Source organism: Myxocyprinus asiaticus, chromosome 32 (assembly GCF_019703515.2).
Source record: "Myxocyprinus asiaticus isolate MX2 ecotype Aquarium Trade chromosome 32, UBuf_Myxa_2, whole genome shotgun sequence".
Taxonomy (NCBI): Eukaryota; Metazoa; Chordata; class Actinopteri; order Cypriniformes; family Catostomidae; genus Myxocyprinus; species Myxocyprinus asiaticus.
The window spans coordinates 14,166,107-14,302,304 of NC_059375.1; the positions used below are offsets into that span (position 1 = coordinate 14,166,107).

The following is a 136,198-nucleotide window of genomic DNA, read 5'->3' on the forward strand; positions in this document are numbered from 1 at the left end:
ATGGAGGTTGCGCAATGCACATGCGTGGCCAACACAAAATGAACGAATCACTCTCTGAGACTACTCGTTCTTCTGAGTCACATAAAAGATTTGTTCAGAAATATTTACTAATATAGCCTAATCCTTTTTATTTCACTTTGAAGCACTTTGAAGATTATTGTTCTTGTTCATGGTAACCAAATAATATCCCTAGTTTAAAAAAAAAAAAATTTAATGAATATTTTCGTGTGATGATCGATATTTTTGAAACAACATCAGTATCGGAAGTATCGATACTTTAGGATCGATCTGCCCATCCTTAATTAACAGTCAGCCATGATTACTTTAATCAATAAGTGAAAGTGTCAAATAACAGGACGGTTACTGAGGGGCCGTTTAAACGACAACGTTTTCAATTAAAAACGGAAAACTTTTTATGCGTTTTGGCTGTTTGTTTACACGACAACGGCGTTTTGGGGCCTGAAAACTCAAACTTTTGAAAACGGGTTTCAAAGTGCAAGTTTTTGAAAACTATGCCATTATCATCTCCGTGTAAACATACAAAAATGCGAATTTGTGAAAACGATGACGTCATGTGCACGCGTATTACGTGTTCAGTCTATAGGCATGCGCGCGAGTACTTCAAAACTACAATGGCGGACTACAGGACTGTGTTTGTGCTGCTCAATATTTTGAGTTTATTGACACTTCTCCAGCAAAGTGTAGATTTACTGCATCACTACTACAACCAGCGATCGCCATCTTCATTGTTTGTATTCACCGCTCTGTGGAAGAATGCTTATTTGCGCAGGCGCGTAGTGTTTCTTTACAAAGTGACATCGCCAACTACTTTGCGTTCAAAAACACAAAGGAAAAACTTTTCTGTTTTTAGTACATTTTTGTCGTGTAAACGTACCATGAGATTAAACGAGTAGTATTCAGCTGGTCATGTGATTGTAAAATGGCAGCCCCCATGTGCGGACCCTCTTCATGTAGAATAAAACAGCTTTTATAAGGTTACTGATATGACTGGAGTCTTCATTTTAATGTGAGTGCTCATGATGTCCTACATATATTGCAAAATTACAATTCATGTCTTTAGGATTTAAACTTTTTTAATGAGGAAAAAATTACTAAGTGCACCTTTAAAGCTCAGTAAACCAAAGTTAAGTTGTTATAACTTACCCTGATTTAAGTTCAGCTAAATAAACTAATTAAGTTCAGCTAACTTACCTAAACTTTTCACATCTACATTCAATCAGTTCAATACTTTTTCATCTGTAAGAGAAACATATCTATTTACGTCTGTTAATCTCAAAAAGCCCATGCAAAAAAGCACTAAATATGAGTTAAATTTATAACTCATAAACAAATATATATATATTTTACAGTGCAAATAACAAGTAAAACGGCAGATTATCAGTTCATAAACACAAAAACATTTTTACTATATTGCATGACTTGATGATACATTTTAATGCATTACATAACCAACTACATTTACAAGCTTGTTCAAGCATGATCAAATTGTGTGTTACCTCAACTGATAGCACGTTGCACTTGCAATGCAAAGGACCGGGGTTTGAGTCTGAACATGTGAGCCGACACATGAGCCGAAAGTGACGAAGAAGCATCTCTAAATAACATGGTTCCTTCAGCAGTTGCATTTTTCAGCTCACATTTGCTTTTTGTGACACTATTGGTTAGGTTTATGTTTAAGGTTTAGGGAAGGGAGGTAGGTAGATTTTGTTGATTTAAAACTCGATAAAGCATTAAACTTAATAACCTAATCTGTTTGAGAGAAAATTTAACTAGCTTTTAGCGCCACTCAATGGACATTTCACCTCAAAACTGCTGCAATATGTGAAAGGAACCCTGAAATTTAATTGAGCAAAAATGTTACTACAGTTGTGGCTGGTTGTTTTTGGGTCTATTCTTCCCCTCCCCAAAACACAATTGTTTTTAAATGACAAAGGATCTCAGAATTCAATTTCACAGCCGACACGCAAACGCACACTATGTAGTCGCACACCCAATCAAACGGCAGATGTTTCCGAATACCACAGTGGCACAGATGCAGTCTGGGAAATACCTCCTGTGAGTCCCATCCACCTCCACAACAGTTTGTTGTGCTGTCTCAATGAAACGTACACATTTCGCTGCTCCCTCCCCAACTAACACTTCATGCAAAGAAAAAACCTGGCCTTTTTATTTCTCGACTGAAAACATACACAGTTTGTGTGTGCTGGCACTCAAACCTGCTTTCCGTCTCATTCCTTTTCTCCCTGCCTCTCCCTCTCTCTCTCTTTCTCTCCCTCCTGTGTGTGTGTTTTTATCTGCGTGTGTGTTTTTTGATTGGTGGCTGTGTCTACATGGGAAATGGGATGGTGCATTTGGAATCTTGCCCAAAGGCAAAGGAAGCGTGATGCATCCACACTCCAATCTGTGAGACAGCCCGACAACGTGGCTGAAGGCAAAGAGAACAGTGTCTTCAAAGCAACCTCTCAGTCAACTTGACTCAAAGGAGCACTGCGCTCTCTGAATCAGCTGTATGAGCTACTATGATGAAAACAAACGGTTCTCTTGAATGGAATAAGAGGGGAAAATACTGGTCTGGTCAGACAAGAAGGTACTGGACCTGTTGATGAGCAGAAAAAAGCACTCTGGAGTGAAAGTCCATCTGCTGCAAGTTTTAGGAGAACATCTCTGGAAACTGGAAATTAAATCAGATCATCCAACAACGTAGTTTTCTCAGAAACAAGCGCTGTCAAGTGGAAGTCCATCTGCTCTAACTTTGTTGAGAACATCTCTGGAAGCTGGAAGGAAAATCTGATATTCCAACACTGCAGTTCTTTTTGGTCACTGTCTGGAGACATGAGAAGAGACAGGTTACTGGTGGCCATAACTTTGGTCACCCTCTTGGCAGCTGACATCCATTTTGTTCTTCTTCCCAGACTGAAAACCTGGTATTACCTGCCCAGAGAAAACTGTGCATGCTGGGATGCTAATGGCACAATAGGTAATGGAGGTACCGTAACTGAACTGTGGATGTTGAACCAGAATTCCACGCGAGTTTCCACAGAGCACAGCTCCAAGCTGGATCGATTGTTCAGACACCCGCTGTACAACATCCATTTTCCAGAGCTGGGGCCCGATGAGCTGCTACTGCAGCATGAGGAGCTCATGAGTTACTACAAGAGGAAAGTGAGCCGCTGGGAGAGGTAAACATCAAGGCTTTAAATTTGTGCTTCATATTAAATAATGTGAGATATTTGTTAACGAGCTAACCGAGTCAGACCGCTGTTGATCAAAATGAATAACAGAGAGGGAACTGAGGCTATTTGTCATACTTTTTACGGCAATTAATTTTTCTCAGCATTGGTTCAATTTTGAAAGTCCATTTCATTACTCATTCTCCTAAATCATTTTGACTTTCTTTCTTATGTGGAACACAAAAGGAGATGTTTTAGTGAATATTTTTATCCGTCGTTTCTGTACAATGCCAATGGATAGTGCCTCACTTAGCTTAAAAGCTTAAAAAAGGACCCAAAAGTATCATAAAAGTAGTCTATGCGACTTGTGTCTCATAATCCTTAATAAGTCTTTTGAAGGCGTACCATAAGTTTTAGTCATTTTTCAGTGTAAATCTTAACATCCATTGCATTCATGAGCACTATGAGAGAAGTTCGTTCACAACAGCTTGTGTGTTCACATGAGAACTTCGATGTTTAGCGCTAAAGTTCTTACAGGAATCTTCCGAGTTAAATAAAAGTTCAGGTGAAATGAAAGCATTTGTGGCATAATGTTGATTACCACAAAGATAATTTTGACTCGTCCCTCTTTTCCTTTAAAAAATAAAAACATTGAGGTTACTGTGAGGCACTTACAATGGAAGTGAATGGGGCCAATTTTTGAAGAATTTAAAGGCAGAAGTATGAAGTTTATAATTTTAAAAAAGCACTTACATTAATTATTCTGTTAAAAATCATGCATTATTTGAGCTGTTTATATTGTCATTTTTGCAGCGGACTATTATTCTAGGTGGATGAACTACTACTTATTTGTTACAGACACTGTCACCATTGCAACAAAATTAGTTTAAAATTAGATACAACTGTATACAGAAAGGGTTAAGAAGTGATTTTATCACACTAAAATCATGTTAACACACATTTTGGCTATAATTTTAAAACAGTGAGTATTTTAAAGTTTACGAATTGGCCCCATTCACTTCCAATGTAAGGGTCTCACTGTAACCCAGATTTTTGCTTTTTTTTTAAAGAAAAGGACTGGCAAGTTGAAACAAATTTTTGTGGTAATCAACATTATGCCACAAAGGCTGCCGATTGAGCTTAACTTGTAATGAACCTGGAATATTCCTTTAAGTTGAACTATTCCTTTAAAGTCTTGTCTACAAAACAGCTATTGAACATTTCCACATTTATTGCCCTGGAAATAAAGATACAGTTCATTTAACAAGCTTTGACCCTTCTGACAACATACAGCATCAAAGATAGCCACTGCTAAAAAAACAAAACAAAAACAAGCATTTGTGCAATTGGACTTTTGACTTGAAAATCTTATAGTTACAGAGATATAGCCCTTGTGACAAGTTCCCCTTGTGAAAAATAGACCCAGTCTCCCTATACCATTATTATATTACTATAATTAGACTGATATTATGGAAGGGAGCTTAAAGCAATCTGATATTTACAACCTCATTACTTTAATTTCATTTAAATTCGGAGAAAGGGAATATTATACTTGTAAACATCAGTTAGGACATTGAGAGAGCCAACAGATAAGACTTTCTTTTCTTTACTTTTCTTTTAAAGAAGATAAAGTGACTCACAGTTTTGTTTGCTGTGCACTTTGTTTGAATTGCCAGCAGTGCACAGATCTATGAGTGTGACTGCCCTAGAGCTTTGCGACTACAGTATATTTCCTTAGTAGGGGCTTGATGTTTAGCTGCATATATGTATATATAGTTATACACTCACTAAGCACTTTATTAGGAACACTATGGTCCTAATAAAGTGCCAGACGTGGTCTTCTTCGACATGTTGTGCATTCTGAGATGATATTCTGCTCACTACAATTGTACAGAGTTTATCTGAGTTACTGTAGACTTTCTGTCAGCTTGAACCAGTCTGGACATTCTCCGATGACCTCTCTCATCAACAAGGCGTTTCCGTCTGCAGAACAGCCACCCACTGGATGATTTTTGGCACCATTCTGAGTAAACTCTAGAGACTGTTGTGTGTGAAAATCCCAGGAGATCAACAGTTACAGAAATACTCAAACCAGCCCATCTGGCACCAACAATCATGCAACAGTCGAAATCACTGAGATCAAATTTTTTCCCAATTCTGATTTGATGTGAACATTAACTGAAGCTCCTGACCCATATCTGCATGATTTTATGCACTGCACTGCTGCCACATGATTGGCTGATTAGATAATCGCATGAATAATTACTGTAGGTGTACAGGTGTTCTTAATAAAGTTCTCAGTGAGTGTATAGCTATAAATAATTTAAAAAAATGTATACCCCTTTTTCTGCCCCAAGGAAATGGGACTTTCAGTTGAGTCTAGTAAGGGCTTGATTATTTTTTACTTTTGCAGTTATATGCTGCATTTTAGAGGAAGCGGTATAGACAAATCAGTCTTTAAATTGTACTGGCAGTAATGCTTTTCAGCAAGATGGGCAACACAAGTATCTCCCACATAATCAGAGGTTTGTCACAAACTGCCTACTTTAATCAGGTCTTGCTGGGCAGCATATTATTTGGAAGTTTGTGGGTCCAACAGTGGTCAGCATCTCTGATTAGTGGACGAAAATCACCTTGAAAGTTTTCTTGCCAAACATTGTAACTAATTTTGTTTCAAGATGTAGACTCCTCTTATTACAATGGTCTACACAGTACCTTGTGATTTATGAAACACACTGATGAGACATAATGTGAGCATGTGGCCAGGTGCAAGTGCTCAGCTAGCACAGTATGGCAGCAGAACTGTGAGTTTGGTAACTATGAAAGCAGAGAGTCAAGCACCCAGAATTCATAATTTAGTGTGGGCTCCTGCTGGGATGCTGCCACAGTAAACATTTCTTTCCATTATATTTGTCTTTTGACTAATTCCTCTTCCTTCAGGATGTCAAGCCGATGCTTGTAGAGGTCGTGGTGACCAATGGCAAATATTTGCTGCATATGGGATCAATATTCTGTCACTTGGTGATTGTATGACTGCCAAGGCCTTAATGTCATCATGAAATTAAAATGGGCCCCATTTACTTTCTAAATACATACATTCTTGGTCTTAATATGCACAATTAATTAGTGTTTGTCTTTTATCAAATCTTTTATCAAAATGTAATCACAACTTACCCTTTCGGTACAAGTCTCCCGCTGTAGGCCACAAGGGCTATTGGTCAGTGTTTACCAATAGCCAAATATCTAGTTAGGCAATGTTTAGGCTCATGTTGTTTATAATGCAGCCTTTCTAAAATCTTAACAGTAACACAGTAGCTTAATCCCGGTTAACGTTAATGTAATGATGGTTACAGAGGTAACAGCAAATGCCGATTTAAAAAAGACGCATTACCATTTGGGACACGTTGAAATGCTCTTGAGGGTTAATTTGACCTTCAGCCTCAACGTTTTGGTTAAAAAAAATACTCCTCAAAAGTCCTCATAAAACCTTAACCAGCTTGGTGCCCTGTTTAACTTGATTTTTTTTTTTTTTTTGACTTTTCTCTAATTTAGATTGTTTAAAGGATAAATTTGGCATCATTACACTATTTAGGCCTTGTCCTTTTGCCAGACTTTTTAACTTTCCCTCTTAAGTAAACGTATTAATTCCGGGCCACCAAATTCTACTTTGCACTTTTTTGGAAGGATTTTCATAAGAAAATAATGTTTTTCAGCTAATTTAGTATTTATGTGTGCAATTAAATTGACTTTTTATATATATTACTAAGAATTGGTTTTCAAAATACTGCTGTCATAACCATCACAAGCATTTTAGAAAATAATTCAGTTTTTCCACAAAACAAATATATATATATATATATATATATATATATATATATATATATATATATATACACACTGATCAGCCACAAGATTAAAACCACCTGCCTAATATTGTGTAGGTCTCCCTCGTGCCGCCAAAACAGAGCCAACCCACATCTCAGAAAAGCATTCTGAGATTATATTCTTCTCACCCAGTGGCGGCCCGTGCATTTAAAGTCTAGGCCATCAGTGTGATTCATGCCATTAAGGAAACACAGTTTCACAATGAATAAGACACCCTATGCCTTTGGGCATCATACATTATGTCAAAGCTAACTAATAATACCAATTGACATTTTAAAAACATGTCCACGCACGGAAGCCAGAACTTGAAACAACAGTTAATGCTAGAGCAAGCCTAATTTTAACTGCAGCATGACTGTTTTGTGAAATGAACGTCTCCCGAACAGGCATTCAAAAATCATAATTTTTCATATGAATCTACCAGGGAGGTCTATAATACCTGGAAAAATCCATCTAATAATATTTGTGATTTAAATGTTGCTTGCAATAAATTTCATTTCGTCAGGGTACACAGTTATGCTGCGTTCCATTCAAGTTGGATGTGGGATATTCCTACTGGATATCTCCAACCATAAATGCATTCCATTCCCTGATATTCAGAACTATAATGCTCCCGTTAGCTTAGCAGGGGTTTGACTCTCATTAGAGATGTCTCCTAGCAACCCAACTGATAAACATTGCTGCAGGGCTAGCATTTGTGCTTCAGGTGTACGTTTATCAAAAGAGATTATAATGTTTTATATACCTGTTTCTGCAGGCATTTGTAAAACAAGCTTTAATATCATGAAATGTGGAAATGAACTAATTTAGAAATGAACATTGCACTTTTCCAAGTAGGAAATTGTAAAATCCGACTTTCCAAGTTCAATGGAACGCAGCACTACTTTTCAAAAGTTTATCCGACACTGAATGCTCAAGCAGCCTAATTTACACGTAGAAAACTCCTGATGTTGCTATAACAATGCAAAAGCACTTACCAATTTACTTGAAGTGAAAATCAGTCCTCCTTTCCTGTTTAATAAATTAAGCAATCACATGGTCATGCAGAACATCTCGTGTTTTTAAATCCATAAGGATCTCTTTCTCAGTGGCAATACCAGCAGTGATGACAGCCGACTCATCAGCAAGATCTCGTGCTCTTCGCTTTCAAATTATGTACTTAAAGTGTGATCGCATCACTCAAGGCCAGCTAGAAGGCCTCGACTGGGAGACATATCCTAAAGATCACACCCACCAAGAACAAATAAATCAGTCTGATTGGCTGAGGAATCTGACAATCTGACTTTAGTTGCTCATTCATTTGCACTGTTGAGGGATTCTGAAGAAATTCTGAAGGCCTGAGGGGGGGTGGAGCTCAGACTCATGCACTGCTTCGGGCATGCGATTTGTGAAAAAGTTGTCACACTTTGCTTGTAAGCATCAAGGAATAAATTCTGACCAGATAAACTTCGTTTTTCTCTATTTGTTTGTAGATGAATTAAGAGTAGAAAGCTGTTAAAAATACATAGGCAAAAAGGTGATTGAGAATGAAAGGATGAAAAATATTTATTTATTTGGCTTTGCTGGCCCTGAGAATTCGCCACTGTTCTCACCACAGTTGTACAGAGCGGTTATCTGAGTTTACTGTAGACTTTGTCAGTTCGAACCAGTCTGGTCGTTCTCTGTTGACATCTCTCATCAACAAGGCATTTCCGTCCGCAGAACTGCCACTCACTGGATTTTTTTGTTTTTGCCACCATTCTGACGAGTCGAAATTATTTTTTTGTGGTGATCAACATTGTGCCACAAATGCTTTCAATTTAAGCTTAATTTGTATTGAACCCAGAACCCAGAAAATCCCAGGAGATCAGCAGTTACAAAAATACTCAAACCAGCCCGTCTGGCACCAACAATCATGCCACGGTCCAAATCACTGAGATCACATTTTTTCCCCGTTCTGATGGTTGATGTGAACATTAACTGAAGCTCCTGACCCCTGTCTGCATGATTTTATGCACTGCACTGCTGCCACACGATTGGCTGATTAGATAATCGCATGGATGATTGTTGGTGCCAGATGGGCTGGTTTGAGTATTTCTGTAACTGCTGATGTCCTGGGATGTTCACGCACAACAGTCTCTAGAGTTTACTCAGAATGTTGCCAAAAACAAAAAACATCTAGTGAGCGGCAGTTCTGTGGATGAAAATGCCTTGTTGATGAGAGAGTTCAATAGAGAGTGGCCTGACTGGTTCGAAGTCTATGGTAACTCAGATAACCGCTCTGTGCAATTGTGGTGAGAAGAATATCATCTCAGAATGCTATTCTGAGATTCGGGTTGGCGCTGTTTTGGTGGCACGAAGGGGACCTACGCAATATTAGGCAGGTGATTTTAATGTTGTGGCTGATCGGTGTATATATATATATATATATATATATATTTGAGAATTTGAACATAGAAACAATACATTTCTTCAGAGTTAATTGACAGCTAGCTAACTTTTTGTCTCAGCAAATTCAAAGCTTTTTTTCTTCAAAAAGTGACAAATTTCATTACTATCACACACAATATAAAAAATCCACACCATCACACATTATACCTAAATTGACTTGAAGGGTGACCAAGGCCATGATTGGATCTTTTGCCCCTAACTGAAGAATCACCCATGAATGGCAACTCTCATGATCAAAATTTGAAAATATTCAGCAGAATAAAAGCACAAACAATCTTCAAACAATCTCATTCTCCCCCATAGACTGAAAAAGTTCTACATCGAAGCGGCTGCTGCTTCAAACATCACTATACCTGTTCACCCCATGACCTTTGACTCTGAAGCCAGTTGGGTGCAATTTCACCTAGGGATCAACCGCTATGCACTGTACTCAAGAGATGACAACAGCATAGACAGACTGCTGCAGGATATGCAGATGGCCACTATCATCAGTGCAGGTGACAATTTCCCTCTGATTTTAGCTGGAAAGAAAGCTTCAAATCATAATATGCTAATGCATTCTTTCATTGCAACCATTTTATTACTTAAAAATTGCAGTGCAATTACAATTAAAATGTGACATAATATATATTGAACCTGAGACCATTGCTCATGTGTTATTTCAAAACGTAGAGAGCTGCCTTACCCTCTACAGCCTAATTAGGCAGCTGCCTTGTAAGTCTCATAAGCGACATCTACAGTGGCAAGAAAAAGTATGTGAACCCTTTGGAATTACCTGCATTTTTGTATACATTTGTCATAAAATCTGGTTTGATCTTCATCTAAGTTACAATAATATACAAAGAAAATCTGTTTTAACTAATAACACACAAATTATTGTATTGTTCTTGTACATATTGAATACATCATTCAAACATTCAGAGTGTAGGTTGGAAAAAATATGTGAACCCCTAGGCTAATGACGTCAATAAAAGCTAAATAGAGTCAGGAGTTGGGAAACCTGGAATCTAATTAATGAAACGAGATTGGAGGTGTGGGTTAGAGCTAGTTTGACTGATAAAAAGCACTCAAACATTTTGAGTTTGCTATTCACAAGAAGCATCTGCTAATGTGGACCATGCCTCTCAAAAAAGAGATCTCAGAAGACGTATGATAAAGAATTTTTGCTTTGCATCTTAAAGAGCTTAGATATTCAGCTGTCCACAGTTAGACAAATATAAATGGAGACAATTTAGTACTGTGGCTACTCTCCATAGAAGTGTCCGTCCAGCCAAGATGACTCAAAGGGCACACCGCAGAATGCTCAGTGAGGTAAAAAATAACCCTAGAGTGACAGCTAAAGACTTGAAGGAATCATTGGAACTGGTTAACATCTCTGTTCATGAGTCTGCTATTCGGAAAACATTAAACAGTTATGGTGTCCATGGCAGGACACCACGAAGGAAGCCGCTGCTTTCCAACAAAAACATTGCTGCTCACTTAAAGTTTGCCAAAGACCACCTTGACACTCCACAAATCTACTGGGAAAATGTTTTGTGAACTGATGAAACTAAGGTTGAATTATTTTGGAAGAACACGCAGCACTACATATGGCGTAAAAAGGGCACCGCATACCAACATGAAAACATCATCCCAGCGGTGAAGTACGGTGGAGGGAGCATCATGATTTGGGGCTGGTTTGCTTCTTCGGGGCCTGGACCGCTTGCCATCATTGAGGAAAAATTAATTCCCAAGTTTTTCAAGATATCTTACAGGATAATGTCAGGGTGGCTGTGCACCAGCTGAAGCTCAGTAGAAGTTGGGTGATGCAGCAGGACAATGACCCTAAACATTGAAGTAAATCCACTACAGAATGGCTTCAAAAAAAGAAAATCCAACTTTTGGGGTGGCCCAGTCGGAGCCCAGACCTTAACCCAATAGAAATGCTGTGGAATGACCTCAAGAGAGCCATTTACACCAGACATCCTAAGAATATGGCTGAGCTGAAGCAGTTCTGTGAGGAAGAATGGTCCAAAATTCCTTCTGAACGTTGTGCAGGTCTAATCCGCAGCTACCAGAAGTGGTTATTGCGGCCAAAGGAGGATCAACAAGTTATTAAATCCAAGTGTTCACTTACTTTTTCCACAGCACAGTGGATGTTTAATGGGATGTGTTTAATAAAGACATGAAAGATTATAATTGTTTTTTTTTGTTTTTTGTGTTGCGAGCTTAAGCACATTGTATTTGTGTATACTTGTGAATTTGATGAAGCTGAGATTATATTGTATGATCAATTAATGCAGAAAACCAGCTAATTCCAAAGGGTTCACATACTTTTTCTTGCCACTGTATATAGGCAGCAGCTCTGCATGTCAAACAAATAGCACTCCTCATGCAAAATGCATAGAAGACTTTACTCACAATTGATTTAGATAAAGTTTGCCATTAGCTTGTTGCTAATCTAACATCACAGTACACTAATATAAATAAATGAATACTCTAATAAACATGAAAATACACAGCACCCATTTTTTTGCATCCAATGTTATTAGATGTAACTAGTTTTGTTGATAATTATTTTTAGTATTGAAATAATTATATTAAAATAATCAAGATGTCTCGCATTTGTTCGTCATCTAGGCTGGAGATTTTCCACTTAGCTCATCGCAGTTCATTATAGAATTGACTTCTTGTGAATACATGAGATTCTGCCTTTTGAATCTTGCCAAAACAAGGTGCATTAGAAGGTAACATAATCATGCTAACTTCCTTTTGGGACAGCCTTCATGGCAGGAGCACAGGAATGATGCTATACAGCTTACAGCTTACTAGGTGTTGGAACCAAGTCATTATGTATTAAACTGTATCTTTTCAATATTTGGTTTGAAATACAATTAAATAGATGGTTTTTCTAATGTGTTTTATTTTGAAGACCATGTACAGTACTGGCATTTTTTTAATAATAGAATAAAAGGCAGTTTATAGAAACAGCAAATTATTTACAACATATTTTCAATGGGAAACAAATTCTGACCATTATGTCTGAATATCAGACAAGTGTTCTTGATCTAATTCTGAGAATTTCTTCTAAAGGATAAAGTTTATGATGTTGTACAGTAATATAAAATATTCCATTGTGTCTGACAGATTACACTCAGGATGAGAAAGCATTAAAGGGTGCATGTGACTGCTCTCAAGGTAAACATACATTTTTTTTAACCACTGTTTTTCCCTTGATTATATGATTGCTTTTACCTGCATTACTAGGTCTATGAACTGGCTCAAATTATAGAAGCCCATCTTTATTTTAAATCCAACCTCTCATATGTATTTTTCTAGTTACAATCACAGTAGTTATCACAGTAAACAACTAGTTTGAATGCTGTATCTTTGACCAATACTTATTATTATAAGGCTGTAACAGGAGTAAATGGGCAAGGAGGAGGCGGGAACCGGCTGAACAGTCAAAATAATGTTTAATGAAAACTTAAAAAGACACAAACATAAACACACACGGCAGCTGCATGTGGCTCTCTCCCGAACTGCCGTATCGGGCTGCATTTATCCCTCTCCTTGGCTGATTAGCTCGATTGGGGGCTGGGCGTGCGTAGTCACGTCCCGGCCCTGCCCTCCTCCTAGTCACAAAGCCAGTGCTGTAAATAGAGTGAATGGCCACTAACATCTAAAAGCAACCTAGTCTCATAGAGTGAACGTTACTATAACTGCATTTTTGCAAACCGAGTTTTACGTGCCGCTTTTGATGCAGTTTCCTTGTGCAGTAAACACTAGAAGTGCAACAACTGTGTGTTTTATTAATTTTCACACAAATCACGGGTTTTCGCTCTATTACTCACACCCTGCTGTGTTATTATAACAAAACACTTTTACACTAATGCAACATTTGAAAAACACTTGTATTACAGACCCACCTACATTTACACACTTATTCCAACTTGATTAGCTTCCACAGTAGCTCATCTGATAGTGTTAGATTTTGGGCTCAGAGACCGAACATTGCGCCCAGCCAAGGATACTCGGAGTGAAAGTGAAGCGACACAAAATTACGTGGTTGCTTCAATAAATGTACTTTTAATGTCAGATTTGCTTTTAAAACACTATCGGTTAGGTTTAGGCATTGGTTAATAAGGATGTCTGTTTTGTTGACCTCTCATTTATCTTTTAAGACACTATATTGGTTATGTTAAGGTTAAAGTTTTAGGTTAGGGAGGTACGTTTTACTCATTAAAACATCCATCTAATATTCACCTTAAAAACCATATCTGATTACAACATCATCCCCCCGCTGGAAAATTCACTGGGAAACTGCAGCCAAACGTTTAATGTAGCACGTAATTTTGATTAGCAAAACTGTTGCCATTGTCACGTAATTTCATGAGATCAGGCTGTCTAAAAGGCTATTTGCAGCCTTGATTCGACTGCTTGCTCCGAACCCTTGGTAAAAGTGAATGGCAGATGAAACCATTTTATAACCCTTTCAGAAACAACCACCACTGATGAAAGGCAAACAGTCTCGAAGTGTCTCTTTATCCTTTGCTGACCAGCATGTGTAGGTCCACCGCAGTCCCCCTAAACAAACGACCAACTCAAAACCCCATCCACCACCTGCTCGTGAGCTCAGACAAATGAACCTATTGCTATTATTCTTTAGCATTTTCATTTTTAGCATCTTAGCATCCCAAATGAACTTCCGATGCATTCGTTTTTTTCATTGGTTTGAATTTTTGTGTTGTTTTTCTGTTTTCACTCATGACTTGTGTGTTATTTTTGAGTGTAATTGAGTTTGTAAACTATTGATATGATTGAGCAAGAGCGAAGCTAAAAGAAGACATTTGAACGATGTGGTTTAGGGTTGGTGGCAGCCTGCCATTGCTTCCCACAACCTCAGACAAAGCAAAGGGAATACCACTGGCAGGGCGTAAAGTACACCGCAGGCACTAGTTATGTAAAAATCCCCCTATAATTAAACTATCCAAGTTGAAATGTCTTCCCGGGGGAACAAAAATAAGATCTTGCAGTCCAAAAAGAATAATTTCTTCTTATAGTCAGGTGTTATGCACTAAAGTGTATGAGATACATTTAGATTACAAAGAAATATGACAATTTACTTCCCCTCTGACTATCCAATCAGTGGTTAAGCCAAGTGGTCTTCATCTGAAGTTGGCACTGAAGCTCCAAGACTTTGGCAAAGCTATGTTTAAACCAATGAGGTAAGAATTAAAAATGAAAACCCGCCTGTAGTTCACAACCCGTATGAACTGTTTCTTCTGTGGAACACAGAAGCTGAATTTTTGAAGAATATCCTGGCTCTTTTCCATATAATGCAATTGAATGGGGAATGTGTCTGTCATGCTCCAAAAATGACAAAAAAGCATCATGAAAGGGTCATAAAGGTGATCAATACGCCTTGTGCGCTATATTCCTTGTCTTCCTAAAGGAATATTCCAGGTTCAACAAGTTAAGCTCAATCGACAGCATTTGTGACATAATGTTGATTACCAGAAAAATATATTTCGACTTGTCCCTCATTTAAAAAAAAAAAGCACAAATCTGGGTCTCAGTGAGGCACTTACAATGGAAGTTAATGGGGCCAATCCATAAACATAAATACTCACTGTTTCAAAAGTATAGTCACAAGATGTAATCAATTTGCACGTTAACATGATTTTAGCATGATAAAATCACTTACTAAACTTTTCTGTGTAAAGTTATAGCCAATTGTACAACTTCGTTGCCATGACGATGTAACAAACCCTAAACCCCCAAAATGACTGTAAAAACGACAATTTAAACAACTTTACAGCTCAAATAATATGTGAGTTTTAACATAAGAATGAATGTAAGTGCTTTTATAACATTATAAGCTTCACATTTCTGCCTTTAAACCCTTTAAATTGGCCCCATTCACTTCCATTGTAAGTGTGCCACTGTAACATCGATTTTTGAAAAGGAGGGACAAGTTGAAATAATTTTTTTGTTGTGATCAACATTGTGCCACAAATGCTTTCAATTGAGCTTAATTTGTATTGAACCCAGAATATTCCTGAATATGTGTGAGAAAACAGACCAGTTTTTCAATTGTTATTCACTGAAAATCTGCTGTAGCTTTCAAATCAAATATGCCGTCATTAGACGAGCTGGTTCAGGTTTGATGTTAATGGTGTTTGGCCACGAGATGCACGAAAACCAGTGCTACTTGGCATACTGTTTTTTAGTCCATTTGACTTTTGAAGTCCATTTCAGGGCTTCGGTGGAGGGGAAGATTTTCACTGAATAACAGCTTAACTTTTGATCTGTTCCACACACAAATCTTTTGCATGACTTAGAATAGGGCATGTTTACAACATTTATGATAGCCCCAGTCCCCTTTCACTTTCATTATATGAAAAAGAACTTCCATAATACTCTTCAAAAATTCATCTTTTGTGTTCCATGGAAGACAAAAAGGCATATGGTTAAATTAAGGTATAATTTACACTTTGGGTGAACTATTCCTTTAAAGGAATGCCCATGTTATCAGGACATACAGTAACTAACAGAATTGGTCCCTTCTTGATTTCAGACAGGAGCGACATGAAGAGACACCAGAGAACTTCTTCTATTTTGTTGACTTTCAGAGACACAATGCTGAGATTGCAGCTTTCCATCTTGACAGGTGTGGTGATACAAACATTGATACTGTAGTCACCACAGTGAATGCTAACTAATAGACAGATGGAGTTGCAGCCTCAAGGGTATGAATTAATTATACTTTGAAGGATTCTGAAATGAGTAAACAGATGAAATCCCTCAGGCACCAGCCAGTAAACCCATTGCGATATTCTACTGTATATCTTTGTTTAGGCCTGTTGAGACAATGAAGCTCAGTGTGATTAGTCTCACCAAAGCATATTTGATCTATTGTGTCAGACTGTATGCTGATGAAACCATAGGGCAGACTGAAACAGACAACAATCAGGGTGTTTAGATTCAGACCACAAAAGGATTCACTACAGCAGATTGCAATTACTAAAAAACAACAATAACAACAACAACTCAGGTTTGACTTACCAGGTATGACTTATTTTATCAAATAGAATGTATACCTTGAATGCAAAAATCTTTTGGTTGGCCTACAGTAAAAATCACTTTAGCTACTTTTCAGCTGTTGTAAAAAGTGTTTATTCATCTTAATTTTCTTACTGCAAATGGGAGAATGATAGATTGTTTGTGACAAACTAATGTTTGCACCCCATTAATAGTGCATAAAGACATTTGAGACTTGGATGTTTTCTGCACATTATAACTTATCTAAACTCAATATATTGAATGAGCTTGTGAGCAGGTCACCTGTTCAACCAGTTAAATCAAAGAAAAATTATTAGTAAAAAATCTTAAAGCAATTTAAATAGAAATTCTCCAAGAATCCACTAAATATAAAATGAGATCCTAGTGGTAAGGAAAATTCCAATAAATTCAAATTTTTTTAGAACTCTATTTATTTATTTATTATGTCCATCAGATTTTCATTTGGATGATAGGATCTAGGCAAATTCTTATTTGATCCTTGGTTAATGATTGCCTCCAAAATATGACAGAATATTCATTAGCATTTCTTAAAGGGATAGTTCACCCAAAAATGATAATTCTCTCATCATTTAATCACCCTCAAGTCATACACATCTGGAATGGCATTCTTTCCTCTGCTGAACACAAATGAAGATTTTTAGAAGAATATCTCAACTCTGTAGCTCCATTGAATCCAAGTAAATAGTGGCCAGAACTTTGAAGGACATAAACGAAGCATAAAAGTAATCCATAAGACTCCAGTGGTTTAAGCCATGTGTTAAGAAGCAATATGATAAGTGTGGGTGAGAAACAGATCAATATTTAAGACCTTTTTACCATAAATCTCTATTTTCACTTTCACATTCTTCTTCTTTTGTTTTTGGTGGTTCACATTGTTTGTGTATATCTCCACCTACTGGTCAAGGAGGAGAATTTATAGTAAAAAGGATTTAAATATTGATCTGTTTCTCACCCACACTATCATAAAAAAAAATAATAATAATAAAAAAACATTTGCACTGTACATAACAGATTTGTATTTACACTGTACATAACAGATTGTATTAGATTTGCACTACCCATGTGTATGTGTGTATGTATGTATGTGTGTGTCTGTCTGTATATATGTGTATAATTATTCTTTATTTTTTATTTTTTATTATTATCTATGTCTTGCTGCTGTTTTTGTATTGTTTTTGTATTGTTGTACACTGGAAGCTCCTGTCACCAAGACAAATTCCTTGTATGTGTAAGCATACTAGGCAATAAAGCTCATTCTGATTCTGATATCGCTTCTGAAGATGTGGATTAAACCCCTGGAGTCTTATGGATTACTTTTATGCTTCCTTTATGTGCTTTTTGGACCTTTGAAGTTCTGGCCACCATTCATTTGCATTGTGTGGACCTACAGAGCAGAAATATTCTTCTAAAAGTCTTAGTTTCTGTTCCGTAGAAGAAAGAAAGTCTTAAACATCCAGGATGGCATGAGGGTGAGTAAATAAGACAATTTTCATTTTTGGGTGAACTATCACTTTAAGGATTTTTGGACTAAGGATTTACCAAAATTAATATGATTTTGAGCGGTTACTGCTACAGCCTTATTTGTCGACAAGAATAATTTTAATATTTAATGCTGACTGAGATTACAAGTCATGAAGGCACGACCTGTGTGTATGTGTCTAGAGTACTGGACTTTAGAAGAGTTCCTCCGGTGTCTGGGAGATTCGTCAATGTGACCGGTGAAATCTTGTACATAACTCACAATGATGACCTGCGCAATGTTTTCTTCACCTCTCCAGGTGGGAGCTATTAACTACTTATATTTTAATAAAAATATACATAATTATTGGTTTTGTTTTACCTCAATGTAAGTTGTTTTCTTTTTCTCTGACCAGCCAACAACACATGTTTCTTCGCTAAGTGTTTATATGTGTGCAAGTCGGAGTATGCAGTGTGTGGTCACCCTGATCTTCTAGAGGGATCAATGTCTGCCTATTTACCAGGCCTGAGCATTGCTCCCCGTATCTCCATCCCTAACCCCTGGATACGATCCTACAGTTTCACTGGGAGAGAGGAGTACGCTGTGACTTTCACATACACACAGTCTCACTACTACCAGACTTGCATAAAGGCTTGCTTGTAATGCTAACATGAAACAGTACATGCCACCCACTTTACTTACATTTATATTATGTTTTTCTGGGTGAAACTGGATATTCAATAGGAAATATTTTTGAGTGGGACTTGATTTTAATTAGTTGAAACTCAAGTGGCCTTGGTGACATCAGCTAAAAAGGAAAGTCATTTTCAGAGGCGGAGAAAGTTGTTACATTTTGATAGAAGATTAACACAACAAACAATTTTCTTTATTTGGATTAACATGCTCTGATCTGTAAAAAGGGTCAATTTAGATTTCATGATCATTTGAAAAACTAGATTCAGTTTAATCCTTATTTTAAAAAGGAAATAATAAAATCAAATTCAAGTTTTTCACATCAATTTGAGCTTTTTATGTCATGCAGAACATCCTCCAAGTTACCATCCAAACCATGGAAAGAAAAACATTTATGTCATGCTCAAAAAGGGTTTAAAAGTTCAGTCTAGTCATGTTCACATGAGTCTTACAGCTTGAAACAATTAACACTTTTTCTTGCTTTTTACAGGTGGGAGGTCAATCCATTATACTGTGAAACAATTAAAAAACTTTATCCCTACAGTTCTGGAAACAGACTGCTCAACATTATTGACATGGCAATATTTGACTTTCTCATAGGCATGTAAACACATTTTCACTTTCCATATAAGAAGCCAGACAGAATTAGGCAATAAAAACAAGAAAGAAATGCATTGGTAATGGGGTTTGCACCAAAATAAACATAACACTGACAATAAGGAAAACTTCAATGCCAAAGTTACATGAGCCAGTATCTTGACCACTGAGGGAAAATATCTGTTCCTTTCATGTTGTAGGAAACATGGACAGGCACCACTATGAAATTTTCACCAAGTTTGGGGATGATGGTTTCCTGCTACATTTAGACAACGCCAGAGGGTATGTGCTCATCTGTACTCAATCCTTTTTTGCTGTTCATTATTATAAAAACAGATTCTTCAGCTGTTTGTTTGCTGCAGATTTGGACGATATTCCCATGATGAGATTTCCATTCTAGCACCCTTGACCCAGTGTTGCATGTAAGGATATTTTCAAATTATTTTGTATTAAAAAATCTTGTTTACAGGTCATTTGCATTGTGACATGCTATGCTCTGTCTAAAACTGTTTAAAACAGCATTTTGGTAAATATTGCATAATTAATATGCATGCCGTTTTGTGACATATTAATTGAGAGACTTTCATTTGTCACACTTCAGGACCATTTAAATGAACGGTCACATTTTATATTAAGTGTCTTTAACTACTATGTTCTAACATTAAAATACATACAATACAATGTATTTATTGTGTAACTACATGCTGTTATAAAAAATGAGTAGGTTAAGGAGTAGAGTTAGGTTTAGGGTCAAGGGTAAGGGTTAGGGTTTAGGGTAAGGGTATTTTTAGGGTTAGGGTTAGGGGTAAGGTTAACAGTGTAACTACATATAAAATTAAATGCAGGTACTTTAAATGTAACTACAATGCAACAGCATGTATGTACACATAAGTACATTGTATCAAATGCTTAAGTACATAATAGTTAAAGACACCTAAAATAAAGTGGGTCCAAATTAACCAATAAAGGCAAAAAGGCAACCAGACATAGCACTTAAAATATACACTTTCTCTCATATATTCATATAAATATTAACCTGAAGTCTTGATTTAGCTCACAGTCATGTTATCTGTCATTTCAGTGTCATTTCCACATCTCAAATTCTGTACTGTGTCTAATAGAACTCAGTGGAAATGACGGTAATGGAAAGTAATTAAAAAAAAAAGAATGTTTATAAATTGTCTGACTCCTTTGTCTTGCTCAAGCTAGTTTCATAGATAACATTTTATGTATCCTAAATACACACAATACAATCATTTTTTCACAGTTTTTGCATAATTTGGGAAATTTGCAGCTTGATTGGAAATGAGGCCCAAAACAAATACTCTGGAAACAAGTGATATTTATTAGAATTTTCAGTTTTCTTCAAAAATCACTTGTCTCAAACTCTCAAGCATGCTCTTCACTGACACTTTCGTTGACTTGGTTAACAAATACACTAACTTTTAGAGGCAAAATTGTTTGGTGTGGTGGAAATGATGCTGTGGGACAGTCATAATAATAATTTTAAAAAAATGGTAGAAATCTTTTTCACACAATAAATATTGAAATAATTAATGTCTGTTTCACTTCTTGATTAGATTATTATAGTTTTAAATTGAATAATTTGTATTTTTTAATGTATTTGTATAATTTAATGTTGAAAGTCTGGGTCTGGGTCATGGTCAAAAAGGTATAGATATACAGTTGAAGTCAGAAGTTTACATACACTTTAGCCAAATACATTTAAACTCAGTTTTTAACAATTCCTGACATTTAATCGTAGAAAACATTCCCTGTCTTAGGTCAGTTAGGATCACAAATTTATTTTAAGAATGTGAAATATCGGGAGAGGTCACGAGACACCATGTGAGAAGCAGACGTGTGAGCGACTAGCTCTGCGCATTTTGTTCGTTTTAAAATTATTTTCATGTTATAATCCGGTGAGATTCGATACACCCAGTTACTCTGGAGACATTAAAAGACACTTACGTGCTCTAGCTGAAACCTCTGTCGGCCCTGTGAGCCTGGGACTCGAGTTGGAAAGCACGTCGGGAGAAGAAATTCAGCATCAACTGTCCAAAATCTCGGTGATGCTGACGAAGGTTGCTGCTGACTTGGAGGATCTCGCTGTAATACGTCGATCGATTACGGTGATGGAAACAAAGTTCTCTGAGTTGGTCACAAGAGTGATTATCTGGAGTCATCGGAAAGGGAATTATCCGCTAATCTTGGAATCCATTTTGGAAAAATTGGAAGATCTCAAAAATAGGAATCGAAGGAACAATATATGGACTGTTGGAATTCCTGAGCATGAAGAAGGTCAAGACATGGTGAAATTCCTGGATGAGCTCTTCCCAAATCTGCTCGACATAACAGGCCATAAGCTGGAAATTGAGCGAGCTCACAGAGTCCCGGCTCACAGATCTGCTGAGAGAGACAGGTCCCGATCAATTCTGGCCAAATTTCTGAGATCATCCAATAAAGATCTCGTGTTGCACCAGGCGAGGAGCAAAGGAAAGCTTTCTTGGAAGAATCACAATATTTTCTTGTTTCCGGACTTTGCAAATTCGACAAGAGAGAAACACGATCGGTTCAAGGAATGTAAGAAACTCTTAAATCAACGGAAGATCGCTTTTGCACTGATGTTTCCGGCCAAACTGAGGATAGACCAAAGATGGCTGCAAAATATTTTTATGCCCCAAAAAAGCACTGTCCTTTATAGAAACTATGAGTGAGTAAACCATTGCATGTTACTTATGTGAGTGGACTGACTCGCTGTTCAGTGACTCGACTGTCTAAGGAAGCTGGGCGCCATTTTGGTTTCTTTCTGCGTTGGCGCCGCCTAGCGGCTGGAGTTTGTTTTGTGGAATGACACCTCCTTCAAGAAACTTTTGCATTGACGGAAGATCGCTTTTACACTGAAGTTCCCGGCCAGATTGAGAATGGGCACTATAGATGACCACAAAATATCCACATGCCCACACAAAGGATGTCTTTTATAAAGCTGATGGACTGAGTAAGTCATGATGTATTTTTTTTTATGCAGCCTCTGAGTGAATTTGACTCTTGATCATCCGAGGAACCGGAATGCCTGTTTTGTTTCTTTTTGTGCTGGTTCCGCCTAGCGGCTGGAGGTTGTTTTGTGGAATAACACTGCTTCAGGACAGTTGTGGATGAATCTGTTCGTTGTTTGTGCTTATGCCTCCTGTTGGCTGGAGTTTGTTTTTGTGGAGTATATTCGCGGGACATTTACGTCATCTGCTGCACTCAAAACAGCCGGCTCACTGAACAATTGTAACACTTGTTTATCTGTCCGAGGAAACTGAATGGCTTTATATCAGGCTCTCGCATGCGTACATGGACCTTTTGAGTTTAGAGGGATTGACGCCGGTTTGTGCTGTCGTGCGCGGGGTTAATGCGCACATTTTTCTTTTTTCTGTTTGTTTTGTTCTGGGGAAAGTTCGGAGTTTGACTGTTGCATTGATGTTGAAATGTGGTCTTTGTAATCTTGTTTTTGACGCACAATTAATTTTTTCTATTATATCAAATGTCATATGTTAATATGAGTGGGTTATCTTTCTCCACATGGAATGTGAATGTGTTGGGGCACCCCATAAAAAGAATGAAGGTTATTTCTTTTCTTAAGTGTAAGAAATATGATATAGTGTTTCTTCAAGAAACACATCTTTCTCCACAGGAAGCTGAAAAATTTGGGAAGATATGGGGTGGACATGTTTTTTTTAGTGCTGGCTCAAGTAAAAGCAGGGGAGTCATTATATTGATAAGTAAACATCTACAATTCAAATGCCTCAAACAGATTAAAGATAAATCGGGAAGAGTCATTGTTGTTCTAGCAGAAATTCAGAGGCAAAGTCTGATTTTGGCTAATATTTACGCACCTAACACTGATGATCAGAGCTTTTTTATAGATCTTGAAGGGATGTTGCAAGCTGCTGGCACCCCTCATGATATAATATTGGGAGGTGACTTTAATCTTTTGATGGACTCAGTCCTTGATCATAGTGAAGCAAAAGTGTGTAAGCCCCCTAGAGCAACATTGACGCTTCACAGGATGTGTACAAATCTTGGTCTTGCAGATGCTTGGTGACTTTTGAACCCATCTGGTAGAGACTATACATTTTTTCATCAGTCCATAAAATTTATTCTAGCATAGAATATATATATCTAAGTCCCTCATTTCATCTGTTGTCGATTGCTCAATTGAAAACATTTTAGTCTCAGATCATGCCCTGGCGAGTTTAGAGGTGTTGCCACATATGGAGAAAAAGAAATCATACAGCTGGTGCTTTATTGTATCCCTTTTGCAAAATCCTGATTTCCAACAAATGCTAAAGACTGAAATCAATGTCTATATGGAGACCAACTGGTCCTCAGTATCCTCTGTGGGCGTGGCTTGGGAGGCACTTAAGGTGGTTCTTAGGGGCCGGATCATACAGTATGCCTCATTCATCAAAAAATCCAAAGCACAAGAAGTAGTGGAGTTGGAAGGGAATATTAAAAGTGCCGAGGCAGTGTTGAAGCGCCAAATATCGTCTAATGGTCTCAGAGAATTGACCCGTTTGAAATACAGATGTAATACTATTTTGTCGCGGAAAGTTGAGTTTTGGTTATTCAGGGAAAGACAGTCATATTTGAGTCAGGGGACAAAGCAGGAAAATTTTGGCTAGATATATAAAGCAGAGAGAGTCTTTTTCTACAATTCCCTCAGTGAAATCTGCTGGTGGTGAAATTTTTAACTTATTATATTAATAATGCCTTTAAAGAATTCTATCTTGATCTTTATAATTCCACGTCTTCATCTACTGATGAAGATATTAGAAATTTTGTGGAACCATTAGATCTCCCTAAATTGACGACTGAGCAAAAAAACTCTTGATTTTGAGATAACCTTGGAGGAGCTTGGCGAGGTAATTAAGGCCTTGCCTACAGGCAAGGCTCCGGGGCCAGATGGTTTTGCTGCTGAATTTTTTAGATCTTATGCTACAGAACTGGCTCCAATTTTGTTAGAAGTTTATACGGAATCATTAAAGAATGGAAAGCTTCCGCCAACCATGACACAAGCCTGGATCAGTCTGATTCTTAAAAAGGACAAAGATCCAAGTGAGTGTAAAAGTTACTGTCCAATTTCCCTGATCCAGCTAGATGTAAAAATTTTGGCTAAAATTTTGGCTAAACGATTCATCAATATCATGTGGCCAGTGGCGAATGATCAGACTCCGTTCACTGCCATTTCACTTGATGCCAAAAAGGCGTTTGATATGGTAGAATGGGATTATCTTTTTAAGATTTTGGAAATGTATCGGTTTGGGAGTATGTTTATTGGTTGGATCAAGTTACTTTATAGACACCCTGTAGCAGTGGTACAAACAAATGGATTAATTTCAGATTATTTTACTCTGGATAGGGGCACCCGTCAGGGTTGCCCTCTTTCCCCATTATCGTTCTGTCTTGCCCTGGAAACATTAGCAGCCGCAATAAGAAGGGACGATGATTTTCCAGGGGTGGTGGCGGGTGGCATGTCGCATAAGCTTCTGCTTTATGCAGATGATAATTTATTATTCGTCTCTGACCCTACTAAATCTTTGCCTTGCCTCCACAGAATTATTAATTCCTTTTCCAAATTCTCTGGATACAAAGTCAACTGATCTAAATCCGAAGCTTTGGCTCTGACAGCATACTGTCCAGTAATGGCCTTCCAGCCAGGCGCCTTCCAGTGGCCCAAACAGGGTATTAAGTATTTGGGTATTTTATTCCCAAAAAATGTGTCTGATTTAGTTAGAGTTAATTTGAACCCTTTAATAAAAAGTTTTTCCAGCAATGTAGACAGGTGGGCTTCATTACATTTATCGATGATTGGGAAGGTTAATGTTATTAAAATGAACCGTATTCCAAAATTTAACTACCTGCTACAGTCTCTCCCTGTAGATGTCCCCCTCTCTTATTTCAAGCAATTTGAGAGCATAGTGAAGTCTTTCATTTAGAGTGGTAAGTGCCCCAGTTTACATTTCAATAAGTTACATAGGCTGATTGACAAAAGTGGGCTAGGCCTACCCAAGATTTTGTTTTATTATTATGCATTCGGTCTCAGACATTTGGCTCATTGGTCACTTCCACCTGAAAGAGCCCCTCCCTGGTTCTGCATTGAACAAGAAGTTCTTGCCCCTATTTTTCCATTGCAAAGCCTTTCTATCAATCTAACCAGAGAAGTTAAATCACACCCCGTTGTTTCACATTTGCACTCAGTATGGACAAAAGTGTCCAGAGTGTTTAATTCAGATATTTATCTAAATGTTGCCTCGAGCCTATGGCTAAGCCCCAAACTATGCATTAATAAGTCCCTTTTTTGTTGGTCAGAGTGGATTGCGAGGGGGGTTAATACACTCTGTGATATTTATGAGAGTGGTGTGATGAGATCCTTTGAAAATTTGGTTCAATATTTTGGGATCCCCAGATCTCAGTTTTTTAGGTATCTTCAGCTACACCACTTGCTCTGTACTATTTTTTGGAATAGCATACACCCCCCTAAAACAGCAGATACTCTAGGAGAGGTGATTTCTGCTTTTGGAAAAAGCCATGAGGCATCAGTGTATTACTCCTTATTAATTCAGAGTCTGGGGGACTCAGAGTCTCAACCACTCTCAAGAGATTATGGGAGAAAGATTTAAACATGGAATTGGAGGAGGGAGAATGGGCTAGGATTTTAAAAAACATAAAAACTGCATCTAGAGATGCAAGGGTGTGCCTTATACAATTCAAGATTTTACAGCGGTTCTATTGGACCCCCTCTAAATTATATAGGCTTGGACTTAAAGACACCTGCTTGCAATGCCAATCAGAGGACGGAGATATAACCCATGTCTTTTGGGGGTGTGTTGAAATACAAAAGTTTTGTTAAAAGGTGCAAAGTCTGGTGTGTGATGTGTTAGGCATTCAGGTATCATTCTGCCCCAGACTCTGTATTTTGGGTGATGGGGCGGTCATTGACATTGAAATTAGACACATAAAGAGTTGGATCTTAACCAGTGTCATGATCGCCAGGCAGATCTTTTTGAGGGGCTGGAGGTTGGCTGGAGCTAGTCAATAGTTGGGGTTAAGTTTGATTCTATGTATATATGTTTTGTCTTATGAGGTACATATATGTGAATCAATAAAATTGTTAATCAAAAAAAAAAAGAATGTGAAATGTCAGAATAATAGTAGAGAGAATGATTTATTTCAGCTTTTATTTCTTTCATCACATTCCCAGTGGGTCAGAAGTTTATATACACTTTGTTAGTATTTGGTAGCATTGCTTTTAAATTGTTTAAATTGGGTCAAACATCTTGGGTAGCCTTCCACACGCTTCTCACAATAAGTTGCTGGAATTTTGGCCCATTCCTCCAGACAGAACTGGTGTAACTGAGTCAGGTTTGTAGGCCTCCTTGCTCGCACACGCTTTTTCAGTTCTGCCCACAAATTTTCTGTCAGATAGAGGTTAGGGCTTTGTGATGGCCACTCCAATACCTTGAGTTTGTTGTCCTTAAGCCATTTTGCCACAACTTTGGAGGTATGCTTGGGGTCATTGTCCATTTGAAGACCCATTTGTGACTGAGCTTTAACTTCATGGCTGATGTCTTGAGATATTGCTTCAATATATCCACATAATTTTGTTTCTTCATGATGCCATCTATTTTGTGAAGTGCACCAGTCCCTCCTGCAGCAAAGCACCCCCACAACATAATGCTGCCACCCAACATGCTTCATGGTTGGGATGGTGTTCTTCAGCTTGCAACCCTCACCCTTTTTCCTCCAAACATAACGATGGTCATTATGGCCAAAAAGTTAAGATTTTGTTTAATCAGACGAGAGGAAATTTCTCCAAAAAGTACAATATTTTTCCCCATGTGCACTTGCAAACTGTAGTCTGGCTTTTGTATGGTGGTTTTGGAGCAGTGGCTTCTTCCTTGCTGAGCAGCCTTTCAGGTTATGTCAATATAGGACTTGTTTTACTGTGGATATAGATACTTGTCTACCTGTTTCCTCCAGCATTTTCACAAGGTCTTTTGCTGTTGTTCTGGGATTGATTCGCACTTTTTGCACCAAACTACATTCATCTCTAGGAGACAGAATGCATCTCCTTCCTGAGCGGTATGATGGATGCGTGGTACCATGGTGTTTATACTTGCGTACTATTGTTTGTACAGATGAACGTGGTACATTCAGGCATTTGGAAATTGCTCCCAAGGATGAACCAAACTTGTGGAGGTCCACAATTTTTCTTTCTGAGGTCTTGGCTGATTTCTTTTGATTTTCCCATGATGTCAAGCAAAGAGGCACTGAGTTTGAAGGTAGGCCTTAAAATACATCCACAGGTACACCTCCAATTCAGTACACCTCCTAGCAGAAGCTAATTGGCTAATTGCCTAAAGGCTTGACATCATTTTCTGGAATTTTCCAAGTTTCTTAAAGGCACAGTTAACTTAGTGTATGTAAACTTCTGACCCACTGGAATTGGGATATAGTCAATTAAAAGTGAAACAATCTGTCTGTAAACAATTGTTGTAAAAATTACTCATGTCACGCACAAAGTAGATGTCCTAAACGACTTGCCAAAGCTATAGTTTGCTCATATTAAATCTGTGGAGTGGTTAAAAAATGAGTTTTAATGACTTCAACCTAAGTATATGTAAACCTCTGACTTCAACTGTACATAAAAAAGGCATTTGGAAAGTAACAAAAATTATTATGAAGGCATGGTAAAAGGTTTCTAAGGTAGTATTAAAGGGATAATTCACCCCAAAATGTATATATTAACTCACCCTCATGCCATCCCAGAAGTGTATGACTTTCTTTCTTTTTCTGAACACAAACAAAGATTTTTAGAAGAATATCTCAGCTCTGTAGGTTCATACAATGCAAGTGAATGGTGACCAATAACTTGAAGGTCCAAAAAGCACATAAAGGCAGCATAAAAGTTATCCATAAGACTCCAGTGGTTAAATTCATTTCCTCAGAAGCGATAGCATAGGTGTGGGTGAGAAACAGATCAATATTTAATATTTAAAAAAAATTTTTTTTTTTACTATAAATCTCTACATTGTTCTTTTGTTTTGGAGATGGAGAGGAGAGTTTATAGGAGAATTTATAGTTAAAATAGACTTAAATATTAATCTTTTTCTCAACCACACTTATCATATCGCTTCTGAAGATATGTATTTAACCACTGGAGTCACATGGATTACATTTATGCTGCCTTTATGTGATTTTTGGAGCTACAGAGCTGAAATATTCTTCTAAAAATCCTCATTTATGTTCAGCAGAAGAAAGAAAGTCATACACATCTGCGATGGCATGAGGGTGAGTAAATGATGAGAGAATTTTCATTTTAATGTGACCTTCATATAACAAAAAAAGAAGAAAAAAAAAAGTTTTAATTTGTTAGTTTTAATAAAAATCAACCCCTGGGGCATGAAATTGAAACACCTGTCAGCTACCCTTATTCTACAATATAACATTCCAGAACATCTTTATCATACTTTTTGTATACAAGTAAAACTGTGCAAAAATATGTTTTAAAATTTAACTTTATGTTATGGTGGTCTTAACCTCTTACAGAATCAAACACTCTACGCTGTTGAGACTGAAGCTTTTGGCAAGGTCTGAGTACCGCCTGAGTGATGTCATGAGGGAGTCCCTCTCTCGAGACCCTCTTACACCAGTTTTGACTGAGCCTCACCTGCAGGCCCTGGACCGCCGTCTGAAACAGGTGCTTTGGACAGTAGAAAGGTGTGTGAAGAAGCTGGGAGAAGCTCAGGTTTTGGTCACGGACTTTGTGGAATCCACAAGAGGAACTACTAGCCACCCAGGAGGAAATAACAGGTGACAGAGCGAGAAGGACTAGAGTGAGGATTCGAGGAGATAACTGGAATTGACAGTGTCCATGATTGTTTTTAAAGCAGCTGTAGTTCACTTTACTAACTTCCACCAAACTTAAGGTGCGGCAGAGACTGTATGGAATGAGATGGGTCACTGGTATACTAATGTACAGGAGAAATTCTAATGCTTAATATGCTGTCTTTAGGAATAGAAGTGCCGCCTTAAAGTTAATAGAGCCAATCAGTTTTCATTGAGAATGTGCTGGCACATTAAATAAATAATTCACCCAAAAATGAAAAATTCTCTCATCATTTACTCAAGCTATCAAAGATGTGTGTGACTTTATTTGTTCTGCAGAATGAAAATTTTTAGAAGAATATTTCATCTCTGTAGGTCCATACAATGCAAGTGAATGGTGGCCAAAAGCACCAAAAATCACATAAAGGAAGCATAAATGTAATCCATAAGACTCCATAAGCGATATGATAATTTTGAGTGACAAACAGATCAATATTTAAGTTCTTTTTTTACTATAAATCTTCACTTTCACTTTCAGAATGTGAGAGAAAGTGAAAGTGGAGATCTATAGTGAAAAAAAAAGATTGAAATATTGATCTGTTTCTCACCCAAAGTGATCACATCGCTTCAGAAGACATATTTAACCACTGGAGTTTTACGGATTGCTTTTATGCTGCCTTTATGTGATATTTGGAGCTTCAAAGTTCTGGCCAGCATTCACCTGAACTGTATGGGCCTACAGAGCTGAAATATTCTTCTAAAAATCTTTGTTTGTGTTCAGCAGAAGAAAGAAAGTCACACATCTGGGATGGCATGAGGGTGAGTAAATGATGAGAGAATTTTCATTTTTGGGTGAACTACCTTTTAAAGCCTAGGTCTGACACAGAGACAGTTGTGATTTCTCAGGACACCTATTTCAGTGATATCTGTCAGATATTACAGACATTTTCTGTATTCTATTCCATTAAAAATCTCTTACGGCACCTTTGAGTAGTTGCAATGAGCTTGTGCCTTTGATTTTTTTTAGGATTAGATTGTGAATTGATGGGCCGATCATAGCCAAACAGACTGCAGTCAGTTGGAAAAGCTGCCAGTCGAATTAAAAACCTTGAGCCAGACAGATGATGCATTGGCTGGAGACTGATAAGATCTTAAGATCACCTCACATCAGCGAACACACCATTTATGCTTATACTTTAAATGCACAGTGAAAAGCATTTCCTCTGATTATCTGTTCCTTTTTTGTAAGTACATCTTTGTACAAACAACTTTAAGTGGTGACTGAGCCTTTATGATGCTCTAGCACACAAATGGATACATGAACACAGAGGTAGAGAGAGAGAGACACTGTGGCAATCTCTACAGGATCAAAAAAGATACTATGGCTCATTTTCCAGACAGATCGCAAGCGTATAATCCTTGGCTGTCTCATCTGGGCATACTTAAAAGGCTGTCAAGTGAAATCTTAGACAATGAACAAAACCAAATCATTTGAAGCGTATAAATGCAATGTAAAGCTTTGTTGCAACTGGTGGTTCACCACACTTTTCAATATTGTGCTGTAGGTTGGAGCAAGCTTCAACACATCTCCATTACTGTCTGTCTCAGCAAGCATAAATAGCTTAAGGTCTGTGGAAAAAAATAAAATCAAATGCAAATCAAATGCTTAAATTATTCCTTTCTGTAGTCAAGTGAAACAGAAGCCTGGCTTTAGTCAGACCTCACACGGAATTTGGAATTGATATTTGTGCATAATCCCCCCCCACCCCGGTTATAGCTATTCGTCACATCATTCTCACAATGCCTCATTTAAATTGCCAGAATATTTGCATATTCTCTACTTCAGTACAGTTCATGACTGTCAATTTACAGAAGGCACCATACAAACATAATGAGAAAATGCTAAATCTTTCAGTGTATGGAAGACAGTGGCATATAGCAATATAGATTTTAAAGTAGAAAATTAGAGGTAACATTTCCTGATTTGATTTACAAGCCCTCAATTCAATTTGATTCTATTCTGATTCATTTGGGTGTATTTCATTTATAATGTCCATTTTACTAACATATAAAAGAAATTCTCTCTCAGCTAATGCTGTAAATTATACAAGGAACTTTCTAACTTGGTGGATTATGAAAATATACAATTTAAGAATTAACAGCATGCCCAAACTAAGCAGTTCAATTTATAATTATTTAAAGGAATATTTCGGGTTCAATACAAGTTAAGATCAATCGACAGCATTTGTGGCATAATATTGATTACCACAAAATGAATTTTGACTTGCCCCTCCTTTTCTTTAAAAAAAAAAAAAAAAAAGCAAAAATGGAGGTTACAGTGAGGTACTTACAATGGAAGTGAATGGGGCCAATTTTTGTGAAGCTTATAATTTTATAAAAGCACTTACTTTAATTTTTCTGTTAAAACTTTTTATTTATTTTTTTATTTATTTGAGCTATAAAGTTGTTTAAAGTGTAATTTTTATAGTTGTTGTAGGGTTTGTTGATATTACATTGTCATGTAAAATTGGCTATAACTTTACACAGAAAAGGTTTGTAAGTGATTTTATCACACTAAAATCATGTTTACACACATATCCTTTTTGTCTTGTGGTTATACTTTTGAAAAAGTGAGTATTTTAACATAAAGAAATTGGCCCCATTCACTTCCATTGTAAGTTTCTCACTGTAACCTCAATTTTTGCTTTTTTTAAAAAGGAGGAATGAATCAAAATTAATTTTTGTGGTAATCAACATTATGCTACAAATGCTGTCGATTGAGCTTAACTTGTACTGAACCTGGAATATTCCTTTAACATATATAATAATCAACACAAGCAAAAATGAAGTAAACTTTAATGTAGGGCTGTCTTTGATTAAAATTTTCTCTAATTAATTACATGATTTGCCGATTAATTAATCGCATATCATTTATTTATTGCAAAAGCCCTCCAAATAAAGGTCATTTAGAATAGAATAAAATAATTATAAATATACTGTATAATAAATATTTTAATTCAGACAATTCAAATACATTACATCATATACATCCATATATTGTGGCAACAGACAAGTAAAGCATTAAGATAATACAAAAAGTGTCTTTAAAAATCTAAATATTGTTTGTTTTATTTCCATATCATTGAACATAACCCTATTATTGGTCTAATTCCATCTGCGTTATTTTTTATTCTCGGTCTATGTACTCATGCGTCAGACGGACGCTTTTGGAGCGTCTCACTTGGAGTGTGTTGCGTTTCATTAGTTTCAAGGTGTGGGTAAGAAACAAAATAAATATTTAGGTTTTTTTTTTTTTTTTATAACTATAAATTCTCCCTGCTGAGTAGGTTGCGATATGCACGAAGAATGCAAATCACCAAAAACAAAAGAAGAAGAAAATGAAAGGGGAGATTTATAGTAAAAAAAAAAAGAAAAAAAAAGGACTTAAATATTGATCTGCTTCTCACCTACACTTGTCATATCACTTCTGAAGATATGGATTTAACCACTGGAGTCTTTGGATTACTTTTATGCTGCCTTTACCTGCTTTTTGGACCTTCAAAGTTCTGGTCACCATTCACTTGTTTTTTAAGGACTTATAGCTGAGATATTCTTCTAAAAATCTTCATTTGTGTTCTGCAGGAAAAAATAAATTTATAAACATCTGGAATGGCATGAGGGCAAATGATGAGAGAATTTTCATTTTTAAGTGAACTATCCCTTGCAGTATATAGTATGTAAACACACATTTTCTGTATTAATAGAACACCTGGTTGCCCTACTACATTTGCTCAAATGTACCATTTATAATTGTATGCCAAAATGAAATGCATTTGACCTGACCTTTCATTTCCAGTATGACGAATGAACTGTAAATACCTAAGTCGTGATCTCTATTTTGATTAAAAAAAATTATTAGATTGCCGAAAGTTGACATTTTTGCACATAATTTAATTAAAAATGCAAAAATATTTTTTTATTTCCAAGATGATAACAGGATGTGTTATTGTGACCTCATGTCCAGCAGGCTTCCATTTGAAATGTGTTTTCACTTACTATGTTTAAAAAGTAGTAGGCAGTATACAGTGCATACTGTGCAGTATGAAGTAAGTAGCAAGCTAGTATTCTATTCTGAACATACTGAAGCCCCAGATTTTTCTCTCTTGGTTGAACACTGCCCTCTTGTGTCTCAAAAAAGACGAAAAAGTCAGATCTATGGTACATCTAAAAGCAAACATAAGCACATGGTAATAAAGTATACCACTTCAGTTGATGGTTCAACAATACAACCTTTTTATTGCTTAAACTGCCATTTGGAATGATCTATACCAAAAGGATTATTATCTGCGCAGAAACTACACATTTGGATAACATTGAACAAAAAAACATCAGTGGTCCGCAACATATCAGCAGCTCATAAGACTGCAGGTCACAGAACTAGCAGATACATATGGGTTAGAAGGAACATCCAACCCTTGATAACAGAAGCTAAGGCAAGCTCTATTCATCTGTTTAACATACACACTCATTCACCAGTCTGTCCATTCACACGGATATAAAATACAACAAGCATCACTGCCATGAAGATGGGTGTTTGAGAAAGTCTGGGCCAATTGTTTAAGGGGAAATGAAAATGATCAAGTTGAAAAATGTTATGAAGAGCAGCAAGAGAGTTAAAAATGCTTAAACAAAATCTTTGTTACATTTTAATCTTTAAATGTATCAATAACTAAAATGCAGAACATTCTGTAAATAAAGAGAATCAGTGATTACTTAGAAATCACTCAGGATTGTCTACAGAAAAAACTGGGAACGTAAACATCATACTGTCCATGTTCTTTTCGACTCGAAAACCTATTTGTACAGAGTTTCAAAAGACTTCGGGCCTCATTCAGAAAACACAGACCGAACTCATTTCAGTGCAAATAGTTAATCATAAAGCCATTCTAACGCACTGTACTTTGTCGCATTCAACTGAATAAAACATGAATGAGGCCCATTATTTTCAAACAGTACCTTAAGAAACCCAAGACCTCTGTATTTACATTAAAACCTAATTTTTGAATAGTTTCAGTCTTGTTTTATTTAAGCATTAAAACCGCTCCAAGCCTCTTCAAAAATAGTCATAGAAACACTTACAAGAAAACAACATGTTAATATGAAAATACGACATGTGTCTAAATATGCCACTGTGCACCTCAACGTATAATTTGTGGAAAAATAAGCTTATTAAAAGTAAAAAGGTATTTCTCAGCATATAATGACATATAGTTAAATACTGAAACATTCGGATTGAAAATGATTCATTATCAGAGATCGCACATGCAATTGTAATAAACAAATCAAATATCGTCAGTGTGTCAGCTATGCTGCACTGTTCACTGTTAGAAGTTAAATTCAAGTCAAGTCGTGAGGCTCTGTGCAACGTTTGGCACTGGCGTTAAAAATCGATGAGCCAGCTTCGCCTACATTAAAACCTAAATATATAGATACTGCGTGGCAATGGCCTGACAACCGATATATGCAACTGAACACAAAAAGCAAGAGCGTGTGCTGGAATGATGATAACAAAGATGACAATAAAACAGCATATAGTTACTATACTTCTTAAGTTGTGACCGTTTTTTCTGTATAACTTTAATTAGGTTAGCAAAGGGGAAATTAGGCAGTAAGGCTTGAATGAGCAGAATCACTCTTCTAGCTTACTCTTTTTATACATATGTAGGCAGTTCGTCTTTTTATAAAACTAGTCTTTAAAAAACTAACTTGAGCACTGTGAGGGTAAAGGAATTTAAAACATGTTTCCTGTTTTAGAATAACTCTATTATAAATATATTTTTTACTCTATTGTTTTTTTATTTACTGCTTGGAGTTAGATAAAAACACTCTAGAATAAAGGCTGGGATTTGATTGGAGGAAAGTACATTTGATTGTCCTTTCATGTGCCTCTAAATGTCTGACAATGAAACCGGCTGTTAAAGCTTTAGACTGATGTCACAGTCACATGGGAAGCACTTAATGAAGCATGTGAATGTAATGAGCCTGTAAAGTTCCAGGGGTGTCAAACTCGGTTCCTGGAGGGCCACAGTCCAGCAGAGTTTAGCACCAACCCTAATTAAACACACCTGAAGCAGCTAATCAAGGTCTTCAGGAGTGCTTGAAGATTACAAGGAGGCATTTTGGAGCAAGGCTGGAACTAAACTCTGCAGGGATGCGGCCCTCCAGGAACTGAGTTTGACACTCCTGCGTAAACACTTAAAACAACGAGGAGATGAAGAGCTAATTGGTGTCGGTGGACCCTGCGGTGAAGGTTTTGAGGGGTGGGGAGTTTCAGACGGAGAGCGAGACGAAGCTGTTGTACTGCTGGATGTTGCGTTTGAGGATGTCTGAGCACGGTCCCAGCACCCGCTCGAAACGCGGCCTGTCCAACTTGACGCACTTCAGAGGGCCGCGGGCCACCACAGTGGCTGCACGGGGTCGGTTCATCAGCAGAGCAATTTCACCTAGTGAGTGCAAAGGAATGTGAAAAACTTACAAACAGTCCATAAATATTATATAATTTTATATTAATTATATACAATAACATTGTTATATGTTTTATTATTTTAATTGTTTTCTTATTTATTATTTTTAATTAACTACTTTTAATAGCATCATGATTATTTTTTCATCATTACAATACATTAATTATTATTACACTTATTGTTATTATTTTTTAAATAATTATACAATTATTTAACTTAATTAACTACATTAAATAGCATCATGATTATTTTTTATTATTCATATATTTAAAAAAATAAATAAACATTTTCGTTATTGTAAATAATTATATATTTATTATTTTAACTTGACTACATTAAATATTATATACACTGGCGACCAAAAGTTTGGAATAATGTACAGATTTTGCTGTTATGGAAAGAAATTGGTACTTTAATTCACCAAAGTGGCATTCAACTGATCACCATGTATAGTCAGGACATTAGTAACGTGAAAAATGACTATTACAATCTGAACAAAAATATTCAGATCTTCTTAAACTACTTCAAAGAGTTCTCATCAAAAAATCCTCCATGTGCAGCAATGATAGCTTTGCAGATCCTTGGCATTCTAGCTGTCAATTTGTCCAGATACTCAGGTGACATTTCACCCCACACTTCCTGTAGCACTTGCCATAGATGTGGCTGTCTTGTTGGGCACTTCTCACGCACCTTACAGGCTAGCTGATCTTTTTCTTTGTAATTCTTCTCATAAGGCCTGCACCCCTGAGTCTTCTCTTTACTGTTGTACATGAAACTGGTGTTGAGCGGGTAGAATTCAATGAAGCTGTCAGCTGAGGACATGTGAGGCATCTATTTCTCAAACTAGAGACTCTGATGTACTTATCCTCTTGTTTAGTTGTACATCTGGGCCTTCCACATCTCTTTCTGTCCTTGTTAGAGCCAGTTGTCCTTTGTCTTTGAAGACTGTAGTGTACATCTATATATGAAATCTTTTTGGTACTTTCAAGCATTGTATAGCCTTCATTCCTCAAAACAATGATTGACTGATGAGTTTCTAGAGAAAGCTGTTTCTTTTTTGCCATTTTTGTCCTAATATTGACCTAAAGACATGACAGTCTATTGCATACTGTGGCAACTCAAAAACAAACACAAAGACAATGTTATGCTTCATTTAACAAACCAAATAGCTTTCAGCAGTGTTTTTTATTATGGCAAGTGATTTACTAGTACCAAATTAGCAATTTAGCATGATTACTCAAGGATAAGTTATTGGAGTGATGGCTGCTGGAAATGGGACCTGTGTAGATTTGATCAAAAATAACTTTTGTCAAATAGTGATGGTGCTTTGGTTCAAAATTTACTCAATGGATTAAAGTTCTTTATACATCCCCTGTGGCGGCTGTACGTACAAATAATAACTTATCTCCCTTTTTCTCTCTACAGCGTGGCACGAGACAGGGTTGTCCTTTATCACCCCTTTTATTTGCGTTAGTAATTGAACCACTAGCTGTGGCTTTACGTGAGCAGATTGCTATTAGGGGAATTCACAGAAGAGGTATCGAACATAAAGTTTCTCTCTACGCAGATGATATGCTTGTATACTTATCTCATCCACTTACAAGCTTACCAGTACTGATTGGACTGTTAGATGTCTTTGGCAAAATCTCTGGATATAAAGTTAATCTACAGAAAAGTGAACTCATGCCTATAAATCTAACATCTCATTCTACATTATCTAACTCTTTTCCATTTAAAATAAGTACAGAAAAGTTTAAATACTTGGGTATCTGGATTACTTATAAATATAATAAACTCTATAAAGCTAACTTCTGCCCGCTCATAAACAATTTAAAAGAGGATCTTGACCGTTGGAACCTGCTCTTATTATCTTTAGGAGGTAGAATTAACACGGTCAAAATGAATGTGTTGCCTAGATTTTTGTTTTTGTTTCAAAGTCTTCCTATTTTTTTAACAAAATCTTTCTTCATGCATATAGACACCCTGATATCTGACTTCATCTGGAATAGGAAAATCCCTCGGATACGTAAAGATATACTACAAAGACATCGCTCTTGTGGTGGACTGTCCCTCCCTAATCTTCAGCATTATTATTGGGCTTCTAATATTAAATTTATGTTGTATTGGATCAACCCTTCTGACAACCCGACATGGCTGTTGTTAGTAAAAGCTTCTTGTAAGCCCACATCATTACCTGCTCTACTTTGTACAAAGATACCTCTTTCTGAGTCATTGTCTAAACATTCTATAAACCCAATTGTTAGAGCATCTTTTAAAATTTGGAATCAGTTTAGAAGAGCTTTTTCGCTTACTGATCTCTCATTGCATGCCCCTATCGTGAGAAATCATATGTTTATTCCCTCTATTATAGACACTGCTTTTAATTGTTGGGAAGAGAAAGGACTTGTCACATTGAAAGATCTATATAGTGATAATAGCTTTATGTCGTTTCAGCAAATAAGAGTAAAATATAATATTCCAAATACACATTTCTTCAGATATTTGCAGATTCGCAGTTTTATGACATCTAACACTATTTACTTTCCAGCTCTACCTACTGAATCTCTACTTGATATTATTTTGAAAATCAACCCACTCTCCAAGAATAATATAGGTCTGATATACTCTTTGATTTCCTCACAGAATTTAACATCTTTGACAAAATCAAAGCAACAATGGGAAAGTGAACTTGATATGCAATTTTCAGAAGAAGCATGGCAAGATATTATAAATAAGATTCATTCAACCTCAATCTGTTTACGACATACAATTATTCAATTCAAAGTAGTTCACCGCCTACACTGGACCAAAGCTAAATTAGCAAAATTTTCACCAAATATAGACTCCTTGTGTGATAGGTGTAGAGTTGAGATAGCTAATCATACACACATGTTTTGGTCATGTCCTAAGCTTATTAATTATTGGCAATTAATATTTAATTTTCTTTCAGGAGTTCTGCATTTATCTATTAATCCTTCCCCCATTCTTGCAATATTCGGTTTAACTACAGAACTCAGTTTAGATAATAATGCTAAAAATATGATTGCTTTCTCGACTTTATTAGCTAGACGTCTTATATTGCTTAAGTGGAAGGACAGATCTCCACCTACTTTTAGTCATTGGATCAGGGATCTTATTCATCATCTTGCACTAGAGAAGATTCGATACTCCACTAAAGGCTGTAGTCAAACTTTTTTCATTATTTGGCAGCCAGTGCTGACTTGCATACAGCAAATGGATCCAAATGTAATTTTTCCTGTGTGAATTATTAATTTTATTTATTTATTTTTATTTCTCTTTCTTTCCCTCCTTATTTTGTCTTATATCTGACCCTGTGAGGCCATGATAATATGTTACAGTAAAATCTGTAAGAATATATTTAATAGTGCAGTGGGGATGGGGAGCTCTGTTGGAGCAAGATAATTGATTTCATTTTAATCAGTTTTTGAAATTGCTGCTATATTATACTATGTTAAATATTAATAAAAAGACTTTGAACAAAAAAAAAAATAGTGATGGTGCTGTTTTTACATCAGTAATGTCATGACTATACTTTGTGATCAGTTGAATGCCACTTTAGTGAATTAAAGTACCAATTGCCCTCTGAAACAGCAAAATCTGTACATTATTCCAAACTTTTGGTCGCCAGTGTATGTATGTATGAAAAAATGTATATATATATATATATATATATATATATATATATATATATATATATATATAATATGTGTATATATATATATATATATATATATATATATATATATATATATATATATATATATACAGTGCATCCGGAAAGTATTCACAGCGCTTCACTTTTTCCACATTTTGTTATGTTACAGCCTTATTCCAAAATGGATTAAATTCATTATTTTCCTCAAAATTCTACAAACAATACCCCATAATGACAACGTGAAAGAAGTTTGTTTGAAATCTTTGCAAATTTATTAAAAATAAAAAACGAAAAAAAAAAAAAAAAAATCACATGTACATAAGTATTCACTATATTATAATATATTTTAATTATTACTTTAGTTATTATTTTAACTTAACTAAATTAAATAGCATCCTGAGCCCTCATTTCATGTGAGTGTAAATGTTTAAACATGAATGAGTGCACCTTTAAATAATTAATTTGCTAAGTAAATAATTTGCTTTGAAACTTCTATGTTGTTTTGTTACACTCACCAAAGTAATCTGATGGTCCTAACCGGCCGACCTCTACAAACTCCTCATTCTCTGACCTACGCTGCAGAACAGCTGCACATCCCTGGGGAAGCAAAGAGACATTGTGACTTTAGAAATCAGAACATTTGCACAAACACTGACACACTTGGAGCAGAAGAACAAACCTCACCTCCAGGATGATGAAGAACTCGTCCCCTGGTTCTCCTTGCACCACGATTTTCTGACTGTCCTCAAACTGCACCGGCTCCAGTGCATCAGCCACAGTCAAACGCTCCCACTTATCCAGGGACTCTGCAATGATCACAGACAAACAAACTATACCGTTTTCACTGTCTCATTATAGTCGAACTCTCTACTGTGATTTTACTGGGAGAGAGTATATATAGGGCCATCAAAAAGTATTTGGACATTTAAATCACACTTAAAAATGGATGAATGTCATTGCATTAGATGGTTGCCTTCCAACCAATGGCATTTATTGTATGGCTTCAGAAAACAATATAGCAAACGGACTACTACATTCATAGCTCAAAGAAATGAAACACTTACCTAGAATAGATACTTTGCTCAGGAACTCCTCATACATCTTCCTCTTCCTCAAAGTGCTTCCCTAAATTCAAACAATTCTTCTTGAGTACCAAATACCTCCTAAATAGTGCATTCAGTGCTCTAAAAGTCATGTCTATACCATTAGAATTCTCCTGTAGCTGTCTCTGTCAATGCCCCAGAGCTTGACGTTGGTTTTGGCTCTGACAGTGGCAGCTCTGGGGGTGCCGTAGATTAGAGCCAGCTCTCCAAAGCTGCCCCCCTCTCCAATGCTGGTCACACACTCACTGTTAACATACACCTGTGAAGATATTAAACACCACTGGACCTGTAAAATCAAAGAACTTTACTCTTCAAGATTTAAAATTCAATCACAAAAGCAAAAATGTTCTTGCGGTTTATATATGAAGAGGTTCTAAACTTAGGCGGTGTAACTTACATCCATTTCGCCATGGTCGATGACATAGAAGTTATCGCCCTCATCGCCTAGGAAACAAGTGTGAAACAAACCAAAAAAAATGGTTGAATTATCTAATAAGTAACCAAGCACCAAAGGTGCTGAGGCACCTATTGTTTCTGTTTGTTTTTTTTATTCTGCTCCCTTGAATTCTGTGGCAGCCCATAGAACCGTATGTAGGAAAATGGTGAAAATTGGCACACTGATCAGGGTAGGAATGACTAGCCCCCATAAAATATTTGGGGTCTCTAACTTAAACCCTCAAGCGCTACCAACAGTTCAAAGTTTCACTTATGTTTCATCTTATAACTTTTGAACCGTAATGGCCGATTTTTAATTCTGTGTCGAACCTATGCTGTAGGCTACATTTAGCAACAGCGGTTACAGCATATCCTATGGCATAGCCTGACGTGCACCTCTTAAAAAATGTAACAGCTGTCGTGATGCGCAGAGATTGGTGCACTTTGTAACAGAGACCGCCCCCCAGGATGATAATGATATCTGAGGTAGTGTCACATTCTATCCTAGATTATTTTAATATCAGTGCATCATATCACATTGTATTTGGACTCTGGACCATTAAAGCAATTGTCTCAAAAGGGAGCATCTGCTGTTTTTATGTTCTGTTTGTGTTTCATGAAGTTACAAGCGAACGTGACAAAAGATATCTGTTTACAGCTTATAAACTCTAAAAGCTTTTTTTCCCCACGGGCTTTAACTTGATATTAATTTGAAATGTGAGTGAAATAATATGTGTTGTATTCTACTTGCGAACTCTCCGATCTGCATGATGATTTGACCGTATGTTTGACAGTATTGTGCACAGTAAATAATCATATTTCATAAGTTATGGAAATGGTGGTACTTTTTGTCACTTCTAATTTGTCAGCAAATTAAAAAGCACCTGGTAAGAGTTGGTTATATTTACTATATGCATTAAGTCCTTAAAACTACACCCATTTAGTGTTCGTCAAGCGAGGCATAATTATTACTTAATTTGATGATTTCTTTTTCAGCATGGAACGTCAAAAGTATGCCAAAACATTTATTTAGCCTATTATTATTTAAGCGACTCAAGAACAGGCATACAGTATTTTTCTCATTTATTTGCTCTCTGCAATGCAGGCAGCATGTATAATAAATTATTTGTAGCCTTCCTTAATTTCAACATGTTCACATACTTTGAACTCGTTTTTAAGCCTACAATAATTTAATAAATACTTTTGAATCCATGAATTACAATTACATTGCTTTTATTTATTTATGAATGTATAATTAGCATTTTGGCTGTGTAATCACAGAACGCCGCAGACACCAACACAGAACTATAAATGCAAACTAACGCGTTGGCCACTACGCGGAGCATACGCTTTCGGTTCGACGCAGAACAATAAACCGGCCTTAAGAAACAAAATTATTTTTCCCTCTGGTTACTTGGGTCATGCCAAGTTAAAATAATGTCTGATTCACATGTATCATCTAGAGACTCTCATGAAAAAAAACGTATAAGATTCATAATGATCCAAGACCAAACCCTTTTCATATACCACATCAACGAATTAGATGGCGAGCATGCCAAAATGGACGTGAGGCTGTATCTTTGCAACACTTTAGTGTGTTGACACAAAACATAGTTTATGTCATCACAAGCATGATGTGAGGGTACCTGCACCTCATCACAGTGCCACCTAATGGTCAAGAAATATGAAAAATGGCTACTTTTGCTTAAAACTTCAGAACAGTTTGGCCTAAAATCATGAGACTGGTCACTTTCGTGGAAAACCTACTTTTTCAAACTACTCCTAGGCCGTACATCCAATTTGCACGAAATTTGCTATGTATCATCTAGGGACACTAGTGACAAAAAGCTTTTTGATAGACCAAACTGTTCTCGTGTAACGCATAAATTATATTGAAATAAGGCTCTGAGTCTCATATACTTTTTGGCGTATTGACATGAAACTTCATATGTGGCATTGTGAGCAAGCCCTGACAATACCATATCAATTTGGTGACAGCGCCACCTATTGGTCAAAAGTTAAAAGCTCTTGTATTACACTGTAATTAATTAAACAAATGTCTTTTTTCACCACTCTGCTTAAAATCATCACCAGAATTCTAAATTCAATTAAAATGTTTGCCATTAATGTGCCTGGCCCTGTAATTGCTGCTTGCAGCTATATTTTATTTTTGGATTTATAATCTGCAAAAAATATGAATCTTCAAAAGCTCTACCTTGTTGGATGACAATCTCTCCTGCAATGTAGGTGACTGGGAACATTGCATCAAATATGTCGCTGTAGGTTTAAATGTCAGAAAAATACGGTCAGTCCATGAATTACTAAACATTTATGAGGAAAAAAAAAACCCCAGAAACAATTCATCTAAATCAGTAAGTCACCTTCTCTCATTGTCATCCAAATGTGAGAAGAGCACATTCTTTTCAATAGCTTTGGCAAGTGCAGCCATGGTTTTGTAGTCTTTCGGGATAACCTGTACAGAGAAAATACTTGACTTTAGTACAAATTTGTTCATATACAGTAAAACTCACAGTCATGTAAGACCAATATGCAGAGGCTTCAGAAGTCATGATTGATTTATCAACTGAGTCATGGTTGAGACTGTCAGTGAGCTTCTGACCTTCCTTACGTAGGAGGCGGCATCTTCCTCAGTGTAGACCTCAGCACTGATGGCCCCTCTCCGCCTGCGACCCTTCACCACAGGATTCATGGGAGGAGACACCTCATCTTCACGAGAGTCTGAGCGAGAGCTGCCTTTCTGCTGGTTCAGGAGTTTAGCTTCCTCCTGAGTATGAAACAGATATATACATTCACAGTCAATCATTTAGGGTGGTACTGGTTTTATTCGGATTCAAATAAATGTGACTTTCGTCAATATACTATTAAACATTCATAAAACATCCAAAATAATAGCCAAAAGAATTTAAAAGCTATATTATAGTATAGTTATTCTATACTAATAAAACAGGTATTTTGTAATCAACAGTTACAGAAATACTCAAATCAGCCTGTCTAGCACCAACAATCATGCCACGGTCCAAATAACTGAGATCACATTTTTTCCCCATTCTGATGGTTGATGTGAACATTAACTAAAGCTCCTGACCCGTATCTGGATGATTTTATGCACTGCACTGCTGCCACACGATTGGCTGATTAGATAATCGCATGGATGATTGTTGGTGCCAGATGGGCTGGTTTGAGTATTTCTGTAACTGCTGATCTCCTGTGATTTTCACACACAACAGTCTCTAGAATTTACTCTGAATGGTGCCAAAAACAAAAAAAACATCCAGTCAGCGGCAGTTCTGTGGATGGAAACGTCAACGCCTTGTTGATGAGAGGTCAACAGAGAATGGCCAGACTGGTTCGAACTGTCAAAGTCTACAGTAACTCATATAACCGCTCCGTACAATTGTGAAGAATATCATTTCAGCATGCTATTCTGAGATGCAGGTTGGAGCTGTTTTGGCGGCACGAGGGGGACCTACACAATATTAGGCAGGTGGTATTAATGTTGTGGCTGATCGATGCATATAAATACAATACACAAATGCGTGCATATTTAATTAGATGATGCCCAAAAGAGCATATTCAGATGTAGTACCCCCCCATAGAGCACAACGTTGCCCGACAACTTCTATAGCTGTCTTGGTTCTGAAATTATATATTTCCCATTCCCATTTTTTCATGAAGTTCCAAAAGTGAGCTGATATACAGCATAAGCAACTGCTTCCATCACACTGGTGACAATTCTTCTGGCATCCCTCCACCTCCCCATCTCCACCTTTATATTGCATAACACCTATACAAATTATTATTCATAGTCCCAGTTCTTTATAGGGTGGAAAAAAGCATGTGAATTTTATGACAGTATTATTATAATGTAAATGTACACATGAGTGCAAACCTTTTCAAGTCTCTCAAAGTATTCTCTGAGGAAGGCCATGGGTCTGTCGGGCCGTGAGGTGCACAGCTGGACGATGCAGTCCTTCAGCAGCTGCTGGATGTTGTGTTTCTGCACATATAACTCACATTCTCTCAGACTCATCTCCTCCTCACTGCTCGCACTGCCTGATGCCATGGTAAACGCTAGATCTGACCTTTGACCTGCAGAGGTGAAGAAATAGAAACAAATAAGTAACAGAAATGAAATGTAACCTCGTGTTTGGCGTCTGAGAGACCCCAAAATCCTGCATGAAAAATGTTACAATTATGTTGAAAAGCACATGCCTGTTTTGTGATACAAGAGTGTTCAATAACATCTGCCTACTGTGTTTGGTTAAATCAAAGGAATATATTAAAAGAATTTCAAGGGAGTATAAAGATTCATTTCAAAATTACTATTATTCTTTTTTTTTACACATATAGCATTGGGAATCTCTGGGAACCCAAACATCCAGAACATACAGTCAACTTTAATAGAACATGAGTGTTAAGAAAATAAATAAATCAGCATTTGTCCATTCTAATACTACGTTAGATATTGAGAGCGTTGGAAATTAATGGAAATTAATTTGCGAGTTTAAACAGAAACCACAATAAAACTAAACAAATGTCTTGAGCCATCATAACGTTATTATGAATTATTTAGTGCCAGTTTTATAAAGTGTTTTGGATGTTATGATAAATAAAACAAGCCATTGTTGTGCTTCCCTAAACTCTATTCTCTATGTTCTGTTATTAACACTGAGAAACGCTCAATCTGAACTGGAATTATGTCAACAATATCATTAATGACTGTACATTATTTAGACTAATGTTCTGACCAAGATGAATTCCCATAGAGGACAGGAACAGGATTACTGCATCATTTTAGTAATGGGATTGATGTCAGAAATAATCTGGAGATTATCTTTGTTTCAACACACCTGTCTGATCCAGTGCATGAACAACATGTGTTTATTATGATTCATCATTTGCAGAAAACAACTTCATGTTGCAGATTGATGCTTTTTATTATTATTTGTCAATAACATTTTCTACATAAACCCTTTTCCAACACAAATACTAATGTATGTACGATTTACATCACAATTTTTAATCCATTTTGACCATGACGAATACACCATAAACATATAATGTATAGCATATATAATATAATTGTATCATATCCTACATCAAAACAAATGTCTAAATATACAGAGTAGACACGTTGCTGTCTAAATGCGTAATCGAAGCCTCATCGAGAACGTTAAATAATAAAATATGAAACGGTCGTCGTATTTAATATGACATTTCAATATAAGATGACATACATTTCTAATAGAAGGCCGCAGAGTCTGTATCATAAACAAATGACGTTTACAGCATTAGCGATAATCACACGTTTAATTTTACAACAAACCGCGCAACCACAATGACATACGAATTCCAGTTATTCCTTACCGAGCCTGTAAAACGCGACTCGGTGTGTGTGTGTGTTATTCCGTTATTCCGACATTCAGGCACAGCTACTCTATTTATTCTGCACACGCGCTTGAACGTCTGCCCACCGGAAACGGGTAAACACCAATCAAAGCAGAGATTATTTAGCAGACACGGGCCACTTCTATTAATATGAATGGGAGAAATTGGAACGCTCAACCAAGAAGCTCTGAGCGCCAAACGGTTAACGGATGTAGAAAGGAAGTCCCGCCTTACAGGTAAAAGAGCCAATCACCTTTTAGATACAAACATCACTTGTCAATCAACTCAAGAACGCACATGCGCATTAGCTATACAAGCCGGGAAAATTGAATATTTTTAAAGTAATGTGAGGTAAAGAATACAATTTATGATTCCAGTGTTGTCAGATTTTATTGTTGATTTGAAAAATGGTCTTAGATCGTCATCTTGACCAACCGTTTTTGAGGTGTTGGTCTTTCTCCATTCAAGTAGATAAGGAGCAGCACTGACATGACTGGAAATAGTCTTCCGACATTTTTCACGTATAAAAACCCATGGCAACTTTAAAGAAAACGATGCACATGTTTACTTGAGTATCAAACTGAGAATTTTTTATACATTTTTCTTTATGTAAGTTTTTTTTTCTCCCCTTTTCTCTCCAATTTGGTATGCCCAATTCACAATGCGCTCTAAATCCTGGTAGTGGCGTAGTGACTCACCTCAATCCGGGTGGCGGAGGAGGAATCTCAGTTGCCTCCGCGTCTCAGACCGTCAATCCGTGCATCTTATCAGGTGGCTTGTTGTGCGTGGATGCTGCGGAGAATAGCGTGAGCCTCCACACACACTAGGTCTCTGTGGTAACGCGCTCAACAAGCCACGTGATAAAATGTGCGGATTGGCGGTCTCAGACGCGGAGGCAACTGAGATTCGTGCTCCGCCACCCTGATTGAGGCAAGTCACTACGCCACCAAGAGGACCTAGAGCGCATTGGGAACTGGGCATTCCAAATTGGGGAGAAAAAAAAAAAAAGGAAAGAATAAGACATCATAGCAAAGCAGCTGAGGGGGAATTTTAAAGGGATAGTTCACCCATAAATGAAATTCTCTCATCATTTACTCACCCGCATGCCAACCCAGATGTCTATGACTTTCTTTCTTCTGCTTAACACAAACAAATTTTTTTGCAGAAGAATATTTCAGCTCTGTAGGTCTATAAAACGCAAGTGAATGGTGACCAAAATTTTGAAGCTCCAAAAGGCACACAAAGGCAGCATAAAAGTCATCCAAAAGTTTAATCTATGTCTTCTGAAGTGATCTAATTTGTTTTGGGTGAGAACAGACCAAAATGTAACTCCTTTTTCACTATAATTCTTGACTTCAAGAGTCTCCTTGGTGATCATGATTTCAAGCTCGATTACACTTACTAGCTTCAACCACCAGGAAGTGTAATCGAGCTTAAAATCATGATCATGCCTATAGATGCCAATGACAAGATTTACAGTGAAAAATTAGTTTCATTTTGGTCTGTTTGCCCCCCAAAACCAATTAGATCTTTTCAGAAGACATGGATTAAACCACTGGAGTAATATGGATTACATTTATGCTCCTTTTTCTTTTGTTTGTTTTTTTTTTTTTTTTTTTTTTTTTTTGCTTTTTGCTTTTTGGAGCTTCAAAGTTTTAGTCAGGGTTAGGGTTAGGGTTTATACTTGCATTATATGGACCTACAGAGCTGAAAAATTGTTCCAAAAATCTTTGTTTGTGTTCTGCCTAAAGAAAGTCATACACATCTCGGATGGCATGAGGGTGAATAAATGATGAGATAATTTTCATTTTTGGGTGAACTATCCCTTTAATGGAATTTCATATAATGGAAAGTGCTATTAGCACTGTGGTTCAGTATCATACGTGACAAATTTAAAAATCTTTGAAAGTTAAGAGATATCTGTGTACATGATGATGTTTTAATGTTACACCATTTTCCAAACCACCATAGACCTGAATTTAAGCAAGGTGCAGTTGCCATCGAACAAAGAAGTTGCCTTTGAACAAATGTTTACAGTATATTATTCATATGAAGAAGAACAAATAGATTGTTACTGAAGCATCTTGGATTTTAACTTTTACAGAAAAAGTTATAAAAGGAAATTGGTCTTTCCATAAAGTAACAAGAATGTAGCAGGCAAGTATTTAGGAGACTGCTTGTGGGATTTCAAAAATGCATATAAATGTACAAAAACATACAAAAGGCGTATATCAGAAGAAACCCCCAAACCAAGCACCTTCTGCGGGCTTGCATATTGAAATTCTTACTCTGGAAATGGCCATCAAACGGCACATTTGTCGCGACTTTTATTATGAAATGTGTGGTAAACACCGGAAGTTTAACCGGAACTCGGTCTAGGCATTAACAGCAGTTATAAGTGTACATGATGCATTAATGAATGCATCCTCGTAAATAAGATATGTGCGTTTCATTCAGTTGCGAGCATGACCTGAATCGTTTTATGAGCGATTCGTTTGAATAACTTCACGGGACCAGCTTTGGTACGTATCTTATTTTTTATTTTTTTTATTTTCCAGGTTTATTATGAGCATCACTCACCTGAATTTCAGATCTGAATATACAACTGTGCATCTGTCCACTGAAACAACATTATAAACAGGTCAGGCCTCGTTAGTTTGAAAAACAGTGACATTAATATGCTCTGTTACTTTACCCGGCTGGGACAAACTGTTAAAATCCAAGTCTTACTTGTTAAGGCTGGTCTTGGCTGGTTTTAGGTGGTCTCTCAGCCTGACCAGCTTATAATTGCCCCAAAGACCAGCCAGCAGGACAGCCTGACCAGCTTGGTTTTTTCAGCTGGTCTGACCAGACGGTCTTTATTCTGGATCATAACCAGCTGTTGCAATGGAAAGTTTTTCCTTTGATCAGGAGTGAAAGTGTACATGGACATCTGATATCATACCCTGTCTCAGTGTTACAGTGTGTCAGTCATAAGCATGACAGTGGAACCAGGTCAAGTTTGGGTTTCATGCACCTCAAGTGCAGGCAGATGGCTAATGTAGGCATGCACTTGACACCATAGTGTCATGTCCACAGTAGGCTATTGATCAGACATAGCATCTTTCCTTTTCATCTGCAACCTCTATCTCCAAGAACTTGTGGAGGAAGTTCTAATTAGAGCCTGACCGATATGGGATTTTTGAGACCGATACCGATTTTAGAGAGGGAAAATTCACAGATAACCGATATAGTTCATTTTTGAGCTGGAATGAAAACAGACCTTTTCTATGTGGATTTTGCACCGATATGACAATGCAAAGGTACTCCGAAGGCTGCTTTCTTAAATATTTTTATCAAAGAACATTTGACATTATCATTATACATTGTCAACAAATTTTAGAAATGAACACTGAGAAAATAAAGAATAAATACAAATACAATAAATAGCTTAATAAACATCAGTAATGTTAGTATAAGTCAATTGCTGACCATTTAAATAAAGAATAAATAAAATAAACATCAGTACTGTATGTTTATTATCAGTCAAATGCTGACCATTAAAATAAAGAATAAATAAAAATACAATAAATAGATAAATAAACATCAGTACTGTATGTTTCGTATCAGTCAAATGCTGACCATTAAAATAAAGAATAAATAAAAATACAATAAATAGATAAATAAACATCAGTACTGTATGTTTAGTATCAGTCAATTGCTGACCATTAAAATAAAGAATAAATACAAATAAAATAAATAGATAGATAAACATCAGTACTGTTTAGTATCAGTCAAATGATGACTATTTTAATACTGCCAGTCAATTAGGGGCAGTTTCAGGGAAACTTTTAAATATTACATTTTATAAATGCGACTGGAATTGTTCAATTGAAGGGGGTACCAAATTGTGAATCCTGAACAAAACAGTTTGGTGAATACATGTTTACACATTAGCTTCCACTCAGCTGACAACAATGAAAGTAGGTGCGTGATTAGCTAGTTGGCTATAAGCTTGTTATCACGGAGAGTAAAAGATGGACCAGCATTGCGTCTCACCAACTAGGTAACAGCGTAGCGTGAAATCGGCACTCAACAGACACAATCCACCACCGCACCGTTGTCTGCTGAGCTTCAAAAAGATGCTCTGATGTTTACCTTTCAATCTGCTACGTTACTGACTGCACTGACAAACTATTGCTGGCTAACATCAAACAGACATGAGTGACAGGGTTGTCAGGGACATGGTTAACGTTATATTAGTAATAATAAAAAGGGAAAATGATGGGGTCATTATTTATTAACTTTCCAGTATGTATTTCACAAACTAGTTAGCAACTTACCGAGAAGAGACCGCTGAACTCCGCCCTGTCTGCAGAGCCTCCGTCAGCTCAGCTCTGTAAACACTGGAGTCAGAGCGTGCTCTGCTGGACAAACTACGTAATGACACCAATTCTAAAACATGGTTTTCTTCATTATATATTCTGAAAAAAGTTTTAATAATATCGGCCGACCGATTTATCGGTCAGGTACTAGTTTTAATAAGAAAGTATCAGCACTGGTTTGACCTCAGCGGTCACTGCAGGTGGCACTTAATTCTTTATTCACTTTAATGGCTATTGAAGCATTGAAGTTGGACACTATTGGTCTGAAATTTTGCACTGTTGGGATCATAGTCCACAAACAGCATGAGTCACTTTAGGTGAAACTGCTAACAGGATAGGTGACAGTACTCTGCTGTTAGACTTGACAAGTTTAAGCCTTTCCAATTACAGAGCAAAGCTCCTTACGTTTGAAGGAAAAGTAACTTTCCCTGGGAAACAAATTCAATAAATGTCATGTAGAGTGGATGGAAGAATTATTAAATTGGCTGAGTGAAATTGAAATTTTTAGATTATAATGTAGCCAGATTGCCAGAAGTGTTATGTCACACTTGTGTCAGTTCCAAACTCTACTGACAGCTTTGTCAATGGATAATAAACAATTACTGTTTCTAGTGCTTGTTAGTTTTAATCACGATTAATGGCATCATTTCTCATGCTTAATCACAAGTGCTCTAAAACAGCACCGATTCATGTAACATTAAACATTTCCCAAAGTCTAAGTGGGAGTTTGACTAATTAAAGGAACTAGTTCCCACATAGGTTGCATATTCATTGCACTGGGCATTAAATCTCTTAAACTCTCCGCAATATTAATCTGCCGGTAGGCTGTGGCTATCTGCTTTGTTACAGCAATTGCGAAGCTGTGTTCATGATTCGCATCAGAACGTCAAGGTCAACGTCAAGTGTCACTTTGAACTCCACTTGAAAACGCTGCAGACAATGTTTTATGATAGTTAAGACTTGACGTGCTTCTGTAGTAATTAAATTGCACATAACCGCAGCTGTAAAGTACTTAATTTCTGTAACAAGTCCCATCTGGGCCTGTTTTATACAACAAATAGAATCCTTTCTCCATCACTTGGGCATTGGCATGGAATCTCTGTTTTGTTTGCGCTGAGTTTGGAATGGCATACTATCCATACTACTCTTACTACTATTTCCATATACACTGGTGGCCAAAAGTTTGGAATAATGTACAGATTTTGCTGTTTCGGAAGGAAATTGGTACTTTAATTCACCAAAGTGGCATTCAACTGATCACAAAGTATAGTCAGGACATTACTGATGCAAAAAACAGCACCATCACTATATGAAAAAAAGTCATTTTTGATTAAATCTAGACAGACCCCATTTCCAGCAGCCATCACTCCAACACTTTATCCTTGAGTAATCATGCTAAATTGCTAATTTAGTACTAGAAAATCACTTGACATTATATCAAACACTGCTGAAAGCTATTTGGTTTGTTAAATGAAGCATAACATTGTCTTTGTGTTTGTTTTTGAGTTGCCACAGTATGCAATAGACTGGCATGTCTTAAGGTCAATATTAGGTCAAAAATGGCAAAAAAGAAACAGTTTTCTCTAGAAACTAGTCAGTCAATCATTGTTTTGAGGAATGAAGGCTATACAATGCTTGAAATTACCAAAAAAACTGAAGATTTCGTACAAAGGTTTACACCCACAGTCTTCAAAGATAAAGGACAACTGGCTCTAACAAGGACAGAAAGAGATGTGGAAGGCTAAACAAGAGGATAAGTACATCAGAGTCTCTAGTTTGAGAAATAGATGCCTCACATGTCCTCAGCTGACAGCTTCATTGAATTCTACCCGCTCAACATCAGTTTCATGTACAACAGTAAAGAGAAGACTCAGGGGTGCAGGCCTTATGAGAAGAATTACAAAGAAAAAGATCAGCTAGCCTGTAAGGTGCGTGAGAAGTGCCCAACAAGACAGCCACATCTATGGCAAGTGCTTCAGGAAGCGTGGGGTGAAATGTCACCTGAGTATCTGGACAAACTGACAGCTAGAATGCCAAGGATCTGCAAAGCTGTCATTGCTGCACGTGGAGGATTTTTTTATGAGAACTCTTTGAAGTAGTTTAAGAAGATCTGAACATTTTTTTCAAATTGTAATAGTAAATTTTCATGTTATTAATGTCCTGACTATACATGGTGATCAGTTGAATGCCACTTTGGTGAATAAAAGTACCAATTTATTTCCATAAGAGCAAAATCTGTACATTATTCCAAACTTTTGGCCGCCAATGTATGTCTATGCCATTATTATAGTAGTATGCCATTCTGAACTTGGCCTGCGTGTTTGTGGTGTGTGCATCAGTGTAATGACCCCGGTTGGACACATCGACACATTGCAAAGGTTTGCAGACGACCAAACAAGTGTTTATGCTGGTTTATGCTTTATTTACGGTAAATGCATTAATTGTGATTAATGATAAATATAACACTCATTAGTATGAGCTGCTGTATGAAGGTGTATGACATCACAATATGCAAAAGTCTAACCTAACTTTATCACAAGCTCTTCTTTCTACATGCGACATTAGGAAGTAAGATATGGGTCGAGGTGGCCAGATGGCCCGTCTCATTTGAAAACCTGTGCAGGTCATGAGTGGAACCTCATGGGACACTGATAAAAACATGGCCTCAGCCTTTGTAACCAATACTCACTTTCATCAGGCGCTGGCCATATCGGTTGCACACTTATTGTCCTCTTGAGGAAATGCATCCAGTGCTGGATTACACTGGTCTTGTGCCCTGCAAGCTTTTCCTAAGTTGGTTGTTGTTACATAAGGTAAAGTGCCAAGAACTTGATAAAATATTTAAAGTGTTTTTTTTCCTGCCTTGGACATTAGTTGATAAAACTGTATAATAGCTACTCTAGGCTATTCATTCCTTTGGCAGGTATTGTGAGCCCTCCACAATGTTTTTTTTTTTTTAATTAAACTAATGCTTTTTTGCTCTTAGAGAAGGTGTGCATGACCTCTGGGGTTTCATTGTTGTTGTAGAAGCCTCTTGATACAGAAAAGCAAGAAACATCTTCTTCTTTTTTTGTGAGTTTTTTTTTAAATTCAGTTGCTAAGAAAATCTGGGACCACAAGGGTTAGGTAAGGATTTTAATTAGACTCTGTTTGCCTAATTGATTTAGGAAGTTTTGATAACTTTGAAATACTTGTGTCCTACAATGTGACATGCTATACTCCATATAAAACTATTTTGAATAGCATTTAGCTAATTCTTTTATAGTTATTATGCATTAGGGCTGCAACTAACGAATATTTCGATAATCGGCTAATTTAAGATTATTAGAAAGTTTATTCGACTGTTTAGTCGATTATTGCAACGATTAATCATTAGCTCTTAACCAACTATTCATCTTGTGTCTCGACTTAAAAGGTTGTATTAAATGTGCTTACTAGCAATAAACAGGACAAAATCATCTTTTAAAAATACCTCTAAATAGCATTCATTGAATTACAAGAAAAAAAACCTTGAATTTTTATTACGTTTAATGGGGTTGCAGCATGAAACATTTACTCGTTTCCATTGATCATGGAGTATAAAGTCTTAATATCTTGTATGTTGCTTTTCACGTAAACGTATCTTGTTTTAATGATTTTTAGATATTTTAAAATATTAAAATATGTTAAACATTATATTCAACATTCTCCAATAACAATTTTTTCTTCTGCAGTATAGCTCCTAAGATAAGGAGTTTTAGATATTTATATTGGAAAACAAAATAAAAAAGCCAAACCAAAAACCTTCTCTTTTTTTCTGCATTGTATAATGGGCTAAGACTACACCCTCTCACCTTTTTGTTAACTTTGATCCATCTTTAACCTCACAAAAAACAAACTCCTTTCTCTCTTTTTTTTTTTTTTGATTTTTCCCCTTTTTCACCCAATTTGGAATGCCCAATTCCCAGTGCGCTTTTAAGTCCTCGTGGTCGCGTAGTGATTCGCCTCAATCCGGGTGGTGGAGGACGAATCCCAGTTGCCTGCACGTCTGAGACCACCAACCCATGCATCTTATCACGTGGCTTGTTGAGCACGTTGCCACGGAGACATAGCATGTGTGAAGGCTTCATGCCATCTGCGCTCAACTTGCCACGTGCCCCACCGAGAATGAACCACATTATAGCGACCACGAGAAGGTTATCCCATGTGACTCGGCCCAATTTGGTTGCTTAGGAGACCTGGCTGGAGTCACTCGGCACGCCCTGGGATTCGAACTAGCGGGGTGGTACTCCAGGGATGGTAGCCAGCGTATTTTACCACTGAGCTACCCAGGCCCTTATCTTTAGGATAAGATACACACCGTGACACATACAGTATAGTATGATTCACTACGTGGCAAGCCATCACGTTATAATCTAGCTGCAGCAAGCAGGTGTGAGGGATGAGCGTCTCCCAGTCCCCGCGAGGGGATTTATCAGCCGGGAGAAGTTTGAAACTCTCTCTTGCTGTTTTTCACGCAACTCATGTAAGTGGCTATGACCGCACAGGGTTTGTGCTTATTTACACAACTGCTTCCTTATTATTTGAACTTTATTAAAGGATGTGTTATTTTAGACGCTCTGACAGGTAAGTTTTGCTCAAGCGGAACGCCAGGTATGGCTCCGCTTTATTTCACGTCAGAATGACACTGCTTCTATATTTACTTATTTTGTATTTTTGTATTATAATTCCCTCATACTTTGCGATCTACATCACCCTTGCATCTGGATTATGAGCTGTTTTTTTCCTCTCTTCATTCAGGCACGAGTGACAGTGCTGTCATAAGTGTTTCAGATGATCTCATGTTGCATTAAGTGAGATCAAACGACAAAATTTTGTAGACAATTTTGTATTGTCGATGTTGTCGATGACATCAACTAATCGTTTCAGCCCTATTATGCATGCAGTTTTATATTAATTGAAAGAATAAGTTGAATATTTATAACATTTGACACATCGCATAGCCATTTAAAATGAACTAGTGAAGGCAAAAAGGTGATAAAATAGTGAAAAACTTCAAAGAAATGGTGACGAGTGATACAGCACCTAAAATAAACACTTTCCTTTATACATTTATATACATTTTAACTTAAAATCTTTCATGTTAATTGAAAAAGCTTATGTTACCACTCTTATACTTTTCTTTAGGCTGTATTATTAACAATTTGGCAGAATTTATGGGGTAAATGAAGACCATAATGTGAAAAGGAGTTTATATTGCTAAATGTTTGCCAGATCGAGTTGTACAGGTTAGGGTGCTTACTACTTGCAGACTGTATGTTGTATTTGCTTGTGTTTTTTGTATGCAGAAGGAAAACATTACAGTTTTCTGTTTTGTGTGTGTTAAAGGTGGGGTGATGCGAAGCTGGAGGTGGTATCTCTCCAGGGTCATGCGTATTTTCCTGCGCTGGTTCAGACTCTGCCCCCAACGAGGACGCAGAAAGCGGCAAAGCAGAGTGCGAGACCTGTGGAACTATTGGAAAGTGATAATGAAGTCTCTCTACTTCAACGTCTTGAACAATTCAGACACTGTGCTAGACTGCGCCTTTGAGCCCATCTACTGGCTGGTGGACAACTTGACTCGATGGTTTGGAGTGGTAGGTAGACAAATACCTGCTGTCTTTTCAAAATGATCTGATTATTAAGGGCTGAATGAGACAGATTCAGGCAAGAATGACTTGGGATAGTCTTGGAAGCATCAGTTAGAATGGGATGGAAATTAACAACAGTAGAGGTCGACCGATAGTGGATCTTTGTGGTGGAAAAAGCCGATAACCTATTAATCGGACGATAGTTTTCAATAAAATCGATTTCTAGGATGTTAAAACAATTTCTTAGTCTTTCCTTACTATGACAGGCACAGACTTAGGAGCTACAAGAGTCCAAAATGAAGTTTATAGGGCAACCAAAATCCTAATAATAACCAAAAATGTAGATTTGGTAGGTAACGCGGGACTTCACCGGGGACTCTTATTTTGAAATGACGGAGACTTGGCTCCGCTACAGTGCTCTATACACTCACTGAGCACTTTATTAGGAACACTATGGTCCTAAAGTGCCCATCGTGGTCTGCTGCTGTAGCCCACCCGCCTCATGTTTCGATGTGGTGTGCATTCTGAGATGCTATTCTGCTCACTACAATTGTACAGAGTGGTTATCTGAGTTACCACAGCCTTTCTGTCAGCTCGAACCAGTCTGGCCATTCTCCATTGACGTGTCTCATCAACAAGGTGTTTCCGTCTGCAGAACTGCCGCTCACTGGATGTTTTTAGTTTTTCGCACCATTCTCTATACACTCTAGAGACTGTTGTGTGTGAAAATCCCAGGAGATCAGCAGTTACAGAAATACTCAAACCAGCCCATCTGGCACCAACAATCATGCCACGGTCGAAATCACAGAGATCAAATTTTTTCCCCATTCTGATGGTTGATGCAGTATTAACTGAAGATCCTGACATGTATCTGCATGATTTTATGCATTGCATTGCTGCCACACGATTGGCTGATTAGTTAATTAAACTACTTGTCCAACTGAGCTTAGAGAACATAAAACCCTTATTGTTGAGCCCTGTTGTCTTATTTTCTTTCTAACTGTTTTCATTATAACTTTTATATGCATTCTAGTTGCATTATGACTATGATGGTTTCATTTACTTTGATTTTGTTCTTGAGTATATTGCTTTCATCATAAATGCTTGGGCACATTTCAGACCTCGGTTTAAAGCTAAAATTTGTTAAAGCATGTTTAAACTTTTACACTATGGCTTTAATCCACCCATAGTATTTACTCATTCCTAATACTTCACTCTAATTTCCTTGGTAAAGGTGTTTGTATCTCTGGTGATCGCCTTAACCAGCTCTGTTGTGATCATCGTCTATCTGTGCGTGCTCCCCATCATCTTCAGCACATACCCATTTCACTGGATACTATGGCACCTGTGTTACGGCCACTGGAATCTCCTCATGGTGGTCTTCTATTACTACAAAGCCACTACCACGCATCCGGGTTTCCCACCGCAGGTGCTTCAAACTGTCTCTGATTTTCTAACTCAGTATTTTCATTCAGCTGTTAATTTATTAAACCAAAAGGTGGATCTCTGTTTACTTTTTATTTAAATAATTCCATTGTTACATTAATATTTGTATTATTTAAATTGTAAAGTCATATACTGTATAATACAATACATTGTACTAGTACTCCTTTGGTAATGCCTTTTAGTTTTTGCTGATTTTTAATAAAAAAGGCATTGTACAACAGCAACTTTTTTTTTTTTTACTTTAATACGGTTATAAGAATTATCATTGAAAACTATGGGAATAGTAAAAGTAAAGCACATGTTACAGTAATAAGAATTTTGGGGTAAAATTTGCTTAAGTGTCCTGAAAACAATGTCATAATGCAAAAAATCTTAATATATGATTTTGATATAATCTTGATTTGGGGTTAAATGACCAGGAGATTTTCTTCCCTGTTAGGATGATATATTTGCACTCACAAGATGTTACACTAAAATATTGTGTAATAAAGGGAAAACTGTGTTGCAAGCTTAAGAACTGAATTGAATGTCTTTTGTTTTAGGAAAAGAGTGATATACCTACTGTTACCATCTGTAAAAAATGTATAGTTCCCAAACCAGCCAGAACGCATCATTGCAGCATCTGCAACAGGTAAGATGTCAAATTGTTATCTATAAAAGATTATACTTTATTTTTACAATGTTTGTTGAGCATATTACGTTATTAAAACTAACGTTAACAATGTGTATTTACAAACTGCTGCACAAAACAGTTACATATGTACATGTAGTTCATTAAAGGTAATTTTTTTCTCATTAAAAAAATTTAACTTCTAAAGACATGAATTGTAATTTTGCAATATATGTAGGAAATCATGAGTACTCACATTAAAATGAAGACTCCAGTCATATCAGTAACCTTATAAAAGCTGATTTATTCTACATGGAGAGGGTCCGCACATGGGGGCTGCCATGTTACAGTCACATGACCAGCTGAATACTACTCGCTTAATCTCAGTAACCATCCTGTTATTGGACACTTTCACTCATTGATTAAAATAATCATGGCTGACTGTGAATACAAAATTTCTACAATGGCATCTGAAAATAAAAACGATTGATTTTAAATGATGCTGCATCCAAGCCGCTAGGTGTCAGTGTAAGTCCAATATGACACAAAGACAAAAGTTACTGAGTGCACCTTTAATATTTTTTATAGTAACAGACACTATAAAATAAAGTGTGACAGATGTTTCTTGCCTATTAAATATTTTAACTTACTCAACATTATATTATTTAAAAGTATTTGTTTTTTATCACAGGTGTATTTTGAAAATGGACCACCACTGTCGTATCCTTCTGAAACAGCGAATAAATGAAAAAGATATGTGATGTGTAAAGGCCTGGGTATACTTTGTATTTCTGCTTTTCAGATCGGATCGCGCCCGGTTGACCGCTTTGCCTTTCATAGTGTACTATTGTGACCACTTGCGAATACGAACGCGTTCGACACATGCTCAATACGACTGCTTTGTGATACGCTTTTAATACAGTCAACGACAGGCGTATGCTCTGACGATGCGCACAGATGAGGACTGTCCCTGTGTCGAGAAAATCTGGGCTGCACGTGGACAGTCTGCGCAGACTGTGTTGATGACAAAATTCACATCAAGCATACTGTGCACGGAGCAATCAGTAACATGGACAACCGAAGTATACTGTGGCCTTAAAGCTGAAGTATGTCATTTCTGTGGCACCAAACAGAATTGCAAAAGTACTTTTTATTTTAAAAACAGCTTTCTGGGGTGGCCTGGGTAGTTCAGCGAGTAAAGATGCTGACTACCACCTCTGGAGTTGCGTGTTCGAATCCAGGGCGTGCTGAGTGACTGAGTGCTGAATAAGGTCTCCTAAGCAACCAAATTAGCCCGGTTGCTAGGGAGGGTAGAGTAACATGGGGTAACCTCCTCGTGGTCACTATAATGTGGTTCTCACCCTCAGTGGGGCGTGTGGTGAGTTGTGCATGTATGCCGTGGAGAATAGCGTGAAGCCTCCACACGCACTACGTCTCCGCAGTAACGCGCTCAACAAGCCACGTGATAAGATGCGCGGATTGAAGTTCTCAGACACGGAGGCAACTGAGATTCGTCCTCCACCACCCAGGTTTGAGGCGAGTCACTACGCCACCACGAGGACTTAGAGTGCATTGGGAATTGGGCATGCCAAAACTGGGGAGGAAAAAAAACAGCTATCTGAATAAACACCCCCCCACCCCATCCGCAGTTGGTCAAACAAAGAGATAGTCCTGCCCCCAATTCACACCATTGGTTGAGTGTTGCGTTTGTATAGACGAGTCATTCAAAACAGAGGAATCTTCATAGAGCTTCAGAGACACAGTGTTTACAGTTTTCAAGAAAATTAACTTATGAATGGCTTACTTATAGTTGTCTTATTGATTTCGTTTAGTTGTTTAGTTACTCTCTATAAGCAGATACGGGTCAGGAGCTTCAGTTAATGTTCACATCAACCATCAGAATGGGGAAAAAAATGTGATCTCAGAGATTTAGATCGTGGCATGATTGTTGATGCCAGACGGGCTGGTTTGAGTATTTCTGGAACTGCTGATCTTTTCACACACAGCAGTCTCGAGAGTGTATAGAGAATGGTGCGAAAACAAAAAACATCCAGTGAGCAAACTCTCTGTACAATTGTAGTGAGCAGAATTGCATCTCAGAACGTACAACACGTTGAACCTTGAGGCGGATGTGCTACAACAGCAGAAGACCACGTCAGGTTCCACTTCTGTCAGTCAAGAACATAAAACTGAGGCTGCAGTGGGCATACCATTTGTGTACCTCAGCAGAAATCCAGATTTGTCAGATCAGGTGATGTTTTTCCAATCATCTACTGTCCAGTTTTGGTGAGCCTGTGCCCACTACAGCCTCAGTTTCCTGTTCTAAACTGACAATAGTGGTAACCAGAGGGATATTCTGCTGCTGTAGCCCATCCGCCTTAATGTTCGATGTGTTGTATGTTCATAAATGCTTTTCTGCGTAGCACTGTTGTAACGTGTGGTTATTTGGGTTACTGTCACCTTCCTGTCAGCTTGGACCAGTCTGGATGCTCTCCGTTGACATATCTCAATAACAAGCAATTTTCGCACACAGAACTGCCGCTTGCTGGATGTTTTTTGTACCATTCCCTATACACTCTAGAGACTGTTGTGTGAATATCCCAGGTGATCAGCAGTTACAGAGATACTCAAACCAGCCTGTCTGGCACCAACAATCATGCCATGGTCGAAATCACTGAGATCACATTTTTTTTCCCATTCTTATGGTTGATGTGAACATTAACTGAAGCTCCTGACCCATATTTGCATGATTTTATGCATTACACTGCTGCCACCTGATTAGATAATCACATGAATAAGTAGGTGTGCAGGTGTTCCTAATAAAGTGGCCGGTGAGTGTACAGTGTATCAACAGTATATATTAATTAGAAAAGAAAGCAAAATAAAAGGATTTTAGACCTGACAGTACTGTATGTGAAAATGTCCTGTTGTGATTTGCGTCTTAACTGACCTCTCGTCCAGCTTGGTTGAATAATTGTGTGGGTCATTTCAACCACCGGTACTTCTTCAGTTTCTGCCTGTACATGACCATGGGCTGCATCTACTGCAGCATTAGTGTCAAAGACATGTTCCTGGATGCTTATAATGCCATTGAGGTGAGCAGATATTCTTCAAGAACATAAACAGCATTGATTGATCCCTGTTGGAATGGTTTTATACTGCTTACTTACAAGATCCGAATGCCTTAAAATGATAAACTCAGTGAATATACAAGTGGAAACTATGTCGCTGTGGGTGGTTATTATGGGAGATTATTTTATGGTGGGTTTGTGTTTTGTATCATTTGTGTAGTCAGGTAGGTACATGGGCTTGCATGCACAGGGGGAGATGGTCACAGATGCGGGGCTGATCTACAGCCTGTTGCCCCCCGGAGATACCCCTGGGCAGGTAGAAGCTACCTAGAGGCTGTGGGTGCACATTGGGCAAATCTCTTTAAGAGGAATACTGTTTAAAAAATATCGACGGAAGAGATGTTTTTACTTACAGGAATGTTCTGGGGAGGCATGCTGTCTATTACAAATGAAAATAATTTTGATTCAGTTTCTAAAAACATGCAAATGGAAGTCTGTGGGACAAATGATTTCACCAGGATAAATGTTAAAATACAAAAAAAAAAAAAAAAAAAAAAAAAAAGTATAGCCACCACAAGACTTCAATATTACACATGTAAACTGGAGACTAGTTTGATAAACTCGCTTATTTTCCTTGTCTAGGCAAAGTCGTATCCATTCTTTTAATCACGAATATGGAAACCCTGTAACTTACGTATGATACGCGCAAGGATGCCAGAAAAGGATTTAATGCAGGAATTACGAAGATCCACTTTAAAGGAACATTCCGGGTTCAAAACAAGTTAAGCTCAATTGACAGCAATTGTGGCATAATGTTGATTACTATAAAAATTTATTTGGACTCGTCCGTTCTTTTCTTTAAAAAAAGCAAAAATCGAAGTACAGTAAAACTTACAATGGAAGTGAATGGGGCCAATTTTTGGAGGGTTTAAAGGCAGAAATGTGAAGTTTATAATTTTATAAAAGCATGTACATTAATTCTTCTGTTAAAACCCATGCATTATTTGAGCTGTAAAGTTAAATCGTCATTTTTACTGTCGTTTTAGGGTTTTGTTGACATTACACCATCATGGCAACAAAGTTGTAAAATTGGCTGTAACTTTACACATAAAAGGTTAGTAAGTGAATTTAACACACTAAAATCATGTTAACACGCATATTGTTTATGTCTCGTGACTATACTTTTGAAACAGTATTTTAATGTTTATAGATTGGCCCCCATTCACTTCCATTGTAAGTGTCCAATTGTAACCCAGATTTTAGCTTTTTTTTTTTTTTTTTTTTTGAAGGAAAAGGAGGGACAAATCAAAATTAATTTTTGTGGTAATCAACATTATGCCACAAATGCTGCCGAGAGAGCTTAACTTGTATTGAACCCGGAATATTACTTTAAATATTCCTTCTGGAATACCTCACCCTAGAGTCTTTTATTTTAAGTGCATTACTGTAAAGTCTATTTTAGTTTGTTTTTACAGACTGAGAGATAAGTCAAAAGCATTGTTTGTGGTAATCAACAGCAAGCCACAGATTTAACTTTTTTTTTACTTTAGACAGTATAATTCAATATAAATATTGGTTAATATTAATCAGTAGTAAGCACAGCCCTGAAACAAGTTAAAAGGATAGTTCATCCAAAAATGAAAATTCTCTCATCATTTACTCACCCTCATGCCATCCCAGATGTGTATGACTTTCTTTCTTCTGCAGAACACAAAGGAAGATTTTTAGAAGAATATTTCAGCTCTGTAGGTCCATACAATACATGTGAATGGTGACCAAAACTTTGAAGCTCCAAAAAGCACACAAAGGCAGCATAAAGAAATCCACAAGACTACAGTGGTTTAATCAATATCTTCAGAAGTGATCTAATTGGTTTTGGGTGAGAACAGACCAAAATGTAACTCTTTGTTCATTGTACATCTTGCCATTGCAGTCTCTAGGCACGATTGTGATTTCAAGCTCGTTCTTGAAATCATGATTGCCAAGGAGACTGCTGCTGATGACTGCAGATTATTGTGAAAAAGGAGTTTCATTTTGGTCTGTTCTTCCCCCAAACCAATTGGATCACTTCAGAAGTCATCGATTAAAACACTGGAGTCATATAGATTACTTTTATGCTGCCTTTATATCCTTTTTGGAGCTTCAAAGTTTTATAAGATAAAATTATATTCTTCTAAAAATCTTTTTGTGTTCAGCAGAAGAAAGTCACACATTTGGGATGGCATGAGGGTGAGGAAATGATGAGAGAATTTTCAGAGAATTAAGTGCCGTTCATTATTAAGTCTGTTTAATCGCACCCTCTGCCCAGTGAACTTGCAGCCACAGACAGTAGATGTATAATCAGTAGTTCACGTGACTAACTTGTACAATTTAGCTGTGTAGTCTATTTGATTTTGTAGAAGTACTGGAAATCATTAGGATTTAGCAGTGTGAACTAAAATCAGTTGTTTTGTGATTGTTTGCTAGCTTCAGTTCTCAGAAATTCAAATTTTTAATTACGTTTCATCTAGTATATTGTAAATTGGTTGTTACTTATATAAGATAACCATGTTGTGAGTCATCTAACATTTGTTTTACTTATTAATCTTATTATTTCCATTTTTTTTAAAGAGCTATTTTCAGACCGCTCCACCCGCCTTCACTCATCAGGAGAGAATGGTGCATAAGAGCCTCATTTATTTGTGGGTGCTGACAAGGTAAGACTGTCATTTTTATGTATTTTTATACATTTACAGCAGATGGGTTATTCAAAGGTTTACGGCATCCATCCATCATCCTGTCAGCATAAAAGTATGCTGGTGCTTTGTTTGTCATTGAAGGTATTTGTTGCACTAGTGCCCTGCCAGTAATGGCCCAATATTTCTTTAAAACCTAACTTCTTTCCCATCCTAACAGCTCAGTGGCTGTAGCTCTGGGTGGACTGACATTGTGGCATGCACTGCTGATTACTAGAGGCGAGACCAGTGTGGAGCGACATATTAACCGCAAAGAGAGAAAACGACTCAAACTGAAGGGCAAAGTGAGACATTCTATAAATCATATGCTCATAAGATTAGCCCGTGCATTGTATATTTTGTTTTATGGTATAAAGAATTGGCTTACAACTGTCTGTTCACAGGTTTTCCGTAATCCCTACCACCATGGAAAAATTAACAATTGGAAAGTGTTTTTAGGTGTCGAGAAGCAGAGGTGAGATGTTTACCATTTTATTACTTTCCAACATTTCATGCTAAAGAGAGTAAAGGCAATGTTGACTATACAACTACTTCACAGTAAATGTTTTATAAACACTGCTGTTTTGAGCCGTATATAATAATGACACTAAATGCATTCCTTGTCAACAGTCACTGGCTAACGAGAGTGCTGCTGCCCTCCAGTCATGCTCCTCACGGGGACGGCCTGACGTGGGACTGTCCTGCAAACAGAAACAACACCATGGCTATTTGATGTCACAGACATATCCTTACTACATATTCCTTCATTAGCCCTGGAACTGATGGATCAGCGGATCATTTCCGGTCATATTTTTATCATCGACTCTTATGGGAGGAGTTAAATCTACACTACCCAAACCCCGGTCCTTTTAAAAATGAACTATTGGTGCCATTTAGGTATCTTAAGGTTTTTTTTTAAATGGTTGTGTACTGAAATTGTGTGTCTGTGGTACAGATGTGTCCGAGTATGTGCCGAGTTCAAAGTAGTACTTGGTACCGAAGACTTATTGTGAATGGATTTTAGTAATATTTATATTTTTTAACATAAATGTTTGGTACCAAATGGAAATCATTGTGTTCTTTATAAAACTAGTATTTGACTGTAAACACTTCCAAAGTGATCCATGCATTTCGTTAAAACTAGTTTATTTGGTCTCACATTTGACCGCAATGTAAATGTAAGGTTTCTTATTGGTATTACATACCAACACGTCATGTTAAGTGCTCTAACACCTCAGTGACTATAGGGAAATTCATAAAATTAAGACAATTTATAGCTTTACTTTTTAAACAAATGTTAAGTTTGACTGAAATCTTCTTGCTTTGCCTTGGGTTGTAACTTATGGCCATTAATAACTTTCATTTGCAGGAAACTTAACAGAAGGTTCACCACACTGTACACATTTACAAAAGTTTTTATTGACATTTAAATATTGTTTTATAGACTTGGCATCAGTTTTGTCAGTTAGACCTTTAAGTTAGCTATGAAAATGAATGACAACAACCAACTTTATGGCTAATGGAACACAAGTTTAGAAACACTGACTTTGGGACAGTTATATTACTATCACATTCAATGACTGCAATCTTCAAGAAAATAACATTCCTAAAAGAGTAAGACCGCTGGTTAAACTGAAATCTGAGATGGTGTTTGTACAAAACAGGTCAGTAGAATCAGATGTGGTGTAAGAGCACACTGGCGCACAGTCTCAAATGATAGTGCCACACACAATACATGTGGCTTATGCATCTTTGTTTACGATCCTGATCCAGCATCAGTTGTAAGGCCTGGCTGAAAAAGAGCATGTCCACCTCAGTGCATCATTTGGGTTCATTTTCAAGTTCGCAGAAACTCACAGTTTGTGTAGCCATAGTTGTGCCCAGACAGGCTGACCCCCAAACAAGAGCCATATCATAAAAAGGGGGTAGTGGAGTAAAATCAAAGGCTGTGAGTGGTGATCCATCTCTGGATGTCCAAAATGTCTGGTCCATTCATGAAGTTCTACCCACTGTGGATGTAGCAACACTGATCTGTTCATCTTCCACCGGGACTACCTAACAAAAACCTGAGGACCATTGACATTAGATGCCATCATTGGAAATCTGGTTACATATGATATGAGGACCTTAAAAGGTCTTAAAGGAATAGTTCACCCAAAAATGACAATTCTGTCATAATAAACTCACCATCATGTTGTTCAAAACTTGTATGACTTACACGGGACACAATGGGAGATGTTTTTATTATTCTATCCAATACAATAGCAGTTGTTAGGACAATCTTCTTTAAGCAAACGGTGAGAAACAACCTGAAATTAACTCATTTTTTAGTGAAAATCTTGACCTCTGTTGCACGTTAATGAGTGCAATGAAAGAAGCGTATGACTACTTGCATTGGTTTTAGCGCCAAAAAAACACTCATGCATGCAAAAGACATGAAGATTTTCAATGGAAAATTACTTACATTTTGGGCTGTTTATTATCAAAACCTATTTTAAGCCTTCAGAAGACTTGGAATATGAGGCACGAGTTGCATGGAATACTTTTAGGCCCTTTAAGCTTTAACCCTTGTGCACTGTTTGGTCATTTTTTACCAAAATCAATTTTGTTTCTTTAATAAAAAGGGTATAATTGAAGAGTCGCTCGAGGCTTGGTTACTTTTCTTACATTTGCCAACTAAACAACACACAAAAATAATTTGAACTGGATTCAATGAGTTTAGGCCACATAACAAAAAAAGCGACACTTATGTTGTTTGCGGTAAAATTTGACCGACTATAGGAAATGAATGGGCGAGACTATAACACAGAGCAATTTTTTTTTTTTTTATTTGTGAAATTTAAGAATTCAGCCACAATGCAGATCACACACACACACACACACACACACACACACACACACACACGAATGGGTAAGACCATAACACATCCACAATGCAGAGAAAACATCCACACATGCATCTAGTTACAACCAGGAATGAATTAGTGGATCTCTGCAGCTATTTACTGGTTATTTTTGTCATGTAATTGTTCTTTATTTGCCCCAGATGGCAGCAATCTGCCCCAATACATGACACATTCTCATATTTTCTTTGTTTCAACTTTCTATTAGTATAGGTTTTTACTGTAGTGAAATTAACATAAATGTGCTTATTTTCATATGCAACTTAATGGTGTAATTGATAAATTTAAAGGTAGTTAAGATCTAAATGGCATAAAATTCCCCCGAAAATGCACAACTTTAGTGTTTTTCCTCTATTGAAGTTAGTGGTATTACATTTCTTTCACAAAAATAATAAAAATTACACGTTTATTGTTTTTGGTCAAATTTGACCGTGAACAATTCAAGTGTGAGTCTAAAACTAACAGTGCACAAGGGTTAAAGTGAGGCACTATCCACTGCCATTGTACTGAATGAATATATTCATTAAAACATCCTTTTGTGTACCACATAAAAATGTAAGTCATACGGGTCTGGAAGTATAAGATGGTGAGTAATGACGGAATTCTTTTAAAGCTACTGTATGTGAAAAAATGGCCGACTCACCATTCTCCTCGGGCAGCCACGGCTTCCTTCCTCACCAGCCTCTTCTTGTCATCCAGAGGAACAGCAAGAGCTTTCAGCACTCTGGCACGGAATGGCAGGACCTGAAAGAGGTTTAAAAACAAATCAATTAATCTGCCAATTATTTTGACCATTAATGGAGTAGATTTTCTCAAAAAGACTTCAACTGGACTAAATCAACAAATCATGCAAAGCAATAAACAATTTTTTCCTACAATGCCACTGAATCTACAGTGCCATGGCAACAGAAAATACTTGACCCAAGTCCTGAGTTTGCAGTCTGAATTGAATTTGATAAAAACACTGGCTACCATGAAAAGACAAATTGACAATATGTTGTTCTATTGTGTTGGTTGTCTACGCTGGCAGCATACAACAACAAACATACAGCTTGACCAGTGTACAGTAGTCAGTCATAAAGACTTATTGGTAATTACTCGCAGATTCCGTTAAAGCAATTACAGGTGCACTCTAAAATTTCTGTTTATATTGCGCTGGCACCAACTGGTGGAAATGCAGCATTATGCAAAAATACAAGTTCTTAGATACCGATGTCACTGTAAAAATGCGCTATTCAAAGTAAGCCATGATTAAATGTACTCAACAGGTGAAAGCGTTACAGGGGATTATTGAAATAAAGCCAGTAATATTCAGCTGCTCATATAATCTCAACATGGTGGTGATCATGAATGTGCACCCAGCACCATATTTAGAATAAAGTAGCTTTTTCTCTAAAACTGATATGACTAGAATATTCATCTCATGTGAGTGTACATCATTTGTAACATATTTGTCAAAATAAAGTTTAGCAATTAGCAAAAATGTCCTGAGCGCACGTTTAATTTTTAATTTTTTTTTTGAGTCATGCAGCTACATACTTCAGAAAGACTCTTCAAAATGTTTCACATACCCTCAACCGTAGATTGTTTCACCTTCATCATTTTGCCAAATCATCAAGAATGTAAAGTTTGGGGGGCCTGGGCAGCTCAGCGAGTATTGACACTGACTACCACCCCTGGAGTCGTGAGTTCAAATCCAGGGTGTGCTGAGTGACTCCAGCCAGGTCTCCTAAACAACCAAATTGGCCCGGTTGCTAGGGAAGGCAGAGTCACATGGGATAACCTCCTTGTGGTCGTGATTAGTGGTTCTCGCTCTCAATGGGGCGTGTGGCAAGTTGTGCGTGGATTGCGGAGAGTAGCATGAGCCTCCACGTGCTGGGAGTCTCCGCGGTGTCATGCACAGCGAGCCACGTGATAAGATGCGTGGATTGACGGTCTTAGAAGCGGAGGCAACTGAGACTTGTCCTCCGCCACCCAGATTGAGGCGAGTAACCGCGCCACCACAAGGACCTACTAAGTAGTGGGAATTGGGCATTCCAAATTGGGAGAAAAGTTTTTTTCCCCTAAATTTAGTATTCAGGTTTAACTGAGTATTTGTGACAGCCCCAGGGTCTTCTAGATGCTGTTCATGTGTTTGACTCTCTTACCATATGTTCAGGCAGGCCGGAGAGAGCATGAACACAGCGCAGAGATGCAATTTTCACTTTCTAAGGAGAGGAACATAAAGATTAACCATTTAAATACTGCAGCATAAAGTCAAATGGAAGATTTTCTTTTCAATGCACTGATAAAAGAGGTACCATAGCAGGGCTGGTAGTGAGGGCCAGCAGGCGAGAAAATAGCGCCTCCAGTTGGTTGTTGAGGGCCGCTGGGGGCTCCAACAACACAGGCTGCAAGCAGGACAGAGTAGACAGCTGCACCCCCTGATCCGGACACGACAATGCTTCAAGCAGGAGCTGCAGCAGCTGAACCCAGAACAGCACAACAAACATTAGCACTATGTATCTGGTGCAATTATTTCATGATTATTTAATTAAAAGCACTCACTGCAGGAAGCTCTGTGAGCTGGACTTGTCTGGGAAGGTTACTGACAATGTGGGACAGGGCTTTCAAATAGCATGACTTCTTGTCTGTAGGGGAAAACATATTTAGATGCAAGAAGGAATGGTTAAGCGAGCAGTTTAGCTGTACTGATGGTTAAGACAGAAAGAGGTAATCCGGTGGTACCCTGCTCTGCTGAGTTGAAGCCTTGAACAAGTTTGGTTGAGTTTTCGGCGAAAAATCGTTGTCGGTACATTATTCGCACATCAGCGTGGCAATTACGATTGAGCACGTCCGGCGAGTCGCTCATTAGAACGGAAAAACCATCAGCCACCTGACATCCTAATTCTGGGTCACTCAACAGAGCAAAGAGCTGGAAATAAACGAGAGAAGAAGAGAGATCATTCTGACATGAAAAACAACCTCTGAAAGAAACAAACCATTTGTGAATAAAGAGAGAACATTTTACCTTGTCAGTCAGGACCGTTGATAGTGGATGGTACCGTAAGAGGAGGGCCTTGGACATCTACACATAAATGTAATTTGTCAAGATAGTCAAACCATAAACAAATATTACTCCCGTTACAAATGAGTTGTAATGGCTTATATAGCAAATTAGATCTATAACTTGTATAGTTCAGGTTGAAAAGCAGTGATTATGTGGAATAACAATTATGCTAAAGAATAGTGGATAGATACATCAGTCAGACAATATTTGGACCTTGTGAGATTATATCAGCATCACCAGTTACCTGGGTCAATGACGTGATGCTAATGTTTTTTGTACAGATCTATTAAATTATTCAAAAATACATACAATTACTTGAATACACCTCTCTTCAATGAGGAGCATATTTTCTGAGTTCAAAGTCATTTTGATATTTATTCTGGGGGTTAAATTAAAAAACGTCATGTGGTGTAAACGTCCAGAGACGGTAAAAAAAATTAAATAAAACAAATAATAATAATAGTAATAAAAAGCCTCATTAAAAGCTGCAATTCTTAAAACAAGAAATGTTGGCACAAGAAGAGCAGAATAATCTTTAATATTTCTTGAAAAAAAAAAAGTGAAGAAAAAAAAAAGCAGTGAAACAATTGTTTTAAAATACGACTCATATTTGAAAAACTTTAGTCTACCAAATTAAAGTCATGTGGTGTAACCAACATAGGTTGCCATTTTGTTTATGCTGACTAAAACCAAGAGGACTCCTTTAGACCCTCAAAGAGTGTGAAGTTTTAAAAAGATATCCAATATTTTGAGATTTTTATGAAAAGGCACATTTTGTTCAGGTCATGTGGCATAACCCTGAGAAAACGTCTTAATATTCTTGCATCAAAAATGAATGATATTTGTAAAAAAAAAAAATCATGAACCAAATTGGAAACAAAGATTACATTTCTACGAACTTGACACGTGTTTTGAAGTAGATTGTTTTTAAAGATTTCTCATTTTAATCACCTTGGACATGCTTAATTGTAAACTGCCCACCTACTAGTGTTAGTCGCAAGATCTACCAACAAGATCCATCAACAGATAATGCATTTTCTGTTTTTCAATATTTTTGATGGAATAATAAGAAAATATATTGTATAAACTAAATGTTAAATACAACTTTGTGTATGTATCATTTGCCATAATTGTATTAGTGACATATTTGCATTTAAATCAGCCATTTGCTCTTTGAAAAAACAAAACGATCAACGGCGAGTGATGAGGAACGGGAGTACTTAAACCCTACAATTTGAAAATATACAGAACTAAAAAAAAAGTATATTTCTTAAGAAAATTTAGTACTTGCACATGGAAATGTCGCAACCACGATGCTATGGTGTTGTGGGTGGTGCTGTGGTAACACCCAAAATCTGACTGTTAAAAATGTAGCGCAAAGTTTAATCCTGAGGTTTAGAGATTTGTTAAAATCCCTAACCCCGGGGCCTGGGCAGCTCAGTGAGTATTGATGCTGACTACCACCCCTGGAGTCACAAGTTCGAATCCAGGGCGTGCTGAGTGACTCCAGCCTGGTCTCCTAAGTAACCAAATTGGCCCAGTTGCTAGGGAGGGTAGAGTCACATGGGGTAACCTCCTTGTGGTCACAATTAGTGGTTCTCGCTCTCAATGGGGTGCGTGGATCGTGGAGAATAGCACGAGCCTCCACATGCTGTGAGTCTCTGCGGTGACATGCACAGCGAGCCACGTGATAAGATGCGTGGATTGACGGTCTCAGAAGCGGAGGCAACTGAAACTTGTCCTCCGCCACCTGGACTGAGGTGAGTAACCGCGCCACCATGAGGACCTACTAAGTTGTGGGAATTTGGCATGCCAAATTGGGGAGAAAAGGAGATAAAATTATTATAAAAAAACTCCCTAACCCCAAGTATGTGCAAAAGTTACACTGATGCTTGCCTTAGCAAACACCGCTAATTACAAACAGAAAATGTAAAGTTACTCCTAAGTCCTCCAGCGTATTTGACCGTGTGATTTTACCCAGAGCAGCAGTGTGAATGCTTGTGTTCGTTGTGAAGAGGAAACATTCTCCAATTCAACACTGATCCTCTTCAACACTCTCTCCAGCACAGCATCTAGAGCTTCACCTGAACACAAAAACCTCACGTAATTTCACTCTCTTAAAGCACTATGCAGATCAGGTAAATTAACTCCAGGGCTCAAATAACTCGTTCATTATTTCCAGTGACGTAGATCGATAGAAAAGAATCTTCCATTCGGCAATATAGCACAAAATTTAGAGCATGTGATGTGGAAAGAAGATAATCTCATTGTTTGTGTACCTGCCGGTCTCTTGTTGACCAAGCCAGCAAAGCATTTTGCTGCAAACGTGTAGGAGAACAGGTGAGAACACGTACAGCTCAACTCTTCCAACTGGACAAGAAGCCTGTCGATTTCAGGAATGTCCACCTATTGTGTAATCGATCAAATGAAGATCTGTCATCATTTTGCAATAGCTATGATGTTTATGTAATTAAGCGGGTAGCTAAATGAAACAGATGATTCGCTAAATACTGTGATGAGACAAGACATTTAAACTTACACTGCGTGGAAGAGAGCACACACAGGCCATCAGCAAACACACCAACCGAGACTGGCCAGTAGACTCCACCTGGCTCTGTGGGAAAACAAGCGCAGTTACTAAAGACGCAACAAACAAATGTTCTATTAAAGCAGTAAGTCATGAAAGGCTGTGCATTACAGTAATTTCACCACAGGTATGGAGTGTTCTCAGTGGCCGTTCAGATTGAAAAAAAGCTAGATGTAGCTCAACGAACAGAACAGAATGCAGGTGTCTCGAGACATATAGCATATAGAAACATGTAGCAAAATGCAGAGCAACGGTGAAAGATGTCTGTCTAGCATACGTTTACATAGAAAATCAATAAAAAAAAAATAGTGATAGTGTAAATTGTTCAAAGCATTTTTAAGACAATTAGAAAACAGAATAGAATATATTGTATTATATTTTGGTGTTTTATTTTTTTTATATATCAGAGAAATTGTGCAACAAATGATAGAACGGGATTCATTACTTCCACACTGAAATTTACGAGACTTAAATGGCTGTCAAACACATATTGAGCTACACTTAACACATAAGATACACACAAGTTACACACATGTATTTTCTCAAGCACATATTGAGTCTAAATAGACGTACAACTTGCAGAATTTCAATAGTACACCTAAATGACAATAGCCAAATCATACTGTTCATGTATTACACTTGCTATAGTTTATTTCCATGTTGCTGTTTCGTCAAATAACAATGTCAAATGTAAATCAAGTCAGTCACTGAAACAACAGTGCCACCTTGAGTTAGAAATAACGTATAATATTTATGCGTACACGCGTATGGGATACTGATCATTCAACATCATTGCGCAGAAAATCAATATCATATAGTTTGTCGTTTGTATGAATTTGGCACTCATTTTTCTTGTAATAAACAAGGAGATAGATATTATGTGATAGTAAACTTAAGAGCTGCTGCCATATTTTACTATGACTTTCATGCACATTGTTTCTTCACAAAGAATTTGGAGCCACCACAGAGCCTGCGCAGAACAGCTTTTACTGTATCAAGACCTCTTTAGAGGCTAAGTTCATCTGTAAAACTATGTTTTTTTTTTTTAGTTAAGCTAAACAAAGATCTTCGTACCTGAAGCAACTGGATTTGTGAGGGGAATGCATTTTCAGGCAGAAAGGACGCATCTCCATCCAGGAAAAGAGAAACAGCCTGGGCCGCCATATGGGATGCTAATCTATAACAGAACAGTGCGATTTTAATCTTGATGCCACACAATGGATGCTTGTGTGTATTCATTGTCATCACGTCTGAGAGTCAACTTCAACTACATTTAATTTTTGCCTATTTGTTTAGGTGAGTTTACTTTACATAAGCGGCATGTTTCCCTCTTGACTCACTCTGTTTGTAACGCAGCACAGGCTGTGCTGATAACAGGAACTATAGCGGACAGAACTGCTTCATCTGTTAATGGACTACTGTGATCTGCAGGATAAAGCAAAACATGTTAAACACACAGCACAGGTAAAATAATTACACCAGAAAAACATGCCAGACAGAATCACTAGATTTCTTACTCTGCAGAGCTGCCTGCAGTGCTAGTCCTAAGAGTCGCGGAATGATGATGTCATGGAAGAATCTGCCTATCTCCTCAGTGCCATGTGCATGCTCGGCTATCCTCTGCAAACTGATGCATACAGATGTCACTTCCTCTACAGTGAAACCACAGCTACCTGAAAGATGAACAATTTCATTATATCGATATAAAAAAAATTACAAAAATGTACAGCCTTCCAGCCATGCTAAAATGCACAATACAGAAACTATGATAACACTGTTCACCTTGCGTAGCACCCATAGAGGCCAAATATTAACCTTTGTTTACAGGGATCCATCTTCTAGTGGAAGGATAGCACTTATTGAATTTGCTTAGTAAATGAATGTTTTATTAAAAATTTGTGTCTTTAATATTTTTATTAGATAGTAACCATTTTATAAAAGCATTAAAGCGCTCGAGGCTGTGCAGCATTGTGAATATATTCACAGCTGAAGATGCTGCAGGCACTCCGCTGCACATCGTACCTAAAAGTGTCCTTTAGCTGTTACTATGTTCACAATATAACATGGCCTCTCATAATTTATTGCATTGATATATCAGTATAATATGTTGAAGTTAATACTTTATCAACAGAATTGAGCAAAAAGCTGTATAAGTCATGCAATTTTCATGAATAAACGTATACCTGTGTGGGCTGAAGCCAGCACCTGCAGCAGCACGGGGGCGCTCTCCTGCACCACACTGAGCTGAGATGACACAGATGCTAATACGGTCACACATCGCTGGCGCGCTGCTCCATTAGACGGTGGATCTGTAAAGAAAAGTGCTCCAAAGATCAAACTATGCGCAGATAAAGTGATCATCTATTAAACAGGCTTGAATGTTGTCTATGTGTTATCCATCCTGGAAGGCAATAGGAGAGTCCAACCTGAGAAGATCTCTTCCTTTAGTCGAGGAATCATCCTGGTGATGAAGGCTTTGGGATGCAGATGAGCCAGAGAGCCTGAACACTCCACCACAGCTGAACTAAAAGACACAAAAATATCCATGTGGGCCAAATCTTTCAAGCTGATGCGTGTATTTTGTTTCTCTCAAAACATTGCTGCTTGTGTAAGCGGCATGTCCAGCCGGACACAGCAACATGGGCTCGACCAATGATGTGAGTTTGGGGCGGGACTGTCTGTTTGTTCAACCAAATGGAACTTGGGGAACTTTTCCGGAATCTGAAAAGTGATTATTTTTGCAATTCCTCTTTAACCCTATAAGCTCTGAGGGTGTTTTTAAAGATTTCCTATTTTAGTGGCATACCCGAGATTTAAGGCTTGTAACTCCAAAAAAAAAAACAAAAAGAACAAAAAAAAACAAAACAAGGAGGGTCAAGTGTTTTGAATCATTATAAAGAAAACTTTTTAATGATATATATTATGATAAATTCTAAGACTCTCATCCTAAGAAACTCATCCTACACCTTTCAGGGTGTAAAAAAATTTAGCTCTGCTTTTGTTTTGTTCCCAATCATGTCACCTGCAACTGAATAAAATTTTGTGCGGATACGACAAAGCAATCAAAAGTTATAGCGTTTCAAAAATAAGTTATCCTAGTGTCCAAAAACATCTCCAAACAAATAAAACAGAATAATTGTACATAAGAAACAATTAATATGCCAATACAACAATGACTAAAGGTGTGCTCTCTCTCCAAAGCATGCAGGCATGAGTAATGAGATCTCACTCAGTTGCATTCTGTGTCATTTGAGCCATCATTGAATCTGTGTCATGTACTTGGCGCCATATTTCTCTCTGCCCATATTTGGATGATTTCCACCTCTGGTTGCAGCGATCTGAATCCTTATAAGATTGGTTTAGTGTTCCATCACACTGGACAACAAATTACATAATTTCCGATGAAGTAATCTGATCCAGGAAAGCTAACGTGTTTTTAGCCAGATAGAACATTATGTGCTCTGTGCACATCATGCTTTGTGTGGATTATCTAATGATCTATATATCCAATTGCGTTGTTTGTAGGCTTATTTTTATGATCTGTTTATTTTTCGTGAAGTTATAAGCGTAAACATCTGTTTACATGTGATGACAAAAATAGGCTGGTTGTATTCTACTCTTTGAGAGCTTTCCAATGACATATGACACATGGCTATTTGATGAGTTTGACATTTTCACCGAAAAATTATCAATAAAAACTACTGATAAATTATCCAAACGGAAAAAGTTTGATTTGTCTGCAAATTTTTAAAGCACTTATTCAGTCTTGGTCATAATGCCTACATGCATTAAGTATAGCTAAGCTTTAAAATGATACCCATTTTGTGTTGGTTAAGACTGTAGTTATTAATATTTTGACAATTATTTTTTTCTTAGCGGGCCCGTCGAGCTTAAAGGGATAAAGATATACTCTCCCATGACTATTTGTGTGATAACTACCTCACTTGAGCATCATCTTCCTCCAGAATGAGTCTGGTCAAATGATCAGCAGTTTTCTCAACATCTGTCTGTACTAACAAGCCTGTGAAGAGCAAAACAAGAGTGTCACAACCATGAGAACATTATCATATGATCGCCCACTTTTTTTTTTACATATCAGTGCCTATTTATTATTCAACAACTTGGCCTGCCTGTATGGTGAAGTAATAAGGATAAGAAAGTAGGATGGAAATTATTATTCCTAATTATAATATTGCGCCACATCATGCAATATCATTGTGTATATTGAAGACAGACAAATTGCTTGTAGCTGGAATCTTATTGCATCACATCTGGTTAGGACACAGCGTTAGGGTGAAATCTGCTTTTGAGCAAAAAAACGTTGACCAACATAATGGTGTCAGACTTGTCTCATTTTACGTCCATTGATTATGGGCCCCAATACTTTGGGGAAAAGCATTCCTAAGGGTTCATGTACTTAAATCTAAATGTGGCGCAACAAATATAATAGAAAGCAGGTGTCGATACCTGTTTTTTAAAAGTTGAAGTTCTATTTAACTTCACGTCACGGTGCTCCTGCTGGAAAAACGGAATGCGGCGCAACAATCAAAGGAGTGTGGAGAATGTGTGTTATTGGAAAATAATGCTCTGTATCTACTCACCAGGCTGCTGTCCCAGCGCAGAGAGCACACGCGTGGCTGTAACCTGGAGACCAGTGCTAGACTCCGCCAATGCAGAGAACACCACGCTACACAAAGATTGCTGAAACGCTACCAATACACTCTCCTCTGTGTATATCCGAGATAGAGAGAAAGAGAGAGACAGACCATCGACACTGCATTTTAAATATTTCAAACGTATACTGCAAAACATCTCTTTCTAAAATAAAAAGTTTAGTTTTGTAAATAAATTTATAAGTAGACAATTTATTTGTATATAAAAATAATTTAGATCATCTGGTCATGAGAAACACATTCAGTCAAATGTGTCAAAACTGGTAGTGTATTAAGACTAGTAACTAATATTATCTTTCCAGAGGTTGAGGAGTAACAAATACTGTACTATGCACAACAAAACAAAAATCAGATCCAAATCTACTGACTCATAATTTGCCTGGAGGTAAAGTGTTCAAGGTGGAAGGAGTTTGAGCATGCACTCTTCTCACATACCTCTCTCTGCAGGATGGCTTAAGGGGGTGGGCTGAACGAAACCCTGCAAAACCTCCAGCAGGGTGCGCCGCTGAGCACACTGTATAACATTGTAAAATGAAACAATTCACAGCACTGCGTGGTTATGTAAAAACACTTTTTTTGTAAATACTAAGTAATAAGCACCAAATCAAAGCTTTAAACTTTATCTGTACATTGGTTCATAGACAAGATAAAAAAAGAGACACCATTTCAACATTAAGGGAATAGTTCACCCAAAATGAAAATGTTCACATTATTTACTCACCCTCATGCCATCCCAGATTTGTATGACATTCTTTCTTCTGCTGAACACAAACATATATTTTTAGAACAATATCTCAGCTCTGTAGGTTCATACAATGCAAGTAAATGGTGACCAAAACTTTAAAGCTCCAAAAAGCACATAAAGGCAACAAAGTAATCCATAAGACTCCAGTGGTTAAATCCATGTCTTCAGAAGCGATATGATAAGTGTGGGTGAGAAGCATATCAATATTTAAGTCATTTCTTTACAATAAATCTCCATTTTCACTTTCACATTCTGAAAGTGGAGATTTATATATATATAAAAAAGGATTTAAATATTAATCTGATTCTCACCCACACTTATATCGCTTCTGAAGACATGGATTTAAATACTGGAGTCTTATGGATTACTTTGTTGCCTTTATGTGCTTTTTGGAGCTTTAAATTTTGGTCACCATTCACTTGCATTGTATGAACCTACAGAGCTGAAATATTCTTCTAAAAATCTTTGTGTTCTGCAGAAGAAAGAAAATCATACACATGAATGTGAGCATATGATGAAAGAATTTTCATTTTTGGGTTACATATCCCTTCAATCAGTACATCCAAGCAGTTTTGTAGCAGCAGTGTTTGCCTGTGTTCTGTTGTTATACTGCTCCAGCAGGGCCGGTATGACGGCTGCAGTCACTATCAAGCTCGCCCTGTATGAAGCCCCGGCAGCAGCCTGCAGGAGTTTGGCACTGGGCCACACTAGCTTGAGGTCTGGCTCGCAAAGATGGTGCTGACAGTCTGAGAGAATGAAACACACATCAGGTGTGACAGATAAAACAAGCCTAGGCAGGACAAATATATGAGTGTTTGAGTTTGTGGATGACAGAGTTAGGAGCCTGATCATTCACTGCTGTAGCTTTTGTCTGGATAATTAACTAGACGGATAGTAATACTGGTGGAAAAATGTGCCCATTCATAATTAATTTTGTGTAATTTGGCTGGAAGTTGTCCTTTACGTATCACTCTTGCATATAATCAATATAACTACAAATAGAACATCTAAACTAATTTCAAATAAATCCCTTTACCGTCTTCCAATTAGATAACAAGCAAATTAGGCAGCAGCTTCTATAACTCATGAGAAGACAGCTTTGTACCTTTGAGAACGAGGTCTAGAAACACCTGCAGGGAATCCTCGGAGTCTGAATTGAGCACGGAACGGGAAAGGCAGGATGTGATCGCGCTGAGAGCGGAGAGACCAGCTGATTCCACCCTCTCACTGGCTGTCTGGAACACCTACACGCAGGATAGAAACTTACAGATTAAACATACTTAACTGCGTAGTACACTATAAAGCCTAAAACTTACTCTAATAAGCACAGAAATGCAGACATTTCTAGGTAAAAAGCTCAATTTCACATGTCGAGTTCCGAAATGTGCCAAAGTGCATAAGTATGCATTCATTTTGTTTTTATGCCATTATATTTTCAATTTGTCCTTTCAACTGGGTTTTGCTTTCCCTCTTGACTATTTGTTTTAGTTTAGTTTTTCAGTCTTTTCTAGTTTCAATTTAGTTTGTTCAATGTTTTCTAGTTTCAGTTTAGTTTTTCAGCACATTTTAGTTTTTATTTAAGTTTTAGAACTTTACGGCTGCCAAAGATCATGCGTTAACTGATATAATTTAAAAATGTTTAAAGTTTACACATTTCTCTGGGCTCTCTTATGTCACTGTCTTGTGCCATTTTCACATTTAAAAATAGTTCAAAGTTCAAAACCTAAAATTTACTTATGGTCCTTTTATTTCAGTTAACGTAAATGACATTAATATAGGTACGTGCAAGAGGGGCAATAGCAGGCATTAGCAAAAACGGTCTCGTCTCGTCCAGGTGAACAACTGCCCTGACGGTGTAACAGTTGAGTATTTGAGATTAATTATCGCCACAGTAACATAATAATGCAAACTGGCAAACTTCACCCTTTAAGCTCTGAAAGGGTTTTTAAAGATTTCATGTTTCAGTGACATGCCCAAAATTAAAGGCTTATAACTCTACCAAAAACCAGAGAGGGTCAGTTGTTTGGTATAATTTTAAAGAAAATTTCTAATTTTAAGGCTTATATATAAAAATAAAATAAAATAAAAAATAAAAAAAGACAAGGAGGGTCAAGTGTTTGGTATCATTTTAAAGAAAACTTTTTAATGATATATATTATGATAAATTATGACTCTCATCCTAAGGAACTGTTTAAAAAAAAATAAAAAATGACTAAAAGGTATGCTCTCTCTCCAATGCATGCAGACATGAGTAACAAGATCTCATTCAGTTCCATTCTGTGTCATTTGAGCCATCATTGAATCTGTGTCATGTACTTGGTGCCATCTCCTGGTGGCCATATGTAATTAGAGTGAACAATCCTCTCTGCCCATATTTGGATGACTTCCACCTCTGGTTACAGCGATCCAGAATCCTAATACGATTGTTTTAGTGTACCATGATGCTGGACAACGTACTACATAATTTACATTTCCAATGAAGTCATCTGATCTAGGAACGCTAATGTGTTTTTAGCCAGATTGAACATTATGTGCTGTGTGTACACTGTGCTTCGTGTGGATTATCAAATGATCTTTGCATCCGATATTGTTGTGTGTGGGCTCGTTTCGATGGGAATCCACTCCTCTAAGTAATGGTATCTGTTATTTTATGTTCTATTTAGTTTTCATGAAGTTATAAGCGAAAACGCACTTTATAAGCAACACCTGTTTACATGTCACATATACTGCAAGTCAAAGGCATATATTTAGCTATTACTTGCTATATTTTTGTCTGCGAGTAAAAAACAAAATATTCTACTCTTGTACCTGGTTGTATTCTACTCTTTGAGAGCTTTCCAACAACATATAATACATGGCCATTTGATCAGTTTAAAGTTTTTACCGATTACAATAATACGTAAAGGGAAAAATTATTAACAAATTATCAAAATGGAACACTTCTGATTTGTCTGCAAATTTCAAAACACTTGTTCAGTTTTGGTCAGTGTATTCATGCTTTGTAAATTACAGCTTCTAAGCTTTAAACTATACCTATTTTGTGTTGGTCAAGACTTTTTTTCTCAGCGGGCAAGGGTTAAATAATACAACCATATGGCACACTTGCAATGCATTGGCAAAACATATACGTCTGCATTCCTATACTCATATAGTATCTGGTCCAACTCTACTGAATAGATCATGTCTAAGTGCAGTACTTGTACCTCTTTGCATACATTCTTTGCATGAACTGGTGGAAAAAGCTGTGAAATGTGACAAACAATAAGTGCACTCTCACCTCTCTCCGTATTGAGCTCCAAAGCCCTGAAAGGAATTCTGCCAGCTCTTTATGGCTATATGTCAGACCACAGGCAGCCTAGAACACAGAGAAATAGTGCAAGGTTTTCTTTTTTATAAAGCATACAAATATTACTACACAATTAATCAGAGCAACTTCACAAATTCTTTTCCCTGTCAAGCGTCAAATATCAGTACGCTAAAATGTTATTTGCATAATTTAGAGCAGTGTTTTCCAACTCTGTCATGGCTTTGACTTACACTACACATTTTAGATGTCTCCCTAATTAAAAACACCTTATTCAAGGGACACCAATCACGGGAGAAAATGTGTACTGTTGGGCAGCACCATCAACAGTGTTGGGGAAACAAAAAGTAATCTAGCAGCTGTACCAGAGTCTGCAGGGAGTCCACTTTGGCACTCTGAACATCCGAGTCCAATTTCTCAATGATCAATGGTAACAGAAACTGTCAAAAGGAGAGGATGCAAAACACAAACAAACAAATAATTTTTTTTAATACATGTACGCAATTGCTAGTCTACTGACGCACACTGCCATTGTGCTTAATGCCAAACCGGGCCTCATTTAGGTCACACATTTATGTCTTTAAAGAGTGATTTAAGTTTAGGTCACCTATTCAGAGAGAGTGCCATACCTCAGCAAACCGACTCGTCCCAGTAAGAACTGCCCGTAGAGACAGAACAAGCTCTTCCTGTGTGATCCCATGAGGATCATTGGGTGGCTGACCACAAACAGAAATCAGGGAACAAAGTGAGAAGAGCAGTTATTTTCTTTGTCTTTAGATTATGACACATTCTCATCAGAACTCTCATCTGAGCTAATATAAAAGCTAAATGATATTTTTTAAAACACGTGCGGAGTACCTTCAAAAATTTTTACTACGGTACATCAGAGAAGCAAGTACAATGACAAGAAAGAGTATGTGAACCCTTTGGAATTACCTGCATTTATGTACCTTTTTAGATTGTATACAAATTTTGTTACAATAATGAACAAACACAATCTGTTTTAACTAATAATGCAAGAATTATTGTTTTGTTCTTGTACATACTGAATTCATCATTTAAACATTCAGAGTGTAGGTTGGAAAAAGTATGTGAACCCCTAGGCTAATGTTGTCAACAAAAGCTAAATAGAGTCAGGAGTTGGCAAACCTGGCATCCAATTAATGAAACGAGATTGGAGGTGTTGGCTAGAGCTACTTTAACTTATAAAAAGCACTCAAACATTTTGAGTTTGCTATTCACAAAAAGCATCTGCTGACATGGACCATGCCCCACAAAAAAAAAACAAAAACAACAAAAAAAAAGATCTCAGCAGACCTATGATCAAGAATTGTTGCTTTATATAAAGCTGGAAAGGGTTAAAAACTAGAAGAGCTTAGATATTCATCTGTCCACAGTTATACAAACTGTCTATGAATGGAGATGATTTAGTACTCTCCCTGAAAGTGGCCGTCCAGCCAAGATGTCTCAAAGGACACACCGCAGAATGCTCAATAAGGTAAAAATATTACCCTAGAGTGACAGCTAAAGAATTGAAGGATTCATTGGAAATGGTTAACATCTCTGTTCATGAGTTCACTATATGGAAAACATTAAATGCATGGTGCTCATGGCAGGACAACATGAAGGAAGCTGCTGCTTTCCAACAAAAACATTGTTGCACACCTGAAGTTTGCCAAAATACACCTTGACACTCCACAACGCTACTGGAAAAATGTTTTGTGGACTGATGAAACTAAGGTTTAATTGTTTGGGAAGAACACGAAGCACTACGTATGGCTTTAAAAGGGCACCACATACCAACATGAAAACATCATCCCAACGCTGAAGTACGGTGGAATGAGCATCATGATTTGGGGCTGCTCTGGGGCCTGGAACGCTTGAAATCATCGAGGGAAAAATTAATTCCCAAGTTTATCAAGATATCCTACAGGATAATGTCAGGGTGGCTGTGCACCAGCAGAAGCTCAGTAAAAGTTGGTTGATGCAGCAGGACAATGACCCTAAATATCAAAGTAAATACACTACAGCATGGCGCCAAAATAGAGAATACACCTTTTGGAGTGGCCCAGTCAGAGCCCAGATCTTAACCCAATAGAGATGCTGTGGAATGACCTCAAGAGAGCCGTTCACACCAGACATCCTAAGAATAGGGCTGAGCTGAAGCAGTCCTGTAAGGAAGAATGATATAAAATTCCTTCTGAACATTGTGCAGGTCTAATCCGCAGCTACCAGAAATGCTTGGTTGATCATATTGCTGCCAAAGGAGGATTGACAGGTTATTAAATCCAAGGGTTCACTAACTTTTCCCACAGCACTGTAAATGTTTAATGGGATGTGTTCAATAAAGACATGAGAGTATAACTGTTCATGTGTTGTTAGCTTAAGCACATTGTGTATGTCTATAATTGTGACTGATGAAGATGAGATCACATTTAATGACCAATTAATGCAGAAATCCAGCTAATGGAGTTCACATACTTTTTTGCCACTGTAAACTGAAAGAACACTGAGGGAAGAATCTGGTCAAATGCAAACATCTTGGATAGAAACACTTACAGGGCTAAAGTCTATAGGGAAATAACAGGATGTCACTTCAAAGAGTTCCTCTACGAATTTACCTGAGAAAAATGGAAACACTCAAATCATTCCTCGAAGAAATTTCTGTTCACGTTTGTGTATTTTATCACAAACCATTAAAAATGATTATCTCACACAAAAAAGGATCACAGTGAAGAATGTACTGGTTGTTTTCTTCCATGCATTTACAATGAATGGGGACTGGAGCTTTCAAAGCTTCAAAAAGTATGCAAGAGCACCATAGAAGTATCATAAAAGTAGACCATATGACTCACTATATTTCAAGTCTTTTGAAGCTATACGATATCTTTGTGTGAGAAACAGACCGAAATTTAAGTGAGTTCCCATTCATTGTCAATGACACAACCATGAGTAAAAGGCAATTCTATAACATTTGTTATATCTGTGATTCAAAGTGTACACTAACCAAGATCATAACCTCTGTGAATGATGTTCCTGGCCACCTGGAATGCCAGCAGGAGGTTGCGTGGATCTCGTTCTCCATCTATTGACTGCACAAATCCAAACACAAAGTCTGCACCCAGACCCTTTAGTTCTGTGGAAGAGATGTCTCATGATATTTGAGCACTGTTCAGATGTCTGGTATGATTACACAACATTTAGGGGAGGAAATATAAAGGTCTGAAAGGAAAACTGCTCTTCCCTTACCCTCCTCTCTGGACTCCATTAGGTTGATAAGAATGTTGTACACACATGATCGCTCAGCCAGCATCAAAGACTGTTGCAAAAACATGGGTAAAAATGTATGTTTTTCTGGATACTTTTCATTTAGCAAACACATCTTCTGGATTGAACATAACACATTCAAACTGAAGTATTCACCTGAACGTGAACATCCTGGAAGATGGACCTTAAAATGGACACAGCTGAACCAGGGGGCAGAACCGAGCATTTTGTCTGAAAAGTAGTGCAAAACATTGCAAACAAAAATGAGTAAAGTTTAATTTAAAGTTCAAAAATGAATTAAAATGGCCACATTGTTCTATGAAACATATTCATACCTTATCTTTCAATATGGATACTACAGTGATAGACCATCACATACATTAATACATCATTACTAAATCGAGAACTACTTACCAAAGCCTTGAGCCCCTGAAGTACATGTGGTGTGATCACATAGTGATCCTTTAGTCTGTTTTCATAGAAAGCTATCAGGACCTCCACTGCAAAACAACACATGCATATGAGATAGGCCTTAGTCACAATGGTCTTTTCAAGCCAAAAACAGGATGTCAGCAGCATGCCATCCCTCTATTCATGATAGATTTTTTCATTGTACCACTGTTGCTGAAATTATGTAATAAATGAAATGTACATCATGGTATTTATAAGAATAAGAAACAAAATTTCTTAAAACATGATTCCTGTGGAACAAACCAAATATTGATTAAAATAAATATTATTCTAAGCAACTGTACTCAGAGGGCCTTGAATAAAACATATTTAGGATAGCACACAGTATGATGGGGCAGGAAAGTCTCACCTTCCCTCTCAGATAGACAGCTGAAGCATTCCTGCAGGACCTGAGACAGGAGCTGCACTCCTCTGCCACGAGTCTGAGGCTGGGAGCTGGTCAGGCTCAACCTGTATGAAGGAATCAAAAGCATTCAAGTAGGTTCACAATGACTTTTCAGACTGACACCCGTTGTCACAAAAAGAAATCATGCCTATTATTAGAGGCTGACGGTCGACCGATAGTGGATTTTTCCGATACGATAACTAAGGTGTTGGAAAAGGCAGATAACCGATTAATCTGCCGATCGTTTTTCAAATAGATTTACTGAACATAAAAAATTGTTTTTAGACTTTCCTTACTGTGACAGGCACAGACATAAAGGCTACAAGAGTCCAAAATGAGTAAAATCCCAAATGCGTGTTTATTATGCAACCAAATAACCCGAGAAAAATTGAGATCTGGTGCATAATGCGAGACTTTTAACTACAAACAAAACAGCACCAACCCGCCGATGCATGGACTCTACAAGACCCCTGAAGGTATCCTGTGGTATCTAGCACCAAGACATTAGCAGCAGATCCTTCAAATTGTGTAAGTTGTGAGGTGAAGCCACCGTGGATCGGACTTGTTGGTCCAGCACATCCTACAGATGCTCAATCGGATTGAGATCTGAAGAATTTGGAGGCCAGGGCGATGCCTTGAACTCTTCATCATGTTCCTCAAACTATTCCCAACCAATGTGTGCAGTGTGGCAGGGCGCATTATCCTGCTGAAAGAGCATCACACTCCCTTGTTGTCTTCCCTCAGTGCATCCTGGTGCCACCACTTCCCAAGGTACGGCGCACACATACATGGCTGTCCACGTGATGTAAAAGAAAACGGAACTCATCAGACCAGGCGACCTTCTTCCAATACTCCAAGGTCCAGTTCTGACGCTCGCATGCCCATTGTAGGATATTTAACAGTGGACAGGGGTCATCATGGGCACTCTGATCGGTCTGCAGATGCACTGTGTTGTGACACATCCCTCCCCTAACCTTTCAGTATTTCCCATTCATTACTTAGACCAGGAGTGTAGATTCCAGGGGGGATGTGGGGGGGCCCTTTTTCACACTCTGGGTTTTGGAACGCAGAAGTAAACATTTGCAGGGGTGAATGGGAGTGAATGGGAGATCACAGCAAATATTATTTTCACTTACCTATTTGCTCCAAGAGCAAAAGAAAAAGGCCACTATTACGATTGAATGACTTTCCAGAAGAGGAAAAAAATTGGAAGTGTTGGATTAAGACAGTCAGATGGAAGAAGATGCCAAGATGTCACTCTCTCAGCAGCTGTAATCGAAACCCCCTCGCAGCTGTGGTAATTCAGTTTTTAAAACTAATTCCAGGGTAATATAACACAAATAATAATGTTATAAACTTGCACTCTATATTTAAAAAAATTATCATATAAAAAATTTTGCTAGATTTACGCTGCTAAATAAGGCGTAAACGCGTCATCACGGTCTGTGGAAAAAGGTATTTTATCTAACATTATTACCAGCGGCTCTGACAACGTAATTCTTTTCAGCATCTGAGGAGGAAGTTCAACACAGGTAACCACTTTTGCTTCATTTCTTTGATGGCTCACAGGGCTCAACATTAACGCTTATCCGCGACAAATGGATTTTTGGCAAGTGAAAGACAATTTTACTTGCCCGACCAGACAAACAGACTGATTAAAACGTCATTAACAAAAAAATATATTTGTGATAGCCTAGGCCTGTGTCACTTATTAGAAAGTTCATATTCTTATTCTGCTGTTGAAAGTAATCAAGAGCACATCATTTTCTAGTAACAGCTGCGTCCTGTTTGATTGACAGGCGGCGTATGTGTGTGTGCTGAACATGCGAGTGTTCCGAAAATGCTCGCGCTAATACGCACCTGAACGGTCGAATTCATTTCAAAATTCTGCCAAAATGCCCGTCTTGATGAGATATTCATGTAAACACAGAGAGTGATGTCTAAAGTGAACGTAAACAGCAGAGAAAAAAAAAGCGGATTTGTATTAAAATGTCGGACTTGTAAGTGTAAATGTACGTTTAAAGACCTGCTGCTGTCTAGTGTGTCATTACAATAATCAAACAACCATAACAAGAAAACGAGAAAACACTCACTGCTCTTGACTGGGTAACTTTAGTAGCTTTAAAAAGTATTCATGTATTATAATCATACAGTAAAGACCAGTAGTAGCACATGGTAGATCTTGCTGCAATAACATGATTAAATAGTAGATCTCATTCCATAGAACTATGAGTATCCCTGCTGTAAATGATGGCGATGGAGGATTTTCTTTATTTGACTACCTCCTCCCCTACACAGTGCAGTTTACATTTCTGTCGCAAAGAATTAAGTTGATTGCATAAGTACACTATTAGGTTGGGCATCGGCCATAAGTTTAGAAAAATATACAACATAAACTTTGACATGTTACTTGAGCATGTAACTTAATTGTTAAAAAGTAACTTTTTTTACTCTGACAAGTGAATGACCAATTTACTTGTCCAGAGGACAAACACATGATAATGCTTAATGCTGAGCCCTGGCTTAAATGTATACTCTAGTCGATTTTGTGTTTTGACCATTTGTGAACTGCATTAAACTCCATCTCGTTTATGCTTTGTGGGTGTGACTTTTTTGCCGTGTCATTGCCAATCATATCCATACAACCAATGTGTTTATGATTAAATTACTACTAGAGCACAAAATTGTTTACAAGAGCACAAAGTTCTTCATAGATCTAGCCTCTTAATTTTGCTCTCAAAATGTTCCAGATTGATGCATTTAACTTTCAAATGTAATTTTCTTACAGGGGAGCATGCCCACCTAGAGGGTACGAGGTCCACTCACCACAGTCTCACAAAATCCTGTGGGAAACACTGCCATCATTAAAATTTTATGTGACTTGTGCCACAGTAGACCTTTTGTCAGTTCAGACCAGACGGGATAGCCTTCGTTGCCACTGCGCATTGATGAGCCTTTGGCGCTCAACACCCTGTTTGTGTTTTGTCCCTCCTCTGACCACTGTCGGTAGGTACTCACCACTGCTGAATGGGAGCACCCCACAAGCCTTGTTGTTTCAGAGATACTCTGACCCAGTCTTCTGGCCATAACAATTTAGCCCTTGTCAAAGTCGCTCAGGTCTTTACTTCTGCCCATTTCTCCTGCGTTCAGCATGTTGACTATGAGAACTGATTGTTTGCTTACCATCTAATCTACCCAGACCTTGACATGTGGCCTTGTTAGGAGGAGATCAACGTTATTCACTTCACCTGTGAGTGATTATAATGTTTTGGCTCATCAGTGTATATATATATATATATATATATATATACACTATTCACCAGATGTGGGGTTTTGGCCACAATGGAACACGGAGGAATTCATTTTTATTTAAATAAATATAGATAAAACTATTGTCACCGATTTTTGCCAATAACCGGTAGTTCCAAAAAGCAATTATCGCCATTGATTAATCCGTAAAACCATTAAGTACACCATACTAGGGATGTGCACGAGTAATCAATTAATCAAATACTCGTTCAGTTTTAAATATTCAGCTAGTAAAAACACTACTCAAATATTGCTATTTGATTTTTCTATGTGCCTTTGCCTGCTGTGGACAACAATGAAACCATTTCTCTCACCAAAATCATGCATTGGTTGGCGCTTTGGACGCATGACGGTGTTAAAGGAATAGTTCCCCAAAAAGAAAATTCTGTAATTATTTAAAGTGATTGTTTCACTTCAGAAGACTTTGAATGTATGTTTCTATGTGTGAGTGAAAATGTTGTTTTTTTTTTGTCATTGTTGAACCTAGATGTTGTTGTTCATGCATAGTGCTCATTTTTAAATAAGAAAAACAGGTTCAAAGGTTGAAGGCTGAACTTAAATTCTAAATTTCAAGTAATCGATTACTCGTTTTCTTATGCGCTATAGTACTGGACAACAAAATTACTCTAAATGCCCATCCCTACACCATACCAGTCCAAAGTTTGGACAAACAAACCCATTTATTTTGACTATTATTCTTGAATAGTGTTAGAGTTAAAACTATGGCACGAATGGATGTATGGGAATTATGTAGTAAATATAATCAATACCATTTTAGCAATCTCTGTAGGCACTTGGGGTATGTTAATCACATTTAAAAAAAGAATTTAGCTTTGTGAAGAAATCCATACATAGGCACAATTTATTTTGCTCTACAAAACTAATTTCAAGCATTTAAGCTTAAGCATTTAGATGAAAATGTGTTTAAAGTTTAGAAACATGATTTCAGTCAAGTGTATCCAAACTTTTGACAGGTAGTGTAGTAATGGTAGTTGTGCTCTTGCTAAAGTTTATATAATACAGAACAATAGTCTCAGCTTCTCCAGACTGCAGTAAAGTGACTAAACAAACTTAGTACTTTCAATGAAGGATATACAAAACTTTACCCCAATGCCTCAACCAATTGGAGTATTGTGAACTGTCCAGTCTTGACACCTTAAAAAGAAATGAACACAAGATTAATGGACAGAAAATCTTAGTGACCACAAGACAAACACCAAAGGGTAAATGTCATTTAAGTAACAGTGGTTCAGAGTCCACAGTCAGGTTCATTTAATGGGACACTGATAGCATGGCAAGCATACAAGCCTTGAATACACATAAAGGCTAAATGGTAACTACTGATTTGGGTGTATTATAAAGCAAAGTGCCGTGCAATTCTATCAAAGGTTTGATCTATCTGTTCAGCCCCTGTCAGCAGACACACAGTTTGGGGTGATACAGGATGTGGTGGTTAGCTTGCAGCATTCATGTCACGCCAGACAGACAGCATCATCGCATCATCTCTCTCTCTCTCTCTCTACTCACACACACACACACACACACACACACACACACACACACACACACACACACACACACACACACACACGCGGGGTTCACGCTGCCTTTCAGGGCGCATTGTTTAAGAGTCAACGCTTAAAGTGACAAGAAAGAGCAAATACGAGAGATACAAATGCATAAGCTACCTGAAGCGGTTTCTGTGGCCTTGCTATCAACCTGTCCCGACACGAATTCTTCCACCAACCCCAACAGCACATTACTATCCGCAGCCATTCTGAAGAGCAACCACACAGGGCTTCAAACTCAGACGCGCATGCGCACAACAGCTGCAGCCCCGCAAAGGGAACAACGATAATGGGCCAATGCCAATTGAAAGTGATCATCCCTATGTCCTACTCCCTTCGAAGGACAGATCTCTTGATGTGGGCAGGGCCGTGGACGGTATGTTGCTCAGAGCCCCTTTCCAATTAAAAAAATAGAGTTTGATAGAATTTGTTGTGCCCCCCCGTGGGCCCCTAGAATCGTTACCACCTTTCACCCCACTAGCTACGGCCTTGGATGTGGGCACTCTAAAGGCAGCATGAAAGTACTGTATGAATGTACCCTTTAATAATAGTCTTGTAAAGGGGCTCTTCGGCGAAAAAAAATGTTTTCTTACGTTTGTTTGGAATGAACTTTCGAGTGGCGTCCCCTTTCCTCAGTGCCCTTCAAGGGCGCAAAACTGCCGTTTGGAGAACGCCCAATGAATTCCCGCACACGTAAAGGTGCTGCGAGCGATGTTTTGGAATACCCAAAAGTATGTCATAAAATGTACATACTTTTTTGATAGATTTCATTGAAATATGTGTCTTGAAATATCTCGAATCATGTCTTTAACAGCTTTGTAAACAGTCAGAGAGGGGGCGGGCCGCGCTTTATAGCTAATCAGAAATGCTCTCTGCCTGTCAATCATTTTGAGTATACAGGTTTGCTGGCATCGGGTTGGCTGACGTGTCTTAAGGGGGCGGGGTTTTTAGAGAGTGCGGTTCAAGTTAAAAGGCTGAAATCGCATGCATTTTAATTTTCTGTTTAATTTTGATGCATACACTTAAATAATAATAATAACGTTGACTATACTAAAATAAAATAAAAAACACACGCAGATCTAACTTTTGCTAGGGGACTTTTGTAATGTGTAGTCACGTGGCCTGAGCGCGCATGCGCAGAGCGCACCATTAACGTCGTGAACTAGTTGGAAACATCAGAGGGGAAGAAAGGTGGACTGTCGAGAGATAAAGAAGATAGGCATGTTTACGATGCGTCATTATCTCGATAAATCATTAGGCGAGTACAGAACATGTCATGGAGCTTAAATACTAGTGTTGTTGATGTCGTTTTCTTTTATACGGGACTTGTGACATCGGTATAAAGTTCTTTGATGGTGCTCTGGCTAGGCTTAAAGTTAGCTCGTGGGATAAAGCCAGAAATAACTCCGCGCAAGTCTCGTGCCAGAGAACTGATCGATCATCGCGAGCTCTGCGCGCGACCCTCAGTTGTGATATTTGTTTTGTTTTGTATTTTTTCGGTTGCAGGTAGTTAAGACTCGCTAGTCAGATTGTTCTATGGATGTGTAATCTATAATGGTTTAGTAAATTTGAGCTGTTTATAGTTTTTCGTGCGGCACAATAGTTTTTCGTGATAATACAGTACAAGTGTATACAACCTGTGCTGGAAACATTACAAGCAGTCTGGAAAGAGCGAACCTGTAACCCGCCCTGATGCCATCTCAAGGTGAGGTGGTGACACTAACCAGCTAACATAGATCAAAACATATCCACCCAACTTCTGCGTGTTTTGTTGGACTAAAGGCACCTTCGGTGGACACATGTCGATATATGTCATCCTGCCTTCTTGTGTAGAGAGACATTTTTATCAGCTGTCTTGAGATGTGGCCTGTGTTTGATTGACAATCATGGGAGGATGTGTGGGGAGAGAGCGCGCGGAGTCACGCGGACTCGGCGCGAGGACGCAGAGGAAACGTGGAGGTGAGACGTCAACACACACAAATTCACACTTCAGGATCTGCGGTTAGACTTCTGGGATGCTGATTTGGATATTTGTTTTCTTAAAAATATGCAAAGTTTAGGTGTATTATTGACTTAAGCCTTTGTGAGCACCAAACAAATGACACAGACACTAAAAGTGCCATGGTGTTCTTTGAAATACTTTGAGTATCATGTAAATATACCTGTACATGAGTATGGTAACCATTCAGTGCCATAGTATATAGAGCATGTACCATCTGATGCCATTAATATAATACAATAATACACTTTTTGTAAGGGTTGATTGTTTTGTCTTTGTGTGGTTTTACTTTTAACCATGAAAGTTTCAGGTTAGTCGACTAAAGTGTAAGAAACAAACCGGCAATTTTTTTTAACACGGTATAGTGGTATTATTTGAAATACTTCTGAGTACCATCTAAATTAGTGGTCGACCGATATGGGTTTTTCAATGGCCGATACCAATATCTAGAGAGTAGGATGGCTGATGGACAATAAATATACCAATAAACATAACACAATTTAACAGCACATCAGATACAAAATTTCTAAAGTGAAACAAACATTTATTTTATGTAATATTTACTTGAATTTGCATAAACTTGAAAAGGAAAAACCTTGAAAATTGAAAGTGTTGACTATCCATTGACAAATGTATTGGAAGATTTTGGAACTGACGCAAGGGAAAGTCACCGTAACACTTCTGCTAACCGGCCAAGCAAACACTGTTTTCAGCCGATGCTGATAATCGCAGAATGGCCCAATATCGGCCGATTAATCAGCCTGGCTGATAAATTGGTCTATCACTAATCTAAATACCATGGTGAAGGAATATGCAAATTATTTAGTGCCATGATCACCATCTGATGCCATCACTGTACCATGGTACCACCAACTTGCTGTGTCACAGTGTTGATCTGTCCCATTTCTGAAGCTCCTTGTCTTATTGTAGTCATGATGATCTTATCAGGTAGAGATAACATTGCTTCAGAGATCTGTACATCTCTGTAGAGAGATTCATAAGTGCAGGAACCTTTTTGGCTTTGAAACTTACCCTTAAATTCTTTCAAAAGTTTGACCATTATCAACTTCCTTATCAACTGTTGTAGCATAGGCCTATCTGTTTTATTGTTCTGTATGCATGTGTGCCCAGTTGTAGTGCAGTCTGCAGTGTCCTGTCTCTGGGCATGTCCCTGCATGTTTTCTCCCCACATGACAGTAGTGTCTGTTGTTTTGCATTTGGCATACCAAGCTATATTACAAGTCAGGCCACATCCACACTATTTTCCTCTACGTTTTGGCCTTCCGTCCGCACTGAGACGGCGTTTTTGACAGCGAAAATTGAACTTTTTGAAAATGCTCTCCCAAGTGGATACTTTTAAAAACAGCATCTTTACATTGTAGTGTGGACAAGGGAGGTGGAGATATCTGAAAACTGTGACGTATTTGTTATTTGACACAGTCATGTGATCCATTCAACCCAAACCAATCAAGATGGTGGCCCATGTTGTAGTGCTGTTGTTGTGCCTGCTATCTATTGTAATAGCATTGTTTTTTATTTTGTTTATTATTATTTTATTTTTTATTTTTTCTCCCCTTTTCTCCCCAATTTGGCATGCCCAATTCCCAATGCGCTCTAGGTCCTCTTAGTGGTGTGGTGACTCGCCTCAATCCGGGTGGCGGAGGACGGATCTCAGTTGCTTCCGCATCTGAGACCGTCAATCCGCGCATCTTTTCACGTGGCTTGTTGAGCCACGGAGACATAGCGCGTGTGAAGGCTCACATTATTCTCCGCGGCATCCACGCACAACTCACCACGCGCCCCACCGAGAGCGAGAACCACATTATAGTGACCATGAGGAGGTTAACCCAACGTGACTCTACCCACCGTAGCAACCGGGCCAATTGGTTGCTTAGGAAGCCTGACTGGAGTCACTCAGCACGCCCTGGATTCGAACTTGTATCTCCAGGTGTGGTAGGCAGCGTCTTTACTTGCTGAGCTACCCAGGCTCCCTTTAATAGCATTGTTAAAGATAAATGTTACTTTGTACATTGCGTTCCTTCAAAGGCGATGGGAAGTTTACTCGTAATTGCTGTCTGCCGATGGAACACGAGGACAATTGTGATTCTTCGCATGCGCAGTAAAGGGATTTAATACTTTTTAAACGTTTTAGTGTGGACAAGCAACATTTTCTTTCCTTTGAAGCAGACATTTACTTTGCATTCTCCTGTCAGTGACATCATCAGCAACAGTGACATACTTTTGACTTCTGTCAGTGAAAGTTTGAGCGCAGTATCAGAGTATGCTGATAATACTGCAGCACACTGTAGGGTTATCTGCAATTGCAGCATGGTGTGTATGCTTGGGGTTGAACAGGAGATAAGAATTACAATTACAGCTGTGACCATTGCCGTTGAATGAACGAAGACACTGCAGCTGACCACAGTGTCTTTGCACTAATTCTCAATGAAACACTGACTGACTGATGCTGTGTTTAAAATGACACTTTAACATAATAAAGCATATATACACACCGATCAGCCACAGCATTAAAACCACCTACCTAATATTGTGTAGGTCCCCCTCGTGTCGCCAAAACAGCAGCAGCCCGCATCTCGGAATAGCATTCTGAGATGATATGCTTATCACCACAGTTGTCACAACAAAACTGATCTCTTGGGATTTTCACACACAACAGTCTCTAGAATTCACTCAGAATGGTGCCAAAAAAAAAAAAAAACTCACCCAGTGAGCGGCAGTTCTGTGGATGGAAACACCTTGTTGATGAGAGAGTTCAACGGAGAATGGCCAGACTGGTTAGAACTGACAGAGTCTACGGTAACTCAGATAACCACTCTGTACAATTGAAGTGAGCAGAATAGTGTTCCTAATAAAGTGCTTAGTGAGTGTATAGCTATATATACATGTATGGTCACTATAAATGGTGAGAAGAATATCATGTCAGAATGCTATTCTGAGATGCGGGTTGGTGCTGTTTTGGCGGCACGAGGGGGACCTACACAATAGGTCCCCCCAGCATGTTGTGGCTGATCGGTGTATATATTTTGAAACCAACAAGCAAAACCGCTGCTAGACAAAACACATTTGTGTAGTTAGATTTTTGACTCAAAACCTTAGGCTTAAGTTATGGAGATATTGAAATGTTGAAAATTATTATAACTGTTTGAAATATATATAATTTTTAATTTTTTTTTAATTATTATTTAAAAATGCCCATGATGGCAAAAAAGTTAAAGAAAAAAAAAATCATTCTAATGTGCTAATTTGATACTCAATAAACCTGTCTTATTATTAGAACAGCTGAAATCGGCTTTGCTATTTAATGACATTTGAACATCGCAATTCAGTGTCTTTTTTTTTCAGCTGCTGAAGTATTGAGTACCCTTGCATTTCCTACAAGTCACTTTTACGCTTCCAAGTAAAATTTTGGTTTGAAAAATTGCCAAAAAGAAACGCCTCTCTCTAAAAATTAATCAGTCTATTGTTCTTTTGAGAGATGAAGGCTGTTCCATGCACTACTGTCTTAATGGAAGAAATTAAACTGGATCTGACCAGGACAGAGAGTTTGACAAGTCAATCATTCTCTAGTTTGAGAAACGGACCCCTCACTGGTCCTAAACTGGCAGCTTCGATGACCAGTAACATGCCAGACACCAGTTTCATCTGCAACAGTGAAAAGAAGACTCTGGGATGTTGGAATTTTAGACATAGTTTCAAAAAAGTAATTACATCTTTGGAAAGTGCTACAGAAAATGGGATGAAATTGAAAATCGTAATAAACTTACTGCTAGAAAGGTGTCATTGCTGCAAGCGATTGCGAAACTTATGTACAGCATTTATTGTAATCAAAATAGTGTGTACTGTCATTCTTGATACATTTAAAAGTATCCTTGGTGAAGAAAATTCTTTTCTTTACAAAAACATAAAAATATTATTTTGATTCCAAACTTTTGAACGGTAGTTGTCACACGGGGAAGTTGTCTCAAGGACCATAGCTTAGTAACGATAACATTTTGAGTCAAAAGTCCAATAACAAAAATTTGCGTTTTGTAAGTTGGTTTCAAACGCTAGTTCAAAAAATTATTCAAAAATCTAATGATTTTGTAAATTTTACCCTCTAAAGTAAATTTTCATCTTATTTTTGTAGTAGCTCTTTGATAAACAAGTGAAATCTGGTGAAAGTGGTAATCAAATCCCACTGTACATTCAAGCAAGGGTCAACTGTATAATGAAGGCAGTTTTTTACCAAAAGGTTTAAACATATTCTTAGGACCAAGGCATTTTCCAACTCATGTAAGGGCATGTTGTCACATTTTTTGGGGGGCAAGTTATCTCGTGTTAAATTTCATAAATGTATAGACTACAGTTTATCAATTACAATATACACTATTCAAAATATCAATTTCTTGGCCGAAACAATGTTATTATATTTTTGTCCAAATTGTTTCATGTTTTACATTTTGCCAAAAAACCTTTAGGCCTAATAGGTTATTATTTAATGCAGGCGGAGATTTAAAGAGAGGCGTAGAATTTGTTTTGGTGGTTGTAATGGTGGGGCGACAGAATCGCGTGTTCTCCCAATGTTCACCTGAAACCTACGATTTCATTGCTACAGCTTACCCCATATAGTTTGACAACACACCCCACTATTGGGCAAGTTGTCACAAAAACTCAATATGTGTTCCATGAACTGTATCTTTTTTTCCTGGGCAATATTGTTGAAAATGTTCAATAACTTTTTTTGTAGCCAAGACTTAATTGTTGTGGTATAAAGCTATGCAGAAAAAAACGTAAAAAATTAAATAAACCTATCATCAGAAATATTTAGCCTGACCTCATTTGCAACATTTTTGCAAATCAAAATTACATGCTGTATTATATGTTTGGCGGCAGATTCCAAATGAATTGTCCTGCGGGGAGGCGCCAAAAGCGAGTGAAATAATGTTGTTATTAGATGAGGTTTTTGTGTTTTGATAAAATAACATAGCGGGGTGTGAGTAATAGAGCGAAAAATACGTGTTTATGAAGTCATAAACAGCCATAGTGCCTTTTGATTTGTGTGAAAGTGAATAAAATGCGCCGTTGTTGTAGCACCTCATGTTAATTTCACCAGAAAACTGAAGTAAAAATTAGAAAGCGGCACATAAAACTCAGTTTGCATAAAATATATATATATATATATATATATATATATATATATATATATATATATGTATATATAAAAAACAGTCTTTGATACTTTTTGGGGGAGGAAATATCTCGTGTTCCTGCATATAATGGTGAAACACTGGGTGGGGGAAAAGAATATGCCTCTGCTTGTGTTGTGTGTTGGGGATGTAACTAGAGAGATACAGGAGTGGAATACAATGTTATTGTGCACCCTAGAGTTCTTTGCCTCAAGACGTAAAGAGAGCCGCCAACATTTGCTTATCATTTGACAAGAGATCATATTAATTGCCAAACTTTGTCTGCCACATTTTGCAATACACATCTACATTATCTCTTGTTGTGGCATAAGTCATAACCATAAAGTGTACTAAGATCTTTGAATTCCTGCTGATTCTGTGTTTCTCTTGTGCTCTTAGAACACAGAGGGAATGTTTAAAGAGTTCTTTTTGGAGCTCTTCACATTGCCAGTTGTCTCTCTTATTTGACCAAACCATTGCAATGTAAACGCAGCCGTTTGTCTGCATTTCTCTGCCGGTCACCTCAAAAGGACTTGCTGCTTTTAAGTTGCTTTTGAGGGCTTCAGTGGAATGAAAGAAGATTTCCTAGAATCCAATGTGACGAGAAAATGTCAGTAATACTCATCCATCATTTCCTTAGTGCACTGTTATACTGTCAGGTGAAGTGAGGCATTCTGAGCAGAACAACACTTGAGTAAATCCCACAATGTTTGTAACCTGATTACTTATTACACCTAAGCTGCCCATGCTATAAATAATGTGTCTGGATGAAAGGTGACCTTTTGAGCATTTGGCCACAGCTGGAGCATCTACAGGATGGGAGCGACTGAGTCACATGCGGTAACCTTGCAAACACTCCACCCACCCACTATCTAGATTTAGTCACTTCCTTATCATACCTTTGGCAGATTTATTATTATTACGGTAACACTTTATAATAATGTTGTATACATTCCGTCAACATGATAATTTACAAGATCATTTACACAATGCTGAAGTGGCCAATCCAGGCTTACGAAATGTCATGCCAGAAACCACTGTCTCTAAAGCATATTTGACTGGATTGTGGTGGTTTTAATTCCTTTAAGAAATTGAACGAAAACAAACTGAATTTTTTGCAGAATGTAGGTCTAACTGAAAATGTAAAAGAAGTCCCTTTCAGTTGTTCTGAAGTGAAAACATAATTTTTAAATACTGGTTTCCATCTTTTTTTTTTTCTTTTTTTTATCAAAAATGTAGTAAAAAACTTTGTATATACTGTATTTTTAATCACTAGGCCTACCACATTTTAGCCTGGTTTTTTGGAATGAAAGCTGGAATGGTGTCAAGTCCCCAAAAAAAAAAAAAAACATGAACTAACAATGTGCAACACATTTACAGCCTTTATTAATCTAGATGAATCTTAATTATTACATGTACTAATACAGTACATGTTTAACATTTTAACATAAAAAAATTTGCTTACATTGGAATTAATGCATTATGAACTAACACACACGATGAACAATAGTATTTTGATAAATTAACATCAACAAAGATTAAGAAATGCTGTGAAAAACCATTGTTCATGATACCTAATGCATTTACTAATTTTAACTAATAGAAACTTATTGTAAAGTGTTACCATTATTGTTATTGCAACAGTCTTTTAACATAAGGAATGAATTGCTCATTGGCAAGTGTAACGGAAAGACCCCTTTATAGGCACTTCCCCTAACAGCTACTGTAGGACTTTTTGATATCCAATACAAGAGTAGTTTGGTTGTTCCTTCTGGAAGTTTCCTTCTGCATTAATAATGCCAAATTGTTTTTATTTGTGATAGTCACTGACCTGAAATAACAATAGCGCAGTTCCCTCCTGCATGCAGGTGAAAGAGAAAGAGAAAGAGGGTTTTCTAAAGAGCATTTTCCATGCATTTATTGTGACTAAAAAAAGAGGGGGGAACAATCATACAATGTCTGCTAACCAGGTGCATCCATCTGGCAGTGGCCTAGACTTGTTAAGACTGGGATCTGTTTGTGTTTTACTTTTAAGCTCAAATTAGGACACCCAACAAAGAACAAACAGGCATGTGGTGGTGCATTCATTACCTCATTTAATACCAAAGGCTACAACCAAAAGCAGGCAATACTGGGGACAATCCGATGAAACAAAATGGCAATCTGTTTTGTATAATACCTTGAAGCCAAATTGGTGTTTCTCCACCACACCCAGCTTCAACATTACAGACGGGGTCAGCCACAATAACATTTGCAAATACACAAGTCTCTTGTCCTATTTATTGTATTTGCTCATGTATTGTATTTGTCTTGTTTAAGACTCTTAAAAATGTTACTTGCATATACACTCACTGAGAACTTTATTAGGACCACCTGTACACCTACTTATTCATGTGATTATCTAATTAACCAATCACGTGGCTTCAGTGTATAAAATCATGCAGATATGGGTCAGGAGCTTCAGTTAATGTTCACATCAACCATCAGAATGGGGAAAAAATGTGATCTCGTGATTTAGATCGTGGCATGATTGTTGGTGCCAGATGGGCTGGTTTAAGTATTTCTGTAACTGCTGATCTCCTGGATTTTCACACACAACAGTCTCTAGAGTTTATCTGAATGGTGCCAAAAACAAAAAACATCCAGTGAGCGGCAGTTCTGTGGATGGAAACACCTTGTTGATGAGAGAGGTCAACAGAGAATGGCCAGACTGGTTCGAGCTGACAGAAAGACTGTGGTAACTCAGATAACCGCTCTGTACAATTGTAGTGAGCAGAATATCATCTCAGAATGCACACCACATCAAATCTTGAGGTGGATGGGCTACAACAGCAGAAGACCACGACGGGAACTTTAGGACCATAGTGTTCCTAATAAAGTGCTCAGTCAGTGTATATCAGGCCTTGTATGATTATGTAAGTTGCATCTGTGCCAATCGCCAATGTGTTTGGCTCAACATATCATTGTTGATTCAAAACAAAGGCTTTATTTGACAAGATAGCAAGGGGCAGGGAAGTGATGTTTAGAGTTTAGTCATTGTTCTCAGGGTTGTTGAGGTATATTAACTGTGTAGATGTAGGCTGTTATTTTTTTGGCTTAAGTGATCAACCCATATGGGAGGGATGTATTTGCAGACAAACAGTCAAAAACACACAACCTTCGCTCAGCCATGTGTACTCGAGTATGTGTATTTTTCAAACACACTCATCTGCCTTTGAGACTGAAGTGTATAGCTGCCTGACTTTGATCCATGGGCATATGCATTATCAATACTAATCAACAGGAAACATATCTGTTGCTTAGCCTTTTAGGGTGCTTTCACACTAGCACTTTTGGTGCACTCTCGGGGTCGAATGACGTCAAAGTTTGGTTCGTTTGGATAACGTGAACGCTGTTTTCCGCACCCGGACCCGCTTGAAAAGGTGGTCTGGGTACAGTTCATGTGAAATCTGGTACGGTTCTTTGCTTATATAAATGCAGTAGTACAAATCGAGGAAGTGAAACACTTGTGATGACATATAATTTGTATCTTTGCAGGTTCGCGATCGCAATTATTATGGTATGATGCATTTCTCCTACTTGCTTGTGTCCAAATACACCGCCTTCAGAGAGCAGCTCATTCTTCACATCTCTTGCAACACATCTGTGGGCTCGCAGCAGACAAATGCTAACATTCATCACATCATTGCACATTAAGTGCATCCACAGCAGACAAACACAAGTGTTGTTCTGTGCATGGCAAGTTTTTGTAGTAAATCCAAAGAGACAAAATTTAATACTTCTCTTAATACAGTGACGACTTCTCGAGTTGTTACCTAGTTACAGTGGTAAACAGCTTCTGCTTGTACTCACATTGATGACGTAGTCGGACCACGGTTCGGAGCCGAATAATATGATGTGAACAGAGACCAGCGGGGGAAGCAGTAGGGGGTGGCAACGAACTTGTGGTCATCCAAGCAATCGAACCAAGTGTGAAAGCACTCTTATGGCACTTTTCCACTGCACGTTACGGTTCGACTCGACTCTGCTCGCTTTACATTTCTGAGCTTGCTTTTCCACTGCAGTTTAGTGCCGCCTCAACGTGGCGTCTTAAACGTGACACAAACATTACTGACCATAAACAATAACACGACTAGCTACTAGCTACTAGCTCATTGTGCTGCATAAAGCAGTTGTTGCATGGTGATTTTACACAAGTGTAACAGTTAAATTGGCCTGGTTGTTTTAGAAGCAAGCTTTCCAGTAGCTGGTCAACTAAATAAAGTGAAGCTTTCAAGCAGAATATAAAGTTAACGTACCATCGTGGACTCCAACAACGCCAAGTCCAGGGCACTCTCCCTCCCATTGCTTGCCGGTCTATTGCCATAGATAGCGTCCATTTGGTCAAACCATTTCCGCTTTCTTCTGTTTGAACCACTCCGGATGTTGTGGTCCTTGATGGTTCTGTAGTCACTTAAGTTTTTTTTAAACTTTTCCCTACACTGTTTGTAGGTCCGGTGGTAGCCGTGTGCGGCCAACAGCTGAGACACTTCCTGAAAGACTTTTTCGTTTCGCGTCGTTTCGTTCCTCGCTAACGAGAGGAACGTCTGCACCTCGTTTATTGACCCCGGCGTGGTTTTGTGCACAGCCATTTCTTTTTACAATTCGAAAGTCACGTGAACAAATGATATTGCTGTCGCTGTTGCTAACTTTAAAACTAGCGGGTTGATGTCCGGTGTCGAAAATCCAGTGACGCTGGTAGTGACGATTCTCTCTGACCAATCAGTGATCTGCAGGGTTTTGACATCACATTTAGTATTGGCTCGGCTCACTTGGAACTTCGACCGAGGTGGTACTAAAAAAAGTATCAGGTACCAGGTACCATCCACAGTGGAAAACCCCCAAAAAGGGAACAAAGTCAAGTCGAGCTGTACTGTGCAGTGGAAAAACCCCATTACATAGCTGGGTCCAGTTTCTTCAACTTAAAAGCTTAGGAAATGTTCATTTTAGTTTAACCAAGTTTAAATTTGCATATTTATTTATTTGGAGCCATGTTTAACCATTTCAACCATTTTTTTCACAATTTTTAACCCAGTTTACAAATACAGTGATTTTGTAGTTGGAGGTTACTGATTAGTTGTGTTGTTGGCTGTTGTAGGCATTTCCAGTGCTGAATGCTTTAACATGAAAGAGCACAATGGCCTTGTCTGAAAAGTAAAAATCCCAGTCATTTTTTCCATAGGCAAATTGATTTTTAACAATAACTTAAACCTTGAAAGACAGACCTACTGTGAGCTCCGAGGTTGTTAATAAATGGTACATGCACCTGTTGAAGGAATCAGTCCACATTATTTCAATTTTTTTTATTTTTATTCGTGTTTATTAGCAGAATTCCTGGTGACTAACTACACAGCACATGATCCAGCAGAGAAAAGATTTACCAATCAGTGAACGCAGCCAACAAAGCGCACCAAAAGAACTCTGTAGCAACATACATTTGTCTGTATGTATTTGCCATAAAATATTAATATATTGTAGCTATACTTCAACAGATGTAAATCAATAGTTTTAACTTTTTAAATGCTCAAATCGGCAACATTTGTTGTAAATGAATGACTTCTGGAATGACAAGTCACTGTATGTTTGAATGTTGCTTGAGACATCAGTTCTCCTGCTCAACGTTTTCTCTCTGCTCTCTGTTATGATTGTTAAAGTTGTTGTTCACCTGGCTTTTATGTAAAAATGTCCTACTCTTTCAACCATTAAACTATAAGAATTTGAAAGCACTAAATGTCCATTCTTGTTTATTACACTATTACTTTTATATTCCATTTAATCCCCTTTGTCGCCTGAGAAGTATCGATAAAAAATGCAATTGGAATGTCTTTGTTTGCATATGTGATGTCATGTATGTTCAAAGCAAATGAGTTTGATTTGTCTGTCTTTAAAATAACCTCATCATAATTTTATTGGAATAGAACCCTGGCCAAATCTTCCAAAATAATTGAGTGTTTCTTTGATACTCGTGAGTCATCAAAGCTACTCAGTCTTGCAAGTTTTAGGGTGTTATAGCAACGTTCAGCTGTGCTGTTATTCCAAGCTCATTATTATAGAAATACTGTGTAGCCAACACATCTCACACAGTGATGGTTGTGGTAATTCTTAAATCATCTCCAACTAAAGGTCGTAACGAGCCCCTGAAGAAAGACAAGCCAAAATGGAAGAGCGACTACCCCATGACGGAGGGACAGCTCCGCAGTAAGAGAGATGAATTCTGGGACACCGCTCCAGCATTTGAGGGACGGAAGGAGATCTGGGATGCCCTGAAAGCTGCCTCTGTGGCTTTGGAGTGTAATGATCAGGAGCTGGCACAGGCTATAGTGGATGGAGCCAGTATCACATTACCACATGGTGAGAGTCGTTACACTACCCTGTGAATATGCTGAATGACTGGATGTGAATAAAATCATGTTTCATTACATTAGGAATTTGGAAGGATAGCATGGTGGTTTGTTGTTTTTTTGGCAGTAAAGAAATAGTTGAGCCATCATTTACTCAACCACATGTTGTTTCAAACCCATTTGAATTTCTTTCTTCCTTAGAACAAATAAAGATTTTAGGCAGATTGTATAGGTTGTTTTCCATACAATAAAAGTGGAAGGAGAGGGGGGCTGCCAAGCTCCAAAAATGACAAAAAAAGCATCATAAAAGCTATATAAAAATTGTCCATGTGTGCTATATTCCAAGTGTTCTAAAGCCATTCAGTAACTTAGTCTGAGGGACCAACTGAAGTTTAAGTCAGCTGAAATTCAACAGTTCTTGCATCTCATTTGCACAATATCCAAACATGTCGTGTTGCAATTAGTCATTTGACACGTGAGAACCAATGACATTTGGCATCACTGGCATCAAACTTGGCGTGATGTGTCTTCAGATGCCGTATTTGATTGTACGTGAATCCAATTTAGATTTGAGTGCTGTGGTGGTGAATTTTCAGTAAATATTGGCTGTCATTTCTGTCCGTTTCTCACACAAAAGTCATGGGAATCGTTAGGAATTTTACGATTGTGGTTCCGATACCTCTTAACGATTCTGGTTCCATTAACAATTATTTTTGTGCTTTTAAGGAAGTAGTATTTAGATATAGGTAACGAAATTCTAACTGGATTAACTCTAGTGGTCAACTGATATGGGTTTTGGTACATGGCCGATGCCAATATCCAGAGAGCAGTACGGCTGCCAGCCAATATATCACAATTTAATAACATACATTTGTTTTAATAAAACATTTGTAACTTTATTTAGCTCTATATTTACTCAATTTCACACAAATCTTTAACTTTGAAAGGGTAATAAAAAAAAAAAATCTTTAAAAAATAAGAATGTGTGTTTTAAATGGTAGACAGCAGTTTCTTTGGGATTCTGTTTAGTCATCCAAATGTAGTAATTTATTTGCACATAAAGAAATTAATATATTAGGAAGATGGAAATTAAATAACAGTGCACACAATAGTCCAGCATGTGTGCATTAGCAATCACATTTTCTCACAAAAGACCAAATCAAACTAATTGCACTTACAGTGCATAGTGAATATGACATTTATATGTGCCAATCCAGCATGCAGCAATCTCCTGACGGTTGTAAATTTACACAACCCGGATTGCTTGCTTGGAGTGTTGGACTGACAGTCAAGCAACATTCGTGAGTCAGAAAAACAGAGTTTTGATCCAGGCTGATAAAATTTTGTGTTTTAGATGAAGATATATATGAGATTTTAGATTATTAGACAAGACATTTAAAAGTTACAGGGAACTGTTGAGAAGAGAGAGAGAGAGAGAGAATGATGAAACATGCCAGCATTTTAAACGTCATGAGCTCCGGCGCCTCGGTTGATGCTCTAATACACAGGACATTTTAAATGAGACGTACACCAGTCATTTATTGTAGTAACACGATGGCACGTAACAACAAAACCAACCTGTGGATTGGCTGACACCACTGATTACAACAACTCATAATGTGTGTCTTTAACCACACAATCATATCAACAATCATCAAATCATTACTAACAAGCCTTAAGGACACATAACAGCAACAATTGGTTCATTAAGCTTTTCATTCACAAAAACAAACAGCTCATAAATCATTTGCTCAAGAAGCAAATTACACTGGTAGCGCAATATGTGAGTGAGAGTAATCCGTTTGAAAATCAGACTAAAGTGGTTGCACTGTATGTTTCACACTGCTGATTTGGTAGTGGTGTTGCAGTGCTGCTGAATGATATCGCAGGAAAGTCTGGCAGAGTATTTTAGTGCAGTGTTCCCTCTGCATCAGAAGAACAATTTACTTTTGAGAACTGTTAATGGAACTAAAGGTCATGAAAATCATCCGGTTCTGCTATTTAAAAACAAATGGAACCGGTTCCGAATAAGAACCTTTTCTCTGTTCCCAAGCCTATAGAAAACTATTGTATGGCTTCAGAAGACTTGAAATACTGTGTACAATTACGTTTATGATACTTTAATGGAGCATTTTTGTCCTTTTTGTAGCTTGACAGCACAAATTACTATCTACTAATATGAAAAAGAACGGCAGAAAGTGAGTAAATGATCCCCAAATTAAAAATTTTCAGGGAACCATTTCTTTAAATACCTCATTAGCTTTACCTCGTCATTGACCACGTTTACATGTACTTACGAAGACTGTTTATTTCAGGAATTTGCAGTAAGCAATGTTCTGAAACGTCATGTAAACAAGAACGTAAATTTCCTTACACCGTTTAAAGGATTAAGAGAAAGCGGGTTAACACACCCAGGTTTCTCCCAGAGAACATGGCTTATGTGGCCATGTAAATGCATAAGTGGCATTCTGAAAGGTTTTTGAAGAGTGCGCATGTGCATGGAACAGACTGGAGAACAAACATCATAGCATGAAGCCCAACAAGTCAACACAGCAGAAAGAACATTTCTGGTAGTACAGTGGGAAAAGCACACACACTATAAACCTACCCATTTATATACAACAATGTAAAACATCGACTGTCACTCACATTCACATATATGCGCTCATACATTGGGGGAATCCCGGATTTTTACATAAGAGGGAAACCCCACTATTGCAACGCAATTCCATTGCAGGTTGTGATAGAAAGTTAAGGAAATAAACACTGCAACAACTCTATAATATCTTTAAATAAAGCGTAGCAATGGGAAATAAAATAGTGAAGTCTTCCACAGATCCCATGTTTGTTATTTACACAAGCATCGCGGGGAAGTTACATTGCTGTGGAGAAAGCTGCTTGCTGACCGAGACGCATGTATACGGGAGTAAAGAGTACGCCGCTTATACAATGCATGTAAACCGGAATGCTTCTTTCTCGCAATACGCCGCTTTCTGGTGTCCACGTAAACGTGGTCATTATTTAACACTTTATGGCTTGTTTTGAATTGCAATGAATTACTTACCTGGCCTAGAGGGGAAGTTGGATTGTACCACAATGGATAACCACACAATTGTTATATAACCTCTTCCTTTAATGTTTATAACATTAAGTGTAGGCTGTCAAAATTGTGAAAAATGTTGATCTGCATTGTTATAGCTGTAGCATTGTTGTTTTGCCCCTATCATTGATGGTTGTTTGTACTGTCAACCACTCTAGGCTCCCTGACTGAGTGCTATGATGAACTCGGCAACCGTTACCAGCTACCGGTATATTGCCTGGCCCCACCTGTCAATCTGATTACAGAGAGAAGCGAGGAAGACCTGTCGGACAACCCTGAGCCCCAGACAGCACAGAAGAAAGAGTTCCAGTTAAAGGTTCGGCTCTCCACCGGCAAAGACCTGCGCCTGAACGCCAGCATGACCGACACCATTGGCCTGCTGAAAAAGCAACTGCTGGCTCACGAGGACATTGATGTGGCTCACCAGCGCTGGTTCTTCTCTGGGAAGCTTCTCACAGACAAAACCCGCCTACAGGACACTAAGATCCAAAAAGACTTTGTTATCCAGGTCATCGTGAACCAACCATCAACAGCAAACCACTAAAGCAGAGATGTCAAATTACGAAGAGATAAAGGACCAAACTATAGCAGTTACAGTAAAAGAAAAGACTTATTAAACGCATAAAGCTTTTTGCACAGACTCAATTCGCTGCTTCTCAGTGTCTTTGTCTACCATGAAAGAGTGAAATTAGATTATTAAACGTTGATCCTGCTCTTCCTGAGTCGAGTTCCTGGTGGAGTTTCATAGGGATAAGTTCATGTTTCACAGCGAGACACTAAGTACATCAAGTCCCCTACAAATCAAACATCTAGAAGACAAATAAACCGACCGAACAGATTGCATCTTTGCTAACTTGAGCAAAAGTGCCAACGTGAATAGCTGGAACATCAATCCTGGTAGAAAAGTACACTGATTTCAGTCCCTTCACTATGCATATCCTGCAAAGCCTAATTTTCGTCAAATCTCAACATGGTAGTCTGAAAGTGATCTCAACTTTTTGTTCTGTTATTTTTATTTAGTTCTTAATAGTAAGATAATCTAACCTGAGCTTCATTTTGCACACTTCAAAAAGTATCTTTGTATAGTAGTGCCTTGAAAGAGTAAAAGTAGGTTTTTATTTTGCTTTGAATGCATATTCAGCCTGGAGATGGTTTTTAACGAACATTTATTTAAAACACTCTGTGTTTTATAACTGATGAGCACAACCCCGCACTTGCTATGCAATCTTATAACAGTTAGGGGAAAAAAGAACAGATATAAGTAGTCAATCTACACTTTCTGGCATGGTTAATACAAAGACACGTTTAATTGAGCATAATGCTATATATCTTGGAATTCAAGAGCATCTCTATCTCTTGGAACAACTGAGTCTCAGTGCTCAGCCCTGTAGATTACTGATCATTAGATGAAACCGTATTGCTGCCTCTTAAAGAATGATCAGTTTAATCGGCTTAATGGCTGTCTGACTTCCTCTATGTTAAGTGTCTGTTCCTCTTTTATAGTTGTGTTTTGCTGTAAGTGCTCAGGCTGCAATCAAAACATCACATACATATTGTAAATATATTTTCTGTATTGTTTTAGATTCTGAACAACCTTTATTCTGATTATTTTCAGTAACCTAAAATAACACTTTTTACTGATATGTTTTCTTAAACCTTCATCAGTGGCATTTCAAGCTGCAAAAAGGCTGTTTTGTTTATAATTGATCAATTTAAGTATGCGTTCATAACATTTCATAAGAATCTGTTTAAAGAAGGAAGCCCTGAAATGTCTCCGCAACATGTTCACACACTTCCAAACACTGAATCCTTAAAGTAATATTACAGGTTCAGTACAAGTTAAGCTCAATCAACAGCATTTATGGCATAATATTGATTACCACAAAAATACATTTTGACTTACCCCTCCTTTTCTTAAAAATCTGGGTTCCAGTGAGGCACTTACAATGTAAGTCAATGGGGCCAATTTGTAAACGTTAAAATACACACTGTTTCAAAAGTATAGTCACGAGACATAAACAATATGCTTGTTAACGTGATTTTAGTGTGATAAAATCGCTAGCTAACATTTTCTATGTAAAGTTATAGCCAATTTTACAACTTCACTGCTATGATATAATGTCAACAAAACCTAAAACAATGGAAGAAAAGACGATTTAAACAACTTTACAGCTCATTATACATGAATTTTAACAGAAGAATTAATGCAAGTGCTTTTGTAAAATTATAGACATCACATTTCTGCCTTTAAACCCTCCAAAATCTTAACTTGTATTGAACCCGGAATATTCCTTTAATGTCCATTCATGTTAATGTAAAGGAAAACATGTCTTATCCTTAACTAAGTTGTGCAGGTTTTCTGTTTCTGATTAGATTGCTGTGTCATTCTCAGCACACCCCACACCAGTTAGAAACCGCTCATTACCTCAAAAGCAACTGTTCCTCATTAGTCAGAGAGTGCCAATGTGTTCATTGTACGAACTCTCTTTTTCTCTTGTCTACTTTCTGCATCACGCCATTCCTTCTCTGTTGGGTTTCTCTTTCATCTGTTTTTGATCATTGATCATCAAACTTGTTGGTTTAAAATGGGTTAAAAATGGCTAGGCGCTATCATCAGCAGCTTCGTCGTCCTGTCAGTTACCTCAGAAAATCATTTTGACTCGTGTGTTTATGCAGATTTCCATTGAAAGTGTACGTTGTTTTTTTTGTTTTTTTTTTTTACAAACAGAAGTCCAAATAAAATTATTTTCTGTTGTAATCGACAGTATGCCGCAGATTTATTTGTGGCATAATGTTGATTACCACAAAAAATATTTCGACTTGTCCATCCTTTATTTGAAAAACAAATTGCCAAATAATGCAGTTACAGTAAGACCTTTAGAACGGAAGTGAATGGGGCCAGACCATAAATGTCAAAACACACATTGTTTCAAAAGTATAGCCACAAGATGGAAACATTAAGTGTATGTGTGCAAGATGATTTTAGTTTGGAAAAAAAAAAAAAAAAATCAGGGGTTCACCATATTACAGGGTTTATACCATTACAAAGTTATATCTAATATTGAAGTTGTAATATTGGATATAACTTTACACAAATAAGGTTACCAAGTGATTTTATCACACTGAAATCATGTTAACACGGATAATGTTCATGTCTTGTGGCTTTACTCTTGTGTATTTAAATGTTTATGAACTGGTCCCATTCACTTCTATTGTAAGTGCCTCACTGTAACTGGAATTTTTGCTTTTTTTTTTAAATAAACGAGGAATGAGTTGAAATGATATTTTGTGGTAATCAAAATTATGCCACAAATGCTGTTGTTTCAGCTCAACTTGTATTGAACCTGGAATATTCCCATGTAAAGTCCCATGCAATGTAAAGCACATATCCTGTGAAAACATCACAACATCAAGTGTGGTCAAGAACCACCAATCATCTTTCAAGAAAAAGGGTAATAATTTATGTGTCATGATTTATATGCTCTGATAAGAAAGGAACAGCTCACAGTAATGTGTACTCCTCACCTTTTTGGAAGGAAACGGAGAGGGAGCTGTGTCAGCCATCTGACCTCCGGCTGTCTTGATAAACCTGTCTGAAGGACTCAAACTTTGAAACCCTTATGCCACCAGAGTACAAATAAACGTGCTGTAACTGCTTCTCACAGCTCTGTGCTGCTGAGTCGGCAAATGTAACAGTTTGTAATTCTCTCATTGTCATCCACTTCGTCTTTTGTGCAACAAGCCCAGTATCACAGAAAACAGATTACTGTCTTAGCTGTATGTTGTTTATACAGTTCAAAATTTGAAAGACATATAGACTATTCAGCCTAGTTGGAACATAAGTAAAAGGGTTCAAGTGACATGTAGTAGAGGTACATGTTATGACAGGTACCCCTGTTTTGTTTTAGTTTTATTAGATGAATTGCCCACGTTTTACATATGTGTTCAGAACACATTCATGAAGGCGTTAAATTTAAAGTACACAGTGAAGAGGGACATCAGTGCTGTTGTTTTTGCAATCTTTATTTTCCTGTATTTAAATGGATATCGATGGGTCAAAATCACAATTCTGCATTCAAATAATCCATGTTTAAACATAAGTGTTGGTAAAACATTGCAATAAGGATCTATGTGAACATTTACTAAGATTAATAAATGCTGTAAAAATAATCATTGATTGTCTTAACTAATAACGTATACAACCTTATTGTGAAGTGTTACAGATGTTTTCTTGTTTTTGTTATGTGTTGTATTTTATCTTTGTATGAATGTAAGTCACGTATGACTGATGTAATTTGGTTTTGGGTCTTTGTATCTTGCTTTTCTTTCTGAGTCTTGCTGTGTCTGATGACATGAAGTTTCGGATATGTAAACTGAAAAACTGAGGAAGCTGCTAGCAAGCCATAGTTGTGGATCATTTTCGACCGACTAGCGTGGGACAGTTTCAGAAGACTTATTTTGGACATTTTTCTTTTAGATCCCAGATTGTAAAAAAAAAAAAAAAAAGCCATTACACTTTACTCAAGCCTGCTTTGGGCATTTATGTGTCCTACTTAGAGGCTTTAAGCAAAATACATGAACTTTCATAAACTGTTTTAAAAAAGGAATTTGTATGAATTCCTTCATGGATAAGTATCTGTATATTAAGAGATTTTGAAACTGTTTTGAATTATTATACTTAAATGTGCTTACAGCCTATTTTACAAAAGTTATGTACATTTATAAGGTGATTTGTATTTCAGATGTATTAATTGTCAATTAAAAGTAACAACTGGGAAAGTAAACATGTTGGTAAACTGCTAATCATTGCAACATGTTCACGGTTTCTTCTGGTCAGGAAATATACAAGTTTGAGTGCAGGGTGCATTTTTGTTGGTCCAATGCCAGCTAGCCTGACCTTAATTTAGGAAGCATTGCTGTAATCTTCAGGTCAGCAGAAACTGCAGACATTAACCATTAATATGCCTGTACATGTACTGACCAACACTTGATCACAAGTAGCACTGCCATCTATGGGTGGGAATTTTTTGGATGCTGCAGCCAAGTTTTGTACTATTGTGCAGAATGAGTTTTAAGGTTGTTAAAGAATGTGTAATACCGCTTTGGCATGATTATATAAATAGTTTGATCAGTAACAGGAAATATTATGTCAGTTATATTCAAATGCTGACACTAAAGATGTTTTAGCATCATTGTTCAAATAATTGAGTGGACAGATGTATTATTTAAGCAATAAGGTTGACAAGCTATTTTGAGAATATAGTCACAGCTGAAAGGCGTTGTTTCATGTTGTGCCTGCAACCCTTCAGCCATTCGGAATATGGCACAGCCTTATTTTTTATTTTTTTATTTTTTTAATGAAATTTTTAAGTAAAATCATTAAATTCTATAATTTTGCTAGCTATAAGATATATCCACAGTTTTACTTACCAACCACTAGGTTGCGCCATCATGATTCTGATTGCCGCTGGACTCATTTCTGGTTCCTGTCTCCATTAGCAGCAACGCAAAAACTACTGAAACGACTGATCCAGATACAGAACAACAACCATTTTACGTGTAAGTTGGAGTAAAAAATATTTCAGGATCAACTTGTGCAGTTGTGGGCTGTCATAGCAACTCAAAGTTGTTAATGGTATCAACGTAACTAACCTTGGGCCGTCTCTTCAAGTCATCTACCCGCTCAGGTGAGGCACTGTCAAAAGATGGTCATCGCAACTCTGTAAAGTATTGGCATTATGGAGCAACTTGTTTTTTATTTGGCAATTTTTACAAATTTATATGCTAAACATCACATTGTCCTTGAAAAATGTATGCCGATGCGTGTGAAAACACTGGAAGTCTTCCATTGTGAATCGTGGAACACTTCCGCATTCTTGCAAAAAGTGTATAGTGACAGCAGAGACTATTTAGCATTGATGGGCCAATTATATTGAAAGTTATGGGAGAAATTGGAACTCATTGGATGTGGATAGGAAGTCCAACCTTACAGGTAAAAGAGCGAATCACCTTTTAGATACAGACATCACCTGTCAATCAACTCAACAACATGCATGTGTATTAGCTAGACAAGCCGGGTAAATTGCTTTTTTTTTGTTTGTTTTTTTGCGTAATCTGAGGTAAAGAAACACAATTTATGATTCCCATGTTGTCAGATTTTACTGCTGATTTGAAATATCTTTGTGGTAGACAAGACTCTTGTTCATCAGGAAAGGAGGAAGCAGGAACCGGATTAACATTCAATAAGACTTTAATTCAACATAAAAACTGAACTGAAACAACAAAAGCGCACACACAAACACTGCTGCATGCGTCTCTCTGGCTCTCTCTCTCTCTGGCGTCCCTGGCTCCTCCTTTTATTTCTCTCCCGCTGATCGGGCAACTCAGCGCCAGGCGTAAATCCTCTCGGCCCGGCCACGCCCTCCTCTTCGTCACATACCCCAACTGCCTGATTCAGGCTGGGGAACATCCAGTCAGACATACTCCACTCCCCCCTCCCTTCCTGGAGGGGAGGAGTTGCCCCTTCGGCCATTCCGTCGCCAGCTGGTCTTCCGCGCCTCCTGGGTACCTGGGTAGGACGAGGGGAGGGGAGAGAGAAAAAAAACTCTGGTTCCCGACCATGGCGCCATTCGGTCCTCAGCCAGCTGTCCAGCGATCCTCTGCGACGGCGGGCGATGGCACTGGATTCCGCCTCCTGGCGGCCGGCAGCGGCTCCTCCGTCCCCTGGCAGATGGCAGCGGGTCCTTCATCCCCTGGCAGACGGCAACAGCTCTTCCAACTCCTGGCGGCCGGCAGCGGCTCTTCCGTCCCCTGGCGGATGGCAGTGGTTCCTCCGGCGGACGGCAGCGGGTCCTCCATCCCCTGGCAGACGGCAACAGCTCCTCCGCTTCCTGGCGGATGGCAGCGGCTGCTCCGTTTCCTGGCGGACTGCTCCAGTACAATCGAACCACTCCTTGGCGTCGTGATCCTCCATCAGCGGTGAGGGATTTCTGATGGCGCGTCTTCCTCCAGCCCCGGGTTTTGGCACCAGTGTGGCAGACAAGCCTCTCTTTCATTGGGAAAGGAGGAAGAAGGAACCGGATTAACACTCAAAAAGACTTTAATTCAACATAAAACACTGAATTTAAACATAACAAAATCACACACACAAACACTGCTGTATACATCTCTCTCTCTCTCTCTGGCGTCCCCAGCTCCTCCTTTTATCTCTCTCCCGCTGATTGGGCAACTCAGTGCTGGGCATGAATCTTCTCGGCCCGGCCATGCCCTCCTCTTCATCACAAGCTTCTTTGATCGTAATCTTGAACAACTGTTTTGGAAATTTCCCCATTCAAGTTGATAGGAGCTGCTCTTGTATGCTGCTTGTTTACATAGAAAATAGCTGCCTTCGCATGCAAAGAAGGCGTGGACGGTTGAGAAATGAGTGCTAAGCCCCTTGTCTATTCCAACCCTAGATGCCTTTGGGCCACACCAAAACATGACAACATAGTTTGATATTCTCCTTTATCTAGATGCATTTGATGAAGTGAGGCTTATACTGAATATTTTATGATAACCTTTACATTTTCATAATATTTTATTACCTTTAGTATATATACTTTTAGTTCCTGTACCAAGCAAGAGTTTATAAATTTATTGCCAGTTTGTTCCTTACCACACTAAATCATCTAGGGCCTCTTAGCATTTGTAAACAAGGAACATGAAGGATCTGAGAATATTTCTATAACTAAAATGACAGCTATTCATTTAAATCTGGGAGATTCTAGAGTAATTGTTATAAAGAAACCATAAGTGCAGTATTAAAGCTCTGTGAGCAGTTTTGTTGTGCACACAATGTTCTTTTGTTAATGACTCCTGTAATTTGGTGGAGAGGGGCGGGAGGAGAGCTGCCGGTAGTCTGGAACAAATGAGGTAGGTGTTGCTAGAATCCCTGAAGAGAGCCGCCCCACTCTCTTTAAAACTGCTTACTTAGCCTTATTTAGACTCCTGTGGACAATCTGACAAGCCTCGCAGGCTTGAGAAACATTTACCCGCTTTGACCTTCCTGCTGACCTGACCGCCCACTCAAAGTAAACCTGCTGAGATTTGGACCTCCACCACAAATGTGCCACGATGAGCCACACGATGGCAGTTTTTGCAAAGAAATACATAACGTTAAATACACAACATTTTATTTAATTCCGCTCTAACTTAGACAAAGTGGAAAGATATTTTGGCTGCGCTTGAAAGTTGAAAAATGCTGCCTTCGGAGGCTGTATTTGGAGGTAGGATGAAAATAAGTTGCCTTTAGAACTGTTCTGAGACCAGTTTTCTTAAGAGTTCTATTTATTCAAAAACACTGTTGATTAAGCCATTAACTTGTTAGGTAGCAAGTCAGCTGCGTATATAATGGTACAAACTATTTCTATTCCTATAACTATTTCTTTTGCAAATAAATGCTGAATTTCTGTTCCTAAAAGAATCCAAAACTTGCAGCAATGGCAGCTGTGCAGATCTAAGGCAGTCTAGCAGTCAGTTTATTAAGATATGCAAGTGAATTTTCATCCCATGCTCTCTGTAGCATTGGTGTGATTGGCCTACAGGACATTTCACACAGACCTTATGATCAACCTGTTCCCAACAGCTCAAATCTTTCATTCATAAAACCCTCTTCTAATCAGGCCCGACTCCAGCTCTAAGATGTAAGGTGTGCCATAGGACACTCAGGGTGGGCCTAACAGTTAGAGGGGTGGGTGGGGGTGTAGTTACCCAGGTGGGCCAGGCCCCCCTGTGGAGCCTGGCCTGCTTCTAATCATTTGTTTTTTTTAAATAATATTTGCTAATTTAAAATATTTCAAGGCTTTTATTTGAAACCTTGCCTAAAATCTGCAATAAGCTGTTTACAAACAATCGTTTGATGATGCTAGTGGCACAGAAATTACAAACGTCACCTTTAAAAAAATAGGTAACATGAGGTAACAGATTGATTACTGAATATTACCACATGGTTTGTATGATTATGGTACTTTGAGGATGTGACCTTGCTTGACTGTTTCTAATATGAAGTTGTTGGCCATTGTAAGCCCACACCAAGAAATCTCTGAGCATTGTTATGAGCAGGAAGTTGACAGATGTGGAGGTTTGCTTCTTCTCCTTAAATGGTTTAGTAAATAAACAAACAGAACAAGGAAATGCACTGTATTTTCGGTGTCTTTAACTACTATGTTCTTAAGCATTTGATACAATGTACTGTATGTATTATGTACATACTTATTGTTGCATTGTACTTACATTTAAAGTACCTGCATTTAATTGCATCTGTAGTAACACTGTTTTCCTAACCCCTTAACCTAACCCAACCCTTACCCTAAACCCAAACCTTGACCCCTAATCCTAACCCTAACAACCAACCCTAACCCCTACTCCTTAACGTACCCATACAGTACCTCAACCTTAGTAGCAGCAAATATTAATCTTGTGAGAATTCGGCTGAACAACATGTAGTTACACAATAAATACATTGTAATGTATGTATTGTAATGTTAGTACATACTAGACACCTAATATAGAGTGGGACTGAAAAAGGTCAGGGATTTTTTTCTGCATGTTAGCCTTTGTCAAGTTTGTTCATTTTAAGGTTGATCATCTTTAAGTTGTGCCATACTTGCATGCATATTTGAGTGTTTCTTTTTTGTTATAACTATGTTGTACATTGAGTTAAAAAAAAAAAAACCACTGAAAGGTATCTGATTCACTGTAAATACACCTTTCATGATGTGGTTGCTTACATAACATCAGCCGCTGTCTGTTTCCTCTCAAGTGGTATGATTCAGGTTAGGGAAAGGAGGGGGGCTCTGGGATTAGAATTTGCCTGTTAGGCAGTATAACACACAAGGACCAGCTGCGGGCAAAAAAAGTCCCTAAGATGGTGGGAATGATGACTAATGAGATAAAACACTCTGTCAGAAAAAAGGGGGGAAAAGCTTAGAAACAGTCAGAAGAAATGAGTTAGGGTACTAAGTGTAACAGTGTGTTAGATCTGAATGACACATTCATAGACTTCTGGGCCTTCACCACGGTCTCCTACACACTGAGCAAATATGCATTCATCGTAGTGGACGCCTGGGAAAAAGCCTCCATTGATACAAACTCACAAGGAGCCGTGTGTGTTCTTCTGTTTCCTGCTCATAGTAGCTCTGTAGAGAGGGATGTGTGCCCATCTGTATCGACTGTTGCAGACTGTGGTCTTGACTGAAGGCCTAAATCACCAGATTCATGTTTAAAATGAAATTGGATGATCTCAGTACCGTGCTGGCCAGTTTAACTGGTTGGAAAGCACTTTTTTGGGGGTCAATTTTCCAGAAATGTAGTTACAATATTTGATTCTGAGTTTTGAAGAGACATATTTGCCAATTCATTCTGTTCAGTCAGATTTCAGATATGTGAATTGGACCTATTCAGTTTCCATTTTGGAAATGTTGTTTTTTCCCTCTTTGCCTCATCATAGCACACCTATGACGTAATGGCAGAAGTTGCATAGTGCAGTGGTGAACTGGTGGGTCGTGACCCAAACATGGGTTTGCCATTTTCTTCTTTTAAGGTCTCAGACTACAAGGAAAAACAATGCTAGATGCACTGTTAAGTTAACTTGATGTCTAAAGTAAAATCTCGCCAGTTGAGAACCATTGGCATAGAGCACATAAAGACAGCAGCAACCATGAAAACCCAGCCAAAAGCTAGCTGATATAAAATTAAAGTTATATTAAATTCCTCAACTGACAATATTCCTTTCTGATCTTTGACATAACTGTCAAAAAAATAAATACGGGAATTTGTGTTTGGCAAATGCAAAAAATGTACACGGTGAGTGAAGAAGCTTCATCAAATCAGGAATAGATGACAGCCACACTAAAAACTCTCTCCGTTTGCTGAAACAGAGCTATTCTATTTCCTCTATGGAAATTATGACTGTCTTCCCACCCACACTCTTGAAACCTTCTACATGTGCCTAAAACACGAGCCAATGGGCCTGCTATGCCTGTAATGGGTACATCTGTGTGGCTGGTAGTGTATGGTCTGCAAAGGTTTGCAGTAATACAGCCTTGATTTCCCTGCAATTTTCATGCCTTCTTTCAGAAAACTACCAAAGATGCTCTCTCTTGTTGGAACTGCTAGAAGAATTCCAAATACATGGGTTATTTCTTTCCAGCAAATCACATATTTGAGATCAAACATCACAGAGGTTTTACGTTGTTCAAATCCAGTATCAGATTGGGTTTTCTGATTTCCCAGCCGGACAGAGTCTAGGGTAATGAGGCCATTGCACACCACATCTCACAGGCTATGACAACTGCTATGTATGCCAATACCCCATTTGCTATAGAGTTGTTCAGTTATGACGTCAATTTGTAGGCCAATCCAAAAGGTTAATTCCCCATGGGTTGCCTTGGGAATTTTCATTGGGTTTTTAGAATAGTGGCAATACATGGAGTAAAATAAGGTCTGTGGTTAATGTTACTTGAAGAGACTTTCACATTTTGTTCTACAGCATATGCTACACACAATGATACCTCAAACGGGAACTCTGGAACAGCCCACAGTCCTTACACTAACTATCTGTTGCATATTGCAACAAAAGTGGTAAATGTTTCCTCAAGTTAGTAAGGCCTAATCTGATTTGAAGGAATCTTAATTAGTCTGCCTGGAAACAGAGTTGTTTTCACAAGGTTAAGGGTTAATAGATGTTCAAACTTTCATTTAAAGCACTTAGTAGCAAGTCAAGCCGATATATACAAGCATAACTGAATATTCTAATTAACTTAGTTATGTCTGTGAAATAGCCTATACTGGGGGTTAGGGTTAGCATGTAAATGACACATAATGACAATACCGACTGTGATTGATCACTTTATGTGTCATTTAGATGGCTCTTCCTGTCTAAGTGGGTGGTTCTTGGCAAGTTTAAGCCCCAGGCCTTTTACCGTTTTTGGTCTAGCTATGCAAGACTATGTAAGGATTACAATGCTTTATTTGTCAAGCTTGTAAACTAACTCACATCCTTGTGGTAGTTGTCGTCCGTAATAAGCAAAAGTTAAAAACACAGCCGTTTCAAAATTCATGTTTGAGGTCTGACAGTGTGTTATAAATGTTGTTAAATAAACCTAAAAGTCTTATCAAGTTATGTTAACCAGAGTCCCTTTTTTACTCATAAATTCGAAAAGTGTTCAGACTGGTCACACAGTGAATTCTGCAACAATAGGTCAAAAATTTGCAGCTGAAATCAGTCTGTGCTGCCATAATCATGCTTGAACTGATGGAAAAATGTCTGATGGGGGATAGAGCTTGTAATTTGGCAGAAAGGGCTTGATTTCAGGGTACATGAACTTTCAGAAGCAACATGTCGATTTCAAGTGTGATCATGTTGAAATGTTTTAAACATTATGACCACTCACAGGTGAAGCGAATAACGTTGATCATCTCCTAACAAGGTCGCATCTCAAGGTTTGGGCATATTGGATGGTAAGCGAACAATCAGTTCTCATAGTCAATGTGTTGAATGCAGGAGAAATGGGCAGGAGTAAAGACCTGGGGCACGAGTATAAAACTCTGCATAGATTTCATCCTAAAAGTGTTCGTACACACAAAAGTAATATTTTGCATATACACGCAAAAGTTTTCAGATTTATAAAACTGTACGTACACCAGAAACTGTGCAAAGTTCACTTTATAAATCCCAGCTAGCCGGAAGATTGTTCATACCTGCACGTGATTTATTACCCACCCATCTTCTCCCTGAAATAATCAAACAGTATATGGAGTGTACCACGCCTGTTTTTACTGTGCATAACCTCCTTTACATACAGTTACCATTTGCATATCCCCATCCAGACACGTGACTTCTGAGTTTAACGGTACAAGAAACTATGAACACGGGAGATAATACAGACTGTTAATGCCTCAAGTGCCCATAAGTTAGATGCTGGTGCTAAAAATAATTTCTTAATCTTTGTCTTGTTTTAGAGTAAAATATCATTTAAACAAGATCTGTTAACCCGAGAAACATTATTTTTTAAGATATTAGCTTGTTTTATATATCTTATAAAATATATATCTTATCCCTGGACAATTGTTTTATTGTTACAAGCATAAATCTATGTAATTTTGCTTCTCAGACAATGTTTTAAATTGTTTTAAGGGTGTTTTATAGAGAAGTTAAATATTTTTATTACAGCTTGTATTTGAATGCCTTTTCAATTAGTAACATTAAATTAATATAGTCTATTATTAGCTGGATAATGATTCATTTTGATTTAAGGGCTTAACTACATACATTTTATTCTAAATGCTGTGTATTTATTGAAAAGCAGAGTTTATAATAAGTCTGTTCAGTTCATTACTTGTCCAGCTGGAGTCACCAATTCACACACAGCAGTAAAAGAGTGTGTACAAAAGGGGTACTGCTTGCGTGGCGGTGCGCACATTTTCATGTCAAGTTTACTTTTTATAAATCCCATCGTGAGCTTGAGAAGTGGCGTACGCAACATTCACAATGTTTATACTACATAAGGCCCCTGAGTGACTTTGACAAGGGACAAATTATTATGGCCAGATGACTGGGTCAGAGCATCTCTGAAACAGCAAGACTTGTGGGATGCTCCCGGTCAGCAGTGGTGAGTACCTACAGACAGTGGTCCAAGAAGGGACAAACCACAAACCAGGGTGTTGGGCGCCCAAGGCTCATCGATGCGCAAGGGCAATGAAGGCTATCCTGTCCGGTGTGTACTGTGGCACAAGTCACAGAAAGTTTTAATGATGGTTACGGGATGAATGTATCACAACACACAGTGCATCACACCCTGCTGCGTATGGAGCTGCGTAGCCGCAGACTGGTCAGAATGTCCATGATGTCCTCTGTCCACAGTCCAAAGTGCCTACAATGGGCACGCGAGTGTCGGAACTGGACCTTGGAGCAATGGAAGAAGGTCGCCTGGTCTGTTGAGTCCGTTTTCTTTTACATCATGTGGACGGCTGTGTACATGTGGGGCGTTTACCTTGGGAAGTGATGGCATCAGGATGCACTGTGGGAAGATGTCAAGCCGGTGGAGGGAGTGTGATGCTCTGGGCAATGTTCTGCTGGGAAAACCTGGGTCCAGCCATTCACGTGGATGTCAATTTGACATGTGCCACCTACCTAAATGTTGCAGACCAGGTACACTCCTTCATGGCAATGGTATTCCTTGATGACAGTGACCTCTTTCAGCAGGATAATGCGCCATGCCACACTGCACACATTCTTCGGGAATGGTTTGAGGAACATGATGAATAGTTCAAGGTGTTGCATTGGCCTCCAAATTCCCCAGATCTCAATCCGATTGAGCATCTGTGGGATGTGCTGGATCAACAAGTCAGATCCACGGCCGCTCCACCTTGTAACTTACAGGACTTAAAGGATCTGCTGCTAATGTCTTGGTTCCAGATACCACAGGACACCTTCAGGGGTCTAGTAGAGTCCGGAGAACCAACAGCATATTAGGCAGGTGGTCATAATTTTTTGGCTCATCAGTGTATACACCGATTAGCCACAACATTAAAACCACCTGCCTAATATCGTTTAGGTCCCCCCTGTGCCACCAAAACAGCTCTGACCCATCGAGGCATGGACTCCACAAGACCTCTGAATGTGTCCTGTGGTATCTGGCACCAAGACGCTAGCAGCAGTCCGGTAAGTTGCAAAGTGGGGCCTCCATGGATAGGACTTGTTGGTCCAGCATATCCCATAGATGCTAAATCGGATTGAGATCTGGGGAATTTGGAGGACAAGTTAACACCTTGAACCCTTTGTCATGTTCCTCAAACCATTCCTGAATATTTTTTGCAGTGTGGCAGGGCACATTATCCTGCTGAAAGAGGCCACTGCCATCAGGGAATACCGTTGCCATGAAGGGGTGTTCATGGTCTGCAACAATATTTAGGTAGTTGGTACATGTAAAAGTAACATCCACATGAATGCCAGGACCCAAGTTTTACCAGCAGAACATTGCCCAGAGCATCACACTGTCTCCGCCGGCTTGCCTTCTTCCCATGGTGCATCCTGCTGCCATCTCTTCCCCAGGTAAACGATGCACACGCACCCGGCCGTCCACATGATCTAAAAGAAAACTTGATTCATTAGACCAGGCCACCTTCTTCCATTGCTCTATGGTCCAGTTCTGACGCTCACGTGCCCATTGTAGGCGCTTTCAGCGGTGGACAGGGGTCAGCATGGGCATTCTGACCGGTCTTTGGCTACACAGCCCCACACGCAGCAAGCTGCGATGCCCTGGGTGTTCTGACACCTTTCTATCGTGGTCAGCATTAAGTTTTTCAGAAATCTGTGCTACAGTAGCTCTTCTGTGGGATTGGACTAGACGGGCTAGCCTTCGCTCCCCACGCGTATCATTGAGCCTTGGGTGCCCATGACCCTGTCGGCGGTTCACCGGTTGTCCTTCCTTGGACCACTTTTGGTAGGTACTAACCACTGGATACCGGGAACACCCCACAAGATCTGCCGTTTTGGAGATGATCTGACCCAGTCATTTAGCCATCACAATTTGGTCCTTGTCAAAGTCGCTCAGATCCTTACGCTTGTCCATTTTTCCTGCTTCCAACACATGAAATTCAAGAACTGACTGTTCACTTGCTGCCTAATATATCCCACCCTTTGACAGGTGTCATTGTAACGAGATAATAAATGTTATTTACTTCACCTGCCAGTGGTTTTAATGTTGTGGCTGATCAGTGTATATACAAAATACTATGTAGATAGAGATGAAACCGTGGGCAAGGCTCTCAGGTGAACTTAACCGCTTCCTTCTAGAAAGCTTCAACCAGAATAGACAGAGAAAATCCGCTCAGAGAGCTGCTGAAAACAGTTGATGCCACATCAATGGCAGAAGAGGATGAGTGACGAAGGGGAGGAGGACTTCCAGGGTAATCTCTTATTTTAACCATGGCATGTTACCAGGAGCACACACATGACTCAACTGACTGAACTGGCCACCTCGATATTTATTACGTCATGAAATCACTAATCAGACTCACAGTGAATATACATCTCATTCAAATAATGAAGCTCTTTGCATGTCCGTCACAGAAGAAGTGCATCTACAATTATAGAATATTTCTGTCACAAATCACTCACCTTGCAGTTCTATACTGATTTGTCTCTTCAATCCTTTGCTGGTTGATAAATCCTAAAAGAAAGCAAATGGAATTTCTATCATAATTTGGGACCACAATAGGATCAAATAGGAATAAAAAGTGTACTTAGAGCTGTCATAATTAACAGATTAAAGGATTAGTTCACCCAAAATTAAAAATTCTCTCATGATTGACTCACCTTTAAGCCATCCCAGATGTCTTTTCTTCTTCAGCAGAACTGAAATGAAGATTTTTACAAGCACATTTCAGCTCTGTATGTCTGTACAATGCAAGTGAATGGGTGCCATCAGGCTGCTGGCTGTTTGATGGTCCAAAAGACATATTTAGATAGCATAAAAGTAATCCACACAACTCCAGTCGATCAATTAATATCTTCTGATGCAAATCGATAGGTTGGTGTAAGAAACAAAATAGATAATTAAAAATGTTTTAACTTTAAATTGTTACTTCCAGCCAGCACTGGGATGCTGTTTGAAATGACCTAACTCTCACATGACATTCATTCCTCTGTTGTAAACAAAGCACGCGCCTCCAACTTCTCGTGTGAACACGCCATTGTTCTTACATCACGCGACAGCTCCGTGATGCGTCGACTGCTAGCAGGAAGCATTTTTAAAAGTTAAGAATAAGTATATTTTTTACACAAACCTAAAACTCCCAAAATTTGCGATTAATTGCGATTAACTACAAAACAAATTATGAAATTAATCGCAATTCAAAATGTAATCGACTGACAGCAATAGTACTTATGCTATGTATTTTTGAAGATAAAAGCCGCTTGGTTTGATATTTTGTTATCTGATGCAATGGCATTCACACATTTTTAAAGTGTGACATAAATGTTCAAATACTGGAAAATCCTACTGGATGAATTGAAATTCCCATTTTTCAAAATGTCAGTTTATCCAGTAGGATCTTAGCGGATTCTTATTTGATCCTATTAGAAATGGTTAAATATTGTGATACAATTTCCATAAGCAAACCATTTGCATTCTTTAGGTTTTTGATCTTTAGGATAGCTGTCTTGTTTTTTATGCATGTTAAATTTCTATGACTTTGGCACACAAACAGTGACACACATTCTTAAGCTCAGGCTTAAGAGGAACACATGCCAGGCTGTGGGGTACAGTACATTTTGGATGCATTTAATCTGGCTTAGTGAGGTTTGTAAACCAGACAGACATCTCTGTCAGGCCACAGAGAAAGAACACTTACCCACAGAGGAAGAACACTTAAGCCAAATATCACCCACACCAATCTCTCTCTCTCTCTCTCTCTCTCTCTCTCTCTCTCTCTCTCTCTCTCTCTCTTGTTGCTATACATATTAATTATACCTCAAATTATGTGGCTTGATCAGGCGAGGTGTTCTATTACTTTTCTAAGCTATCGTATTTACAATTCATACCTAGCGGACGATAAAGCTGAAAAAAATCCCAGAGAGTTACATTGAAGGATGGAACTGAGCTGCATCTAGGGACCAAAAGAAACCAGTAACCACATAGCAACCACCCAGAACACCCTAGCAACAGCATAGCAACATGCCTAAAATCACTCAACACCATAGTAACATAGCAATGGCCTGGCAACCACCCACAACGCCCTAACATCACTCACTATTTAATTGTTTTTTTTTTAAGTGTTGTTCAAACGTGAAGTAGACCCGTGATCAACTATAAAATGAAGTGTAGTATTAGACAATTAACTTTTTACTGTTTCCTGGCTATAATTATTTTTAAATGAGCACCCCATGCTGCTTCAAGAGGCCCAATGCCCTCTCTGTGTCTTATGTGTACAGGCATGTTGCTCAATGTTATAATGTTACCCAGAATGCAGCATTCACTGTAACACAACATTATATATACATATAATTTTTTTAATTAATTTATTATTATTATTATTATTATTTTGGCTGAATTCTATTGACACTTCCTGCATAGTTTTAACAATATGAAGGTCATCTGATTTGCATTAGGCGCTGTTTCAAATGTTCTCAAACCTCTCTCTCTCCTTAAATGAATCTGCTGACATATAGAAATACACATGGTTGCATAACATGAACAACACTTGAATATAGACATTCTTTTTCTAAACCATACATATAATAAATAAATAATAAAAACAATAAATACATATTTTTAAAAGCATAAACAAATAAAGAAGGTATTCTGATTCCAAATACATGATACATAAATAAATAAATAAATAAAAACAAATACATTTCTAATAAACAAATAACTTGAGCTTGAATCTTGAGCCCAGAAACCTTCTGAAAAGGAGGAAAGTTAAATTTTCTTACTCTTTTCCCTCTGGTTTTTAAAATCCTCTTCAGTGCATTCAGTCTTCAACCTCAGTTTTGCTTATGCACATCAACACAGCAGATCCAGGATCAGATTTCTCTGCTGTTTCAAACATTCTTTCCCATCAAACCCCAAACCTTGGGACTGACCTCAGACTGGTGTTGAGGTTCACATCTGGACCTCGCCTCCTCTCACCAGCAGGAGTCAGCGTAATCTCTCCAAGTCCAGTGACATGAGAGTGGGGCCCCGCCACATATCACACCCCCAGGGCCCCGCGGTCTGGCGCTGCCAGTAAAGGGGAGGAGGAGAAGGGGTAGAGAAAGGGAGAGAGTGGGAGGAGAGGAGGGGGGCAGAGGAGGGTGCCACGTTTGCATGACGGCCCAGCAGCCACACAATAGACCCTGACCCGCACATGCTGGGTGATGCGAAACGGTTTACTCAGCATGGCTTAGCAGTTTCACCATTATAATCACCATATAGTTTATCATATATTTATAAACTTTAAAGGGATAGTTCACACAAATATGGAAATACTCTCATCATTTACTCACCCTCATGCCATCCCAGATGTGTATGACTTTCTTTCTTCTGCAGAACTCAAACCAAGATTTTTATAAGAATATTTCAGCTCTGTAGGTCCATACAATGCAAGTGAATGGTGGCCAGAACTCTGAAGGCTCAAAAAGCAGATAAAGGCAGCATAAAAGTAATCCATACGACTCCAGTGTTTAAATCCATATCTTCAAAAACAATATGATAGGTGTGGGTAAGATAAAGATCAATATTTAATTCAATTTTTACTATAAATTTCCACTTTCATTTTCAGATGTGAAAGTTAAACTAAATAGGCGCCACATGTGTCATGTGATTTTCAGATGTGAAAGTGAAAGTGGAGATTTAGAGTAAAAATGGACTTAAATATTAATCTGTTTTTCACCCACACATATTGCTTTTGAAGATATGGATTTAACCACTGGAGTCTTATGGATTACTTTTATGCTGCTTTTATATGTTTTTTTGGACCTTCAGATTTCTGGCCACCATTAATTTGAATTGAAAGTACAAACAGAGCTGAGATATTCTTATAAATATCTTTGTATGTGTTCAGCAGAAGAAAGAAAGTCATACATATTTGGGATGGCATGAGTGTGAGTAAATGATGAGAGAATTTTAATTTTTGGGTGAACTATCACTTTAAGAAGGCACAGAAAAAATAAATATGAGAAAAAATGATTAAACAACAAACAATACAAAACTATTTATAAAATTAATTAGTAATTTTGGATTATTGTTAAAGGTTTTAGATATGAAGTGCTGGACCTCTTTAGTTGGGACCAATTAAAGGGTTATGTTACATACATAAAACACCTATAATCTAGTAATAATAATAATAATACATTTTATTTATAATGTGCTTTTCTTACTCAAAGCGCTACAAGATTAAAATATAAACATACCAACAAAACAACAATAAAACAATCAAGTTAATAAAACTCTCCTTTAAACAAATAAGTCTTAAGCAACTTTCAGGGTTGAGGCAATTCTAATGGAAAAAGGAAGAGAATTCCATAGCGTAGGGGCTCTGAAGTAGAAAGCTCTTTCCGCCATAGATTTAAGTTTGCAGGAGGGCTGCTGAAGAGCAAGTGAGTTAGCAGAACGGAGAGGACGAGAGGGAGTATAAAGTGCAACAAGGTTGCAAAGGTACACTGGTGCTATCCCATGAACTGCTTAATATGTTAAAATGAGAGTTTTAAAATCAGTACATGCATTGATGGGAAGCCAATGCAACTGCAAGAGCACAGGGGTAATGTGTTGATGTGGAGAAGTGTAAGTAAGGACACGAGCAGCAGAGTTCTGAATATACTGAAGCCTATATATGGATTTTGCTGGCAGACCTGAAAAGAGGGCATTACAATAATCCAGCCTAGAGGTAATAAAGGCATGGATAAGCCTTTCTGCATCAGCCAAAGAGAGGAAGTGCCTAAGTCGGGCAATATTTCTAAGGTGGTAAAAGGCCGTTTTAGAAATATTTTTAATATGTGCATCAAGTGTTGTTAAAATATTAAAAATATTTCAAAGATTACACCCAGGTTCTGCACTTGAGAAGTGCGAAGCACCAGGCTGTTATCAACCATCAATTTAGGATAGTCAACTTTACGAGTAGCAGCCGGTGTACCAATGAGCATAAGCTCAGTTTTGGAGCAATTCAGTTCCATAAAGTTAAGCTGTATCCAAGTTCTTATTTCTTGCAAACAGTCATAATAGTTAAAGTGCAGGTGATATCAGGGCTAGTGCTAATGTAAATTTGAGTATCATCAGCAAAACAGTGATACCCAAGGCCATATTTCCCAATAATCTGCCCGGGCGGAAGCATATAAATGCTGAACAGATTGGAGCCCAACACTGACCCCTGGGGAACACCCTGACGTACTGGTACAGTCTCTGATTTGTTTTTACCCAGAATAACAAACTGAGAGCGATCCGTTAAATAGGATCTGAACCAGTCCAACACCGTCCCAGATTTGCAATAAGTATGTCAATCATGACCCTCACCAAGGCTGTCTCAGTGCTATACCCAGTTCTGAAGCCTGATTGAAAAGGTTCTAATAAATTGTTTTGAGACAGGTAATTGTGGAACTGGGCTGCAGCAACATGCTCCAGAACCTTTGCCAAAAAACGTAGGTTACATATAGGCCTGTAATTTGACAGATCAGAGGCATCACGTCCAGGTTTTTAGGGACTAGTGTGATTGCTGCCATTTTTAGTGCAGGGGGAACAGACTCAGAATTTAATGAGGAGTTCACAATTAAAGTGATATGGGGGCTACTAGATAGGAGACATCCCTTGAGAACAGAAGACGGAAGGGGATCAAGGATACAATTAGTTGAATTCATAGACTTAACTGTTCTTATAATGAAGTCAATGTCAACTGTTGCAAAACTAGAAAGAGTAGAGGTTGGAGGATTTATAGGTTGAATCTGAGCCAGCTCAGACAGAGGGACAAGTGCTATGAAGTTGTATTTATTTTCAATCTTTCCAATGAAATAATTAAGAATGAAATAATTAAGAAGCATATTACACTGAGCAATAGAAGAACAAGCAAATGCATTTGCTGGTTTAAGAAGTTTGTTAACTGTCTTAAACAAAATATTTGGGTTAGCTGCCACATCACTGATGATTTTAGAGTAGTGATCCTTTCGTGCAGCATTGAGGGAATTATGGTAAGCAGTTTGATGTTGAGCAAACATAAGCCTGTGATCTGTTAAACCAAACTTTTTATATTGCCGCTCAAGTTGCCTTCTTCTGGCCTTCAGTGAACGTAACTCAGTTGTAATCCAGGGACATGGTTTCCTGAAGGTGACAACACGCTCTCTCAGAGATGCAAACTCATCCAACACTGCAGACAGAGCAGAGTTATAATGCTCTATGGAATTATTAATTGGGAGCACAGAGACAGAATTAGAGAAGAGGCCATAATCCATGTGCTTGATGTTTCTAAATGTGATAACACGTTCTATCAAAGACCTTGAAGGTGGAACATTTATTTAGAAAGTAATGAGCTTATATCCACTTATACTCATCTCAGTACTGTCCAACGACTGAATATCAACACCAGCAGAACAGACCAAATCTAATATAACCTATGAGTAGAAAGTTGACATGCTGAGTAAAATTAAAACCATCAATAATGTCCAAAAAATGTACAGTATTAACACAATTTGGATTGTCAACATGAATGTTAATATCGCCAATTAAAACCATCGCTGGACAGATTGGACTGAGAAGCGTCAACAGCTCAGTAAATTCAGAAAAGAAGAGTGGATTGGGTTTAGGAGGACGGTAAATGAGCAGTACAAGGACAGGCGCAGCACCATTAATTTTAAATCCAAACACTCAAATGATGAAACAGAAAGAGCAGTAATTACAGTGATTGACACATAAGATCTATAAATAACAGTGAGTCCACCACCTTTGCCAGTGGATCATGGCATGTCAATAAATGTGTTTCCAGATGGGGCACACATATTGAGATTAAAATAGTCATTGTCTTTATGCCATGTTTTGCTAAAACAGAAAACATCAAGTTTTCTGTCTATAATAACATCAGAGAGTAGAGCTGTTTTGTGATTCATTGACCTTGTATTCAAGTGTGCAAGTGCTGAGACGTACATTCCCACCGCGCTTGTCAGAAAGCATTTCAGGATAACGTAAGTTACTGGAGCACATACCCTGGGAAATGGAGCTACGACCAAGTGCCTGCAACTTGACAAGGATACAGTAAAGCCAGCACCAGTAATACAACGTTTTTGACGACAGCCTCTGTGTGTATAACTGGGCCGACGGAGAAGCTGCATGGAGCGCAAAGTTTATGTAACACTGATGTCAGGACATCCATGGTTTTCCAGAGAGAGGATTTTGGAGAAAGAGTACCTTTTCATAGTGAGATCCACTTGTTCAATCCACTGCTTTACACTGGTCCCCGATAGAACAAAGATACATATGTTCCAAATAGTCAGGAAAAGCCGCATGATGACATCCGATGCGGATTTAGGACACTTCCACTCTGGTCAAGCTCAAAACGAAATGCCAACCAAACCATAAACGCAAGCCCGATCCCAAAACAGCAGCAGATGGCTGAAAACAGCAGACAGATCGGGGAAGCAGAGATGTAGCACATCTGATGCAAGTGAGGTTAGTAACAATGAAGCAGATGATAGCAGAACAAACAGACACACTAAAACTATAACTAATAAATGCAAAAACTATAAAAACTCCCAAGCAAATAGAAACTCTAAAACAAATAAAAGCAGACCAAAATACAGATGGAGAAGCAGAAGCTAACATGCACCAGCATCCTCTCCAACCGGAACATGTGTTCTGGTATTCATTACATTAATAGAAGATAGAATGAATGTCTGTTCCTTTAATGGTTTTGAGATAACAGGAAGTAACGTTGACGCTACAGTGATTCTCTCTGTCTGTTTTTGTTCCGGTTAAAAAGTGTATGATGTTGTGACGTAAACTCATGTCCGAGTCGTTCTTATGGCTATAATAAGTTAGTCATTGTTCACTCTCACATAATTCACATTACTCAGTACACAAACAGCGTTCAAATCCAAAAAGGCATCTACGTCGTTAACATCAAAACTAATTGGTTCTTGCAACATGACGTCATGACTTTTCATCACAACACATGCACGAATCAATTAGGACTGATCTTATTGACATAATCCGCTACAGATTACGAATTATACAAACTTGTAATCAGTAATGTAATCTTTTAAATCTTAAAAGGTTATCTAATCTGATTACTTTTGGATTACTTATTAGATTTTTTCTTGAAAATATTGTAATAATTGTAAGTGTATTAAGTACTAATATATACTTCTTCAAATTTAAAGTAAACATGAAATCAAACAGTAAATTGTTTTTGTCAGTCCCTGAAAATTTTAAATGATAGTGCCTGCTCAAATTTAATTTTGTCAACTTTAAGGAGCATAAAAGCCACATAATTTCAAGATTATAGGCCTACTAAATCTAACACTATACCCCAACACTACACCTTCGTCTTTAAGAAACCTTTTGGGGATTTGAGATTTTAATTAAAATAATATTATAATAATATAATGAGATAATATTAATTAGTTCCTTTACTAAGCCGTTTTTTGTCGTGAGGACTGTTGAGAGGTCCACACATTGTAGGTGATTTCAGGTTTTACTATCAGACTGCAAAATGTGACCCTCACACACCAAATGGGTTATTTCCAAGAATTTGAGGGTATTTATTTTAGGACCATTATTTATCATGGACAATCAAATAGTCTGTACTTTAATAAGGTCATCCAATTATCTGGAACTATAACTTAAGTCATTTATTTCATGCTTACAGGTTTTTAGGGATGTAGATTATCTGAGAAGATACATGTACAGCTAAAACCATAGACATTTCCAGAGAAAAAAGTTAAAATTGTTTAAAGACATACTCTAAAATGGGCTTTTATTGAGCATAAGAAGAATTATTCACAGCAAAAGCAGAGACTTGTATCTAAATATTGTCATATACAACCCTGACATTTTGCTAATGTCTAAGCAACATGACAGTTCATGAAACCGGTAATATTCTTGGTTAAGTCTTTCTGCTGGGTCCAAGACATGTGATTACAGTGTTTTCACTCAAAGAAGTGTTGTCAGTGTCAAAGGCCTATACTCGTCCTCCGCGCTCTTCTGTCCTCACAAATTGCTCTGGCTAACCGAGAAACATCTGTGTCTTTGTGTGTTACCTTGGAGACAAGGACATCCAAATAGTCGGAATAAGGAGCACAGGAGTGGCACAGTTCGGTCAGGGAAGTTCAGATGGGGCTGCAATGTAAGAATGGCTCCAAAAACCCTGACATTCAGCACATTCCAATGGCTCTGGGTTTTTGAGCAGAAAATATCACTGACTGTTGGTGGACGTGGTCGGGCTGTGCATAAACAATGGCAAGGGGGGATTTACGGTTCTGGCCGTTGTGTGTGACCACAACCGTAGGAGGAGAGAGAGCAAGACAGCCGTCTTGAATCCCAAGAGACAATTTCACAGAGTTTGATCACAGTGTCATCTTATTATTATTGCTGTCTGCAAAAATAAACCTCTGATTTGATAAACCGGAAAAAATAATCAGCATCATGGTTTGCTATTGGACCTTGGGATTTGTGAAAATTTTAGGTATCAAAATCACCAGTTTTTTTTTATTTGTCATCTACGGTATAAAGCTTGAACCCCCTGTGGTCCTGTATGTTTAGTTGTGCTACCCCCTACGATAACAGTTTTATATTCAAATAACGAGTGTTTAATAGTTTCCAGTTTTGCATCAAAGGCAAAGCTTCAGTATAACATACAGGGCTCATAAATCACTAGGATATTTAAACTGTTGGGTGAAGCACTGATGCAATTTCAAGAAATGTGTGTGTGAGGTATGTTTATAAGGCCGACTTGTTATTATTGTGCAATGTGTAGCAATGCCAAAACCTCACATCCCTTATCAGAAATGCTAAAAGAGGGGCAGAAGGAACCAACTTTCCACACATCATCTTATTCAGCATATGGGACGCAAAAAGAGATGGCACAGCAATTATGTAACTAAAACAGTTTTGCCTGTGGTATTTTTGCTGTATTGGTATAAAGGTAGTTGATACAAAACATGTCCATGTCTAGATTTTAGGTTAAAATTTATATGTATGCTTAATGGAATGTGTTTATTTTAGGTGCTAGGACTGGCCACCATATCTTTAAACTTCTTCACCTTTTTAACTCGCCCTTTTGTCATTTTAAATGGTCCAGCAGTGTGACAAATAATTGACATGCATTTACAAAATTAATCCTTACCAACCATCCTCTCTTCCAACTGGTCCACATTGTGGTCCATTATAGATATTTGGGTTAAAATCCATGCTCATAATGGTGTCTTGGCTTTTTTTTTTTTTTTTCAGACTAACTGGTCATTTTGTTATCATTATAGTTACCTGAACACATCTGAAAAGACCTGTGTACACTATAACAGACCTCTGTCTAAAACGCTTTTCTCACTTACAGCCAACAGAGCACAACAGTTTGGTTCCAGAAGTAAAAATCCCATAATTTTTTTTCCATTGGCAAATACATTTTTAACAATAACTTATAAACCTTTAGATACAGACCTAACGTGTGCTCCGATGTAGTTAATCGGTGGTATATGCTTCTGTTGAAACATTGGCCGGCATTATTTCAAAATCGTGTTTAATAATGGAATTTCTGGTGAAGAACTACACTACCCTTGTTCTCAAAATGAAACGATACACCAATCAGAGAATCGCAGTGAACAAAGTGCAGCAAAAGAGCTCTGCAGAGAAAGCGCACTTTCATGACACTCCGTGAATGATGCAATCCAGTCTGTCTCCCAACAATCTCAAACCAGGGGCATCGCTAGACCCCATTTACTGGCGCTCGAGCCCCGGTAAAGTTCTGCTGTGCCCCAGTAAGATTTTCCAGATAATTCATGAGGGTGAACCGTATACCGATCTGGGAAATATGGTTTCCTGTTTAAAACAAGACAATAATCGTGACACAATCAGCGATCTGTCCAGTCAAATATACCTTCATCCCCCCTGTGCCCCTCCTCTCAACTCAAACTACATTTTTTAGTGTAAATAAGAAGCGATTGGAATTTAGTTGAAATTTGTTAATTGATATACCATTTTACCCTTTCTTTTACCCTTGCTTGTTAACTGACACAAGCTACTAAAAGCTAATGCTTGCTAATCCCTTGCTTCTATCACAAACGATACGATTTAGTCATCAGTAAAATGCTATTTGAAGTACTAGCTAGTGATTTTGCTTATTAAATTGCTAGTAGTGGCAAGGTAGTAGTGATAAAGGGGGACAACTGGACCTTTTGTCCTGGGCCCGGGATTGAGGGGGGCCCGGACTGGAGGGGGGTCCACAGAAAGGCTATTCCATATTGTAGAGCGCATCTAAATGCATTCAGCGGGAGACACGGATATAAACACGGAGACAGCAAACCCAGGATCTCCTGTTTCCTAGACAGGTGCTTTAACCAACTAAGCCACAGCACCATCCTAGAAATAAGAAAACTTGTGTGCCTGAATGATGGGTCCCAGTGATGTTATGTATATAGAGAGGAGGATTGGGCCAAGCACTGAGCCCTGTGGTACCCCAGTAAGTAGCTGGGGGTAGTTACATTAATCCTATACAATAAAAAAAAAAAAAAAAAAAGGCAAAATGTTACTCCTAAATTCACAAAAATTGAATGCTTTGGTGCTGTTTTTGCAAAACAATTCTCCAGGAAGGGCATGCAAAAAAAAAAAAAAAAAAATGGGGGACACTTTATGAATTTTGGGGGGGCCTGTGCTCCAGTGGTAATAAAAGTATATAAATGCCCCTTCTCAAGCTACTTGTATCTTTGCAAATATCGGTTATCAGTCATTAAAAATTGTATTATGTCATTCGCAATCCTTCATGAGTTTGTAGTTTATTCCCTTAATGAAAGACAGTAAGTACACAATCTTGTACCTTTTTTCTTTTTGTCTGATTTTCATATACTTTTTTGTTTCAAATCAAAGTTTGTAATGTGACTCACTTCACAGCTTGTTGATGTGGATCATGGTTTAGATCTCTATTATGAAGGAATTTACAAAAACCCACTGAAGAAATGAATGGGAAAAATACTTCTGGAACCCAGATGGCTAAAAAAGTGGGCAGGCACTGTTGCGCTCTATCAATGCACACTTTCTATGTCCAGTGACTTTTCAGTGCTCTTTCCTATCTTAAAAGAAAGAACTTGCTTTTCCCACATTCTTTATTTTCCAAATCAAGCCAATCTTCCACCTCTGTTGTCTAAGTTGTCTGCCTACACAGCACATGTGCTTTGCCCCACCTCATCCCTAGGGTTACCATAATTCATCAACAAATTGAATAATGTACCTCCCATTGATCACCTCTTCCTTCTGTGAGGGTCATGTCATAAGGTTACCCCCCCCCCCCCCATTTGGAGCCCCACAGAAACCCTACACATACTCCCACCTCTAAACCTAACCCTAACCTCAACCCTACCACTAAATCTAACCCTAAACTTAGTACTGGAATTTGTGTAGCAAAGTTGGAATATTTAAAAACACAATTCAATTCAGTGTATTATAATACTTTTCACTGTATTGTTCCACAGCAGCTGTATTTTTGTAAGAACATCATTGGAATTCTGTTCCTCTACAAGAGAAAATTACCAATCAATATACAGTACTGTACAAAAGCTTTAGGCACTTGTAAAAAATGTTGCATGACGAGGATGTCTTCAAAAATAATTCCATAAATAGTTTTCATTTATCAATTAACGTCATACTAAGTCCAGAAAACATTAAAAAAAAGGTAAATCAATATTTGGTGTGACCACCTTTGCCTTCAAAACAGCACCAGTTCTCATAGGTACTCCTGGACACAGTTTATCTTGGTTGTTGGCAGATACATGTAGGATGTTCCAACCTTCTTGGAGAATTCAGCACAGTTCTTCTATCTATTTAGGCTGTCTCAATTGCTTCTGTCTCTTCATGTAATCCCAGACTGACTCAATGTTTAGTGGGGGCTCTCTGGGGGCCATCCCATCTGTTGCAGGGCTCCCTGTTCTTCTTGTCTGTTCTATTTGCAAAAGTAATGTTTGGAAGTCTAAAATTTATATTTCGTATTGACACACTAAATCTGAAGATATAAATAACCATTTTAAGACAAATGTTTTTGTGAAACATCTTATGTGCCTAAGACTTTTGCACAGTACTGTACATGGAAACAAATACAGGCTCAGTGATCCTTAATTATATATAATTAATTATAAAAATATTTTCAGGAATCTCAATAAAACATTAAATGCATCATATCAGCATATCAGCATATCCCATATTACCATATTTTTCTTCCAGCATACACATTTACCATTTTGGGTAAACTCCCTTGTTTGATTAACATAACCCCTTAACTCACATTTAATTTCCTATGAATTATGGTCAAAGGGGTATGAGAATAAGACATCTGTTGTAATGTGTACAGTCCTTGCTGGGAGATCCCCCAGAGTGGATTAACTGTAGGTGGATTGTGTACCTGGTATGAGCAGGG

At 38.0% G+C, this 136,198-nt stretch overlaps 5 protein-coding genes and 1 long non-coding RNA gene across 11 annotated transcripts; 3 read left to right on the forward strand and 3 right to left on the reverse strand.

The window, feature by feature from the left end:
• The first annotated feature begins 2,368 nt into the window (after nt 1-2,368).
• On the forward strand, nt 2,369-31,402 carry fam20a (FAM20A golgi associated secretory pathway pseudokinase). The gene is made up of 11 exons (XM_051666570.1): nt 2,369-3,200; nt 9,810-10,003; nt 12,633-12,683; nt 14,635-14,713; nt 16,066-16,158; nt 18,234-18,349; nt 18,446-18,626; nt 19,214-19,323; nt 19,521-19,602; nt 19,683-19,742; nt 28,918-31,402. Exons 1-11 carry the CDS (start codon nt 2,854-2,856, stop codon nt 29,183-29,185), a joined length of 1,581 nt encoding a protein of 526 aa, XP_051522530.1. The 5' UTR covers nt 2,369-2,853; the 3' UTR covers nt 29,186-31,402.
• A 2,063-nt stretch (nt 31,403-33,465) lies between these two features.
• prkar1ab (protein kinase, cAMP-dependent, regulatory, type I, alpha (tissue specific extinguisher 1) b) lies at nt 33,466-46,479 on the reverse strand. 2 transcript variants are annotated; one of them, XM_051666576.1, is made up of 11 exons: nt 46,323-46,479; nt 44,845-45,044; nt 43,555-43,719; nt 43,316-43,407; nt 43,150-43,211; nt 40,897-40,943; nt 40,600-40,758; nt 40,461-40,521; nt 40,081-40,202; nt 39,912-39,993; nt 33,466-35,699 (listed from the first exon to the last, which is right to left on the reverse strand). In XM_051666576.1, exons 2-11 carry the CDS (start codon nt 45,016-45,018, stop codon nt 35,527-35,529), a joined length of 1,137 nt encoding a protein of 378 aa, XP_051522536.1. In that variant the 5' UTR covers nt 45,019-45,044; nt 46,323-46,479; the 3' UTR covers nt 33,466-35,526. The 2 variants fall into 2 exon arrangements, with proteins under 2 accessions (XP_051522536.1, XP_051522535.1); XM_051666575.1 differs by having other exon boundaries at nt 40,600-40,785.
• Nucleotides 46,480-48,713: 2,234 nt separating this feature from the next.
• Nucleotides 48,714-64,935, forward strand: zdhhc16b (zinc finger DHHC-type palmitoyltransferase 16b). Of its 2 annotated transcripts, XM_051666573.1 has the most exons (11): nt 48,714-48,865; nt 56,075-56,322; nt 57,551-57,745; nt 58,305-58,393; nt 59,064-59,092; nt 61,334-61,467; nt 61,664-61,759; nt 64,054-64,139; nt 64,339-64,462; nt 64,562-64,632; nt 64,788-64,935. In XM_051666573.1, exons 2-11 carry the CDS (start codon nt 56,083-56,085, stop codon nt 64,888-64,890), a joined length of 1,167 nt encoding a protein of 388 aa, XP_051522533.1. In that variant the 5' UTR covers nt 48,714-48,865; nt 56,075-56,082; the 3' UTR covers nt 64,891-64,935. The 2 variants fall into 2 exon arrangements, with proteins under 2 accessions (XP_051522533.1, XP_051522534.1); XM_051666574.1 differs by lacking the exon at nt 61,664-61,759.
• A 1,142-nt stretch (nt 64,936-66,077) lies between these two features.
• On the reverse strand, nt 66,078-90,753 carry mms19 (MMS19 homolog, cytosolic iron-sulfur assembly component). Its single transcript, XM_051666549.1, has 31 exons — nt 90,539-90,753; nt 89,957-90,005; nt 85,506-85,606; nt 85,100-85,185; nt 84,842-84,916; nt 84,668-84,737; nt 84,426-84,554; nt 83,978-84,039; nt 82,048-82,134; nt 81,784-81,858; nt 81,392-81,469; nt 79,220-79,358; nt 78,706-78,860; nt 77,805-77,883; nt 77,298-77,423; nt 76,636-76,717; nt 75,123-75,220; nt 74,880-75,005; nt 74,214-74,369; nt 74,037-74,121; nt 73,771-73,873; nt 72,649-72,723; nt 72,389-72,515; nt 72,087-72,193; nt 70,071-70,127; nt 69,788-69,974; nt 69,608-69,690; nt 69,361-69,525; nt 69,208-69,267; nt 67,704-67,804; nt 66,078-66,223 (listed from the first exon to the last, which is right to left on the reverse strand). Exons 1-31 carry the CDS (start codon nt 90,624-90,626, stop codon nt 66,193-66,195), a joined length of 3,042 nt encoding a protein of 1,013 aa, XP_051522509.1. The 5' UTR covers nt 90,627-90,753; the 3' UTR covers nt 66,078-66,192.
• Nucleotides 90,754-90,918: 165 nt separating this feature from the next.
• ubtd1b (ubiquitin domain containing 1b) lies at nt 90,919-111,867 on the forward strand. Of its 4 annotated transcripts, XM_051667142.1 has the most exons (4): nt 90,991-92,123; nt 92,252-92,377; nt 103,766-103,993; nt 107,242-111,867. In XM_051667142.1, the coding sequence occupies exons 2-4, from the start codon at nt 92,305-92,307 to the stop codon at nt 107,625-107,627; spliced, it is 687 nt and encodes a 228-aa protein (XP_051523102.1). In that variant the 5' UTR covers nt 90,991-92,123; nt 92,252-92,304; the 3' UTR covers nt 107,628-111,867. The 4 variants fall into 4 exon arrangements, 2 of the variants coding, with proteins under 2 accessions (XP_051523104.1, XP_051523102.1); XR_007894275.1 differs by lacking the exons at nt 103,766-103,993; nt 107,242-111,867 and adding exons at nt 100,907-101,055; nt 101,141-103,747 and having other exon boundaries at nt 90,922-92,377; XM_051667144.1 differs by lacking the exon at nt 92,252-92,377 and having other exon boundaries at nt 90,980-91,676.
• An 11,375-nt stretch (nt 111,868-123,242) lies between these two features.
• On the reverse strand, nt 123,243-125,712 carry LOC127423263 (uncharacterized). The gene is made up of 3 exons (XR_007894290.1): nt 125,559-125,712; nt 123,441-123,479; nt 123,243-123,294 (listed from the first exon to the last, which is right to left on the reverse strand). It is a non-coding gene; the product is annotated as an uncharacterized LOC127423263 (long non-coding RNA).
• Nucleotides 125,713-136,198: the final 10,486 nt, after the last annotated feature.

What these genes read in the sequence shown, in the direction of transcription:
- fam20a (XM_051666570.1), top strand. Translation starts at nt 2,854, where the DNA reads ATGAGAAGAGACAGGTTACTGGTGGCCATAACTTTGGTCACCCTCTTG. An exon ending in AAAGTGAGCCGCTGGGAGAG is followed by an intron (nt 3,201 to 9,809) that starts GTAAACATCAAG and finishes TCTCCCCCATAG; the next exon opens with ACTGAAAAAGTTCTACATCG. An exon ending in TGCATGTGACTGCTCTCAAG is followed by an intron (nt 12,684 to 14,634) that starts GTAAACATACAT and finishes CTATCCAATCAG; the next exon opens with TGGTTAAGCCAAGTGGTCTT.
- zdhhc16b (XM_051666573.1), top strand. Translation starts at nt 56,083, where the DNA reads ATGCGAAGCTGGAGGTGGTATCTCTCCAGGGTCATGCGTATTTTCCTG. An exon ending in TGACTCGATGGTTTGGAGTG is followed by an intron (nt 56,323 to 57,550) that starts GTAGGTAGACAA and finishes TCCTTGGTAAAG; the next exon opens with GTGTTTGTATCTCTGGTGAT. An exon ending in GACTCAAACTGAAGGGCAAA is followed by an intron (nt 64,463 to 64,561) that starts GTGAGACATTCT and finishes GTCTGTTCACAG; the next exon opens with GTTTTCCGTAATCCCTACCA.
- mms19 (XM_051666549.1), bottom strand. Translation starts at nt 90,626, where the DNA reads ATGGCTGCGGATAGTAATGTGCTGTTGGGGTTGGTGGAAGAATTCGTG. An exon ending in GCTGGCTTCAGCCCACACAG is followed by an intron (nt 74,370 to 74,879) that starts GTATACGTTTAT and finishes TTCATCTTTCAG; the next exon opens with GTAGCTGTGGTTTCACTGTA. An exon ending in TCACTACCAGCCCTGCTATG is followed by an intron (nt 69,268 to 69,360) that starts GTACCTCTTTTA and finishes TCCTCTCCTTAG; the next exon opens with AAAGTGAAAATTGCATCTCT.
- prkar1ab (XM_051666575.1), bottom strand. Translation starts at nt 45,018, where the DNA reads ATGGCATCAGGCAGTGCGAGCAGTGAGGAGGAGATGAGTCTGAGAGAA. An exon ending in ACTTTGAGAGACTTGAAAAG is followed by an intron (nt 43,720 to 44,844) that starts GTTTGCACTCAT and finishes TTTCATACTCAG; the next exon opens with GAGGAAGCTAAACTCCTGAA. An exon ending in AGGACCATCAGATTACTTTG is followed by an intron (nt 35,700 to 39,911) that starts GTGAGTGTAACA and finishes TGCACTCACTAG; the next exon opens with GTGAAATTGCTCTGCTGATG.
- ubtd1b (XM_051667142.1), top strand. Translation starts at nt 92,305, where the DNA reads ATGGGAGGATGTGTGGGGAGAGAGCGCGCGGAGTCACGCGGACTCGGC. An exon ending in GACGCAGAGGAAACGTGGAG is followed by an intron (nt 92,378 to 103,765) that starts GTGAGACGTCAA and finishes CTCCAACTAAAG; the next exon opens with GTCGTAACGAGCCCCTGAAG. An exon ending in CAGTATCACATTACCACATG is followed by an intron (nt 103,994 to 107,241) that starts GTGAGAGTCGTT and finishes CAACCACTCTAG; the next exon opens with GCTCCCTGACTGAGTGCTAT.